General features: G+C 38.8%; 1 protein-coding gene across 2 annotated transcripts; it reads left to right on the top strand.

Moving 5' to 3' along the window:
* The first annotated feature begins 15493 nt into the window (after positions 1-15493).
* RND3 (Rho family GTPase 3) lies at positions 15494-88707 on the top strand. Of its 2 annotated transcripts, XM_055292161.2 has the most exons (7): positions 15494-15884; positions 66087-66181; positions 69481-69668; positions 70144-70231; positions 81914-82023; positions 85145-85279; positions 86669-88707. In XM_055292161.2, the coding sequence occupies exons 3-7, from the start codon at positions 69519-69521 to the stop codon at positions 86918-86920; spliced, it is 735 nt and encodes a 244-aa protein (XP_055148136.1). In that variant the 5' UTR covers positions 15494-15884; positions 66087-66181; positions 69481-69518; the 3' UTR covers positions 86921-88707. The 2 variants fall into 2 exon arrangements, with proteins under 2 accessions (XP_055148136.1, XP_055148137.1); XM_055292162.2 differs by lacking the exons at positions 15494-15884; positions 66087-66181 and adding an exon at positions 69169-69314.
* Positions 88708-144179: the final 55472 nt, after the last annotated feature.

Genomic DNA, 144179 nt, shown 5'->3' on the forward strand with positions numbered 1-144179 from the left:
TCCTTAAAAATATGTAGAAACACACACATACCCATTCATTAAGCACTTTGAAGCAGCAGTTTGTAATATTTCCAAAGAAAACATTACTTTACCAACATGGTTGAGTGTCTCAAACATCTCTTTTCTATTGAATTCTACCGACTGACATTTGAGACAAAAAAGGAAGCCAAAAATGTAGGTTCTGGCTAGTTGTATAGTGTGTCGTTTGTGGTAAAGGAAGATTCAAATCAATTCTAATCCAAGAGAAATATCAGGAGTCATCATATTGTTCAGGGTGTGAATATCCTAGAACTGATTTCTTTGCAAAGCCTACTTCTTCCCTATGAACTTTTCTTTTGAAACAAATGGTAACCTTTTTTTGTAATGTAAAAATGATAATTTTTTTTTCTTTTTGAAATAAATGGTAAACTTTTGCTTGTAATGTAAAAGTGATAAAGCTGTGATATATTAAACACATATTATTTATAACAATGGCTTGAATTATTATAATCATTACCTCTATCACTGTTAATCATTCAAACACAGCTAATTCTGTCCTCAAGTGCTCAAAAAACAACATTAAAAAGTCTGACATTTGAAAAGTATGGAATTAAACATCATGGAACTGGCTTTAAAAAGGTATCCATTCATGGCATGAAAATGTGAAGAACTTTCTTTCTTTGCAATGTGAGTTCAAGGAAACGCCCAAGAGTGGATGTTCCATTGCAAATGCTCTGCCCCCAGGTTTTCAAAGGACACAGAAATTGCACCCAGCAAAGATGTCCTGTCAAAATGATTTAAAACAAGAAAAAGAAAGTTGCTAGAGGGGAACTGGTACTCCAGATCAAAAAACAATTTTAAGTGCTCTATTTTGGTGGTCTGTGTTGAGACATATAACAGCCCAGGCTGCTGTTTTTCCAAGAGGTTAAATTTCAAAAAGAGGAAACGACAGCAAACAGGCTGCCAATTTACTCAACAATGTCACAACTGGCTGGAGCTCTGTTCAAAGCAAAACCGCTCATTTACAAATTCCTGGATTTACTCTTAAATATTAACACTTCTTAGGAAACTTTAGAGCTTACATGTCACATTTATGACTCCTAGGCAGACACAGCCCTCTCCAAACACATGGTCCTCATGACAACTCTTTGCCATGTATTTCAGCCCCACCAAGGGAAGCCACTGTCAACTCAACCTTGATGCCAAGAAGCAGCCCAGGTACCAAGGGCCACAGACTGGAGTCAACATTTAGATGCGTTTCTCTATGGTGTAGTTTGGAGGACGATGTTTACAGCACAATTCCACAATAATATGCTGTAGCAGACAAGTTTCCCTTCTATCAGACACAAAGAACTAGTCAGGGAAGGCAAGCTGGCTATACCACGGTTCAGTTTTTCTCGTCTCCTTTCTGCAAGTGGAAAATCTGCTGGCTGGCAGTGGAAATAACAGGGAAACCACCTCAGAATGTTGGAGAAGAGGATGGGGGAGGAGTTGCAGCTCAGGAATCCTTCAAAGAAGATGTGTAGGGAGAGGAAGACAGCACACAGAAACAGGGAGAAGTAAGTGTTAAATAGCCAGTAACTCCAAAAATTGAGAGAGGTGTAACAGCATTTAAACATTCTGTATCCCAAGCGGTGCTTCCCTGGGGTCCAGGCTCCAGTCAGAGAATAAATTTAAAGTAGGTCTGGTGAAGGTTGCAGGACTGCATATATAAATATACTAATTTAATTTTTTTTCCTTTCTTTTTTTCTTGAGATGGAGTCTCGCTCTGTCACCCAGGCTGGAGTGCAGTGGCGCGATCTTGGCTCACTGCAAACTCTGCCTCCTGGGTTCACGCCATTCTTCTGCCTCAGCCTCCCGAGTAGCTGGGGCTACAGGCGCCCACCACCACGCCCGGCTAATTTTTTGTATTTCTAGTAGAGACCAGGTTTCACTGTGTTAGCCAGGATGGTCTCGATCTCCTGACCTCGTGATCTGCCTGCCTCGGCCCCCCAAAATGCTGGGATTACAGGCGTGAGCCACCACGCCCCACCTCTAAATGTATTTTTTAAGAAGAGAAACAATGTACACTCCTTTTTAAGAAGGGAAATGCACACTCCTTTAACTAGAAAAGGACTCAAGCTGTCATTCAAAAAAATTATGTGTGCAAACAACTAGAAAAACATAAGACACTCCACTAAAAGTTGCATGACTATAAATTGTACTGTATGCATTCATTTTTATATAGTTATGTGTTTATTATTTCATCTGTATCTATTATCTTTATCTATCTGTCTATATATATATCTATATATCTATATAGATATATATATCTACTTATCTATCTTCATGATCATCATCTGTCTCCGTGTTAGTTTACCTAGTTTTCCTTGGAAAAGGAACAGCTATAAGAAAAATTATTAGGGGAAATAATAGTGTTAATCATAACTACATCCGACGTTTCTATGACATCACCAGGTGTTTTTAAATAAATCCCTGTTATTCATCTAGAAATGAAAACACACATGGTGATAGAGCACACATTAAACACCTTATTGCTAACTGAGTTATGTCTATCTTCTGTAAGTACATAAGTAGTAGCCAAGATTTATTGAGTGGTTCTCACCTGCCAGCCTCTGTGCAAGGCACTTCACATATATCATGCATTTGATCCTTATAAGAATTTTAATGAGATAGAGCCCATTATTATCGTCTTTTTCAGTTGATGAGACTGAGGCTTCGAGAAAAAACTTGGCAAAGGCCCACTAAGTATAGCCATGTGTCATGTTTCAGGGGATAAATGATTTGACTCTAGATTTATCCAAGTTTGTTCAATAATTAGTAATGTTGTAAATGGATCTTCATAGTTGCTAAGAAAGAGATCTTAGAGGATTTGGAGAAAAAAAATGCATGAAAAAGCCTAGTGGGCTGAAGAGTTAATGGACTTTGGAAGCAGATGGCCTGGGTTTGTATTCTGGCCCTACCACTTTTTAGCTGCGTGATCTTAGGCAACTTACTGATATATTGGAAAGTGAGATTATCTTTCATTGTTTAATCTTGCCAAATGAATGTGTAACTTTAGCACTGACTTTACTGAATCCCTTTAGTTCTTTATGTAGGTGATGGTCATAATTAATTTTATAACTATATTTCTTAACCAGAAATAAATAGAGCTAGTAATTTTTTTTGATCTTTCATAACAAGCAGGTAATGTTTTCCAAGTAATATTTTCAAGCTGTCATATTAGGATGACACTGAAAAGTACCTACCAGAAAGACTTACTTGGGTTATTGTCCACAGCTAGATATAATTCATTCTTGCTCTTAGGTTACAATAAGGGAAGCTCGAAGTTTCAAGAAAATATCTTATGAAAGATGGTTTCAATTTTAAATAATATTTACCAGGAATAATAAAATCCTAATAACCTTGTAACTAAGCTTTGGGCTACTTCTTATATGATTCACTTTAATCAAATGTGTAACCTCATGTATCATTTTTTTAAAGAATTTCCAATTCCAGCACTTTGGGAGGCTGAGGTGGGCGGATCATGAGGTTAAGAGATCGAGAGCATCCTGGCCAACATGGTGAAACTCCGTCTTTACTAAAAATACAAAAATTAGCTGGGCGTGGTGGCTCACACCTGTAGTCCCAGCTGTTCGGGAGGCTGAAGCAGGAGAATCACTTGAACCCGGGAGGCAGAGGTTGCAGTGAGCTGAGACTGTGCCACTGCATTCCAGCGTGGTGACAGAGTGAGACTCTGCCTCGAAAAAAAAAAAAAAAAGGAATTTCCACTCTCATTTTGTTAGTTCCACAAAAACACTCAGAAAATGTTACTAAAAATGCCTCTTTATACTGAAAAGATTAATTTCAGACATCTTTTTATTTACCCCAGGTTAAGAGCATGAACCTTACCAACAAGTAAAAATGTGTCATGTTAGTTTTTTCAACATCAACAACCATGTCAACAGATGGAGCACTGGAAGCTGCATTTTAAACAAATGCCCCAGGTAATGCATACTGAAAATGCAGTCCTGATGTCCTAGGTGGCAGGATTATTGTTGTTTGGAGAATGCTCCTGTAAATTTATTTTCCAGTCTTCTCTCCTCATTTTCTGTGCCTAAGGAGTCTAAGTCCCACTGCCCCTACTAATTGTCCCTGGTTAATTAGAATAGAGAATAACCCCTGAACCAACATGGGCCCATGAGCTGCACTGGTGAATTGTCATTGAGACCCAAAGGCTGGTCAGTCTCCCTGGGCATTGAGAAGCAACAGAAAGCAAGTATGTTCTTTGATTAAAGATTAATTTTCTAGCCCCAGAGTTGGAACTAAAATATGTAGATATGATAGTGGCAAGAGGCAGACAAATGCCTAGGCAGATAAGGGGTGTCCCTGGAGAACCTCTGACCCGCCCAGGTCATTGTGCACCAGGGTTTTGCCTAAACATGGCCATGGTGAAACATTTCATCCCTTAACACATGCAGCATATAGTGGCTCAGACTAAGGGCCTGCAGGCACATTGGAAAGACAGGGTAGAGCCACCAAAAATTCGCTCCTTATGCCGGGGAAGAGCCTGGCCTCCGCTTGTGTGTGCTGGCCTGGTATTCAATTTGTGAGATGGAAACCTGTGTCCAGGACCCCTCTCTTTGCCGACAGCTTTCCTTTCGCTTAATAAATTCCACCCTCCTCACCTGTCAATGTGTCCACATGCCTAATTTTTCCTGGTTTGAGATAAGAACCCGAATTTAGCTCAACTAAGAAGCAAAAAATCCTGCATCAGATCTACAGATAGAGAGACATAGATCTAGATATAGATACAGATACAGGTGTAGACACAGATGTAGATACAAATACAGATAAAGGTATCTTTACAGAGAACACACCCACATAGTATGAGTAAAACAAAAAGTTAACACTCCTCCCCATGCCAAGTGTGTAAAAAGAGGAGACTAGCTTAACAGAAATAAAATCTTGTGGCTTCTTATTTCCCAGGAAGATTATAGTGTATGCCAAAAATGGATGTAATACTTAGTCTCAGTTGAGATTGCCTGTCTTACATTTAAGGCAGATGGGCTTCAACTGCTATAGCAGATAGTTGGTGACCTAAGGCAGAAAGCTTTGTTACAAGGTAGCAGATGGAAGGAGAGAGGTACAAACTCCCAAAAATGACTCTCCCAGAGTCTCTTAAAATACTCCTGGATGGGGATGATCATCTTTGGCCCATTTGCCAAGAAAAACTGAGAACAGATTCCATAAAGAAAAAATTAAACCGATATGAGTAGAGAAATGTGTCCTGCCCTTGGTTTGTATGAGATATCATAGATTCCTCCTAAAAAAATCCCTTAACTTTGATTTTTTTCTTGATATCACATGTGTAGTTTTCTGTTCTTTGTAATGAAATAATTCCTAACCAATATAGCCACAATAGGCAAACAATTAGAACTATTAGAGCATGAATTTTCAGGGTACCTTGGCTATTTGTTTCATTGATGTGTGAAATTCAGTATTAGGTTTTTATTTTTTTATGTCATTTTTAATTTCATGTCATTCTTTTGGTTTCCACTCATTCAAATATAAATATCTCTGAGAAAAGCAATTACTCCTGAGTCCATACATTGTGTATACCCTCAGAATTATATCAGAAATTTTTCTTGTGAACACTTTTTTGGTAGAGAAAAAAGCACCTGATGTGATAGGAGGAGTGGAAGTGATGCTACTGTCCTTGCTGCCAACTTCCTCTACAGTGACTGCCCCTGCCACTGTGGTCTTCCTAAAGATGGGGGTCTTCGTTCCTAAAGGATGATTCGGAGAGCCCCTTGTTACTGTGTCCTACCTGGCAGGATCTGAGTTAGGCATTTCAGATGTATTCAGGCAGGAATTTCTCACAATAACCCTATGATGTTGGCATTATTATTAATGTTCTACAGATGAAGACTTAGAGACTTAGAGGATCAGAGTGGTAAAGAAACTAGCTCAGAAAGAGCTGAATTGGAACCCAGGTCTGTCTGCCTGACTCAATGTCTGTGGGTTTTTTCGTTTTGTTTTTTTCGAGACGGAGTCTCGCTCTGTCACCCAGGCTGGAGTGCAGTGGTGCCATCCTGGCTCACTGCAACCTCCGCCTCCCAGGTTCAGACAATTCGTCTGCCTCAGCCTCCTGGGTAGCTAGGATTACAGGCAGGCACCACCACGCCCGGCTAATTTTTGTATTTTTAGTAGAGACAGGGTTTCACTATGTTGGTCAGGCTGGTCTCCAACCTCTCACCTTGTGATCCACCCGCCTCAGCCTGCTGAAGTGCTGGGATTGCAGGTATGAGCCACCGCGCCCAGCCAAAGTCTGTGTTTTTAACCATGGATATAACAAAAGAGGAGACGTGAATAAATAGGGGACATAAGTAAAAAAGGAAAGTTTTGAATGTCTATGACATTTCTACAATGTAACTTTTTGCCCAAGAATCTCGTTAATAGAAAATTAGTACGTTTTAACATTTATAACCTACAACAAAATGCACTGTGTTAACTGTGAAAATTGATCATATTATTACATATAGATATATACAACACCACATTTTCCTAAATCTATCATTCTCTAGTTCCAGTTTCCAGTAACTCTCTGTAAATAATCACAATAAGAGGTAGTTTTGAAGGATTTTTGATCACAAGAATGTTCATGCTTGCAGTGTATATAGGTAATTACTAAAATGAATAAGATGGACATAATAAAAAACTGCTTAAGAAGGATAAAACTTCTTTAAAATGTTAGATATGTGTAATTTATTACTTTTAAAATATCAACAAACTGTCTGTACCATAATTTTAACTGGAAGATGCTATCTTTTTAGACACTTTGCATAGGGGTAGCCATTAAGGGCAAAAACTCCAGTTGAAGACCCTTTGCCCTATATAGTGGGACATTTCTGTAAGTTTGCAATTGGATTATTTATCTTGCTTCTTATGTATAGGTTATGTGCTACTTTGACTTACCTTTCAACACGGTGATTAAAAATAAGCTTGTCAATGTTTGATAAATACTCTGTGAAGTGGCAATCTCATGCATGAAGTCCTTTTAAGAATGAAAATAAAATGACTTTTCTCATAACAATGCCTGGTAGAGAGAGAAACTTTATTAAGTCAAGTTCTGTACTTTAAGAAATGTGATTAACTCCGAGTTCATTAGCACAGCCTAATACCCTACGTCATGAAATACGAGCATTTAGAGAAGCTTTTTTCTAAACTTTAATTAGAAAATGAATGAATTAAAAATAAATATAATTCTTTTGACAGTTGAACAACACATGCATATGATCACAAGGTCTATTTGGTGAGAGAATAATCCATATTGCAATGATAGGAAATGGTCAGATAATTGCTTGTCGGCCTCTTGGCTGAGGTCAAGTGAAATGGTCAGATGGTCTGGGCTATATTGTAGTCTCTTTACCATTTTACTTGCTGCTTCTTGGATTCTAGTTTTTCAACAGAAAAGAATTACTATTCTCACTACTTGGGTTCATACCCACTTGGTAGAATAAAATAGCAAATTGTCAATTGTTCAGTCTACATACAAAGTACAGATTTTCTGACTGGATAATGCACAGTAAAAGCAGACTGCTGGCATGACTGGTTAAGCTTTTGTATTAACACAATTGACTACACAATTGCTCACTACCTTAGGAAGTTCTGCTGACAAGTTCTGGCAACTTGCCCACAAAAATTGGAGTCAACATCACCAACATAGTTGTAAAGCATTTTAAAAGTAAATATATACAAACATAAATTTTGCAGACAAGATAGATTAAGATATGATTATTTACCTTACAAATAGTGATTACTCTTCCTTGATTTATTAAATAATGCTATTGTGCAGTGTATTAGAAAAAAGTTACATTCACAAAAGTCTCCTTTATCCACAACTTTCAAGGAATACAATTATTAAAAAGATATTTGTGTTAATTCTTGTAAATGGGTTCGTATTAGCCATTTTATTCAGACAAGATGGAGACATAATGGTCTTCAAATAATATACGGATGCTAAGATTTGGCTCCAATCCCACCTTTAGGCATAGGGTGTGAGAGAATAAACAATACCTTACTATAGGCTTTTAGGTAATAAAAAGAAATAAGCCCAAACTGTAACATAAAACTAGGTAATGGATCTCACATGTTTACAGAGATTATTCCTGCCATAAAGTTTAAAAAAAAAAAAAGAAAGAATGGCATAAGGTAATTCCCTTCTTTGTAGCTCCTGGGTTGGTTTACCATAGAAGATGACATGTTGCAGTCACCACCTAGGGCATTCATCCATTCTGAAATCCAAGCCCAACAGGGTATATAAAGCGTGAGAGAAAGAGCAACTCAGACTTCCCTGTCCCACCTCCATAAACTCTCTTTTTGTGCTTCCACTTTGCTGACTGAGAACCCATCTTTCTCCAGTGGTCCAAACCGTCCCATATAGAGTGGTGTGGCCTCTTAGGTTTTAGCAACATTACTACCGCCTTCAAACAGCGCCACCCCTGCTCACGCAGGAGATATGAAGCTACACAGTCTAACTGCTAAGTCTGGCTTTGTTCCTTGGGAACCACAGGAATGTGGCAAAATCAGAGCTACTCTAAATTTCACATGCTTTGCTGATTCTGTGTGTGTGTTTACAGGTTTATGCAATATTAAGATATATACAAAATGCAGTATTACAAAGAGAACTCACTTAAGAAATAACATTTTGTCTAAATAATTGAAGGCCCTGTGTACTTTTTTCCAGTTATACCAACTTACTTCCCTACCAAGAATCACCATTTTAAATTTGGTATCTATCATTGCTTGCATTTATTTTCTGCTCATTCCTTTTATGTGGGCTAACAATACTCTTAACATGTTTTTCTTAGTATGACTATTTTATTTTATAATGAAATAAATAAAAGAAGTAAACTTTGGTTAAAAATGGAAAAGATACTTTTATAGAGAATAACATCAGGGTAGCTTTACTAATAGTCATAAAATAGACTTATTTTGAAGATGTTATTATTTTATACTAAACACACTTCCCCTTATACCACAGCACTTATTCTCGATCAAATTTGCAATTTTAGCACTTGTTGAATACTGAAAATCAGACAAATATTAAGAAAAAATCTCATTTCTGAAATGAATTATACTATATAAAAGTGGAAAATTAAATAGAATGAGAGGAACCCAAACATAGAAAGATATAAGGAACTTTAAATTTAAGAAAACTAAAGCCATTTAGTGAAATGTAAGAACAGAAAGCATGAAATTCAAGCTAAAATTCAGGTGGTTTAAGTTACAACTATGGTGACTAGTAAGATATCTAAACTGTAACACAGATCATTAGAACTCTTCAGTATACCTTAGCAGCACTCTTCCAGATGGTTTTATAAAATTAGGAAATAGAACAAAAGAAATCAAATTCAAAATAAGTATTTGTCACTACTCTTCTGGACTCATAAGGACAATTTCTTCCCAACCTTCATTTACCTTTTCTCATGAAGTATTCAAAGAATAGACTAAGAGTTATTGAAATCATTTATCACTTTTCCCTTTCAGAAAACGGATGCCATTTTAGAGGCGTTGTGTATTTCTACCCATTGGAGCTTGAAAATCATAATTTCTAAACTGGGTTTTTCCTTTTAATAAATCACTCCATATATGGTTAAAGTGTTTGTGTGTATACTTTGTTTTAAAATATTTTATTCTACAAAATTTCAAAACAAATAAGACAAATTAACTATCTGTATTTCAAAAAAGAACTCACTTAAAATGAAAAGGTTTCCTAAAATATTAAATATATGTTGAGGCCAGGACTTTGAGATCAGTCTGGGCAACATAGTGAGACTCTGTCTGTACAAAAAAATTAAAAATTATCCAGGTGTGGTCACATGCCCCTGCAGACCCATCTACTCAGGAGGCTGAGGCAGGAGGATCTCAGACTCAGGAGTTGGAGGCTGCAGTGAGCTATGATCATGCCACTGTACTCCTGGGCAATAGAGAGAGATGCTGTGTCTAAATAAATAAATAAAACAAATACATGTATGTGTCTTTATTTCAGGGTTTTTTTTTTTTTTTTTTTGAGACGGAGTCTTCCTCTGTCACCAGGCTGGTGCAGTGGCAAGATGTCGGCTCACTGCAACCTCTGCCTCCCAGGTTCAAGTGATTCTCCTGCCTCAGCCTCCCAAGTAGCTGGGACTACAGGTGTGTGCCACCATGTCCGGATAATTTTTTGTATTTTAGTAGAGACGGGGTTTCACCATGTTGGTCAGGCTGGTCTCAAACTCCTGACCTCAGGTGATACGTCCGCCTTGGCCTCCCAATGTGCTGGGATTACAGGCGTGAGCCACCGTGCCAGGCCCTTTATTTCAGTTTTATAAAAATATAGGTATATTCTTAAAACTGAATTTCAGAAAGAACCTCTTCTTTTTTCTCTCTTTTTTGTGATAATTGGTCTGTACATATTTAAAAATGCATTCTGTATTCAAGGTACTGTCCAAAGCCTGGAAATCCTTCAAAGTTTTATTGTTGTATTTGTACCTACTGTTTTTTCTAGTCACATTTGTAAAAGGCTCACAATCCTCCAAAATTATTGCTCTAAGAGTCAAGAAAATTGGTTTTCTTAGTGCTCAAGTAAGAAATGATACTGGCAGTACTGTGCCTCCAGAAAGGAAAACCATGAGGCCTTGCTCTGATATTCAAAACAATGGATTTCAGCATCGATGTAGGTCTTGTCAGCCACTGTTTATTCACACACACAAAAATATTTCTAATTCTTCTCTTAGGAATGGAGAGGTCACCAGCAGGTATGCTTCATTCTACAATGATCTCTTTTGGAAAACCTGTTCAGATAAAATCTAGAGATAAAATTCTTGCCTTCTCAAAAACAGCTGGTTCATTGGCATGGACGTGAAGGGATAGGGATATGTAATAATATTTAAGAAAGAATTAAACTTGATTCAGCAGTTCTTGGAAAAAACTGATTTAAGCCAACAGTTGACCTTAAGGATTTGAATTCTCTGAAATTTTTCCTTCAAATTTTAATCTTTCATAGATATTCAGAAATATATATTCAATAGAGAATAAAAATGCCATTAGATAATATGAGACAGACAAACAGTACAGGTAAAAGGAAAATGATATATTCTAGACTATTTTCCTGGGAGTTCCAAGTTCTAAAGTTAGCATACTAGTACAGTGGGGGAGAATAGACATGTTTGTGTACAACAAATCAATTGCATAGAATTTAATCTCAGAGACTTTGGAAATACTAATCTTGCAACTCAGAGGGTCATAGTAAGTTGAGAATTGCCCTGATTACTTTGGAAGTAACATCTAGTCAAATCTTTTAGCCTGGAATAAAACCAAGTCATGATTTTCAACTTTTAAAAATGTCTAAATTGTTCAAATAATGGTGTCAAAGTGTTATGGTAGAAAAGTGATGGAATTTGGCTTAAATTTTTCTATGTAATTGCTTTTCTTTTTTAAAAAATATGCCATCGGTTTTTTCTTTTAATCAGAGTAATACATGTACATTATTTTAAAAGCAAGCCAGTTGTAGATGTTAACTCTTGCTTTGCTATTGGGAAAGTTAAAAATTTAGCTTTCTCAACCTATATGCTATTTCTCACCTCACCAAAAAATCAGATGCACTTACCTTACCCTGAAACAAAATTGTTAATATAATGGAAATACTAGTCACGGATGTTACTTATGATTACGCTTCTTTTTGTGTAACTTGCTCTCCCTGGAGTTAAGCATTACCTCTTTTTTTTTCTTACTTTTTAATGTACCAATTGCTAATTCATCCCTAAACTTTCTGCCAAAAGTGTCCTAGGTATTCCAACATATTGGTTATTCCATCTGGAGCCCTCCAACCTCCTCACCAATCTGGACTGGTTTCTCTCAGACCACAGGCAGCTGATGTTCTAGAACTTTTCTTCATCAATATCCTGGGAATTTTCTTTCTTTTCTGTTTCTCAATGCTTGTTTCCTGTATCCTCTAGCTACTTCTGTTTTGGGTTATTCCCTCATGTTGCTTAATCACATCCTCCAATAGCTCTTAAAACATGGTATGTGGAAGTATTTTTTGGGATCTTGCAGTTGAAAATACTTATTTTCTACCTGCAGTTAACTATTTTATTTTTCTTTTCTTTTTTTTCTTTCTTTTTTTTTTTTTTTTTTTTTGAGATGGAGTCTCCCTCTGTTACCAGGCTGGAATGAAGTGGCATGATCTAGGCTCACTGCAACCTCTGCCTCCCGGATTCAAGGGATTCCCCTGCCCCAGCCTCCTAAGTAGCTGGGACTACAGGCACCCGCCACTATGCCCAGCTAATTTTTTGTATTTTTAGTGGAGATGGGGTTTCACCATGTTGGCCAGGATGGCCTGAATCTGTTGACCTCATGATCCACCCAGCTCGGCCTCCCAAAGTGCTGGGATTACAGGCGTGAGCCACCGCGCCTAGCCTCGTTCACTATTTTCTATCCTCATATTTGTCTTTTAAAATTTCTTGGCGTGGAATTCTAGGCTGGAATCACTTTCTCTCAGGTTTTCAAAGCAATTTGTTCATTATTTTCTACTTTCTAAGGTCGCTTTCTGACCTTAGAAATCTTTTCTAATTTCAATCTTTTCAAGTGACCCTTCTATTCCTGGCATTTTAGTGTTTTATATACATGTGCCTTTAATTGAGTATTTGAAGTTCATTTTTCTGAAAATCTGAACCGATCAATCTGAAAATTTATTCATTTCCATTCTGGGAAACATTTCTGTATTATTTGCTTGACAATTATTTTTTTCAATTTTATTTAATTCTCTCTTCTTATAACTCACATTATTACACTTTATTTATTTTTTATCTTTCTTAAATTTTATCTGTAATTTTCCTGTTTTATCTTGTCCTACATTGTAAAGTTTATCCTGAACTTTTTTATATTTCCAGTTTCCTGTTAACTTAAGATAAGTTAACATATTTTTAATTACAAAGATTTTTCTCCATATGATCCTTTTCATAGCCTGCTGCTCTTGTTTCTTTTATACCTGTGAAAATATTACTTTTTAAATATTTTCCTACTGTCTAAATTGTCTTTATTTTCTCCAGATTCTTTTGTTTGTTTGTTTCTTTAGGGCATTGCCCTTTATATAAGTTTTTTCTGTAATATCTATTGATTTGGTTGTCAGCTGACATTTTACATGCAAAGTTGTTTTTGTCTTTTTTTTTTTTTTTTTTTTGAGATGGATTCTCACTCTGTCGCCCAGGCTGGAGTGTAGTGGCACCATCTCGGCTCACTGCAAGCTCTGCCTCCCGGGTTCACGCCATTCTCCTGCCTCAGCCTCCCAAGTAGCTGGGACTACCAGCGCCTGCCACCACGCCCGGCTAATTTCTTTTTGTATTTTTAGTAGAGATGGGGTTTCACCATGTTATCCAGGATGGTCTCAATCTCCTGACCTCGTGATCCACTTGCCTCGGCCTCCCAAAGTGCTGGCTGGGATTACAGGCGTGAGCCACGGCGCCCAGCCTTAAAGGTAAAGTTTTTAAAAATAAGTTGCTGACTAGAAACTTTGGTTTTCACATGGGTGAGGGTAGTTGGGCTGAACCACAGGGTAATCTGGTGGGGACCAGGCCATTTGGGGGAGATGCCCAACTGTTAGCACTCCAACCGCTCTCCACACCTTAGGGTACTTCCTCAGATTTTAGTTCTTAAATTTCTTTTCTTTTCTTTTTTTTTTTAGACGGAGTCTCACTCTGTTGCCAAGCTGGAGTGCAGTGGCATGATCTCAGATCACTGCAACCTCTGCCTCCCGGGTTCAAGCAATTCTCCCGCCTCAGCCTCCTGAGCAGCTGGGACTGCAGGCATGTGCCACCACGCCCATCTAATTTTTGTATTTTTAGAAGAGATGGGGTTACACCATGTTGGCCAGGATGGTCTCCATCTCCTGACTGCATGATCCACCCTCCTCGGCCTCCCAAAGTGCTGGGATTACAGGCGCGAGCCACCACGCCAGGCCTAGTTCTTTAATTTCATACCTGGAGATTATGAACCTCGTTGCCAACCTTGAAAGAAGAAAGTTTGGGTATCTCCATTCAGTATGTTAATCTTCACTTAACTCCTGTTTTCAGTACAGCATGTCAGACTGACTAACCCTCAGTAACCCTGGCATACCACACTTTACAGCCTATCTTATTAAACTCTTATCTGCAGATTATCGGAGGAATGATCATCTGACTGGGTGTGGTAGTTGAGGGGTTCTAAGGATCCAATTTCTTCTTTAATAGACTTTCAAACTTTCTTCTTGCTTTGAGTCCCACTGAGAAGTGACAGCATGCTGGCAGACCTCACAGCCCTCTTTCGCTCTTGGCACCTGCTCTTGGCACCTCCTCGGCCTCAGCGCCTGCTCTGGCCGTGCTTGAGGAGCCCTTCAGCCTGCAGCTGCACTGTGGGAGCCCCTTCCTGGGATGGCCAAGGCTGGAGCCGGCTCCTTCAGCCTGCGGGGAGGTGTGGAGGGAGAGGCACGGGTGGGAACTGGGGCTGCGCGTGGCGCTTGTGGGCCAGCTAGAATTCTGGGTGGGCATGGGCTTGGTGGGTCCCGCACTCGGAGCGACCAGCCGGCCTCGAGCAGTGAGGGGCTTAGCACCCATGCCAGCAGCTGCAGAGGGTGCGCTGGGTCCCCAAGCAGTGCTGGCCCACTGTCGCTGTGCTCGATTTCTCGCCAGGCCTTAGCTGCCTCCCTGCAGGGCAGGACTCGGGACCTGCAGCCCGCCATGCCTGAGTCCAGCCCCCCTGCCCACCCTCCCCGACCTGCGTGGGCTCCTGCGCGCCCAAGCCTCCCCGACGAGCACTGCTCCCTGCTCCAGGGAGCCCAGTCCCATCAACCGCCCAAGGGCTGAGGAGTGCAGGTGCATGGCATGGGACTGGCAGGCAGCTCCACCTGCAGCCCCGGTGGGAGATCCACTGGGTGAAGCCAGCTGGGCTCCTGAGTCTAGTGGGGACTTGGAGAACCTTTATGGAGAACCTTTAAGTCTAGCTGAGGGATTGTAAACACACCAATGGGCACTCTGTATCTAGCTCAAGGTTTGTAAACACACCAATCAGCACCCTGTGTCTAGCTCAGGGTTTGTGGATGCACCAATTGGCACTCTGTATCTAGTTAATCTGGTGGGGACTTGGAGAACCTTTATGTCTAGCTAAGGGATTGTGAATGCACCAATCGGCACTCTGTATCTAGCTCATGGTTTGTAAATGCACCAAACAGCACTCTGTGTCTAGCTCAGGGTTTGTAAATACACCAATGGACACTCTGTATCTAGCTAATCTAGTGGGGACCTGGAGAACTTTTGTGTCTAGCTCAGGGATCCTAAAGGCACCAATCAACACCCTGTCAAAATGGACCAATCAGCTCTCTGTAAAACAGACCAATCAGCTCTCTGTAAAACGGACCAATCAGCATGATGTGGGTGGGGCCAGATAAGAGAATAAAAGCAGGCTGCCCAGAGCCAGCAGTGGGAACCGGTTGAGGCCTCTTTCCGTGCTATGGAAGCTTTGTTCTTTTGCTTTTTGCAATAAATGTTGCTACTGTTTGCTGTTAGGGTCCACACTGACTTTATGAGCTGTGACACAGTGAAGGTCTGCAGCTTCACTCCTGAAGTCAGCGAGACCACGAACCCACCAGGAGAAACGAACAACTCCAGACGCGCCACCTTAAGAGCTGTAACACTCACCGCGAAGGTCTGCAGTTTCACTCCTCAGCCAGCGAGACCACGAACCCACCAGAAGGAAGAAACTCCGAACACATCCGAACATCAGAAGGAACAAGCTCCGGACACGCCGCCTTTAAGGACTGTAACACCCTGAGGGTCCACGGCTTATTCTTGAAGTCAGTGAGACCAAGAACCCACCAATTCCGGACACACCACCTTGCCCTTCTACTTTCACAGGTACTAAGATCTCAAACTCATAAGTTTTTCCAGGGTTTTCTGCATTGTACAACTTTTTGTTTGTTTGTTTGTTTGTTTTTGGTTGTGGTAGTGAGGAATAGACCTTCCCCCTTTGAAAGCTTCCCTTGTTTCCTTTAGTCTGATAAATCGGTTACCACTTAAATACCTGCTTCCTAGCTTCTGAACTCATGCTGATAATGCCTATCTGCTGTGTTTACCTGCCTGGTGTCTCTGATGGTCATTTTTCTTAGGGGCTTGTTCAGTGCAAATAAATGACTCTAAGGAAAAAAAGAAAAAGGAAAAACTCTGATTTATAGCAATACCAATTTCTAGTGATGTAGATGCTCTTACTATGACTGTCTTCAAGCTACCAATAATTTAACAGGCTTGCAAGAGTTCTGAATACTTACCAGTTATATCTCGGTAGCAGGTAAGTGCTATCTCCAGCCCAGCACTGTTTATGCCTTTGCTAGTTTTACTGTCTCTTTAATAAGGCTTTTGGAGAGGGTTGAGATAAAAGTATATCTCTCCATATTTAACTGGAAGTCCCAATTTCTTGCCTATTTGTGTAGACATAAACTGACTAGGAAAACTAGCTACCTGAGTGAAGTAAATTTTAAAAATGGAAATTATATGGAGTATATGTGTAGGGCTTTGCCTCAAACGATGACAAATTTGTTTTTTGTATAGCCCCGGCTATTCAGGGGACTGAGGCAGGAAGATCCCTTGAGCTCCGGAGTCCCGCAGGGGCAACATAGCGAGCCTTAAGGAAAAACAAAACAAAACAAAAAACAATGTTTCTTCTTCATTCAACGTCTTTGTCGTAACTTTTCTTTAAGTTAATAAGGCTTTTTCCTGCTTATTCTTTCTCTAATTCATAAACACATATGAAGTGACTAAGGGATTTAAAAGAAACAAAACAAAGTTCACTTCCTTAAACATAAGCCTTAAACGAAACGAGTTTACTTAGGAAGATGTGCTTTAAAACACTGAGAGGGGCCGGGCATGGTGGCTCGTGCCTGTAATCCCAGCTGAGGCGGGCGGATCACGAGGTCAGGAGATCGAGACCATCCTGACTAACACGGTGAAACCCTGTCTCTACTAAAACTACAAAAAATTAGCTGGGCGTGGTGGCGGGTGCCTGTAGTCCCAGCTACTCGGGAGGCTGAGGCAGGGGAATGGCGTGAACCCCAGAGGCGGAGCTTGCAGTGAGCCGAGATCACGCCACTGCACTCCAGCCTGGGCGACAGAGTGAGACTCCGTCTCAAAAACACAAACAAACAAAAAACACTGAGAGGATATTTAGGGCTATAATGTACTAACACCAACTCATAAGCATTATCAGTCATTTATATCTTGGAGGTGTGGAACAAGTAAACTGAGGTAATGAAATAATATTTGCCTTCACATTAGTCACTGCTTAGTCACTTAGAGATGTAAATTGCAGAAGATATACAACTTGTAAAAATTATCTCATTCTTTCTAATTGGACTGTGAAATATCTAACACCAGCTCCATTTCTAAGAAATGTTAATGCAAACCTGAGAGACTGCAAATACTGCCAGTGTTGCCTTCTCTAGAAACAGGGAATTTGGCTGGACGATATCCCTGGACTAATCATCTACAATGTGGAAATACTAAGAATCATGGCACAGAGGTTAATACACTTAGGCAAACAACATAGTGAGTAAATTAAACTCGCACTTCTTTTAGCGAGATGAAGTTTGTTACATACCCACCGAATTCATGAGGAAGTTCTGAAAGGATCATACACTCCCAAAATTTACAGCGAAAACGATCTTAATGTCTTTTTCACAGCACTCAGTTATAGATAAGGAAACTGAGGCCCAAAGTGGTGAAGCCAGTGAGAGAGTGGACTAAAGAAAGACTCGTTGTATCTACCTCGCACTTGTGAATTTCCTATCTAAAGATTTCTGTTAGCCCCCAAACATCCCCCAGGATCAGGATAAAATGAAACCAGGATATTTACATTTCCCATACTTCTCATATGGAAGAAATGCTTTTGGTTCCAAGTACTGTTGTCTACGGAAGTATCAGCATACATGTTTGGAACGTTTTACTTGTGTGAAATAATTAAAATCCATGGTTTTGAGGGTCATGGATTTGTTTTTGTTTATCCCATGACTTCCGCTGCTGCTCATCAGGAGACTTTGCATGAGTAATGTGAGTAAGGAATATTGCCTTTGGCTGTCTTATATCCTGTGTCTAAAATACAGACTGTGACCAAAAAAACAGACTGAAAACCTAGCAATGCTGAAGGCAAAGCAAAAGATGGTGATTTTGGTAAGTGCTCTTTGTTTCCTGTGAAAATAACTCCAGCTTTTTATTTTCTTTAATTTTAATGTCTTTTCTCAAATGTTTGAAGTATTTCCCATGTTGGACACCAGTCAAATTGTAGCATTTGCTGTCATGTGCAGCGTGTTCAGAAAATCTGCTTCGGTTTATTTTGGATGATGTCATGCTACATGCAGCCATCTTAAAATGTAACTTTTCCTGAGGGAGTTGATGAGAAACGTGACAAAATGTGCACACGGCTAGAGTTAACTTTTGGAACTTAAAATCTAGATAATAAAGACAACATTTCCCTTTAAGTTTTAAAAATGGCCCAAAGATATGTAGAGCCTAGGTGAGTTTTGATGGGCAATTTCTTGTTTCTCTAATCTTTCATGGGGTTGGACCATTCCAGACCCTCACTGGCAAGAAAACATCCAGATTTTACCTTCAACGAGTTGTCCTTTGGGAGAGTTAATATAGATATGGCTTGCCAATCAAAACTGGAGTCCATCCTCTATGAGTATTTAACCCTAATGCTCATTGTCTACATGCTTTGGATAGCATTTCTTTTTAAAAATGTTTTTGGCCAGGCGCAGTGGCTCATGCCTGTAATCCCAGCACTTTGGGAAGCTGAGGCAGGCAGATCACAAGGTCAGGAGATCGAGACCAACCTGGCTAACACAGTGAAACCCCGTCTCTACTAAAAATACAAAAAATTAGCCAGGCATGGTGGCACGTGCCTGTAGTCCCAGCTACTCGGGAGGCTGAGGCAAGAGAATCGCTTGAACCTGGGAGGTGGAGGCTGCAGGGAGCTGAGATCTCGCCACTGCACTCCAGCCTGGGTGACAGAGTGAGACTCCATCTTAAAAAAATATATATTTTTGAGGGGTATAATAGGGTCTTACTATGTTGTCTAGGGTGGTCTTGAACTGGCCTCAAGCAGTCCTCTCACCTCGGCCTCCTAAGTCATTGGGATTACAAATGTGAGCTATTGCACCCGGTCTGGGTAGCATTTCTGAGCTATTTTTAAATATCTTTTGTCCCAGGGAGTTGAGGGCCACCAATTTATTTTATTTAATCACAGGTCGACAAGAGTAGATGACCTTATGGAAGTTTAACATCCTCTTAACATTTTTTCGGAATTTCAGCTCTTTTTGTACTTGATGACTTATTGTTTACTTGGTGTCATAATTGTCATAGAAGAAGTGGAAGAAGTTTTTTCATTATAAGTCCCTGATGGAGAATAAGGGAATTCCCACAGGCCAAGAAAAGGGAACAAGAGGATTAACACCTGGCATTGTGGCTGATATGGTTTGGATGATCTGTGTCCCCACCCAAATCTCATGTTGAATTGTAATCCCCAGTGCAGAGGTGGAGCCTGGCGGGAGGTAATTGGAACATGGGGACACTTGCTAATGGTTTAGCACCATTCCCCTATTGTAGTTCTCTTGATACTGTTCTCATGAGATCTGGTTGTTTAAAATTTTGTAGGACCTCCCCCACTCCTCTTCCTCCCACTTCTGCCATATGAGACATGCCAGCTTCCCCTTCACCTTCCACCGTGATTATAAGTTTCCTGATGCCTCCCCAGAAGCTGAAGCTGCCATGCTTCCTAAACAGCCTGCAGAATCTTGAGTCAATTAAACTTATTGTTTTTAATAAATTGCCCATTTTCAGGTATTTCTTGATAGTGGTATGAGAACAGACTAACACAGTAATCCATCAGTAGACTGTGATTTACTAGGTAAAAAAATTAAAAGCATTTTTTTAATTTAATGAAGTCAATATAATAAACAAAAATGTTTTACATAATGTCACCTAGTTCCATCCATGTTGCTGCAAATGATAGGATTTCATTATGTTAAGTGAAATAAGCCAGGCACAGAAAGACAAATACTGCATTTTCTCACTAATATATGAGAGCTAAAAATAAAAACTTGAAGTCATGGAGAGAGAGAGTAGAATGATGGTTACCAGAGGCTTGGAAGCGTAGTGAGGAGGGGGGATAAAGAGGGAATGGTTAACGGGTACAGAAATAAAGTTAGAAGGAATAAGATCTAGCATGTGGTGGCACAATAGGGCAATTATGGTTAAGAATAATTTATGATATATTTCAAAATAACTAAAAAAGTGCAATTGGGATGTTCCTAACACAAATAATATATGCTTGAGGTCATGGACACCCCAATTGTCCTAATTTGATCATTAAACATTGCCTGCTTGTGTCAAAAATACATGTACCCAATAAACATGCACAACTAGTATGTATCCATAACAACTAATAATTTTTAAAAGAATATTTACGGATTCATTCCTTTAAAAATAATTCCAGGGAAGCTCAAAAAAAGTAAAATTAAAGACATGTCCAGAATCCTTTAACTTTCTGACTGCTGCCGTTCCAAGTTGTTCTTGAGAGAGAACTAGAAAATTTGAGATGAATAAGCACATGTGTGCTCCTGCACATCACAACTGCAGGAATTCTAGACAAATAACAATTAGACTTTTAGAAAAATATTGCTAATGATGTGCTATAGGATATCTATTTACTCCCTGTAATTATTATTTGGGGAACTCCTTGTAACTTCTTGTATGGACGTGTCTTTATTAAGATCATTATGTCCAATGATCTACTTGCATCCATGCTGGTCCCATTTTTCTAAGAAGAATCTTTACCACTCTCTTCTGGAGAGCATTTTATTTCTGTAGGGCAGGGGGCTGCTTCTTTTGTATTTCTCTTCTGTCGGGACGTTTATCTCTTGACTCATTACAGGACACACCCCACAGACATTTGGAACTTAATTGGCCTTTATGGTTTGGTTATTTCCAAAAAGTCACATGAAGGGTTGAAAGTTCCCTAAAAGCATGTAACTTCTTTCCTGTTCAATTATAAGTGGTTTCCTTCCACCCCACCTATTTTTTTCTCAAAAAACGCAGAGGAAAATGATCAAAAATTTCTGCTGCTTTGATATCGTGGCTTTTGGTCAGCAGATTGTATAAAGGTGAATAACTTCTGATTTTTTTGATGACTTATGACTGTCATTGGATATGTAGAGTTTGGTTATCATTGCAAGGCTCTGATTGGGAGGAAGGGAAGCTCCATCAACCAAGGAAGGACAAAGGAGTTAGGTTTTAGTTGGAGATCCACAGTCGATTGTACCTCACTGGTTATTGGTCAAGAAGGCTTATTCTAGGGTGCAGAGAATGATGCAGACAAATTGCTGGCTTTTTTATGGAACTAGAAAGCATAATAATCCTACAGTGTAGATAGATGCCAAGTATCTGGGTTGGCAAAAAGCAACACATTTGACAGCATCCAACCTAGCACAGAAATACAGAATGCTAGGCAGGAGCCAGCGAGACACTAGGGACATCAGTGAGGGAGCAGCTTCCTTCTGTGACCCCACAACCTGGCTTTTGGACCTGGGATTATTGTAGTGGCCAGAGGGACAGAATACCTTTACAAATTACCAGGGATTTACTCTTTAGCACCAATGATGTCATGTAGATTAAATAACAAAATAGAACAAAAACAAAAGCAGTCAATGTTGCTACCTTTGAATCATTTCCTGTTGAGGATAGTCAACCTAACCAAGTGTTTAGAGACCAGTTGATCAAACAACATGACTGTCTGATGCCCTTTTCCATTTTTACTTGGTTTGTTGATAGTAGGTTGAGACAAGTTTAGGCAGCACATTCACTTCCATGCAAAAGATAGAAGATAGTTTGTGAAATCTTATGAGAGAGACAAAAACAAATATTTTAAATTTTTTCTCCAGAAAAAAAGTAAGCTTACAAAAATTGTACTGCTTTACACATGACAGGCTTTTCTTTTATAGCTGTACTTCCCCAAACCTTAAAATCATTTCATGAGTTATTACACAAAATTTATTGGATTATTTTTCTCCTGAGGCCCTCTCCTGCCCATGCCAATCAATCTACCTTCTTCTGAATCCATTCACTATCTTACAGGAAAAAAAATTATATATATATACACACACACATATATATACACACATATATATACACACACACGCATATAATCTTTATACATACACACATAACCCCACTCGTTTTTTGTAAATAGAAATATTTTAAAAATTTGTACTACCTTATAAAATGTAAGTATTGCTATATTTATATAAACTTGAATATCTCATCTATAAAATGAGTAGGGCCAGGCACGGTGGCTCACACCTGTAATCCCAGCACTTTGGGAGGCTGAGGCGAGCATATCACAAGGTCAGGAGATTGAGACCATCCTGGCTAATATGGTGAAACCTCAACTCTACTAAAAATACAAAAAATTAGCCAGGTGTGGTGGTGGGCGCCTGTAGTCCCAGCTACTCAGGAGGCTGAGGCAGGAGAAGGTGTGAACCCAGAATGTGGAGCTTGCAGTGAGCAGAGATCGCGCCACTGCACTCCAACCTGGGTGACAGAGCGAGACTCCGTCTCAAAAAAATAAAAATAAAAATAAATAAATAAATAAATAAAAAATAAAATAAAATGGGTATAATTACACCTACCTTTCAAAGATATTGTAAAGATGAGAGGAGTTGTGTAAAGCACCTAGCCCAGTACCTGATATGTGGTAGATGCTACATAAATCACAGCTCTTATTAATATTATTTAAATGTTTTCTAATGTGCAAGTAAGCCACATCCCATAAGGCACTACATTTAAAACTGTAGGTTGTGATCATTTCTAGGTCATGAAGTCAGTTTTGTGGGCCATGGCAAGAATCAAAGGAAAACAGAAAAAAAGAAAAAAAAATTTCAGGGTATGTTACTATAAAAAGGTAAGAAATGAGCCAGGCATGGTGGCTCACACCCATAATCCCAGCACTTTGGGAGGCCAAGGTGGGCAGATCACGAGGTCAGGAGTTCGAGACAAGCCTGACCAACATGGTGAAACCCCGTCTCTACTAAAAATAAAAAAATTAGCTGGGGGTGGTGGTACATGCCTGTAATCCCAGCTACTTGAGAGGCTGAGGCAGGAGAATTGCTTGAACCCAGGAGGTGGAGGTTGCAGTGAGCCGAGATCGTGCCACTGCACTCCAGCCTGGGGACAGAGTGAGATGCCATCTCCCCCACCGTCTGCCAAAAAAAAAAAAAAAAAAAGCTAAGGAATGTTTTCTGAAACTATTATTCTGGTGTTCACAATATATGGTCAGTATTTGTGTTTGTATTTGTGCTAGGCCAAGATTTCCACAGGGCATGTTCAAAAAACGTGGTGAGCCATTGATAGAGAAAGGGGTGGAGAAGTGGCAGGAGATGTGACAGCCATGTCTAGAATCTTACAACTGGGAAGCTTGTAGTCCTTCCAACTTTGCCCTCTTTACAAGACTGGGAGACCATGCTGTTCCAAGGCCAGGAGTTTATTCCTCTGCAGACATTCCTGGGGCTGATGACTAGGGAGAACTGGAAGAAAATCACTCTAGGATGCAATGGACAGTGGTGCCAGAAGCTCAAGCCCAGGAATTCCCTGGCCATACATGGATCCCTATATTCTAGAGCATTTAGGATGGGAAGCCTGACTGCCAGGTGCTCATGGTGATCCCACCATTGATATGGTGGTGATGAAGCTCTGGCATTTACCTACCATGCTCTTCTGCTAGTCTCCCGGGACTTGGCCACCATTACCCCCTCTACTGGAATGGAAGCTACGATGAATGAAAATCCAGATCTGTGGATGGGATGTAAAGTTTTGCTTTCCTCCCACCTGTACCTTAAAGACTGTGGTGCTAGCCTCTTTATGCGGCCAAGGCAAGAATCAGGCCTCTCTATTTTTGGGTGAGAAAAGAATGAAACAAATGTTTTGTAAATTCCAAAACCTTGTTATTTAAGATCAGATATCTTACAGTGTTCTGAAGAAAGAATGTATAATCAAGATGTGAGCAACAGAAAGTGATTAATTCCTGGCATTATTACAAAAATGTTAAGTTATGATTCAAGAAGATTTGACTGTATTTACTAAAGAAAAATATTCACCCAAATGAAGACCGAACAGAGAGCCTTCCACTAGAGTGTGGAAAAAGAGTTCATCTATTCTTTATGGTCATGGAGGTGCTCTGCACCTCATGGACTCCAGGGAAGCCTGGATCTCAGAGGAGCCACATGCAGAGAAAGAGGTAGTTTGCTCACAAGGATCACAGAGACAATGATGTCAGAGATTCCAATTTCTATTCTGCCCCAGGCTCAGGTTCAATTTTAAAACCACTGGAGTCATCTCTGGGCACAATGCTGTAGCGTCAAACACTTGGAGGCTATGGGGAACGTAAGCCAGGGGCCTCATGCTTTGGGCCACCTTCTGATTACCTGGTCCTCCAGGTAATCAAGCTTGAGGACCACCTATCATGTGCCACTGCCCTCTTTTGAGTCTGTTTTTTGAATCATCTCCAGTCATCCATCCATCCCTGGGGCTGCTCAGTGTCCTCCTCCTGCCTTGAAGGAGATGAAGGATGATGCACTTTGGTTCCATGAGGCTTACAAGAGCACCGTGGAACTATTCTGCTTTGAGGAACTCTACATGTAAATTTGTGTGCATGTAACATATACACACAGACTCACTGCTTTTTCAGAGAGCTTGGAATCACTCCTACACGGGCTACAGGTGAAAAAGAGTAGGGCAGGGAGGAGAGAAACCTCACAAACAATGCCACTGTCCCTACATGAGAGGGAAAAGGTGCCATGATCTCCTCCTTATCCCCTTCCAATGGCTGAAATGTGCATGCCTACCTCTCAGGAAGACTATCATAACATGTTAATGAGGTATACAATTGAGTAACGTTGCACACGTAAGTGAAATTATGCAATTACATCAGAAAAGTGGTATGAGAATGCATTATTGAGATGCAAATGCCCTATTTCTATAAATATGTCACTCGCTGTTTTACACACACACATGTGCACACATGCTCCATTTCTACCACCCCCCACCAACCCCAGCCACTAGTAAGGGGTTTTCCAAGTCACATGTTGGAAATCCTACATTATTCAGAGTTACAAGGAACGTGACAAAGGAGTTAGGTTTTAGCTGGAGAGCCACAGTTGATTGTACCTCACTGGTTATTGGTCAAGAAGGCTTATTCTTATTTGTAAGAGTGTATAACCGGCTGCCTTTTGAGCCAGTCCACACATTTAACACAGAATTGAAGTTTTAGCAAGGACTAGTCTTCCAAGATGTGGCTGTGTGTTTCCAGAATAGTCCTAGACATGTTTGAGTGAGAAAGAAATTCAATGTATTGCAGACTCCATATATTAAATATTTCTCTTGCCCACCTTTTTGTGTATTTTTCAGATATGTTTTATACTCTAAATCAGGAGCATTTTGCCAGGAATTTCCCTCAGAACCTCTTAAAAAGTCTGTAGATTTGGAGATAAATGAAATCCATATGTTCCTGATTTATTCTCACTTTCTTCATCAAAACGTTACTTTCTACAAGGCACTTGATCATCAATAAGCTATATGAGATTTTTAAAGGCCTTTTTTTCCCTAGAAAAGGGAAACCACATTTGATCAATAACATAGTTAGTTATAAAGTCAAAGTTACACAAGAATTTATAAAGATACATTGTTTTACTATTTAACTTTAATAACTTAGGCTATAGATATTTGGAAACTCACCAATCATTGTCAGAGAAATGCACATTTTTGTTCTTTTTCTTCACAGGATAAAAACACTATTTTTTGTTTATCTTTACAGGGACTTTCTAAAAAATTTGGTTCAAGATCTACAAATATACTTATCTTACATTTCAGTACATCTGAATATAAATACCTTTTACAGAAAAATCCTAAATCTGTAAACATGAACATATAGTCATAATACATAGTTCTATGCACATAATATAATACAAGACAATACTTCTCTCTCTAGACACAGAGCTCACTGAAGACGACAGGGATGTCTTTCTCATCTTGGTATCTGCACAAAGTAGGTCCTTGATAAATATTTGTTGACCAAATTAAAACATTAAAAATAACACTAAGGAAGACATTTATAGAAAAGAGTCTGCTCTTTCAGGCCTCAAAGGGATGCCAGTTGAACAAGAAAGAATGTGTCAAGACAAGATAATACACTAATTCATACTACAGTCTTATTTAAAAATTGATTAAGGCCAAGTGCGGTGGTTCATGCCTGTAATCCCAGCACTTTGGGAGGCTAAGGCGGGCAGATCACGAGGTCAGGAGATTGAGACCATCGTGGCTAACACAGTGAAACCCCGTCTCTACTAAAAATACAAAAACAAAATTAGCCAGGCATGGTGGCGGGCACCTGTAGTCCCAGCTACTCGGGAGGCTGAGGCGGGAGAATGGTGTGAACCTGGGAGGTAGAGTTTGCAGTGAGCTGAGATCACGCCACTGCACTCCAGCCTGGGAGACAGAGCGAGACTCCATCAAAAGAAAACAAAAACAAACAAACAAAATGATTAAAAGTACATGGCTGAAGGCAGGAGGGAGTGGGGGATGTTCTCAGTCACACAGCTGTTTAGCTTTTCCCAGCATAGACCCTTTTTGAGAAGAGGAGTTGGGAGTTGGAGTTGGTTACAGTGCTGGAGATTAATTTACATGCAAACTTTTAATGTTAACATGATCATTGTACTTCAGAAATAACATTATTTTTGTCTATGTAGCATTTTATGCATATATATACACATACATACACATATAAAATGTAACATATGCAACAAATAATGTATTTTGTGTATTTGCTCAGCGATATATATCTAATTCTACACGTAAATTCGTGTGCATGTAACATATACAATATGTAATATGAATTTATATATTATTTATAAAGGAGAATAAGGTAAGACAATACCATTGCAGTTCATATATTCCTTTTACACCACATATTATTTACCTAAATAACATTATTTTCTTTTGGACCCGTCAAGGAGGCTGGCGATGATTTCTGATGTCTGAAGCTTGTTCACACTCATAATTTTATGGGAATTACCAAAGAGTAAAACATGAAACTCCCCAGAGACACTCAAGAAACTTAAATCCTTCCTGATTGATACAATCAAATTTCTAGAATCACAAAAGAATAAAGAAAACTTGTTTGAGGCTACATTCCCCATCAAAGATTTTCATTGGATTATTTTTTAAGCTGCAAAGACGATGAAATGGAGACCAAAATGAGATCTGAACAGCAACATTTTCCCGCATACCAGCATTGCTGACTTCTAAACATAAAGCCATTCATCAGAGTTTCAGGCTCACAGAATTCCCTATTTCCACAGAACCCACATTCACCTCTGTGCAAAAATGCTGATTCAGAACAGACACTGTGAGGAATATTTAGATGTGTAGCAACTCTTTCAGTTCTAAACACTGGATGTGGAGTATAAATGTGGAGAAATGAACTTGTGAAAACAGGAACTGGTATAATTTGCTATGGGGCAAGACTTCAAAATGCAAATAACAGAGGAATAATAATGCTATTAGTCATTCAAACCTTAGTGGATATTAGTTTAGTCAAGGCCGCTGTCATTCTCATTAAAATCAGCTGCTGCTTTTAGCCTTTCTCATCACCCACCCCTGTGGAGATTTTATAGTGAAAGTATAGAACAGAAAGAAGTCATTGTGGAGGTACGGAGTGGGAGTGGGGAGCAAGTAAGCACAGCATGATTTGAGAGACAATTGCCAGTAATAAAAAAAAAATGTGAAAGAATACCCCCAAATGAACTTGATCTATTTTGGAATTTTGACAAAGCCACATCAGGTACCAGAAAACTGTCTTCTTTCTCTTGTCTTCTTCCCTCCCACACTGTACCATGACCACCTGCTCGTAGAATACAATTCCCTACCCCACACTCACAGGACGAAGTCCAGCACAGCACTGTGGTGACTTCATCTCCATAGAGGGTTTATGGGTTTCTGTTTCACATAACCCCAGAAGTGATTTCTGTAATAGAATCAGGGTAGAAGTTAGAGACTTCTTGTTATAAGCTCACAGTGGTTTCCAAGTGATTACAGAAACAGGGTTTTTTTTATCAAACCAGGTAGGGGAGAGGAAGCTCTTCATTTGTCAGTTACTGGGCATATGTAATACACTGTGCACTGATCAAAGCACAGGGCAACAAACAATGATGCGTCAATGGTTGTCTCCTAGGAAATCACAGTATTGTAGGTATTGCAGATGTTCTTGCAGTTTGATGTGAGTGGTGCAAACAAGCAAGGCCAATTTAAAATTTGTTTGGGTGGTAGAAACTTTTTCCAATATTCCATATTCGCAGGCAAAGTGGATTCATAAAATCCAGTGGTGTTGCAATGACTGACTGACTAGTGACAATGGAAGATTATCTAGGTGAATCAATAGCAATGAATGTCTGCATTCACATCCTGATAACATGTGAGGTCCTAGCATCTGGGTCCCAAAGTCGAGTAGGCTCCAGCTCATGCATGCAAATGTGCTGAATGGGCAAAAGTGAGCAAAAGAGACAAGCCAAAATGTTTCTCAGGCTAAAGGAGATTGGACATGAGAACGAAATAAGACACATCTAAGTGCAAAAGACTAAAGCTAGTTATTAGCTCTCTCTCTCTCTCTCTAATATGTTTATATGTGGTATATATGTATGTGTATATATAATGTATGTATGATATATAATATATGTATATATTTATATATGTGCACATATATAAAATATGATATAATACATATATAAACTCTCCTAGTTTGCTTAACTCATGTTCTCTCTACGTGTGTGTGTGTATGTGCGCGAGTATGTGTGTGTGTGTGTATTAGGAGATTTCCTATGACTGATTATCATAGCACAAGGTGATGATGTGCTTTGCCCCTGGGCATGGGGAAAGTGGGGTTAAAGGTACCCTCTGAGTTTAGACATTTAACGTGGTGTCTTAGATGAACACGTATTCGCATTTTAGCAAAAAGAAGCTGTTGAAGGAATGATAAAAATAGAAGAGCCAGTGAAGGAAAAGCTAATATAACCTATTAATGTATAAAATATTTTTAAAGTTATTTTTGTTTTTTGTTTGTTTGTTTTTGGTGGAGACAGAATCTTGCTATGTTGCCCAGACTGGTTTAGAACTCCTGGCCTCAAGTAATCCTCCCACCTTGCCTTCCAAAGTTCTGGGATTACAGGTGTGAGCCACTGTGCTTGTGGAATTGTCAGGGCGTGATTTATAGTGAAGTTGTGTCAATAAATGTAATCTGAAGTGTGATGTGCAAGTTCTTATGCAAAGAATGACAGCCGGCAAACAAAATACAAAATGATTTTTGATAAAATGTTCAGATAAGAAAATTTAAAAATTAGTTTGACTGCATGATCTAGCCATATTTTTCTCAGACCCTCATCTTCCTATTTAATAGGCAAAACCATTACAGAGACCTAATTTAATAATCTCTAGAACATCTTTAATATATTTTTACATTTAATCTTGTTTTCGAAGAAAAGATATGATACAAAGCAATAGTCTCCACAAAAGAAAAGAAGAACACTTCAAATCACTTGAATTAAAAAAGAAATATATATACTCTAGGAGATGCAGACTGAAGATAATTAAAATTAACTGAAAGAAATACAATATTCCATCACATATAATACATAGATATTGTTCTGGTGTTAAAATAATTTCTTGAAATATTTTTTCTTTCTCTGAGTTAAAAATAAAAATTAAGTTGTTCAAAATGTCATTTTTTACAGTGCAGAATATAATATGTCTAAAAGATATCTGTGATGAAAATATTATATGGGATTTGCTAAGTGCATGCAACTTATTTCAAAATGATTTCAGAAGAATTCCACTGTCACAGTTCTGTTTCCCAGCAGCAGTGGCACCACCAGTAACCAGGCAGATACTGGCTTTTCTGGTTCAGAAGAGCAAAGAATGTTGACAGAAAGCACCACCCGGTGATTCATGTGTCACAACAAGGTTTAAATCATTCTTCAGTAGAAGAATTTCCAAGGTTATTCCTTCCCACAAGCTTTGTATGTAAGTTACTCTGCTATTCCCATGGTTACCAAAAGGGGAGAAAAAAACAATACACTTGAAATTTCAACTGCTTTGCTGTTCAATCCCAAGCATAAAGTGACCTTCATCTGAACACTGTCTCCTAGAAAGTTTATTTTTTTCAATTGATTTGGATATGATCTGTCCCTTTGAAAACAATGTAAAAATATCCCAGACAAACAACAATAACATTTGTCTTCTATACACATAATAAAAGCTAGAGTTTTGCATCCAGCTACACTGCTTAACTTTAAATAATCTGAGAGGATCGGACAGCAAGGAAATTATCCAGAAAACTATCTGGCAAAATTCTATAAACAAAGCAAAATGGAAAGATGGAAAAAATGATTCTTTGAGTTGGGTTGTTGGGCCCAGTAAGCCATGTGAAGGATTCCCATTAGCTCCAGTTAAAGGGGCTATTTTAAGCTTTGTAGTTAAAAGGAGTTATTAAGATACAAAAGGACAAACCATCCAGGTTACATGGCTTCTCAGTCCTACCAAATCCTTTTTCCTCAAGGAAATATAAGAAAGCAAACGAGCAAAACAAAACAAAAAGACTTGTAAACCAAAAATAAAATTCTAAGGCCCCCTCAACCATCTGAATAGACTTTCTCCTTGGCAGGCCGCTCTTTTAAAATTTAACCTGAGAGACCGTTTCAGACCATGAAGGGAAGTGGGAGTTGGACATGTCTCATTACACCTCTCCAGCATCGACATCAACACAGACCTTAAGTCTCATAAGAAGCATTTACAGTCTATCCTCTCTGAAGCCTGCTACCTGGAGGCTGTATCTGCATGATTCAACTTTGGTCTCCACAACCTCTTATCTTAACCTAGACATTCCTTTCTGTTGATCCCAGGTCTTTAGATGAACTCAACCAATTGTCAACCAGGAAAATTTTAAGTCTACCTGTAAGCTGGAACCCCCCCGCTCCACTCCCAACTTACACCCAGCTTCAAGTTGTCCCACCTTTCTGAACGGAACCTATTTATTTATTTATTTGTTTTAAAAAAGGAATCTTGTTCTGTCGCCCAGGCTGGAGTGCAGTGGCGTGATCTTGGCTCACTGCAACCTCTGCCTCCCAGGTTCAAGCGCTTCTCCTGCCTCTGCCTCCTGAGTAGCTGGGACTACAAGCACGTGCCACCACGTCTAGATAACTTTTTAAAATATATTTACTAGAGACAGGGTTTCACTATGTTGGTCAGGCTGGTCTTGAACTCCTGACCTCAAGTGATCCACCTACCTCGGCCTCCAAAAGTGCTGGGATTACAGGCATGAGCCAGCACACCCAGCTGAACCAATGTATTTCTTAAGTATATTTGATTGAAGTCTCATGTCTCCCTAAAATGTATAAAAGCTGCACCCTAGCCACCTTGGGGACATGTTCCCAGGACCTCCTGAGGGCTTTGTCATGATCACTCATATTGGGCTCAGAATAAATCTTTCTAAATATTTTACTAGAGTTTGACTCTTTTTGTCGACAGACTGCAACAGCAATGAAACATATATCTTGCTTCTGCTTATCTAAATAAATATGTAGTCTTTAGTGTTGGAGTCTGCTCAAGCCTCGTTATCAGTCATTGAGGAGATGATCTGAGATTGGTGTTTCCAGCAAAGTTCTTTCCTATTGTCCAGAAGCAACATCACAACAGAATGAACACAAGAAATTCAGTACTTTCATTGTGTCCTCGGTATAAGCCCTAGACACTAAATAAGATTCACAGATATTCCAATTCTTGTTCTCAGTGAACTTACAGTCTAGTGGGGAAGCTCAACACCTAATTTTACCTTTTATTATAATTTGATTTCCTCTTTTGTGCTTGTACAAGGAAATGAAATGAGAGTTCAAAGGAGGAAGAATTAATATCTCTTTGGATTCAGAAATTACTTTCTAGAGGCTGACCGTGAATGTGTAAAAAAGGCAAGACTTGAACAGGTGGCAACTGAAGGGAAGATTATTGCATGTAGAAAACATACCATCAGCAAAGGCATGTAAGTTGTATTTCAGTCATAATTAGTTTAGAATTTGTGTTGCAATGAGGATATAGACTGCAGGGCAGAGACCCGTAGCAGATAAGTAAGTAGGATCATTCTATGGTGGTCCTAAAATGCTAGTTTAATAAAAATTCACTTTACCTTGTAGACAATTAAAAGTCTTTAAACACATATATTTAAAAAGTAGTAGCTGAGCTTCCTAAAGTGCAGTTCTGACCATATCCATCCCCTGAAGCATTGTATAGACCAAGTGCAAGGAGGAGACATATTTAAAGGGAAGCATGGTGTGTTAGTTCTCACACTGCCATGAGGAAATACCCAAGACTGGGTAATCTATAAAGGAAAGAGGATTATGGAAGGGGACCCAAACACATCCTTCTTCACCTGGTGGCAGCAAGGAGGAGTGCCAAGCAAAAGGGGGAAAAGCCCCTTATAAAACCACCAGATCTCATGAGAACTCACTTACTATCACGAGAACAGCATTAGAGTAACAACCCTCATGGTTAAATCACCTCCCACCAGCTCCCTCCCGTGACATGTAGGGATTATGGGAACTACAGTTCGAGATGAGATTTGGTTGGGGACACAGCCAAACGATATCATTCTGACCCTGGTCCCTCCCAAATCTCATGTCCTCACATTTCAAAACACAATCATGCCTTTGCAACAGTCCCCCAAAGTCTTAACTCATTCCAGCATTAACTCAAAAGTTCAAGACCAAAGTCTCATCTGAGACAAGGCAAGTCCCTTTGACCTATGATCCTGTGAAATCAAAAGCAAGTTAATTACTTTCTAGATACAATGAGGGAACAGGCATTGGGTAAATACATCTGTTCCACATGGGATAAACTGGCCAAAACAAAGGGGCTACAGTCCCCATGCAAGTCTGAAATCCAATAGGGCAGTTGTTAAACCTTAAAGTTCCAAAATGGTCTCCTTTGATTCCATGTCTCACATCCAGGTCAAACTGATGCAAGAGATGGTCTACCATTCTGGGGCCTGGAGGATGGTGGCCCTCTTCTCACAGCTCCAGCAGGCAGTGCCCCAGTGGGGACTCTGTGTGGGGGCACCAACCTCACATTTCCCTTTCACACTGCCCTAGCAGAGGTTCTCCATGAGAGCTCTGCCCCTGTAGCAAACTTCTGCCTGGACATCCAGGCATTTCTATACCTCCTCTGAAATCTAGGCAGAGGTTCTCAAACCTCAAATCTTGTCTTCTGCACACCCACAGGACCAACACCACATGGAAGCTGCCAATGCTGGGGGCTTTCACTCTCTGATGCAACATCCTGAGCTGTACCTTGGCCCCTTTTAGCCATGGCTGCAGTGGCTGGGATGCAGTGCTGAGGCTGCACACAGTAGTGGGGCCCTGGATCCAGCGCAGGAAACCATTTTTCCCTCCTAGCCTTTTGGTCCTGTGATGGGAAGGACTGCTGTGAAGTTTTCTGACATACCCTGGAGACATTTTCCCCATTGTCTTGGTGATTAACATTCGGCTCCTCATTACTTATGCAAATTTCTGCAGCAGGTTTGAATTTCTCCCCAAAAAATAGATTTTTCTTTTCTATTGCAGCATCAGGCTGCAAATTTTCTAAACTTTTATGCTCTGCCTCCTCTTGAACACTTTGCTGCCTAGAAATTTCTTCCACCAGGTACCCCAAATAATCTCTCTCAAGTTCAAAGTTCCACAGATCTGGGCAAGGTCAAAAAGCCACCAGTCTGTTTGCTAAACCACAGCAAGAGTCACCTTTGTTCTAATTTCCAACAAGTTCCTCATCTCCATCTGAGACCACCTCAGCCTAGACTTCATTGTCCGTATCACTGTCAGATTTTGGTCAAAGCCATTCAACAAGTCTCTAGGAAGTTCCAAACTTTCCCACATCTTCCTGTATAAGCTTTCCAAGTCTCTTGGAAGTTCCAAACTTTCCCACATTTCCTGTCTTCTTCTGAGTCCTCTAACCTGTTCCAACCTCTGCCTGTTACCTAGTTCCAAAGTTGCTTCATTTTCGGGTATCCTTATAGCAGCACCCCACTCTACTGGTAATAATTTGCTGTATTACTCTGTTCTCACACTGCTATGTAGAAATACCTGAGACTGGGTAATTTATAAAGAAAGAGGCTTAATTGACTCACAGTTCCACAGAGCTGGGGAGGTCCCAGGAAACTTATAATCATAGTGGAAGGCAAAGCAATAATGTCCTTTTTCACATGGCAGCAGGAAAGGGAAGTGCAAAGCAAAAGGGGGAAAAGCCCCTTAAAAAAGCATCAGATCTTGTGAGAACACACAGTCACGAGAACAGCATGTGGGTAACTGCTCTCATGATTAAATTACCTCCCACTGGTTTCCTCCCATGACATATGAGGATTATGGGAACTACAATTCAAGATGAGATTTGGGTGGGGACACAGCCAAACCATATCACATGGTCTGTGGTTTCCAGAAAAGCCAGTGATGCCTATTACCACCATGCTTGAGACTATCGTCTCTCCACTCTTCACTGGGTCTGCCCACAACATTTCATTCCTCCCCACTCTCCCCCAACTTTCCTGTGCTGGGAATCCAGATAAGCCCACTGCATCATCAATCCTTGTTATATTGGGAATGTTTCATAAACACTGCATATGATGTGCAATGTCTCTGTATCCCTAAATATTTAGATAAAGAACCAGGCAACAATCGGCGTGAGGTCAGGAGAATGCTTTCGGGATAGTATGGTGGTTAACTCCACAATAATGTTGTACACCTGTTATTTTTGCACCACTCTCATCTCCTCTGGACCCAGGCAGCCCTATGGATATCTCTGATGCTTCCCAATGTTGAGGATACAAAGTGAAATACACTCGAGTTGTAAGAGTGCAGTGGGATGGTGTGCACAGAAGAACATCTCAGGTAGGCGGCCTAAAGGCTAGGGACCTTGGTTATACCAAATTCATTGTCAGCCTTACCTTAGCCATAGCAAAAAATCCATAGACCATGCATTTAATGGGGATGATATCACTTCCAAGAGGTGAAGATTGGTTCTTGGGTCAAAACGTCTAACTTGTGTTATGTATAAAACACAGATATACATATCGTACATAAGCAGATATACAGTACATCTGTGTTATTAAATTGTTATGGGGAAATGTTAACTTGGTACTACTGTGTTAGGAAAAACATGTCTAAAAAGGCTGAGAGCAATGGTGAGAAAAAAGGTTGAGAAATGCTGTCATAGGAGCCTCAACCTTGCCCCGGTGGGTTTACAGGGGAAGTGGAGAGGGGGAGGGAAAAGAAAATCTCTGAGAAACCCCACCTTGACTTTTTATGCCATGAGCCAAGGTGGAACTGTCTGAATACTTCCGCATCCACTCTGACAGGCTAAAGGTAGCTATTCAGAGAGCTGATGACAGAATATGAGATTGGCAGGTCTTGCCAGGGTAGAGAGAGAGGCAGCAGGGGAAGAGGCAGGCCCTGCCAGCTTCAGTGTAGTGCATTAAGCTTGAGGGTGGGGATTTCCCATGGCCTTCCTTAGAGCTCAGGCTTGTAAGGGCAGAGCTGGTGTTCCCCGAGTATTGCTTTGCATTCCAGAACACACTTGCAAGGCTGAGCTTAGCCTTAATGCTCTCTCTCCAAGGCCTGGAAGTCTCTCCCTTTTTGTGGACTGTGGTGGTGCTCTAAAGGGAAGTGTTTTGGCTACACTGGACCTTTGGTAAGCCAGAGGACTGGCATGGAAGGACACTTTGGCAACCAAATCCTGCTTACAGTGATGCCATATTCTCCTCTTTGCAACTGAATGATAAACGGTGGAAAGAACCAGTCGTGGTCTAGGACCATTCACAACCTCAGATGGAATCTTCTTTGTTTCTATTAGAGTTTCTATGTAATTGTTTTGTCCACCCACAAACAGTTGGAGTCTTGCCCAGTATCTGAGACTCGGGAAGAGGGTGGGAGAGTGAACAGAATCAGAGCAGGAGCTGGCATTGCAAGGAAGGCATAAAATGTGAAGGACGGTAGGGGAGAGTCAGAGGAGGGCAGTGGGTGAGAGAGAAACTGCAGAAGGTGAAGGTAGGATTATCGAGGCCATTTTAGCTACAGAGAAAGAAAATATGAAGAAAATTGTTCTGATGACTAATTGGTTAGATACATAATTTTCTATAATTATGTTGTACAAGAAAATGATGCATATATATATATATATCAGAATATGTATAGCCTCATACAAGCATGCAAACACATGCATATCTCATCTTATTACGTATGTGTGTGATATTTAAGTATGTAATTTTCTAATTTGATAATTGTTTAATGAAGTTCTTCTTTCAAGGTACCTTCCTTTGAATTTCTTTTTGTGTTCCTGTATGTAAAGGAGAAAGTGAGAGGATACTTCCAAAAATGGAAAAGCATCAAGGTGGGCAATGAGAATTTAATGAGGCTGTCACTCTTTAGATCTTTAAGGGATTTCTTGTAAAGGGTGAATAATAGAATTAGTTGCTAAAGAATTAGGGTATATTTTTTAATTATAAGTTTATACAGGTAAATGTTGATGGGCTTGCACTGACAAGCTTCAAGAGAGGTAAAGAAGTCTTACGTACTGTGGGAGGAGAAACAGGTCCACAAAAGGAAGTAATATTGTTATCCCACGTCATTTCATGTAAAATCAGCTTTGGAATTTATGTTCATACCTTTTATGGTTAAAAAAATGAAGACTTGATTTGCATTTGTAATATGTACTCGGGTTCACATCCAGTTAAATCCAACTAAGCTCACACACCCATGTCATTTTGACGAGACTGAGGTGCAGATGAAACTAAGGATTCTCTGAGTTGTTCAGACCAACATTCTTTCTCAGCCTGCCAAGTGGAGAGGAAGGACAGAAATTTTTACTTCAAATTCAAGAAAGAAAATGTCTTACTTTTCCATATTTTTTATGTTTTGTAAACCCAAGTTGTCCACATCATCTCAATTCTGCACTTATTTCAACATACACACACACAAACACACACAGGGAGATTTTGACAAAGCCATATTCATTACCTTGGTAAAACAGATTTCTGTCCAATCTAAGTTTCAAAAAAGAAAACTATTTAATTACGTGAGGGTACTAACATGGCATGGAGAAAAAGAATTCTTAGTCATAAATCAAATATGTACTATTGAAACCACATGCTTTTAAAAAATAATGGTTTCCATCTTTATAAAAAAAAATTACAGTATTTGAAAATTATAAGCCATTGTACCTAACTCCTTCCATCCATCCTGCTTAGATGGGGAAGAGCCACCTGTCATCGATGCACCAGAAATATGTCTGTACACAAATCTCTGTGCCTTTTTAAAAGGTACTGCCAGAAGCCTGCTCATTCCTAACTGTGCAGGGGGTTCGGCTGCTTTAGAGTGCTGATTCTTCCCTCAAAGCTAACACATACCTTGGGATGAAATTTTGTGTGTGCGTGCATGAGCTGTGCCTTACAGATTGGGTTTCTAAATATGTTTTTGTTTGCCTGGTTGGTTAGTTGGTTGTCATGAGTTTACTAATATCTCGATAGAATGTATATGAAAGAGTCCAATATTGGCATTACTAAATTCAGATCCTAGACGAGTACTTAGGCATTACAAAACTGGAAAATATGAGAAAAGGATGCATTGTCCAGGCTCCATAAATATACTCTGTCATTTTATTTTAAACACCCCTAAAAGGATTTTTTTTGCAGTTAAGACTTTTTGTTCACAACAATTTCTCCAATAAGTTTTTATTTTACAAAAAAGCAAGGGTTAAAAGAGGGGAACAAATGCCAAAATTTGGGGAAGGGGGTTGCTGTGTTTCCTCTTTTGTTGTTTGAAGAATTTGGGGGTGGTTTTATTATTCTTTTCTCTTTTCAAAATCCAGTTAATATAAACACTTTTCTAATTGCAGAATCAGGCTTTGATGTCATTTAATGAGACATTCCTGAGGAGGTACAAAGTAAAAATAACATGAATATTTATGCTGCAATCATTAAATCATCATTCCACCATGATAAAACCCAATATATGGTGAAATGAAAGTCATCTGTTCTGTAGGCAATGAGAGAAATTAAAATCCTCTAAAGTAACAAAAAACCAAGAAACTCCCACATGTACAACTGTAATATTTGTGAATCTAAATACATGATCATTCATTTCGTAAAAAAAATTTTGATGAAAAAGCAATTTTCCAGATAGAAATATATACATTAAGAAAGAACTTCTTTCCTGAGAAAATTTCAGGTTTGAACATGTAATACCAATACTGATGAATTTCTTTTACTTAGTCACATATTTGCCCCTTCCTGAGAAGAAACAAACTGTATCAACTGTTGGTTTTCAAAACACTATACCTTAATTGGAATAGAAGCTAAACAGACAAAGATAAAAAAGATATCAGTTGAAATAGTATGGTCTTTGCTAAAACCTAGGTCACTATGGCAACCACAAATATAAACTCAAAAGATCCTGAATCATACATGAATGAATGCCAAATGCTGCTTCTCCACCGAGGAGACATTTGAAAGGGCAACAACAGCTTGCAAAGTATACCATGTGCCTGTGTAATCCTAGTAATGTGTTAAAATATTATTTATAAAAAACTTACTAAAAGGTTTTTTAAAAAAGCCAATTTCTTCCATACCAAAAATGAAAATGAAAAAAAAAATCCTAAAAGAAACACAGGAATCTCATTTTTTCTAATTAAACTGACTGAACCTATAAATAATTTTAATTTCTGCAAATGGCTAAGAAGTACTGAAACTTTACGAGAGCGGGAGAATCATTGGCATGCCAGATACAAGCAAGGCTGTTTGCATATCTTGTGGCTTGGCTATCTTCTATTCAAAAGCTATTCAGAATTGTTTTAACTTCACTAAAAATCCAAGAAGAGTTTATTATAACCTCTGCAGTAGGAACCCACTCAGCTAAAACTTGTAGAATCTAATTTTTATGACGTTACTGAAATGTTAAGACTTTACATTTTGGTAGCCATGGCAAAAAAACACTCTAGAGAGATGATTCTACCATGTTAGCCCTATAAATAATAACAAACCTTTAGCTGGCTTCTCTGATGAGCCTTAACATGTACTCCATAATATAATCTTTTAAATGGGCAACTTCTAAATATTGACACAACCATTAATAATAATGCTTATAGGGTAAAAGAAAATTTTTGAAGCATTGAATTCAGTAACCTGGGTCATGGTCCAATTTTGCTCACTACTTCATAGATTATTCCTATAAACATCTTCCCTAAATTCCACATCAGTTTGTAAAGTCAATGGATTAAATGGTTCAAATGTAGCTATTTAACGGTCAGTAACAATCCCTAGAAACCTATTTATTCATCTGTAATATTAGAAGGCTGAATTGATTGATCTTGAAAATCCTTTCCAGGTTTACAATTCTTATTCTAACAGTAAAAGAAATACAGAAAAGTTCCAAACAAATTTGTACGGGAAGCTAATATTTGTAATGTCACACGAAGAGATCAGCTCAACAATTTCCATTAATAGGAGTCATATGGTGAAATCCCCCAGAGCTATTTAGAAACAAATCTCTGATTGCTTAGAACTACAGGTAGAGCCAATTTACTTAGATTTTTTTTATTAGAAAATTCAGGGCATTCAAAGGTTATGTTCTGTCTTTATTTGGATGGAGTAATAGATGCTTGGAGACTAAAGTTGTGTTTTGCAGATAAATATTGATAAAAGACTGACCTGAGTAAGGAATGAGTGGAGAAGAATGGCAGATGCTATAAAGGTTATAGTAACAGAACTGGGCTGAGGACTGGCATGTTACAAGTATTTCAAGACCCCATGGTTTCTTGTTGATAGTAAGCTAGCCTACCAATTTTACTGAATAACTTAAACAGTGAAAGAGGTACTGAGATACTATAAGCAGTGTGTTCACCATTTTATTTTAAGTTGTCTGTGGGGTAGATGATGCAAGACTAGGCAAATGCCAAAGTCAAAAAAAGGAGAAGCCGATCAAAGGAAGTTTTTAAAGATTTAAAAGAAACATTCTAACATGTTTTCCTTCTTTAAAAGGCAGTGTGTTTGGATGAAAAGGCTGTGTAGGGAATTGGGAAGAAGTGTTATTTTTCATAATCACATGAATTTATAAATTACTCTTGAAAATTGAATATAATTATTTCTAGAAAGTTGCTAGGTGTTTCATGTTTCTGTAAATATGAAAAAATTTCAGATTATTGAAAAATCAGAGTAGAAATATTAGAATGAATGCTTTAAGAAAACAGAAGAGGTTGAGTGTGGTGGCTCATGCCTGTAATCCCAACACTTTGGGAGGCCAAGGTGGGCGGATCACGAGGTCAAGAGATCCAGACCATCCTGGCCAACATGGTGAAACCCCTCTCTACTAAAAATACAAAAAATTAGCTGGGTGTGGTGCTGCGCGCCTGTAGTTGCAGCTACTCAGGAGGCTGAGGCAGGAAAATGGTAGGGAGGCGAGCTTGCAGTGAGCCGAGATTGTGCCACTGCACTCCAGCCTGGGCAACAAGAGCAAGAATCTGTCTCAAAAAAACAGAAAACAAAAAAAAAAAGAAAAGAAAACAAAGGAATTATCTTTCTCACGTTCCTAACACTTACCCAATTGCTCCTTAAAAATATATAATTTAATGGCAATAAGATACATAGATTTGAAATAATTTATTAAAGTTTTTGAGAATACAATACAATTTTTTAAAAGTCTATGAAGGAGTTGTGAATTATATTTGATTCATACAATACAGGTATATACTGAGAATGCAACAGCCAAGTCAAATCGATGTGTATAAAAAGTTAAGAACTCATAGAAATAAAAACTATTTTTTCTCTGTGAGTTCTTCCGCGATAATCCATAGGTAGTTTAAGGTGTTCTTTCTGTCCTGTTCCCGGTGTACGTTATGTTATAAACTTACTGGAGTAGAATTGTTTCTTTATAGGTCTATCTGCTTCTTGTACTAGATGCTGTTTGCAATCAGGATTGTCTTTTCTCCTTAGTGTCTTCTGTGATTACTGGACAGAGTGAGCATTCAATACGAATTTGCTCAATAGCTTAGTATTGCTTTGATTTATTTTTAATGTAAAGAGAAAGGCCACACAAATAAATAATCTTACCCAAGTGTTTAAAGGCCTGGAGGGTAATATTGGAATACTTATAAATTAAAAACCTAAAAAAAAATAGCCTGGGAAAAAATACTTGCATCATATATAATAAAAGGAATATCCCAAAGAGACAAATAACTACACAATAACAAGAAAAAGACTAATAGCTAAATAGAAAAGTCATAATAATGGAGAGATACAAATAAAATACATAAATGACTAATAAACATATGAAAAGAGGAGGGAATTATTAGAGAAAGTCAAATTAAAACAACAGTGAACTAGCATGTTTGCCCATTTCATGAAGCAAAATTTTAAAAGATCGATAAGATCAGTGGTTGGTAAAGATACAGGGAAATAGCTATTCATATATTGTTAGTGGGCGTGTAAAATGATACCACCCATTTCAGGGGTTGAGGTTTTCCATTCTATCTATTAAAACTGAAAACACATATATCCTTTGAATCAGCAATTTGACATCTTGGAATTAATATTAGAAAAATACTTGCATGAAAAAGCATGTGCCTGAATGCTTCTGGTAGCATTTTTGTTGTTGTATTAGTGAAAAATTGGAGGCAAGCTAAATATCCATTAATAAGATGCAGCTGTAATAAATTGTGGCCTATCTGCAGAATTCTGTACAGTCACAAAAAAGAATAAGTTGACTGTGTATTCATAGACAAGAAAGTGTATCTATGACATAATGTATGAAAAAGAAAGTTGTAGATGAGTATCTATAGTATGCTCTAATTTTTTTAGTAGAATACATAATCACAAAAACTATGCATGCTAGTATCTGGAAAGGTACATAATGTCAATGGCTATTGACTCCTGTAGCAGAGACAAGAGACAACCAGAGACTTTCATTTTACTTTTACAAATTTTTGCAATGACTTTAGTTGCCACTTGATAATCATTTAAAACACAATGTTTTAAGGTTGTGAAATGCCGAGCTAGGACTTTGTATGCCTGGCGTAAAATTTATAACATTAAATATGATGTTTTTATCTTAAGTGTTTTTAACGAATATAATACTTGCATGTACTTTAGAAAATCAAACCATACAGGAGGACTTTATACATCAGTTTGGATGTTTTTGGCTATAAGGAACAAACGACTTGATCAACAGAGAAAAAAAGTAGGCAATTATGATCTCAGTTTACAGTATGCCAAAGGGAGGGCAGGGTTGGTTGATTCGGCAGCTCACAGATGTCAGGAAGCCTGAGTTCTTTCCAATTCTCTGTTTTATTATTCTCAGTGTGAACCTCACCCTTAAATGGCTACAGTGGCTCTCGGTGACCTATCTGGATATGGCAACGCCATCAGGAAGAGGATAGAGCTTATCTCCCTATAGTTCTCTCTCAGTAGCAAGGGGCACCTTTCTCAAAAACACCCCCTTCCATACCCCTGAACCCTTCCTTTTGCATTCCACTGGGCAAACCAGCATCCCAATCAAAAGAAGTAGGATTATCCTTAGAGTTTTTGGTAGAACTGGCCTCCCTTGAGCTCCATGAATAAAAACAAAATCAGGGTTCTCTTAGGGGGGAAGAAGGGGTGGATAGATGCTGGATAGTCAACCAACAATGTCCATTACTGTGTATTATTAAAAGGAGCAGCCCTTTTTTTGCTTCATCACTTCCTTCTCTAATCTCTCATGAAGGAACAACTTTTAACTCCTGTATTCCTTAGATAGTTAACCCTGTATTTCTAAGCAATATGCTTATACTGTTATAACTTGATTTATTAAGTTTACGGTTTATTTTAGGGCTTATCTGTAGAATTTAAAAAGAATTTAGTATATTTACATTCTCCACCACCACTGTTGATCTTCTCCCGAGTGTAATTACATCATTATTTTTGCTTCCTCTAAACACTACCTTTGCAACTCTAAGAAAAATTTTATTTACATTTTTTATTTCTTATTCAGTCAAAGACAGTATCTTATGACTCCACACTTTCTCAGCTGAGGCATTACTCATTTCCACCATCTCCTACAGCTTTTTTCCCTGGCTACAAACCTTCCAATTTCTATCATTTATAATTTCATTCTTACACTGACATGCCCATAATATCCTATAAGCACAAGGAAATTTATATTCTATAAGCCTAGTTAAGTTTTCTGTGCTGTGACTCTAGGTTTTTTCTAAAGGTTGAAAATCAGTAATAGTTATTTATATTAGCACAATTATACATTTTTCATTGGAATTTCCTTTTGTGTAAGCTTTTCTATTGATACTTTTGCTTGTTTTGTTCTTGAACCATTTGCTTTTATCATATTTTCAATTGTTACCAGACTCTTCCTTTATCATTTATTCTCTGTAGTTTCATTTCTGCCCTTGTCGGAGTGATCCTATAAGAGTTGTTTCCTCCTTCCCTCTGTCCTGGTTGCTCTGTGGGCCTGCTGAGCAGCTGTCCTTCTTTGACTTCCTTCAACTGTTCTCTTGCTTTGGATAGATTATTTACTTGAGTTCCCACCTCTTTTTCTTTGTCCATTCCCTCCTTTTGCTGAAGAATATCCTCAAAAACGCCTAGGAAAGGCCAGGCGCAGTGGCTCACGGCTGTAATCCCACCACTTTGGGAGGCCGAGGCAGGTGGATTGTGAGGTCAGGAGATCAAGACCATCCTGGCCAACATGGTGAAACCCTGTCTCTACTAAAAATACAAAAATTAGCCGGGCGTGGCAGCGTGCGCCTGTAGTCCCAGCTACGCAGGAGGCTGAGGCAGGAGAATTGCTTGAATCCGCGAGGCAGAGGCTGCGGTGAGCCGAGATCTCGCCACTGCACTCTGTCACTCTGGGCGACAGAGCGAGACTCTGTCTCAAAAAACAAACAAACAACAACAACAACAACAAAAACTCCTAGGAATGGTTGCTTGGAAGATTGACTTTCTTCAGAGTTTTATTCTGATACCATGTTTGATAGTTTGGCTGGTTTGTATATCACATTTCCAGCTTGGAAGGCATTGTTTTGTTGGCTTATCATATCCAGAGTGATCTATCTATCTATCTATCTATCTGTCTATCATCTATCTATCATCTATCTATCTAGATATATGTACATGTATATATATGTATGTACAATTGACCCTTGAACAACATGATTTTGAATTGCATGAGTCCACTTATATGTGGATTTTCTTCTGCCTTTGCCATCCCTCAGACATCAAGACCAAAACCTCCTCTTCCTCTTCCTCTTCAGCCTACTCTATATGAAGATAATAAGGATGAAGATCTTTATGATGATCCACCTCCACTTAATGAATAGTGAATACTTGAGTCATATTTTCCTTATGATATTCTTAATATTTTCTTTTCTATAGCTTACTTTATTGTAAGAATACAGTATATAATACATATAATATACACAATATGTGTTAATCAACTGTTTATAAGTAAGGCTTCTGGTCAACAGTAGGCTATGAGTAGTTAAGTTTTGGGGGAGTCAAAAGTTATATGCAGATTTTTGACTGCATGCAGGTCAGTGCTCCTAAGCCTCATGTTGTTTCAGAGTCAACCGTGTGTGTGTGTTTGTGTGTTTGTGTATATATATGTGTGTGTGTGTGTATATATATATATATATATATATATATATATATATATATATATATATACTTAAAGTTACATATATTTTCTCTGGAAGCTTTTAGAGACTTCTTTTTAATCTTAAGTGTTCTGAAATTTCCAGCAGATGTTCCTACACATGTGGTTTTCACTGATGTTATTAGATGTTGTTGAGTTCCTTCAATACGAATGTCTATGTCCTTCTCTAAAAGAAATGTGTTTAATTGTTTTGATAATGTATCTTCTCATCTGATTTTATTATTTTTTCTTTCTGAAACTGATTATATGGATAATATGTTTGCTGGATTGGTTATCTTTTTTTAATCTTTTCACATATCTTCTTTCTTTTCCATATATAGTCAGTCATTTGACTGTTTTCTAAAAGATTTTATCTACTTAAATACTTCTTTTATAAATTTTGCTTTGTTTTTTCTTTTCCTTTCAGCAATAATTTTTAAATTCCAGAAGCTCTTTCTTTTTCTCTGTCCATTTTCATATCCTTGTTTTTTTTGATGGATGTAATATCATCTTCTTAAATATATCTAAGAATAGTATTTAGAGATTTTTGTTTTATCCTCTTCTATTTCCTGGATTCTTTTATTTTCTCTGAGGTTAATATTTTTATTTATTTCTTTCTCTTTCATGCTATAGGATTTCCACAAAAACTTTCTTTCTTTGTTATCTTATATTAGTAATACATATTATTATATTAAGGAATAATATTATTATTATATCAGTGAACAAGGCAACATAAAATTTCACTCTGGGTGATAATATAGAAGCAGGGATCTTCTTTACAATCTCCATAACCAACAGCCTTCTCTCCCGGAAGAACTAACAAGGAATGAGCTATTATGTTTTGGTGTCCCTAAATGGCAGAGTACAGAGAGTTTTGATGTGGATTGTCAATTCCCACACCATCTACCCTAATTTCCCCCAAATAGTTACTTCAGCTTCTTTAGAGAAAAATCCTTTAGTTGCTGTGGTTGCAGTGGCAGTGGTAGTGGCAGTGGGTAGATACCTTGATGCCAGGCATTTTGTTACTGGAGATCAACTGGGTTATACACAGAATTTAATTTTTCTTTTGTCATTTCCACAGCTTTTTCTTTACCTTTAGTAATGTCTTCCATTTCTGAGGCCTAATCCTTTTTAGAGTTCTCAAGTGAGGATAAACTCCAGCCAGGGTCATGGATCTCTCCACGTGAACTCATGCCTCTGTTGTCCACTGGCCAACTGCATCACCCACAACCAGTCCTTCATTTCCTGTTGGTCTTCAGAAATCTGTTACAAGTTCTTGTCTGTTGATACCTACCCCTATCTTTTTTTTTTTTTTTTTTAACTGTTCGGGGTTTTATCTTCTTTATTCTCTACTACTATTTTAGTGAGGTTTCATGGGGTGAGGGAGACTGATAGGAGAGAGATAAACACATGTACTTGATCTGCCATTTGGAACCAAAAATCACAGATAGGCTTCTAAAGACAAATTTTCACTTCCAGTTTAGCATTATAGTTACAGAAATCTTTACCTTTTACAAGCACCTTGTCATGCAACATTTTCTTTAATCTTCACAACCTCATGAGATAGACAAAATTATCTCTAATTTACAAATAACAAAAATCAGATGCAGTAAGATTGGCTTCCTTAAGGTTAAAACATTAATTAGAACTCAAAGTATTGTAATTTTATGATTTTGGTACCATCGCCAACAACATAACTATGTTAAGAGGTCATCACTTTAGAGATGTTCCTCAGTTGCTGACATTGCTTAGGATGAATGATAGTATCACATAAAGAGCCCTTGGCTGGAAGAGTCAGGAGGCTTAAAATCTACTCTCATTCCTCTGAACTAATTAACCACAACTTCACAGGCTTTTATTTCCTCATCTGTAAAGTAAGAGGGTCAAATGCAATACTATTTTCAAATTTCTTTTCAGCATTCATGTTTTATGTTTCTATAAACCTGGAGAATGTGATCCTCCATTATATTATTTGAGGCTTGATAAACCTCACTGTAGAAGTGTGTCTTGAGCATGTTGCTTTGGATTTAAGCAGACGGTGCTCTGCCCTTAGTGGGATAGGCTTCATCAAGAGTTTTCCCAGGGCATCAAATTAAGTCTAATGACATTTAATAGTTAGGACTCTTGCCTAATTGGGACAGTCATGCTCACTTAATTGAGATGCCTCTAGGTAATTGTGTGGTATATCTACAGAACTTGAGGTGACCGGAGACTAGTCATGTTTTGGACTTAAATAATTCTTAGTGCCAATTCAGCAGAGCAAACGCAGAGTGAACTCTTCTTTAGAAAAATAATCTCTTCTAGATAAAAATAATCAATTTTCCTAGGAAGAAGATGACTCTTCAGTTGTCTGGTAAAAATCAATTGGCAAATGCCACTCTTGCTTCCAGAGAGGAGGCTAATCATTGATAGGCTGGTCTAATATGTTGAGCACTCATCATAGGTTTGTATCACAGCAGGCGTACTGGTATGGTGTTGTCTTAGATAATCTTATAACCCACATTAAAAGACAAATCCATATAGAGAAAAGAGGCAGGTGCTGACTCTTGAGTTGTAAGAAAAAGGAAGACTTCAAACGTGCACACATACATGCACACTTATTAGACAAATCAAAGGAAAGCACAGGGCCATAGATTCTTCTTTACAATGTCCATAACCTCAACAGGAGGCGCTGAATTTAACACATGGCTGTTTTATCCATCAGTCTTCTTTTTTCAAGACTGAATGAGGTCTCTGGTTTCTTAAACAGTTGCTATATTGAGGTTTGTTGCCATGGACTATGAAAATCTTCATGTTTTCAGTATAGTCCATTCTATCCTCTGCTCTCCCTATATGACAATATTTTCCTTATAAGTAGCACTTAGGAAAGTTTTATAATTCAGAACTTTTTTATTTTGTCTACCCACCTACTTGGGATGCTGAAGTGGGAGGATTGCTTGAGCCCAGAAGTTTGAGGCTGCAGTGGGCTATAGTGGTGCCATTGTACTCCAGACTGGGTAACAGAGTGAGACCCTGTCTCTGAAAAATAATCATCACCATAAAATAAAATAAAAATTAAATAATTTTTAAAAGATCTAAAATAAAGCACATTAATTTTTTAAAAAGAAACACATAGACCTATAAACACATAGACTTATAAACTATGATTTGATGCCCTTCTGGGGACACCTTTGGATTTATCCAAGTTGATATCATATAAGAGTGAACATGTCTAGAAGAACCACAATATTTCCTGAGTAGTTGAACACTGCACACATACAATTTGTTCTTAATCCAAATAATCTCAAACCACATGTCCCATGTAATCACTGTAGTTGTCAACAGCAGACTCACACTGGTTTATTTTTTTCCACAGGGGTGGAGCTTTTTAGATAATTGATTTAACAAAGTTAAAGGTGTAAGTCTAATTATTGCTTTTCAGCAGTTTATATGACATTTGGGCTCAGTAACACCACTGAGATTTTTTTTCCACCCAAAGCTGGAATGTTCCATGCCCTTGCTGTAACCCCATCTGAACCAAGCACTTATCTACACTATTATTAGCAAAAGTATTTTACAACTCACTGTGAAAGCAGAGAGTTACCTTTCTCTACTATCTCACTGAGGCACTCAGGCTGGGGTAAGAGACCAGCAGTGGTTAAGCAAATTAATACGCTAACATCAGGTGGATTTCAGCATCCCAAAGGACAAGCATTTATTTAGCATCCCTCTTTCCCTTCCCTTTGGTTCCACCTCACCCCTATGTCTGACTTGTACTGAGTAGTAAATTGGCAGTTTTCACTACAATGGTTTGGGATATAATAAAATATTCACTAGCTTTACAATATTTGTGATTTTATTTTCAATTTTAATTATGTTGTTCTTGTTATAAACATCCTTAGTTTATGAGACAATGAATATATTTCATATTTGTTTAAAATACTTTAAGTGCCATTGAAAGGTTGTCTGCAATTTGGGAAGCAGAGTCATTGTGTCATTTTTCTATTTAATGCTGTGTTCCTGATAGGTACTGAATAAGTGACAATCACTGTTGATTACTTAACTGCTATCAATGTATTTCATAAAATAACCTATACAATATTTTATCAATATTCTAGTCCATCTGATGAGCATTAAACCTGCCAACAATAATGTCATATTTATTACATAATTCTTCTGAATAAGGTCATCTTATGACCTTTTTAATTCCTAAGAATCTCTATTTACTTTGAAATTCAGATTTATTGGATCAATTTATAAGGTCAAAGTTGTGCTACCACTTCACAGGCATAAAGATCTGCTCAGCTATAGACTCAGGTTACGTTGGCATGCATCCTGCAGCAGAGTTTTAAATTTAATTCTAGACTTTAAAAAAACCTGGATAGAAGCAAGAAAGATTGCTGGATGGAGTACTGACGAAAGCAAGGTGAAGTTGAGAGTCAGAAGTCTGGTCAAGGTTGCCTAAGTGCCTTAGTTGCTAATTTGCCTGTGGCTTTCTTTACACCTCGGTTTTATAATTTTTATAGTGAAGGTAGAGAACTCAATCTCTCTGACTTTGTATCATGTCGATGTTTCTTGCACCTCGTGTAGTTCTTATAAAGGCACTCTAAGGCTATGGTGATTTTCTGAACCCAAAAGCTAGTAATGTCACAAAGGTTGTTTTCTAATCTATGAAATGTCTGAATGTATTTTGTAAATATAAAAGCCTGTCAAAGCTGGGCAAAGACACAAAAGTATTTTATCTTTAAAAACACTACCAAAATTTAAAAATCAAGTCACATTTAGTTACACATTTAAGTAATTTTCTATCTCAAAAAAAAAGATTTCAGCAGTTGAGATACTGCCAATAAATCTCCATATTTATTTTCTGTTATAGAATGAACTGTGCCCTCCTCTATCCCAAGTTCATATGTTGAAGCTCTAACCCCTAATGTGACCATATTTAGAGATAATGTCTTTAGGAGGTTATTAAGGTTAAATGTGGTTACCAGGGTGGGGCCCTAATCCAATAAAACTGGTGGGCTTCTAAGAAGAGGAGGAGAGAGAGAAATATCTCCTTGCACATGCATAGAGGACAGGCCATGTGAGGACACATTAACAAGGTGGCCAACTACAAGCAAGGAAGATAGACCTTACCAAAAACTGAACCTTGCCAACCTCTAGAACTGTGAGAAGATTAATTTCTGTTGTTTAAACCATGCAGTCTGTGGTATTTTATTATGGCTGTCTGAGCTAAGACATTCTCCATATTTATTAAAAGTATCAGAAGTAAATAAAATATTATGCTGTGGAAGTTCATGAGAGTCCTCAGAATAGATCTGGTGCTATTCTCTCTGAAATATTTAACTGTCTGGAAATAGTACCATCTTAAAAAATTCACTCTATTAGGTTGCAGGCGGGAAGATCTTACTCTGGTGTAGTTCTAATTATCATAAGGCATTGTGGAATTAATATTCAGATAATGTTTACCACATGTGTAGTTTTAAACTGAACAATGGCAATATTCATCTATTTACAACCATTAAAGATGATCTCTTAAGATTCATTTTGTCCAAAATAGAGAGGGGTACATGTATCCCCTGTAGGGTGGAAGAATACTGTGGACATCCTACAGGGCTGCCATGTGGTCACTCCAAGCTTTCCTGCATTTGCCAGGGTGTTCTGTCCCCTCTCACGGTGAGTAAGCATAGGGACAGGCAAAGATACTAGGTAAGTCAGAGATGAATGTTACTTTTCTTGTTACTAGAATCAAAAGAATGTAATTGAGCCATTGTCCACAAGCACAAAGAAGAGAAAGGTTAAGTGACGCACCTACAGTGCTCATTCACAGGAAGAGTCAAAATCTGAAACCAGCTCTCCATCAAATATTCACTCCTTTGTTCAAGCTTTTATCCAGTCAACTACACATAATTCCTCTCTCTATATGGAGATATGACTGGGTCTAAAGCATGAATGCCACAGATCCTATGACATAGCAAAATATTTTAGAGTATATTATAATGGGTGCACATTTCCTCAATGGAAGAAAAAACTTAAATATTAGATACTTTTAAAAACACTTATGCCACCCCAAACAACCAGATGTTATAGAGTAAATGCTTTTCGTTCTTCATAAATTTGGTAACATGGACCCCACATATATTCAAGAAAACAAACATTTTTTTCCCTTCATTGATTCTCATTTTGTTATTATCTCTCACAGAGGCACATTCTTGGAAGAAAAATAATGCTTTTATTGTGTGACCTTTGTCAGAATTATCTGTAAACACTCTACTAGAAAAGAATCAACCTCGAAATGAACTAAAACACAGTTATTTTTCTTGGTTGAAAGTATTTGTCTGAAAAAGAACTTCAGGCGGGGCACAGTAGCTCACACCTGTAATCCCAGCACTTTGGGAGGCCGAGGCGGGTGGATCATGAGGTCAGGAGTTTGAGACAAGCCTGACCAACATAGTGAAACCCCGTCTCTATTAAAAATACAAAAAAAATTAGCCAGGCGTGGTGGCATGCGCCTGCAGTCCCAGCTACTCTGGAGGCTGAGGCAGGAGAATCACTTGAACCCGGGAGGCAGAGGTTGCAGTGAGCCGAGATCACACCACTGCACTCCAGCCTGGGTGACAGAGCGAGACTCCTTCTCAAAAAAACAAAAATAAAAGAACTTAAATTTACTTTTAATTATCAAAGATGCTATATTGTTTTATTCATACTAGGGACTCTTTCTGGGAAAAAATAAATAACAAAAAGAAATCTTTAATTTCTAAGATCATTGAAGTTGTTCCAGTTTATGTATCTTTTAAATTATGTAATACAGATTTTAATGTTACTTGAATTTGCTTTTCATTTTAAAACTGTCATGTAAGCAAAAGTCACTACAAGTAATTTAGCTTTAATTAGTTTTTTATGTAGTTTGTGGCATGAGGATCTTATTTCTCCCATAAACTAATAATAAGTTATTATTTTGAACCATTAGCAGTCTGACAATTTAAAATTTTGCTACAGTATTTATCAAAAATTCCGTTTGCCGTTGACAGGCAATATCATACTCTCTAATAAATCTTGTGACCACATTTTGGTCAGCCAAGATGAGTGCTTAAGTAAATTGTCCCACCTAACACCACAACTCTGTAGTTTACAATAAAAGATAGAAGCAGTAAATCACAATAAAGGCTTAGCAGGAAATCAGCTCACTCTAGGAATGGCATTAGATAGTACTAAGACCAAGAACATTCAATTGACCTCAAGTTTTGTTTATCTTTCTTGGAATGATTTTGCAAGAAAAATAGAAACAAGCAAAAAATACGAGCAAATAAAAATATCTAGTATGAAATTTTAGGGATTTTGAACAAATATTTTGTTTACTTCTCTTATCTGTAAGTTTAACCATCTTGCATAGGTGAAACTATATCCTAATTCTTAAAAGAATCAAACGTCTGGGGATCAGATACTATATGCTACCATATTAATTTTAGTAATAATTCCTATTTGGAATAGTTCTTTCATGTGTTTCCTAAATTCTGCCTCTTGCACATTTTTGTGCATTTCCTCTTGTTTAGTCCTCAGTGGAAATGAAGTTCTTTGTTAAAGAAGATAAAGAATGTCTAGTCACTATCTTTTAAATTAGAATATTTCATAGGTTTGATAATTGATATAGTTTGGTTGTGTCCCCATCCAATTCTCATCTTGAATTGTAGTTCCCGTAATCCCCACGTGTCATGGCAGGGATCCAGTTGGAAGTAATTTAATCATGGGAGTGGTTATCTACACTCCGTGCTGTTCACATGATAGTGAGTTCTCATGAGATCTGATGGTATTATAAGAGGCTGTCCCCCTTTGCTTGGCACTTCTCTCTCCTGCTGCCATGTGAAGAAGGATGTGTTTGCTTCCCCTTCCACCATGATTGTAAGTTTCCTGAAGTGTCCCTAACCTTGTGGAATTGTGAGTCAATTAAACATCTTTCCTTTATAAATTACCCAGCCTCGGGTACTTGTTAATAGCGGCATGAGAACAGACTAATACAATGATAGATATTGTATCTGAATTGTCATTTTCTTTCTAAAATAAATAATCTCACTACCCTGCATATTTTCTCATGTCCTTTAATTTCAGAATTACTAGTTCACGTTGAGAACTGGAAGGAGCAATAGACAAGAGATTAAGAGTCAAGGCTGTAGTCACAATTCTGCCATATATTAACCATGTGGCTTCCAATAACTTGCTTCAACCTTTCTGAGTCTTAATATCAGTTAAATGTGAAGTTTTGACAGTTATCTGTAATTATTCTTGTGCATCTAAAATCAAAGTTCTAATTCTTCTCTGAAATTTATGTAGTTCCCCCACATTAATCAGGGAATCCAGAACTGGACACAGTATGCTGGCGCTAAGTATATAAGTAATGTCATTATTCTGACGTGTTTTACCACTATGTCTGAATTGTAGTCTCAAAATAGTGTTTTCAAATTATTGGACTTCTGCAGTGAAATAATCATTTTATTATCCATGTTGACTTAAAGATGTTTTGTTTCTGCTAATCTTGCTCATCTTTATGAGCTTTGAAATGTTTAACTTTGTTTTTCAATGTATCAGCTGAAAATATACATATTGACATGCCTTTTGTTTACTAATGATTATTCCTCCAACATATCATTATATATATGATCTGCACAACAATTGGCTAACCTTTCCATCTGACAATACATCATTTACTCCCTTAATTATTATTCCCACAAATCACCAAAGAAAATATTTAGCATTGTCAGGGGTGGTGCTGGCCCTGGAAAAGAACCACCAGTGTTGACACTGATCTTCTGATAAGTCCTGTCTTTAAAATGACCATGAATTGTGTGATGCACCCTAGAACCTATGTACCCAACTGACTTATTTTCCACTTCCCAGTTTATTTGCTTCTATTTAGTGCAATATGTTCCACTGATATCCTTTCCTTGAGAGATAGAAAGCAGCTCAAACTGAGAGTATGACACCTAGAAATCTATTTAGACAATATATGAGAAAAGAAAACTTCACATGGAAGGGGGAAAAAAGGCAATAAAAACTACGGCCAGCTGAACTCTGTCAATCTACATTAAATACAAAGAGCTCAAAAACTCCAATTACAAACAGAGATTATCAGAATGGTTAACAACACAAGACAACTATATGCCATCAATAAGAAATCCACTTTAACTACAAAGACACAAACAATATAAAAGTAAAAAAAAAATACATCATGTAAATACTAATTACAAGGAAGCCATTGTGACTACATTTGTATCAGAGAAAATAGCCTTCAAACAAGAGTCAATGTCCAAGATAAAGAGAAATATTTTATGATAATAAAAGGTTGAATTTATTCAAAAAAACTTGAATGTGTAGATTTAAATTTACATGTGATAACATAGCTTCAAAGTAGGTAAAACAAATGGACAAAACTAAAGGGAGAAATAGACAAATTCACAATCATTATTGGAGACTTCAGCAGCTCATTTTTAGCAAATGATAAAACAAGTAAATTTTTTAAAGCCGGTAGCATTATATTATATTTGAACAGCACCATCAACATGTGATCTAATGAACTTTTATCTAGTCTGTTATCCAAGAGATGCAGAATATACTTTCTTTTCAAGTATACATATAATACTAACAGCTGGGCATGGTGGCTCACACCTGTAATCCCAGCACTTTGGGAGGCCAAGGCAGGTGGATCACAAGGTCAGGAGATCAAGACCATCCTGGCTAACATGGTGAAACCCTGTCTCTACTAAAAACACACACAAAAAATTAGCTGGGCGTGGTGGCGGGCGCCTGTAGTCCCAGCTACTCGGAAGGCTGAGGCAGGAAAATGGTGGGAACCCAGGAGGCGGAGCTTGCAGTGAGCCGAGATCCCGTCACTGCACTCCAGCCTGGGCAACCGAGCAAGTCTCCCTCTCAAAAAAAAAAAATTAACAAAAAAGACAATATTAAAAACTTTCAATAAATGCTAAAGTATGGAAATCACAGAATATTTTATCTGACCCCCAACAGAATTAAAGTCAGTAATAAAAAGATATCAATAAATTTCCAAATATTTGGAAACTAAGCAACACATTTCTAAATAATCCATTGTCAAAGAGGAAATCACAAAAGAAATTAGAAAATATTTTGACCTGAGCAATAAAAAATACAACAAATTGGAATTTGTAAGATGAAGCTAAAACAGCACTTAAAAGGAAATTCATAGCTTTTAATGCTTATATTAGAAAACAGTAATTTCTGAAATCAATAATCTCTTCCACCTTAAAAATCTGTAAAAAGAAATGCAAATTGTTTTAAGTAATTGAAAGAAAGGAAGTAAAGAACAGAAATAAATTAATCTAAAATAATACAAAAATCAACAAATTGTTTTTTCAAAAAGTTAATAAAATTAATAAACCTCTAGCAAGGTTTAGAAAAAAAAAGAAATCACAAAATATCAAAGTCAAGAATAAAAGAAGAACTATCACCACAGATCCTACAGACATTAGAGGGATAATAACAAAATATATTATGAACAGCACTATGTCAACGATGTTGACAATATAGATGAAAAGGACAGATGCCTTGAAAAATACAATTTCCGGCCAGGTGCAGTGGCTCACACCTGTAATCCCAGCACTTTGGGAGGCCGAGGTGGGTGGATCACGAAGTCAGGAGTTCAAGACCAGCCTGGCCAACATAGTGAAACCCCGTCTCTACTAAAAATACAAAAATTAGCCAAGTGTGGCAGCACATGCCTGTAATCCCAGCTACTCAGGAGGCTGAGGCAGGAGAATCACTTGACCTGGGAGGCGAAGGTAGCAGTGAGCCGAGATCACACCACTGTATTCCAGCCTGGGAGATAGAGCAAGACTCTGTCTCAAAAAAAAAAAAAAAAAAAGAAAGAAAAATATAATTTCCAAAGTGATAAAAGAAGGAATATACAATCTGTATAATAGTGTACATATTTTAAAAATTGAACTTGTAATTTATAACCTTCCCACAAAAAAAAAAAAAAAAAGAAACAAAACAAAAAAACCTCCTGGGCCAGATGCCTTTGGGAGTGAATTCTACCAAACATTTAAGAAAAAAGAAACAAAAATCAACCTTACACAAACTTTTCTAGAAAGTAGACGGTGGGCAGGGGTCGGGGTGGTGGTGATGGGCAGTGCACACATCTCAATTAGTTTTATGAGGCCATATAACCTTAATACCAAAATCTGAAAAGGGATTCTTTTGTAAATTCTTACAAAAGAATTTACAAGGCAATATTTCCCATTAACATACAAAGAAAAAATCCCTAACAAAGTATCAGTAACTAAATTCCTGCAATATATAAAAAGGACAACACATCATGACCAAATAGTGCTTATCTTAATACAATATTGGGCTGGGTATGGTGGCTTATGCCGGTAATCCCAGCACTTTGAGAAGCCGAAGTGGGTGGACCACCTAAGGTAAGGAGTTCAAGACCAGCCTAGCCAACATGGTGAAACCTTGTCTCTACTAAAAATACAAAAATTAGCTGGGCGTGGTGGTGCACGCCTGCAATCCCAGCTACTCAGGAGGCTGAGGCAGGAGAATCACTTGAACCCGGGAGGCAGAGGTTGCAGTGAGCTGAGATCATGCTACTTGCACTCCAGCCTGGAGCAAGACTGTGTCAAAAAAAAAAAAAATACAATATTGGTTTACATTCAAACATCAATCAATGTAAATCATCTGTGTTGTCAAAATTGTTGGCATAGACCTGTTCATAATATATTTTTTTATTATCCTTCTAATGTCTGTAGGATCTGTGGTGGTAGTTCCTCTTTTATTCTTGACTTTGATATTTTGTGATTTCTTTTTTCTTAATCTTGCTAGAGGTTTATTAACTTTTTTTTTTATTTTTTGGGACAGAATCTAGCTCTGTCGCCCAGGCTGGAGTGCAGTGGCGTGATCTCGGCTCACTGCAAGCTCTGCCTGCCAGGTTCACACCATTCTCCTGCCTCAGCCTCCTGAGTAGCTGGGACTACAGGTGCCCACTACCACACCCAGCTAATTTTGTGTGTGTGTTTTTAGTAGAGACAGGGTTTCACCATGTTAGCCAGGATGGTCTTGATCTCCCGACCTCAGGATCTGCCCGCCTCGGCCTCCCAAAGTGCTGGGATTACAGGTGTGAGCCACCACGCCCGGCCAATTTCATTAACTTTTTGAGAAAACTTTTTAATTTGTTGATTTTTGTATGTAAATCAAAAAGGAAAAAAAATCCCATGTTCATTTCAATCGATATGGAAAGAGCATTTAACAAAAACTCTCAGCGAGCTTGGGATAGAGGATAATTTCCTCAATATGATAAAAGGAATCTATGAAAAATCTCCAGCTAACATTATACTTAATGGTGAAATACTAAACATTTTCCACTAAGACAAATAAAAAGTATGTTTATTTCACTAATTTGATTCAACATTGTACTTGCCTTAATCATTGCAATAGACATAAAAGTTAGAAAAGAGGAATTAAAATTGTTTTCATTTTTGACATGATTGTATATGAAAAAAATCCTAAGGAATCTACCCCCACAAAAAAAGCCAAAAAGCCCCATAATATCTACTAGCTCTACTAGATAAGAAGTGATGACATGATTTGATCAAAGTTTGGGAATTCAAGACGAATATACAAATATCAATTCTATTTCTATGTGCTATCAATCAACAATTGGAAATTACAATAGCACAAAACATAACATACTTTAGGGGTACATTTAACAATATATGTGAAAGATGTGTACATTAGAAACTACACAATATTGCTAAGAATATGGAAAGGCATAAAAATGATACAATGGACTTTGAGGACTCAGGGGAAAGGGTGGGAGGCAGGTGAGGGATAAAAGACTACAAATTGGGTTCAGTGTATACTGCTCAGGTGATGGGTGCACCAAAATATCAGGAGTGACCACTAAAGAACTTACTCATGTAACCAAACACCACCTGTTCCTCAAAAACCTATGGAAATAAAAAAAAAATTTTTTTTAAAGAGAACGAGGAAAAAAAAAAGAAAATCATTAAAGTACTTAAAGTACTAGGCTAGCTATTAATGATAATAGTAACAATAATGATATTTTATGTGTCTATAGTGTCTTTTTATATGAGCATCTCAGAGGACTTTGCTGATAAATACTTTGATTTTACCCAAATAAACATATTTTTCAATTAAAAATAAATAAATAAATGGAGGGATATGCCATATACATGGATTACAAGACTCAATATTGTTATCCCAACTGTCCTCAAATTAATCTATAGATTCAATGCATTTCCAATCACATGCCCAGCAGGAATATTTTTTAAAACTAAAATTTAAACGGAAATGTAAAAGGCCTAGAATCAGTAAAACACTCTTGCAAAAGAATAACAAAGTGGGAGTACTTACTCTACATAATTTCAAGGCTTAGTATAATGCTATAGCAATCAAGAGAATGTGGTATTCATAGAAGGCTAGATAATAGATTAATGGTACAATATACAAAGCCCAGAAACAGGCCCATCCAGTTATGGTCAAAAGATTTTTTTTTTTTTTTTTTTTTACAAACTGTCAAAATTTATTGGTAAAATGATTTTTTTTTTGACAAAAGAGGGTGGATAAAGTGGATATCCGTATCAAGAAAAAGTGAGAGATATGACTAACTTATACACAAAAATTAAGCAGAGAAGTATTACAGACATAATGTAAAAGTTTATAAAATAAACAACTGGAGACTATCTTTGTGAACTTATGATCTGGCAACAATTTATAGACAAAATGCAAAGAATACTGACTATAAAGGGAAAAGTGGATAAACAGGACTTATCAAAATTCAAGACATTGGCCGGACGTGGTGGCTCATGCCTGTAATCTCAGCACTTTGGGAAGCCGAGGCAGGCAGATCCTCTGAGGTCAGGAGTTTGAGACCAGCCTGACCAACACGGTGAAACCCAGTCTCTACTAAAAATACAAAAATTAGCCTGGCGTGGTGACGTGCTCCTGTAATCCCAGCTACCCAGGAGGCTGAGGCAGGAGAATCACTGCAACCTGGAAGGCAAAAGGCTGCAGTGAGCTGAGATCATGCCACTGCACTCCAGCCCAGGCAACAGAGGAAGACTTTGTCTCAAAAAAAAAAAAAAAAGAAAAATTTCAGGACATTAATTAAAAAAAAGTATAGCCACATACCAGGATAAAATATTCATGATAGCCAATAGACACAAGAAAATACATTAAATACATTAGGGAAATGCAAATTAAAACTACAAAAAAAACATATATCCATTAGCATTCCTAAGATTAAAACTACTCAGTGTCAGAGAGAAGGTAGAGCTATGGATTACTCACATATTGCTGGTGGAAAGTAAAATAGTACAACCACTTTGGAAAACTGGCAATTTCTCTTAAACATACACATAACCTTTGACCTAGCAATTCTAATTTTAGGTATTTACACACAAAAGTAAAAAGATGTCCAAAAAGTTGTGTAAAGAAATTGTCACTCCACTTAATTTATAATCGTAAAAACTTGGAATTAATCTGAATGTCTTTCAACAGAAGCATAGATAAGCAAATTGTGGTATGTTAACACAATGAAATACTACTCAGCAAAAAAGGAACAAACTAAAAATATATGCAATCACATGAATGCATCTACCCAAGATATTTATATTCTGCAATACATCCAGTTCAAGAATAGGCAAAACTAGACAGGGTGCAGTGGCTCACGCCTGTAATCCCAGGACTTTGGGAGACCGAGGCGGGCGGATCACGAGGTCAGGAGATCGAGACCATCCTGGCTAACACGGTGAAACCCCGTCTCTACTAAAAAATACAAAAAAAAATTAGCCAGGCGTGGTGACGGGCGCCTGTAGTCCCAGCTACTGGGAACGCTGAAGCAGGAGAATGGCGTGAACCTAGGAGGCGGAGCTTGCAGTGAGCCAACATCGCACCACTGCACTCCAGCCTGGGAGACAGAGCGGGACTCCATCTCAAAAAAAAAAAAAAAAAAAGAGAATAGGCAAAACTAATTTGTGGGGATAATAATTGTTGTTCCTGGAAGAAGACAGTTTGATTAGGAAGGGGCATGAGAAAACTTTATGGGCAGTGCTTTGTGTCTTGCTTGGGATATTGATAACAGGATCATACACATTTGTCAAAATTCATTTGTTGGTACACTCAAGATCTGTACCTCAATGACATAAAGTATAAAAAGAAGCTCTTCAAACCCCCAAATGTGGCATGTATGATATGTCATATTTATGCAGTTATATTTGTGTGTGCGCATGTGAAGAAACCAGTTTGCTTGCCCATGTTAGAATCTACTCTTTTGAATTTGATTTGAATGAATTTTTTCAATGCCTTATAAATATTATCTAGATGAGACAGAAATCCAATGCCTTTTGATCAATGATCTCAACATGTCATATAGTTGAATTCATAAGCCCAAATATAGTACTGCTTGCAGAAAATCTGGGGCCTAGGAAAATGAAGCAGGTGCCCCAAATCTTGCATTTGGGAGCCTGCATGCTGCGGGCTTTGGGGAGGCAGGCAATAGAGGATACAATTATTTCAGTTGAGCTAAAAAACAATCTAAGTAATATCCCATGGCATACAAGAGCCATATAAGATCTCAGAGGTCTTCCGGGTCAGCCCACTAACTGTACAGGTGGAGAACTTGACACCCAGAGAGGTTAAATATTTGCCCAGGAACACACAGCTTAGCTTGTTAGTGGAAATCTCAGGCTAAAATCCAAATATCTTTATTCCTAACATCACGTGAAGTCACTGTATCTGTATGCTTCTTACAGCTGTAATTACTCACCATTTTCAAAACAAAAGTGAATGGATGAACCATCAAGACATTCAGTCTAAACATCGTTGTTGTTTTTTTTTTTAATCTCCCCAACCACTTTATGGCCTCCTTTGATATATATTCCAACCCGATTTAGACCAGAAAGGAGAGAGTGAGTAACTAACTGCTTGCCCGAGCCCATAACCCTTTAGGGCTGGGTCATGACTAAGAAAGAATTTTATTGCAGGGAAATTGCATTTCAGTTTCTTACAGCAACTTCCCTACAGAGGTTTTAAAATCAGAGAGTGGAATGCAGTACATCACTGAATGCAACTGGCATGCATCTATTCCATGACGTGAGCACAAAAATTCATTTGCAATTACTGTACTCACTGTAATAAGGTTGACTTTTTCTTTTTCTTTTTCTGGAGGGAATTTAAGGATCATTTACGTTTTCAAGATACAAGCAAAATTTTACTCTCCAAATTATAACCTCATTTTTTGCAGTCATTGTGTAATTTTAGAAAATGTAGAGATCTTGCTTATATTCCAAATTTCCTTTGGAAGACTGAATTTTCAGTCTAATACTCTGCTTATATTTTAATGCAAACTATTTTTTTTCCGCAGTAGTGAAGGCCTTCAGGGCTGTTGTGTATATGGGAACAGTGAACATCGGGGACCTGGAATTACCCAAATAATTTGCTCTCCAAAGGATTTCTGTTATTCTTGCACCCATGCCCTAGCCTATGCCCCAGCCATTCTGGACTGTTACAGAAAGAGACTTTTATGGTTAGAATTGCAGTTTCCAGAGTTTATTCACCGGGGAATGTTTGAGAGCCCTGTGAAAAATTATATCCACATCAGTCAGTTTTGGAGGACTCAAGGTGTCTTATAGTCCATAGGCAACCTCAGGTAGGTGAGCTCCAGAAAACTGCAAAGTCTTCTGATTCTCTTTTTTCCAATTCTTTTTGACCTCACCTTCCATGTTAATTAACATGGAAGGGTTTTCCAGGCCTTCCATGTTAATTTTCTGCAAGCAGGTGTTGTGAAAAAGGCACATAAACACAGAGAGCCTTAGCAGGGAATAGCAGGGGAGAAGAAGGAAGACCAAGAAATACAGGCCGGGAAGCATTCAACAAGACTGTTGAAAATGCAAACTGAAAAGTCTGGGGGAAAAATTAAAACATGAATTCATGTATTTCAGACTTTTCTGGAAAGCGCCACTCTTGAAAAGTTCCCAAGATGTATTAATTGAGCAACAGCTAGTTAGCTTTTTTGGAAAATGCATCAAAGTTGAATGACTGCTGTTGTACTTTTTAATAAATAAACCTCTCTTTTGGAATGCTAATATTTGCCTTTCTTGTTTTTTTAGTAAAAACAAGATGCTTGATTCTTGTTTTTTAATAAAAAAAATGCATTCACATTTCTTGTGTTTTTCCTTTCCTCACCATGCCAAGATTTCTGATGTACCACAAAATCCAGTTTCATATGTCTGTCTTAATTCTACGTGAACCACCTTATGTGCCCTGGTGCCAGTGTGTTAAGAGCCATGAGTGATTTCATCTATTACTAATTTAGACTTCTATATGTGGGACTTGATGACATGGGGCACTCAGGAGAGCAGTCATTTGATTGATTCCATAGTGTAGCTGTGACAGTGTGGAAGCACTGAGGGCATTTTCAGAGGCAGCATGAAGGCTATATAAGCCTGAACAAAATGTACTGGCATAAATCCTCAGTAAATATTTATTAAGATCAATGGCTTCATACGATGTGTTGACAATAGCTTTTTGCTCTGTTAGAATTAAGATAAATTATATTATTGATGTATTAGGACCTCCTCTTTGCTTTTAAAGCACAGGACAGTAGGTTTTTTTTTTCTCATATAACTTATATACCTTCCTAGTCACCAGAAATGGCATCAAAGTGCTTTCATATTCCTTTAGTCTACGGCCTGTCTGCCATGGTTAGGTAACAATGATGTGACCTATAGAAATGTGTTAGATAAGAGCCAGGATCAGATTGTGATGAATCATTTGACCTCTGCTCATGTGGCCAGTGTTAAGGTGTTAACAGTCAGTTCATAATCATATCCAACAGTTATCAATAAGTAATACCTCAGCTAGCACTGTAAAAAGCAGTGAGGACTAAATCTACACAGCTTTTCAGAGAGCATTACTAGGAGCTTGTGATGGAAAAGGGCACAGCAGACCCCCAAGACTAGAAGATGTTTATAGAACGCAAGATTATTGTCGGCCACTGATGAAAGAATACTTTTCTTCTCCCTGACATACTTTTTCAAAAATAAGTGGTTGCAAGCCTTATCTGGATCTACATTACCTTAGATATTCCTGAGTGCTATTTTGAGCATTTGGGTATATTTTCCATGATGCCCTCTTCCCCCAAACTGGTGTCCTTCAAAGGAAAGTATAAGATTTGGGGTTTTATTATATAGCCTGGACATAAAGAAAATTTAACCAGATCATTTAAAATAAAAACAAAATATTTTAATAATGAAAAGAAAATAAATAATTTTGTTCCCACTTCTGTGACAAAAAGAACGAATCAATACTGTCATATTTCTACTGTCTTTATCAGGTAAGTCATAAACTGATTGGTAAGTGTAGTTGGATGCTACCAATTTAGTTGAAACTATGATCTGAATTACTGAATCAGCTCTGCTGAAGTCAAATCAGTTGTGTCAAAAGGAAACACTACCCTCCACCCACCAAAAGAATAATAAACTGGCTGGGTGCAGTGGCTCACGCCTATAATCCCAGCACTTTGGGAGGCCGAGGCGGGCGGATCACAAGGTCAGGAGATCAAGAGCATCCTGGCTAACACGGTGAAACCTTGTCTCTACTAACAATACAAAAAATTAGCTGGGCGTGGTGGCGGGTGCCTGTAGTCCCAGCTACTTGGGAGGCTGAGGCAGGAGAATGGCGTGAACCCAGGAGGCGGAGCTTGCAGTGAGCCGAGATTGCACCTCTGCACTCCAGCCTGGGCAACAGAGAGAGACTCTGTCTCAATAATAATAATAATAATAAACTTGTCTAGAGCAATGATTTTCAAATTCAGTGCCAGGAAACAGTAGTGAGCCATTATAACCTTTGTTCACAGGTTACTCAGGATTTAAGTTCTAATACTGACTTTTAAATAAATATGACAGAGAGAGTACAAGGTTTAGACATCTCTTTGTAGGTTTGCCATCAAAATTTTTGCAATCTCCCCTCTCATCCTGGGTATGGTATCCTAGAGATCATCTATATTTTTTCTTTGTTGGTTGGTTAGTTTTGCCAGCCAAAGTGGTAGCCCATGGCTCAAACCTATTTGACAACTACTCTTCTACAGAACATGTTGAGTTAAATGCTTTAAAATCTACTCTCTGCCTTTGCCTGAGCTAATGACTCTCTTCAAGGTATCCCAGCCATTGTTTTCTGTTTCCTCACTTTGAGTTCAATCATATTAAAATAGTGGCTACTAAGTGTTTTTTAAAATAAGCTTGACCTAACAATTACTGCTTTTTTAAATTAAACTAACACTGACCTCAACTAAGTTTTCACATTGTTTGTTGTTGTTATTTCAACAGAAGGGGCAAAAATTTCCACATAAGATCTTTCTAGAAACTTGATAGAACATCTTTAAATCTCTCTTTTAAGCCTTAGATTAAAATATTAAATGCCACTTAACTGTGCACATAGCCATAAATAACTCTGCTCAGTACATCTCATCAGCTTGGCAATGAAGCTCTGGCAGTCTCCAAAAGAAGTTCTAATTGGTGCTTAGTAATAATCTCTGTTTTCTTTTGACTACTCCTTAAATACTGGAAAAGGTGTATCTTTGGAACATACTACATGCTTCAAGAAAATAACGTATGAAGAACTCATCCTTAAAAATGTTTTCTTAGGGCAATTCCTTAAATATTTTTCATATCTCACTGACAAATTGGCATAAAGTATAATTGAGTGTTTAGTAGATAATCAATGGGTCTGATAGTTTTATATTTTTGTTTGTTTTCTTTCTTTACTTAGGAAATACTGAAGTATAAACAAATGGCATCAGGCATCAAAGATCTGAAATTTGAAGGGGCAGGTGGAAAGGGTTATTTGTGCCCTATAATACACAGAACCAAAATCATGTGGTCTGGGTTTCTAAAGAATGCAACGGACTATTTGTTAAATTAACTATAAACAGAGAAAGGGATGATCAATTTCAAAATGACTTATTATTCAGTACTCACACAGTTGTGTCATTTCCTGTTGGCTAAAGAGTGAGGAGTAAGTCAATACAGCAGCAGTTAAATCATATTCGCAGTTAGCATTCATGAGAAAAAACAAGGCTGAATGTTTCAACCCAGACTGGAGTGCCCTTACCACACAGCCTAGACAACTTAGTGCAGTGTCCTTGAGAGGGCAAATAGGCATACTTTTAAGAGAGAACAAAGGAAAAGATTCTCTTCCAGGAAAACAAATTCTTCCTAAATAACCAGTTCAATCCATTAAATTGTGTGAATGTTCTTTCCTCAATTCCTCACTTCAAAAAAAAATGCTTCCTATTTTGTTGATGTTGTATAAGACTGAGTGGTTACCCTCTTCTGACCACCCCAAAAAGAGACAATTGTGAAATTGCCATCTTTCAGTTCAGAGCAGTTTACAAGTTTACATGCTCGTCTTTAATTTTGTATTGAAATTGCCTATATTTGAAACTATTTAATATCTGTCACCTTATTAAATTCTCAAAGAGAATGCCCATGACTCATATCCATATTTTGTGACATAACATCTATGAAGGCATCCTGCACGTTTTCTTGCTTTGATGTCAGCCATCTCTCTGCCCCATTGATGATGCCTATAAGAAACCTGTGCTTCCTCCTTATTATGCACTTGCTCCTTCAAACACTTCTGCTGGAGTCTGAAGAGAGGCAGGTGACTGTGAATAAACTATTGGGATTATGCCTTGCAATATTCCACTGTGGGCCAAGATCTGCATAAATACACTGAACATGAAAAGGGGAGTGCCTTTAGTATGTTTTTAAAGAATAATTTTGGAAAGTGCAGGGCACGTGATTTTTTAAGCAGTGCTATTGTGCAACTTAAAGGAGGCAAATGTTATCATCCTCACATAAGGATGAAACTGCAGAAAAGAATTTAGTCAGTGTTCGCCCAAGGACAGATAGTTCATTGGTTTAGCCTGGACCAAAACCCAAGTCCCTGACTTGTAGTCACTCAAATCTCAGAAACAATTGTTTATCAGTCTTGTGCTATCCCTAGATGGGAACTAGATGGGGACTCTTTCTCAATTAGTTATCTCTCCAGGCCTGGAATCAGCCCTTTTTGTGTCAAAGGGTATGTAGTTTCTATAGGACGGGAGATTTCCTCTGGTAAGTAAAGGGTTAGCCACAAAGAAAATAATTTTTAAACTTAAACCTTTTAGGGCAACTGAATGTGTTCTATTAACTAAATCATAGAGAAATATTTACTATTGGTTTTCTGTTCTCTTGGTCTTAAGGATAAATGAGAAAAAGGAGAGAGTAAGAGGAAGACAAAAGAAGACAAACAAGAATCACAAAAGGAAGAACGCTAGGTAATATACAATCCTCCCAGGTAAGGCGTCACATTTTCTAAATGAATGTGTTTCTTAGGGGAAAACCTTTTATTGCAGTCTAAAATTTTAGTCTTTTCCAGGAATTTAGGTACACTTGGATCCCATATTCTCACTGAAGATGAGCAGTTTCATCAAAGTTTCACAGCTAGTGAGTGACAGTGCAGACCAAGAACTGGAGTCATTCATTCATTCATTCATTCACGTAATCATTGCTGCTACCCTGTTCCAAGTCTTGCGATGACTGACTTCACATTACCCTGAGAATGAAATCCAAATTCTACAGCCAATTATTCAGCCCCTGCCTGCTGCCTTTTGCTCCCTGACCTACGCTCTCCCTCCTTCAGCAGGCCCCAGTCATTCTGGCCTTTCTTCTGTTCCTCAAACCTACCAAGCCCTTTCCCTCCAGCCTGTAACCTTTCCACTGTCTGTGAGCATCCTTCTGCTGTACCATGGGTCTGATCCCTACCCTACTATGCTTTAATAATGCCATGCCATGTTTTCTATGAAGAAAACATGGGATGATCTTACTTCTTTATTTACTGTCTATCTCCTGCCTGGAATGTATGCTTTTTGAGAGTAGCAAACAGATCTGTCTTGTGTACTGCTCTATCTGCAGTTCCTAGAACAGTGCCTGGTTTACAGCAGATGCTGAATACATAATTGTTAAACTAAATGTTAGATGAATTTAAAAATATATTAAGTATCCACTTCACACTGAACGCTAGAGATTTGAAAAAAGAAAAGGAAAAATTTTTACCCTAGAGGGATTCTAATCCTGGTGACTTCAGGCAGTTGGTTTTTCTACTCTATTATACATCCATTAAATTTTGCTCAGCAACTGGCAGATTCCTGGAAATTCAGGTCACCTGATTTCCAAAAATAGTCATCCACTATGATTCCAGATGATTCTATGGTGAAGTGATTATGCATCTTGTTTTGCCTGGGATAGACCCTGTTTACCCCTGTTGTCCAGCCACAATCATTGGTAGTGCCCCTTTTGCTCTAAAAAGTATCCCAGCTTAGATGATAAATTATATGGTTACCCTATTCGTTGATCAGCCAATTCGTAAACATTCTTAATTATTTCTGTTGAAGTGATTTAACCATATAAGCTACATCAATTCCGAAATATGGAAGGTCAAATCATATCTCTGGAAAGGGGTAATTTCATTAAGTTAAAAATAAGACAAAAGATAGGATGGACACAGCTCCAATTAGTGAGTCCACCAGTGAAGCCAGAATTTCTCAAGACACATTCAACAGTTCTGAAAAGTGCAAATAAGATTTTACATGCAAACTATAACACAGGTCAAGGAATCTTTATTGTGCCAGAAACCGTTCTGCAAACTTCACTTGCATTTCCTCATAATTACCATTATGACTCCTATTTTACAAATGATGAAATTGAGGCCCAGAGAGGCTAAATAATCCATCCAAAGTCATACAGAAAATGTGAAGTTGGGGACCCAAATACACCTCTTTGTGATCTCCTGCCCCAACTACTATGCCCATTGCTTTTTAAACAAGTAAACAAACATGTGAATAATTTGATTAATGTTTCCTATGTTTAAGTAGTTTTGGGAAATCCTAGGTTAAACTATGTTAAATAGTTTTTTAAATGTTCGTAACATTAGTGTGCTTGGTGAATCTTCAATGAGTGATGTGGGTACAGTGTCACCCTCACTGATTGGGCCATGGCACCCTTTGTGTCAGGAGGGAACTAAAGCTCAGAAGAACAAACATTGGCAAAGGCTGCTCTAGGAACCCTGGCAGGGCCAGCAACCTGCTTGTCCGTGGGTCAGCCCTCCACTCGTGTAAACACAGACCCACCGATGGAGTCTGTGTCAATGATGTTTGAGGGGGCTCCAATTTTCCCAGCCCCAAATAGGACAGTATTCCTGGATCCCCTAGGCTTCAGGGGCCCTACCAGTCCACTACTTACATCAGTGCTTTTGACCACTCTTCATTGTGCCTTTTCACTTTACAAGCCTAGGAGTCTCCATAGGGGACCATATAAGCTGGTTTTGGCCAATGTCCTACTACATTGTAACAACTGAAACCTCCTGAGCATTTGGGGTGCAGGAGATGAAGATGAGAAAAAGAAAAACTTCTCATAGAAAAAGAACAAATGTGTGGCCGTTCTGGTCCTTTCTAAGATTCTTGCTTGGGGGGAATAGTTGGAGGGCTAGGGAGATGGATGTGGAGGAGGACAGAAGAGAGGGTGGAAGGTTGTATCTGCATTTTTCAGCTAAAGATGTTTGTGCCTTCTGAGTCCAGTCTAGGGTGCTTTGATTCCAGGAAGATGGAGGCTATAGATAAAGAATTAACAGACAGTATCAAAATCTGCCCCCTCCAATCCCCTCACTGCAAGTGTGGGGAGGTGCAACTAAGCTGACAAGTGTTTGGGTCCCTAGCGCAGTAGGGTTGAGTTTCCAATGGCCTTTGTCACTCAGTCATGGGCATCTTCCACTTCTCTTTCTTCTCCCCTCCCACCTCCTGTACCCACCCCTCAAAACCTTTCTGCCTCCACCTGTACGACTGAAACTGACAGGTTTCAGAAGCCAGTCTACTGTTGTGACCCAGCCAAGCCTGTTCTTGCATCTGGAATAAACAGGCTGATCTATCGGTCCATGGCCTATGTACCTGATACAAACCATTAAAAAAAAATAGAACCACTCAACTATTCTCCACCCAAGATTTGCTTCCTGTGTTTTATCACTGTCCTTTAACTTGGGTGGGAAATGTTTTTGTTTTCATAAATGCTCATGAGGCTTCTACAGATAAGCCCCTATTAAACTATATTTAAAGGGATTGTAGTTCAAATCAATATGCACAGATACCAGTTTCCCACCTTGCCCTGTGGACTTGTCAGCAAAGCATCTTTGGGGTCTTCATGTTGTCCAAGAGCCTTGGTCTGAAATAGATCCCGAATGGGCACCCTAGAGGGCGCACTGCTTACATTTTCGGCATGCAACGCCAACAGCTCTCACTCCCAGGCTCCATAAAAGGGGAGGAGGCAGATCAGTTTCCTCCTCTCATTGAGAAAGAAGAGGATTGGAAGGCCTGGCGTATAAAGCCGCGCAGAGAGCGTGAAACAAAGCAGTCGGCTCGGAATTGGACTTGGGAGGCGCGGTGAGGAGTCAGGCTTAAAACTTGTTGGAGGGGAGTAACCAGCCTGCTCCTCTCGCTCTCCTCCTCGTCTGCGCCGCGTTTCAGGGGTTGCCCATCAGCCTTGCGATTTATTTTTATATCTGCTTTTTATAAAGAGAGAAATATATATATATATTTTCTTCTTAAGAGAAAATTCCTGTTCCAAGAGAAAATAAGGCAACATCAATGAAGGAGAGAAGAGCCAGCCAGAAATTATCCAGCAAATCTATCATGGATCCTAATCAGAACGTGAAATGCAAGATAGTTGTGGTGGGAGACAGTCAGTGTGGAAAAACTGCGCTACTCCATGTCTTCGCCAAGGACTGCTTCCCCGAGGTGAGTGTGGCCGGCCGCGGCTTCCAGGAGGGGGTCGGCCAGTGGGATCCCAGTCCCGAGGTGGGCTTCCCCACTTTCATCTGTTTTTCCTTTAAAAAAAAAAAAAAAAAGTCTTTCTCGCCCCTTACTACTTTCCCCTGGTTAGACTGCGGGGAAAGGGAAACTGCGCTGGAAGCGTTTAGGGTTGGGACGCTCCTGCACATGGGCTGGTTAGCTCCTGAAACTTGTTCGTTCCTGTGTGCATAACCTGGGGTTGGGAGATTCGGGTCAGCAGGTCTGTGAGAGCCAGGTGGGGTGAGTGGGGAGTAGGACAGGGGTTTCAGAAAGGGTCCATGTGCTTAGTGTGTGGTCTGTGTGAGGGTTTTCTTTCTTAATTGGGGAGCGGGGAGGCGAAGGGTGTTCAATGGGTGTCGTGCGTTTAAACATAACCTCTTTGCCCTGTTTCCTTCCTCTTTTGCCCATTTTGTCTATCCAGAATTACGTTCCTACAGTGTTTGAGAATTACACGGCCAGTTTTGAAATCGACACACAAAGAATAGAGTTGAGCCTGTGGGACACTTCGGGTAAGAGTGGGAGGACCGCGTGGCTCTTGGGGCGGGTTTCTAGCCGCTGGGGGATGCGCGGCGGGTCTTGGGAAACCGCGCGCTACAAGCCGTCTGCGCCCCTCCCAAGAGATTCCCACGGTCCCTGTTGGGCGAAGATTGTATCCCTTCTGTGTGGTGGCGGCAGACGACAGCGTGGACAAGGAGATGGCAGTGGGGAGAGGAGGGCGCTGTGTGCCCGCAGGGTGACCCCGCGGTTGGAGCCACTAGTGACCAGGTGGCCGGGCGCAGTCGGCCCGCGGAGCCGTGGTCAAGTCGCCTTGGGTGGGCCGAGGTGGCCCGATACTGGGGGGTGTTGCAGGGGCGCTGCGTGCGCCTCGGCGGAACCACCCGGCTCAAGGCGGGCGCCCCTCCTATATCTAACCTGCTGGTTGGCGGGGAGGCGGGGAGCGCCGCGGGGGTGATGGGAGGCGGGAGAAAATCCCAGAGGCGACGCGGTTACGTACAATTGCCGCCGTTGGGGGAAAGAAACAGCGCAGGCAGCCGCGGCGCCCGTGACGCCTACAGCCAGGAATGCGCTGGTGGCGCAGGGGCCGGACAGCAGCTGGGCCTCCTCTTCGCGCCACCGGCCGCCCGCGGCGCCTCGGTACCCACCTGTACCGAGCTTTTCCCTTTTCCCCCACTCCATCCCAGTGATCACGCCCGTTTCCCCTTCACCACACCAGCCCCTCCTGATCTCTATTGCATCCCCCACTCGGCTTGCCTCCAAGGCCGCGAGCAACACTATTCGCCTTTGACCTTCCAGTCTACTTGAATTATTGGCGCCGCGGTGGGTTATATTCATGGGTCTGAGGTTCAAGGCCGGGTTATTGCTTTCCCATGCGCCCACCCACCTACCTGGCGCGCGGTGGTAGGGAGGGCTAGGTACCCTCCCGGTGGGAAGGCGTCCGGCCCCCGGCTGAGTTAGGGGTTTGGGCCAGGTCAAAGGCCGGGGAGTGGCAGGGGGGCACCATCTGAGGTATTGGGCTGGGACATAGGCACCCGCCGCCCTAACCAGCGGTGTCCAGCGAGTTTGTTTCCAAGAAGGGTGTCGTCTGTGGAAAAGCAGGACCCACTGGGAGGGCTGGGTAAAGGCCCCTGCGCTTAGGGCTGGGAATTTAGCGGGGAGCTGGGTTCCTGGTGGACCGAGCCAAATCCGGGTGAAACTGGCGAGGAGGAACGCGCAAGTGCCAACGAGCAGGTTTGCTGTCAGGCGGGGAGGCCCCGAGGTGGAGCCGCGCCCAGCTGGGAGTGGCCTCGTGGAGGTGTTTCTGTGAGCTTCCCACAATCCTAGGCTTGAACCGCTGGAGCCCCCGAGGGACGCGGGGGTTCAGAGAGCAAGAGGAAGGAACCAGACTGACAGGGTCGCCAGAGGCAGTCCCAGCACAAAGGCAAGCGAGAAGTCTTGCAGGAGCGAGTGCCTCTCAAGGTCGGTGCCAGATGCTCCGACTGCTGCAGTGAGAAGGGCTGATTTTGTTTCCCCCTGGAGTCAGGCTCTTTCTCAGCCGTTCCAAGGGCAGCAGAATCGGGACTTTGCCGCCGTGCTTTCTGTTGGGGATTGTACACAGACTCGAAACTCTGGAGAGGGCGTTGGTAGACAGAATTCAAGTGGTTCCTTATTTCAGTAGTTCCTATCAGAATTATTATACAGCCTGGTATTTAATGGGCTCTGATTCCCAGACATATCATGGTATATATTTGTTATGCCTACTAGATGGCACAGCTGGTGTGGTACCAATAATAAGCACCAGTACTCCCTGCCCCGACCGGCAGCCCTGTTTGGACCTAATGCACGATAAAAATTATTTTGGCACGGGGTGAAGCAGTGTGTCTGAACCAGTCGCTGATACAAAGCTGTGTTTAGATCTTAGCTCCTGGTTACCATGGATTTCTGTGTGCAAATCCCCTACCTCCCTGGTCTCATTTTCATCATCTGTAAAAAGAGGACACTGAGCTAGATGACGTGCAGGATCTCTCCCAGCTGTACACTTCTTGGCTTTATTACGCTGGACAGGCAGGTCTTTTTGTTTCCCAGGATGTTGGTTGGCTTCAGCTCTTAGTCTTAGGGGATCTGGCATCCCGTGCTGGGGTTTTCACAGCCTACAAAGCAAGCCAGGTTCTGGGCAGAGCCAGGCTTCCTGGTGGATTTAGAAATGAAACCCATTTGGACAGGGAGGGGGAACGGGTGGGCTTATAGGAATGCTGGGCTATACATTTCCTATCTCAAGCTTCAAGAGTCACAGGACCACCAATGGATATTTTGGAATGGATGCCTAAAGGGCTAAATTGATTCTTTTAGGGGAGAAAAGGCACATTGTTTGATAAAGGCTAGAACACAAAACAAAATGTGGGCAGTTTATAGTTGGAGGCTGTCCTTCATATGTGCAGATAAATACCACTTCAGGTATCTTCATGCATTTAATCAAAACTCTACAGTTCGCGGACTCTGCACACATAGCACAATGCCTTGCATACAGCAGTTATCCAATAAAATCTGATGAATGAGTAAATGAGTAATGATATGCATAGTTGCCAAGGAGATGAGGTTCCCTGACATTTATTCACACTGAATTACCTGTGCACAAAGAATGGCAACTTTATAAACATTGCCTTTCATCGAATTAAAGATAATCATCTGAAATGAAGTTTGTAGCGAAATAATCACTTGTCTTTTTATTTAATGAAACCAAAACTTATGTATGTTTAACTAAAATATAAAGGTTTGAAAATGTGATTAAGAAAATTTTGTACTGCAAAATTATCCAGTAATGAAATCTTAGTTAGAATTTAGATTTAAACAAATGGAAAAAAGAGGCATAAGGGAATTATTTAGAATTCCATTATGTTGTTCATGAGGTGAAATGTTAGTTAGTTAAACACAGTCACCAAGCACTGCTTACTTAAATTCTAAGAATAGCCTGTTTCCGTCAAAGGTGATTTGTTGTTTATATCTAGCATGAACCATTGCATCAGCAACTAATTATTTCAAGGATCTTTAACATTTTTCCATTAATTCCAAGCTTTTCATGGCAAATTTCTGGACAGGATTATTTTTTGGTAAATGTTTGACATTTTCTTTGCCCACTAAAACATTTATTTAGTTCAGATTGTAAAAATAATTGCATATGCCTTATGCCTCTTGATACATTTATTTTTTCCAAAGACCATCAATTTAACTCTGGAGAAAAGATCCCAGCCAAGTCTGTAAAGTTCTAAATGCCAGATAAATTGCACCTTTTATTTCCCTTCTAGAACTTTGTGAAAGAGACTTATATAGGAAAAATTGGTTGTGCCTGACTGCTCTTATATAGGGAGAGAGATGGGGTGAACATTGTCCTTTGAATGATATTTCCTGTCCTGTTTACCCTCCTAGCAGAAGGGCAACCATTTAGAAGACAGAAACAGTTCCTCCCTTATCTGGCCTCTTTAGTTGGACAGCTTCTCATAAGGGGTCTACTTTTGCCCCCAGCAGTCATGATCATGCATAGGCAAAACTCTGCCAATTTGGATGTGGGAAAGACTACCAAGTGAAAGTAGGATATGTGAAGTCTCTTTGCACCATGAAAAAAAAAATAAATTCCTGCTTTTTAAGGCACAGTAACTTAATATTTCCTTCCTTTATCCCTTTCTCCATCCATCTCTTCCTTTTTTTCCTGCATCCACTATAAACAGGCCCTCTGTAAAGACCTTAGAGATACAGTGTTAATTAAGCATGGTCCTGCTCCTAAGAAGCATACAGTTCAGGTGGGGTAATGGAGAAAAAGAAGCTCCTCTGGTTTAGCGTGTATTTCATTAACAACTCATGATGCACCTAATTTTGTCAGGTCCTTGAACCCCAGTGCCCTTTTCCACTTGGTTGCAATGTTTTTCCTTGTCAGACATCCTAGGGCTTATAGATCCTCTGGATCCTCTTCAGATAGGAAACAGCTACCGCCCCCCCTCCCATTGCACACACCAGTTAAAGCAACTACAAAAGGCATTTTGCCAGTTGATTCTTAGGGCTACAGTACTCCAGCTCCCCAACAAAAGTAAACAAAACCTTTGTAAAAATGCTGTAGGAATCATCTAAAAGAGGGAATTTTTAAGGCCCATAACTTCTTCATTTTCCTAAAAAATGTTTTTCATTATAAAATGAACATTCTTAATAGTTGCAGAAATGTTCCTATTGATTTTCAAATTTCACCCAATGAGTTTCTGCCAAACAATGGATAATAGTTTCAATTGTGAAGTAATAAGTAAGACCAAAGTAATTCTAATATCTTGTGCTTCAAAATTGGCCACATTTGCCAAGCATAGAAGTAATTTGTAGCATGAAGCCAAATGCCTACTAATAATAGAAATGTAGTCATTTAAGGATCACTGTATCTTTTCCTAAGAGATTTGATTGCAGTGTAATTTCAGCACATGTGATTTAGGGAGTAATAATCATTCATTCCAGCTTTTTAACCAAGGCAAGTTAATGCACATTTTATTTAAGGCTTATTATTACTTTTAACATATTCAATTCAGCTGTTAAAATTCCCCACAATAACTATGCTATTGCTTCATGAACACTCTTTTGAATCTTGTCATGATCCAAGTTTCTTTTAAGCCCTGAGTGCTAAAGTTAGTACTTCCTATTTTAGTTTTTAGCATTATTAACATTTAAGGTGGTATCCTTTATTTCTTAGAGAAAAAGAGAGGAAAAATATCTTAATTACCTAATGCCTTAATATGAGGACAAACTTCTCTATAAACAGAAGTCTATCTAAGCTGTTATATTTAGATTATTATACATCAAGTATGAAGAATGGACTTGGTGACAAGCTCTCTAATGAAATATTTCTTAATAGGGATGGAAATGGTTCAGCGGTATTGGAGATTAGTATATAATTAATCCAGAAAAGCAGCTTAAAAAGAGATCACTGCTCTCTCTCTCCCCCTCCCCTTTTTTGGTGATTTAGCGTATAAATGAACACATCTAGACAAGACATAAAAATGATTATAAAACCAGCAAACATGGTTTAGTGCTTTCTGTGTGCATACAATCTGCTAGATGCTATGGGAGGGGTACAGAGCTGGGCGAGAGCAGCTTCTGCCCTTAGGTGCTCACAGTTTCACCATGTGATAAGACAGACATGGTGAAAACACGAGTGACAATAAAATTTAAAATATTCAGGCTTTCCCAAACTAACAAAAGAAATCAAATGAGAAGCCCGGATTAAGTGTCAGGTGTTTAGGTGAGAGGAGATGCCTGTAGACTGAGATTTGAACAGGGTAAAGACATCCTTCTTCCCTGACAACCTTCTTTGAATACCCACAGGACAAACAGAGGACATAGAAAGACTTCCTCCTGTCTAGTGCTGCAATACCTGTTTATAGGAAGGTGAACCTGGAGGTTCTAAACCTGGATTTTTCAAGGAGCAACAAGATCCAAAGAGTTCTTGAAGGCCACATGGATAGCCCAGGCTCCCTAACTCATGACTTAATGGTCATTGAGGCCCACCACAATTCCTTTCCTTTCTAGAAGTTGACTAAGTTCTAAGAAGTTTTTAACGTTCCTCCCACGTGGAAACTTGCTTACATTTAGTGGCTCTCAGATAAAACAAGATTCTGGAAGCTGAGAATTATAACTTAAATTAAACTTCTTGGAGAAAGGAAGAGGTTAAGAATTTATGAAGGAGCCAGAGAAGCATGGATGCTTGGGATTTGAATATCAACTGTGAAATTGCAGGAAACCAAGCATTTCATCAGGTAGTAATGATCCATTGGAGCTTAGGGTTTCAAAACTAGGTTTAATTCTTAACGAGTTTTCACACTGAAACTCTTATGTAAGAGACCTGGGTTAAGGTAAAACAGATAGTTTGTATGGTGGTTTCCAATAAGAAGTACATAAAACTGCATTTGGAGATTTGTCCACCATGCAGTAATTTCCATTTAAACCAAGGAACCTCCTAAAAAGGGGAGGGGGCGGTATGAAGGCTCTAAGTCTACATCTGTCTGTAGATTTTTTTTTCAGCCCCATTTAGTGCTGTTTTTTTTCCAATCTGGTTTCTCGCTAAGTTGCACATTTCAATGAAGCATCCAAATTGGTCATTCTGATACCACCTGAAATAACCAGATGTTTCTTCATTAATCCAGTTCTTTTGCATGTAAATATGACACCAAGGACCAATACTTTCTCCAGTTAGCTCATGGTGCCTGGAGGGCTGTGCCAAATGAATTAGTTGTGGCTCAGTCATTTTCTGATGTCCTTTAAATGACTTCTCAGTTGCTACATACTGGCCACTTTCTCAGAGTCTCCCTTGGCAAAGCAGACATTTTATTGACACGGAATGTAGTTGCCTCAGAAGTTTGACCAGGTGTTGTGCACATTGGTTTTGAAAAACGAGCCTGATGACATAGTTTGTGGAAAGATGAATTCACTCATGGGATTCTACTCCAAGAAATCTGATTCTTAGATATCATATGAAACAAAAACTTGAATCCATTATCCCTATTTACTTTTAGGCATATTCATATACATATACTCTTATCCCTAAAGCTCTTGACTTAACCATGGTTATACTGTCAGTAAAATATTTTGATTCTTAAATATTTTTAAGTATCTCAATAAGATTAGGAGTTTAAAGCTAAACCTTTATTTAAAGGCCAAACATATTTACCTGTCTGACTTTCCAGTTTTGTATCTACATTGCCCCCAGAAATAGAAAATCTTTATTCCATTTTAATAGCAACACATAAATGCCCACAAAATTTTATAAGATCTGTTCATAGTTCCTATTATCTGAATCCATGGAAGAAACAAACAAAATATTCTTCCTGGGAGTGTTTGTTGCATATTTGCAGGCATGGTATTTGTTGTGCAGACTACTTGAAACAAAAACTAAACATCCTTATACTGAGTCAGATACAAAAGTTTTGCCCAGACTTGATTCACATTCTTGAGATTGCTGCTAATTTAAACCTTTTACTCTGATTAGAGATGGCATGAGGAAATGCAGTCTTGTAATAATTGGGCAGATCCTGCCCTCTCACATGTTAGCTGCTGCTGCGTTCAGATGTGCTCATGGTGGTCACTAAAAATACCAAAAGTTAATCTACTTTTCTCTGCCAAAAATATGCAACAGCTTTAGCTTACTCTTCTTGGTAGAAATTTCTTAAGGGGGAAAGGGAAGCTTTTCAAATGAAGTTTCAAGTTAAATAAATGATATTTATGAAATATTCAACAAGAAGAGTTTTCAGTTCTCCAACTCCTCTAAAGCCTCACAGTGTTCAAACTGGTATTTTGCAAAAGGTTCCATAAAGCCTCCCTTTTGGGCAAGAATCTTCTTACATATACATTTAATTATGTACATATATGGTGTGTTCTATCTTTGCGAAAGGGTGACTTCAGCAGGCAGGTATGTGTCTGAAGAATTAGTTTCTGGGTGAGGCACGTTGTGACTATTCTTTGGCTGGAAATTTTGCTCTCACCCAGAATTAATGATCTTGAATACAAAGATGGGTAGATCTGAAATTTCAAAAGCTCTCTAGAACTTTGCTGATGTTTGCCAAACTTGAGCAACTCAGAGAACCCCAAGTGTACACTTGTTCCAATCTATCCCCAGCAAAGCCTTTCAACTACATTTTCTGGGTGAGGCAGGTACACATTTTGCATATATAGTGTAGTTGTTTCTTTACAATATAGAGTTTCCCGAAGTTTTTCCTTCAGAGATGTGGCAGGTTACTTAAAAAGGACCTTGGAATAGGGTTGTGAATTTAAAGTTTCATATAGTACCAGAGAAATGCTGCATCTGAGAATTTCCATATGCATGAAGCCTATTCCACATGCTGAAAAAGAGTTTCATTTGACAAGCAAAACGCAGTCCCTAAATGTTATTGCACTTTAGTCCATTCTTAGGTATTAGAGCACATACTCTATGTATATCAGTACCTACCGTGTACTGCAGTTAAAGTTGAATACTTTCATACTTAGTAAAAAATGTTGAGCCCTCCTGCTTGTGCTGTGTTTAGTTCTACAGTTAGCACCTTGGGAGTTTTTCATGTGCGTCTTTTAAAAACACCTATAGAAGTTAATTTTTTTTTTTCGTTTGCCTTCACAGGGTGTTGTAAGACTTTTCTGGAGGGATATAGCAGTTAGGGCAGGTGTCATTCCTGCTTTACCCACTTACTTTCAGCTCTTTCCTTTGGTGTCATTTCTGCCCCTCTATATTGCTTCTCACTTCACAGAGTCATTTCTGGAATTCTCTTCCTTTTTTTTGGCATGTGTTGTCTCACGCATGCCTGTGATTCCACCGTGCCCTCTCCAGCTTTGCTTGCCTTACTTCCTTTGTGCAGTCTCTTGGGCTTTATGGGGAAGAAAAGGAAGAATTCCAAGTGCTTAAACACAGATTAAACACTGTAAAGTTACACAGGAGGTGTTTTTGTATGTGTGTTTTTGTTTTTTGTTTTGCCTTTTTTTTTTTTTTTTTTTTTATCCTGAAAGTCCTGCTGAGTTGATGAGTTACATCTTTCCTGGTGGGACAGTTCTTTGATAATTCTATATCAATATTTTTCACTATGAAAAATAGAGACAACAGATATTTCTATCTAAGACAAGATAAACTTAACCTATCAAAAATATAGTGAATAAATGGTCTTGTTATTTTAAATAAATTACTCTTCTCATTGGCAGTCAAATTATGCTTATAACTAAGAAATATGGGAATCAGCTTTACTAGTACCTTTGGACACTCGTGTTGATCTAAAAGCAGCACTGTTCATTAGCAAAAGTAATAGAATGGGATCAAAGTGTTATCCCTAATTAGATCACGTTAAACCTCTTAAAAATCACCTATCTCCACAAGCACGGTGGTTTATTTCTCATAAACCTTTGCACTACATATGTATTTTCACTCATACTGTTAACCAGATAAAAACAAAAGCAGATGCAAACTTCCCTGAGAATCTGGTTTAACTGGAGAACTCTGTTTCATTTTAAAATCAGGCCAGTCTAAATTTTGCAGATATTTGGATATATGCACTAAGCACAGAGGTCAGCCCACTTGATTTTAGTAGGTAGCAGTCTCCAGCAGGTGACACGGGGCTGAGCACAAAGCCAGATCTCCTTTGTGGCCATAAAATGGGTGGGGGACGGGAAACATAGTCCACAAAAGGAGGGGTATTCCCAGCAGTCATGTGGTGGCCTGAATGTTGAAACCATTCCTCAGGATTTTCCTGGCAGTCTCAATTTTAATTAAAGTCTTTTATCCTCTTTGTATTTCTTCACTCACTTTTCCTAATTTTTTTATTTGGAAAAGATGGTTTCCATTGTCATAAAGCAGTATTATATCTGGAATTGGCAGTGAGTACTCTAACATCGTACAAATTGTATCCTGAAAGGAGCTGGTAGGTACCTGGAACAGTTCTCTAAAGATACCAGGTCTGCTTGTACTGGAAGCTCCCCACAGGGAGAGAGTGGTTTTTCCTAATGTGAGTGATTTCTGGGAAAGGAGATCTCTGAAGCCTCGTTAGGTTTCTGACAATCCTAACTGTTGGCAGCTTTGCCTTCCTGGGTCTGGGATCAGGTTGTGTCTCGCGGACTTGGAGGAGCAGAGGAAACTCTCATTTATATGTCCAGTATTTGGAGCTCCACTCTATGATCTAGAATTTTCTGACTGCCTGTTTGGAAAGAGTCATTCAAATGTTTACAGCAGGTGCTGTGCTAGAGTTAGACTTTGGACACAGAAACAGGAAAGGTTCTAGTTGAGAAAGTGTGAACTTCTCAAAAATAATATGGAAATACTAATGTAGCCATAAATAGTGTTCAACCATCTCATTTCTGATGCCTTTCGAATGTTCAAATGAGTGAACTATTTGTGAATTATTCTCTTCACCTCAGAGTACTTTCAGCGACTGAAAAGGCAGCCACAGCTTGTCATTTTCAGAGACAGCCTCATTCTAATATACCTTCATACTTAAAATGACTTGACTTTTTAAACTCTAAACCCTCTAAGCTTCTGGGAAATATCTTTCAGCTGTCAGCCTCTGCTCTACCAGGGTCCTGGTTGCAGATGTGAGTAGGCAGCTGCTGCAGCTCATGAACAGCTCTGACTTAATTCTCTATTTATTCACACTTTTCTTCCTGATTCTTGTAACATTCTTTTATTCCTTGCTTAGCAGACACACGTGGCTTGAAGTTGTCACTCTCCATAGTAAAGGAGCTAGAGAAAAAGCTGCACTGCTGCCTGGGGTTCCACAGCGGATGCCAGGGACCCAGAGTGTACTGTGTGAATAGAGGTGATGACCCCTGACTATAGTGTCTTTTAGATCACAGGAACAGCCTCCAAGCAAATGTTGTTTTGATAGAAATATAGACAGTGATATTTTCTCTAAAGCTGCTCTTTAAGTCTCTCTTCCTGACTTTGCCTATTGAGGTTTTGATTTATCAGGGGACAACATGTCCTGTTTTTCTGCTCAAAATGGAAAGTGATGTCAAAATGAAATGGACTTTTAAAAAGAGTTTGGTGGTTTAGATTTTCTTTTTCTGCTTTGAAGTCAGATACATACGTGTGTATATATTTGCCTAGTAAAATCATTTTCATGTGATGCTTGTGAAATGTCAGCATACGGAAAACGATTTCTTAAACAAGCAGCATTTGGCAGGCTGTATTTAGTTTTGTAGTCAATCACTTCATAACTATAGGCCTCATTTAATTGCCCATCCTTTGGAATTCTTAAAGAAATAGAAGAAACTTCCTTGATTGACTAGAGAGTTCTGTGGTTAAATTAATTGGCTGGTGCCTTGAACCTTTAGGGTGCCCTGGATTTAATCCAGGTTAAGATCCTTGGATCATGCCTCAGTGTCACTCTCAGAGATGGGACTCTGTAAAAAAGTGACATGATCCTATATGACATTTATTACATTCTTGGTTGTAACAGGAAGAAAATCTATATAGGGTTTGGCGATAAGTTAAAATAAGCAAGCTCAAAGGTCAATGGCCTATCTAAACTTACATCTTAGAGATGGGTAACACTGATGTGGTTTACTGTGGTTTCTCTTTGCATAGTTGAACCCTCCCTCTTCCTCTCTCCCTCACTCACCCCCATCCTGCTGTCAGAATTGATCTTGAGTTTTGGTCTCTTTCCCAAGAAGTAGTTCAGTTTATGATTCTTGCTACCACTCAGCTTTTAACAGCGGTAATACAACCATAATACCCATAGTTGATACGTATTGATCCCTTACTAAAAGTCAGGCACTGCCTGGGTTTACTTAATCTCAGGTATGTATGTTGTCAGCATCTTCATTTTGTGAGTGAAGAATCAGAGGCACAGAGTCCTAAAGCTACCTTGCCCCCTCCCTCTTTAGTGGTGGAGGCAGGTTTACACTCAAGACCACCTGGCCCCAGGTGATTCCCTACTTCACCCAGGTAACTTCAGGCCCTAGTCTTTCAACCATACAGATTTCACTTAAGATCCTGGCCCTCTTCTTGAATTTATGTCAGATACATGTGAGGCTTCATTCATCATATATTTCTAAGCAGGCTTTTGTGTGTCTGTTTGAATTCTTTTCCAAGAATTAGGGGAAGTGGGAGTCAGGTCGTGATGTGACGGTCAAAGGACTTAGCCCGAAAGGGTAGAGTTAATGCATGACAGACAAGGGGACTCTCATCTGAAAATTTGTGTATCTTTGTTTCTTCTCAGGTTCTCCTTACTATGACAATGTCCGCCCCCTCTCTTACCCTGATTCGGATGCTGTGCTGATTTGCTTTGACATCAGTAGACCAGAGACCCTGGACAGTGTCCTCAAAAAGGCAAGTGCTGGGGAATGATGACACACTTCAGTACTGGGTGATCTGTAAATAGAAACGTGGGGTTTGCTGGGGAGCTCAAAGACTCTAGTCAATTCCCTGCCTTACAATTTGTAATTAAACACTAGAACCCTTTCACACCAAAATGGGGTTTCCACTTTTTGATGATGAACCTGCTTGAAATTTTATTTCATGAAGCTCTGAAACAAAATACCTTTTAAGGGCCTTCATGTTTGTCCTTTGGGAGAAAATGGTACAGCTAAAACCAGTTATATTTGATTACTATCATATTCATGTTTTCCTTCCTTCTTTCAGTGACTCAACAGATTGCATCATAGTTTACAGATTTACATTTGACCTCAAGTCAGATAGTGAAAGGAATGCAATAATGGCTATTTTAACAAAGAAGCTGTGTTTTAGTTATGGTGTTATTAGAAACAGAAATGGAACTAGTATAGGAGGAATAGGGATGTGTCCAATGTGAATTGTCTGATGATCGGGTATCTGTCTAGTAATTATGATCAGGTATCTTTCTAGTAATATAGAAGCAGTGCTTGTAAACATGTTATATATTATAATGTACACATAGTTTACGGAGGCAAAGGTAAGTCAGGTTCCGTAGGAACCTAACTAAGGAAGCTATGGATGGAAGGAGGCAGGGGGAGATCAAGAGGAAGAGGACCTATTACAGGATGGGTCACAGGAACTAGGGAGGCCAGTGGGAGGAAGGGGCGTTTCTTGACCTCCAGCAGTGGAGACTCAGCCTCCAGGTAGCTGTAGAAGGCACATGCCGTGTTAGTCCATGGATCAGCATTTATTAGCCACTAGCTATTTTCTCAGCCCTGGCCTGTGTGCTGTGGGGTTTCAGAATCAGATCCTTGTTGGAGCACTCCCTCTCCTCCACACACTGGCTCCAACGCCGGATGTGGCTGAGAGCAAGGCAGTGTCAACTGAGGGGTGACCCGTGCAGCCCAGTCTGAGTATGGTATGGATTGAGAAAGACAAACATGCAGGTGTGGCCAGGTTGGTTTTGTTTTTTTGGTTTTAATTTTTGGTGGAATTTATTTGTATTTTGTGTGTTTTTATTAGTTTACATTCCCCTATTATATTTCATTGCTTGGCTTGTGTGTCATTGTGAAGTCAGGATTGGAAGTATAATAATCCTTCTGTCTCTACTAAATATTACAAACAGAGTTCAATAAAATAGGACTTTCTTAATAGATCAAGGCTCTTTTTTCCTTTTTAGCTCCTTTCAATTTTGAGTAACACATATCTAACACAAATAATGCTAATGCTTGTCAAATCCAGGCAGGAATACACCTTTCCTGTCTTTAATGCTTGTAAACAATTGCTAGACATGCAGAGGGAGGCCAAAGTCATTACATAGCTGAAGAGCAACATAACAACATGTCTAGTTCTGTCTGGAGATAAAAGGAGTTGCTTATTTACTAGAGATTTTACTTGATGTAGTATCGGCCTATGCATAATTTATGATGAAAAGCCTTTCTCCTGTTTTATTTTGCTTTTGTCTTCTAAGACCAAATGAATAGTGACTTTGGGCTTATAGATATTAATGAGTATGTTTTACATTCCTGTGAGGTTTAAGGCTCATGATAACCCCTGTGGTTTGTCTTGATTAATGGAACCCTTTAAGTCCTTCACTATCAAAGAGGAGGTTAGAATGACTTGAAGTAGGAAGGATTTCTTTTTTTTTTTTTTCCAGTTCACCTTCCACTTCTAATGCCAGTGCCACCTAGCATATGGTGGGTGTTCCTACATAATTCTGAAAGGAGTGAGGGAGAGAGGGAGAGAGGGAGAGAAGAAGGGAGGGAGGAAAGAAGAAGGAAGGAAGGAAGGAAGGAAGGAAGGAAGGAAGGAAGGAAGGAAGGAAGGGAGAAAGGGAGGAATAAGTGGACAAAATGGGCTCTTATGGAAAGTATATTATTCCTTTAAATCCACTGGTGTAGTTTGCACTAGAGTTCGTTACCCAAAGTATACCCCTAGATTTGGAGATGTCTCCTCTAGTGATCTTTTAAGTCATTCTTGCAGGATGTCCCTCTTATCTAGTGTTATACTTAATACATGACTTCATCACCCCCAGTATTCTGTGAATTTCTTTCCAGAAGACACAGCTATGTCTTAGTTATCATTGTCACTGCCACAGTACTTAGTAGAACACTTACATATTTGTGAATGTGGGTGGGAAGAGTCAGGCACCACTTCCCCATCTCAGCCTCTCTAGGCCCTGCCCTCAAAGGCCAAAGATCTCCTCTGACCGCCCTGAACCCTTGACTCTCATGCTGTTGCAGAGCTCAAGCTTGAGGAAATGAAGCCACAAAAAGCCACTTGCTTGTTCTTAAAGAGGACAGTTGGAATTCCAAGCCAGGCATTGCTGAAGGTTCTAATAATTCTTGTTAGATCATGAAGCAACTAGACAAATTGGAATAGATTGAAATAGTTTTAAACTAACTTGAAGGCATATGAGCTACAGGACCGTCTGCCTTCCCAATGACCCAAGAGATGTTCCTTTGCAAATGTCATGGTCTGTGTTGATGCAACCATGTGAACAGAAACTCCTTCAAGGCAGGATGTTCTGTTTTATTAACTATCTCAGGTACTTAAATAGAGCCTCAGCTCGTGGTGGCATGCTTCAGTGTTTCATGATGGGATCAGGGAATGCATACTTGGTGCTAGTGTTGCCTCCGCCTTATCCCCAGCCTTCTAGTTAAGGAGGATCAGATCCACACATCGAAGGATATGGTCACTTGTTAGGATATATAATTATTCTTAAGACACATTTATATTTAAGAGACACACCAATAATTAAGACATTATTGAAGCTACCTTTGGACAACATCTACCAAGTCTCTTTCAGTAGCAACAGATGAGTCACAGAGAGGGAGAATCAATCATAATATACGTAATTATTCTCGAATGCTTAAAAAGTAGTAAAACTTCACATCTGTTCAGGAGATAAATGCAAAGTTTGCTTCTTCATCTCAAGGGACACTCCTTTTTTAACATCTTTTTTGAGTTTCATTCTAATGTCTGCCAGTGGAGAAATGGTTTTCATGATATGGATACCGTTACTTTGTTCATTTTTAATCTTTTTTTTCTTTCATAGTGGAAAGGTGAAATCCAGGAATTTTGTCCAAATACCAAAATGCTCTTGGTCGGCTGCAAGTCTGATCTGCGGACAGATGTTAGTACATTAGTAGAGCTCTCCAATCACAGGCAGACGCCAGTGTCCTATGACCAGGTATGGATTTTGCCCATGTGCAAAACTGGATTTTAGAAAGAGTGAAAGAAATGGACTATCACTCATAATAAATAAAATAAAAAGTAGCTGCTCTTCTAAAGGCTCACCCAGTGGTCAGTTGTGAAATTTAAAATGCTGTCATTTATTAGTGTAATTACATTATATTTGGGTACATAAACAGTTGATATGCTAACCTTGTATATTTCTGCAACTCCCAGTAGGTTTAAAGTTAAATAGGTTTAAGAGAGAATGTGGTCAAAATCAGTAATACTCCTTAAGAGAGGTAATCTGATTTTACAGTCGGCAGCACAATAATAAGGCTGTTGCCGGTAAAGTGGAACACTCCGTAACACCATCTTTCAGGGATCCTTCATTTCTGTAGGCATTTCCCCCAAGTATTTAGAAATGAGAATCAGTTTCAAAAGCTCATTCTCATAAAACCTACAACCAGATTCTAAAGAGAGTTCATGTTGAAATGCCAAAATTTTATTAAGAATCATCATTTTAAATACTGCAGTCTTCTCAGTCTTCCATTTCTCATTAGCAAAAAATTTGGTATTTTAAATAAGTCGTTTTGGTTGATGTGCACATGCTTATTGTTGTGTACATTGGTGGTATGGTTCACACTTAGAAATTACATATTTTGTGTTTCATAAAGTAACAGATGTCACAATAGTATCACTCCTTTCCTCAACTTATTTTGGCCCGAAGTAAGACAGAATCACTTACATTTCGAAATCAATTTTAAATTTCATTCATTGCCCCTGTTTTTGGTACAACCTGGTCACTAGTCTTGAATGCCATTTACCCTCAAGAAAAGAGAAATGAAGTGCACCATGAGGCGCTGGAACAGGTTCTCAAGGCCACATCACCACGGCCAGAGCTGTGTGGAAAATGCGGAGTTTATGTTCATGACCTTCAGTTAACTTACTTCACTAGTAAGATTCTCTGGGCCATTCCATGCTTGCTGTGACCCTGGAAGGCCTGCATAACCAGTTAACTCTTGCTTGCAGTTGATAATGAAGATGAATCACCTCGTTAGCTCCACTCTACACTTCTTTGAAACGTCTCATATTAAGTGTTTCATAACCAGGGTCCTCATTTGTTAAGATCAGCCTTTAGCATTTATTCAGAGCTCTAACACCTCTAATGAGCCATGAGAGTTGGGCATCTTAGGGATTGGCTCTTGACTGCAAATATTTATGAAGTAATAAATAAGGCAGTTTACATTTTAACAACTTTTTTTTTTTTGCAATGACACTTGGAAAATTCAGTTAACATATCAGCAAACGTTTTGCAATGCGTTATTATTTTGTGGTATTAGAAGATGCTAGCTAGCTTTCCCCCAAAGTCCTATTGCTGATTAAAATCCCTTCTTTTGCTTCTCAGGGGGCAAATATGGCCAAACAGATTGGAGCAGCTACTTATATCGAATGCTCAGCTTTACAGTCGGAAAATAGCGTCAGAGACATTTTTCACGTTGCCACCTTGGCATGTGTAAATAAGACAAATAAAAACGTTAAGCGGAACAAATCACAGAGAGCCACAAAGCGGATTTCACACATGCCTAGCAGACCAGAACTCTCGGCAGTTGCTACGGACTTACGAAAGGACAAAGCGAAGAGCTGCACTGTGATGTGAATCTTTCATTATCTTTAATGAAGACAAAGGAATCTAGTGTAAAAAAAAACAGCAAACAAAAAGGTGAAGTCTAAATGAAGTGCACAGCCAAAGTCATGTATACCAGAGGCTTAGGAGGCGTTTGAGAGGATACTCATCTTTTTGGAATCCTGACCTTAGGTTCGGCATGTAGACCAAGTGATGAGAAGTGAATACATGGAAGAGTTTTGAAGTGTGACTTGAAAAATATGCCAAAAAATGAGAAATACAAATGAGCTAGAGGAAGATGAGGGGGGATGCGAGTACCTCCAAGAAGAAAAATCACACTCTGAATGGTGCTTGCATTTTTTTTTTTGTTATGATCTATTCATGGATCTCTACTTTGATTTAATTTTTAAATGTTTTAATCTCCTTTACAGAAAGTATATGTTAATATACCGTCCTCATGGGGGAACGGGCACTGTGACCTTAGCATTTAGTTTTCTAGAGGATATGTGATCTAATTTCTTTCTAGCTCATCATTAAAATGGAAATTGTATCAGGACCCATGGGATATATCCAGAGGAAAACTTTGTGAGGCTTTGCAATCTTGCCTTCCTGAAGATAGCTGAGTAGGATGGTTCTAAGGAAAGCCTTTGCAATCTTGCAAGATGTGTAGACCAGCACTACAAAGATTGCATAGATCAAATAGGAAAAAAAAGTGTCGATTTTTATTCAGTCTGATGGTTCTGTTCTTCATTGTGATTGTCATTAAAAAGTGGTAAATTGCTCAATGTAATATTTTTGTGCGCTGTTTAGAAAAGAAGTTGTGTGATTTTTTTGCCATCGTTGATAAAAATGCAAAGTCAAATAAAAGGTGTCTTGGTTTGATGTCATAGAATGATCCAAGGAGAGAAAAAAGGTAGTTACTGTTTCACCAGAAGAGGTAATGAGTGAAGGAAAGAATAGTAGCAGAAAGCACAGTTTGTGAGTAAAGCTGTCTGGAATTAAGTTACCAAAAATACAAAGCAGAAGGACTATTATTTTGGGTTGAAGCTCCGAAACTGGCAGCATCTGATGATCTGTTGGTTTATTTCACTTTCATTAAATGAACATTGATGAGAGAAGAACCCACTTACCCAAGCTTTAGAGAATCCCTAGTGGAAGATTATATAATAGAGTTTCAGTCCTGACACAACACTAGGGCACTTCTAGAGCGTGATTGCTCAAACCTCACTGAACAGATGCAGCCAAGGTCCATGTTCAGCACTTGGTCACTGTTGTTAACGTAAAATAATAAGCATTTAAAATAGTTTACAGATATTTTTGATTAGTTCCTTTTAGAGATTCTTTCAGAGAAGAAACCAGATCTGACCTGTTTATTGTTGGCGCTTGTTGAAAACGAGCTTTCTTTCCCATGATAATGCTTCGTTTTTGAAGTATTGAAGCTGTGCTCCCCTTCAATTGTGGCAGGAGAGATTAAGGTAATTACAACACTCAGTTCTATGTCTTACAAGCACTTTGTTTTGTCTCTGCAAGAAAATTCGATTCCAGTCATTTCCCACAAAATACAGACATTTTACCAACATAATATGCTTTGATTGACGCAGCATTATGCTTTGGGCAGTATTACAAAATAGCTGGCGAGTGCTTTCTGTATTTAAATATTGTAAAAAGAAAATAAGTTATAACTGTTATAAAGCAGAACTTTTGTTGCATTTTTTAAACTGTTGAAGTCACTTTGTATGTTTGGTCAATGTTTCCGCAGTATTTATTAAAACATACTTTTTTTTTCTTCAAATAAAAAAGTAACCATGTCTTTGTCTAAATGTGATCTGTCTTTTATTATCTACTTCCTGATTTAGCTGTTTAGCTTTGTTCTTTAACATAGGTGATTACAGAATCTGGCTTAACATTTTCTGAACTAGAAGGCTTTGGAATTTTTTGATTCTTCATAGTAGTAACAGATAAACCTGCATATATAAAAGTTTTCATGATGCTTTCAAATCACAAGAACAAAATGGAGCATAATTAGATTAAGTGATTTGATCACATACAAAAAAGAGCCATGACACTGCTTAAGATTAACTTGTAGAAAATATGGAAATCCTTCAAGTCTTTAAGAATGAAGCAATATGATGCACTCTCAAGTCGCAGGTTTAATGCTAATATGAGCCTAGTTTGCCTCTCTGCCCTGTGGGGTCCTAAACCTTGGTCCTTAACCCATGCCACCTCGCAAGGCATGCCCTTGTGCACAGCTGTTGCGGGGATGACCCAGAACACAGCTTTTGCAGCAATTGGTGGAAGGATAAATGACACAGTACAACATAATACAAGTTTCCCCACTGACCTGGGAGATGTACAGTATGCATGGAACAGCTTAAAAGAGAGGACTATCTCCCCATAAATCCAGTTGATTCTCAGTCTTCCGCTAAAATACTTAATATATAAGTTTTACGTAAGTGTCCAAAGATACTCTGTGGGATTTTAAAACAGTGCTTCTTTTTACACAGCTAAGTCACTTCATATAAAAAAAGGCATCCTTGTGGCTTCTTTTTTTTTCTGAGTGGCTTTGGGAATCTTGGAGGTATAGTTATTTGCTTGGAAATAATTCTCAGAAGTCCAAAGCAAAGGGGGAAGCAGAGAATCCAGCATGAGTGAAAAAATTAAAGCACACTGACGTTATGAAATGGCCTTATAAACAATTTTAAGCACAGAGATTTACTGAAAATGTCTGTAACTCATTCTCGTCATCAAATAGTAAAGGAAATAAAAGTACTTTCCAAATCCTTGGTGTTGAGTAACTTCGGAGCATAATGGCTAAGTCAGGCTCGCAAGAAACTCATTTCTCAACAATCACTGGCACAGAAAAATAAAAAAATAAATAAAAAGCTGAGGTTTTGCTGACCTTGGCAGTATTTTATGTGCTGTACAGTAATGTTCCTCTCTGGTCAATTGTTCTTTCCTAGCAGCTTTAATTTGTTGAAGCAAAAGAAAAACGTTTGTCCTCAGCCTTGGGCATGGATGCCTTCGTTTTCTCTGACTTCTTGCCTTAGCAAACATTTCTTCTAAGCATTCTGTGAACATTCCTTTCTATTGATTAATGGTCATGCTTAATGCCTTTTTAAATATTAAAAGGTGGTTTTCAAACTCAGAGTAAGACTTACACTGTGTCTCTCTCATTTTAATCTTTTACAGGAATAGTTTCTTAGAAGATTCTAGTCTTGCAGGGAGTCTGTCTTGAGTACAAACTTAGAAATAACTCAGGGAGTTATTTTTATTAGAAAGAATTTTTTTAAATGACCTCATCTTCTAACTCTCCTGAAACTCTTAAAGCTGCTTATCCTTTTTCTGCTGGGTTATTTTGACACCAGCATTCTGGTGTTTTAACCTCAAAGTTTTTATTTTTATCATTTTTCTATTCACCAGATATTTATTGAGTGCTTACTACATGCCTGCCACTTTTCTAAGTTTGGCACATAATCATGAATTAAATGCAATCTCTGACATGGGGAATTTATAATGCAGTAGTGGGAGACAGTCACTACCAAACTATAGTACACCAGGTCTGATTGTCATTTCCATTGACATTAACTGAATCAAAGAAAGTGAGTAGGCACTAAATATTCCAATACATAGTCAGGCACGTTAATGCAATAGCCACATATGTTACACCACATATGGAAGATGATCAGTTGCTAGTGAGAGGAACCTCCTTTGTTCTTTATGTCTACCAGAGGCAATTGGTAACTTACAACTTTAGATTCCTCTCAGCTCTGGGCACATAGTTCTTCCCTCTTACCACTTGTTCATATACTTGGCTACGTAAATTCCCTTTCTGTTTTCTCCTTTCCTGAACATAATCTCCATGAATATGACCCTTTCTACGAAACTACCGCATATAAATAAATAGACACAAGCAAACATAAGGTATTGTGGTGGGCTGCATAATGGCTCCCCAAGCATGTCCACCTCCTAATCCCAAAAACTGTGGATGTTGCCTTTTATAGCAAAAAGGACTTTGCAGATGTGATCAAATTAAAGATCTTGTGATGGAAAGGTTATTCTGGATTATCCAGATAGGGCCCATGTAATCACAGACTTTATAACAATTATGTAGGAGGAATCAGAGACAGTGGCAATGTGATGACAGAGATGACAGAGGGTCAGGCAGAAGGACGGAGGGAGATTTGAAGATGCTATGCTGCTGGATTTTTTTTTTTTTTTTTTTTTTGGCAGAGTCTCACTCTCTGTCACTCAGGCTGGAGTGCAGTAATGTGATCATAGCTCACTGCAGCCTTGAAGTCCTGAGCTCAAGTGACCCTCCTGCCTCAGCCTTCTGAATAGCTGAGACTGCAGGTATACATCACCATACCTGGCTAATTTTTAATTTTTTTTTTTTTTTTTTTTGGTGGAGATGGAGTCTTGCTATGTTATCCAGGCTAGTCTCAAACTCCTGGCCTCAAGTGATCCTCTTACCTCCACCTCTCAAAGTGCTGGGATTACCGGTATGAGCCACCATGCCTGGCTTATGCTGCTGTCTTTGAAGATAGAAGAAGGGGGCCATGAGCCAAAGGATACAGTTGGCCTCTGGAAGCTGGAACGGTCAAGGAAAGGAATTCTCCCCCAGGGCCTCCAGAAGAGTTGCAGCCCTGTGGACCTAGTTTAGATTTCTGACTCAAGAACTGTAAGATAATTAATTTATATTGTTTTAATCCACTACGTTTGTGGTAATTTGTTACAGGAACAATAGGAAATGAATACAGGTACACTAACAAAACTATTTTCTTCCTTCACCCCTTGCTTTTGGCTTCTTTAGATGATGAGGCAATGTTTTTTACTCATGGAGCTGCTACCACAGACCCTGGGCACTCCCTTCACGCATGGCCTCCCTGCCGTACCTGGGTAGATCAGAAATCACTCCCTTTTCACTTAGTGTCCTCAAAGCTACTGGACAATCACCTCACCCTGTTGGCCTTTTATGAGAACATTCATAGTAAATATTCCCTCTAATATCTGCCTCCTGAGCACCTTTGAGATAGATGATAATTATGGTCCTGGTCCTGAAAGGCATAGAATATTGGAGGGAAAAGAGTCAGTGTACTGGGATAAAATAAATCTATGAAAATTTTCATCCAATATTTACTATGGGCATGACTATGATAATTCCTGTGTGGAATTTGGAGAAGTCAAAGACCTAGCTCCAGATTCAGCTAAGGTAGATGAAGTTTACCCTGGCCTTGCATAAATGTTTAAAGTATCTTGAGGTGGTGACTGATCATGGGGAGAATGGACAATCAGAGGAAAAAATATATATTGTGGGCTAAAGCAGTTTTACAAGTTTTCTTAGAAGTGTAGACATTTTATAGAAAAAAGAGATATCAAAATTAACTATTCAGGAGTTTCTTAACATCTTGTTTTTAAAAGTTGGTTTCCTTTAAAAAACTTAGTGACAGCTATAAACTCTTTGTTCCCTTAAAAATGCAAAAATACATATGACTCAGATAGCCATAACATTTTACACACAATTTCAGGAAGTTCACAGACTTCCCTTGATATTCATCCATGAACCTATAGTCCCCAGATCAAATATTTCTGTGTTAAACTTCTCTATTTTACAAAGAAGAATATGGAAGTTTAGTTATATTCAGGGACTTGCCCAGGGTGGCTAAGCTAATGGCAGAGACTAAAAACAGGCCTTCAGATTCTCAATCTCTGTTCTCCCTGACCCTGGCCAACGAGGAGGCCATTGCTTGCGGAGGCCTACCCACTGGGTAATTGCCATTTGATGGGATTAGAATGTGTGGTTTCCTCCAAATCCAGATATGGCACTGCTGGCAAGGGCAGCGGAATTTTTCTGAGAGTAGAAAATAATACAATGGAAATAGTTGTTTGGGTGATGCCTTTTGCTTTTGCAGACCCAGTCATTTACTTAGTCAACAAATACTCTCTGAGTACTTTCTATGTGTCAATGCTGTGTTCTGTGCTGGGCATACAAAGAGATGAATTAGACCCTGTCCTTGTTCTATAGATGCCTGTCTAGGGTGAGAAAGACAAATACAAATAAAATCACAATTCAGCGTGATAAGAAATGTTGGGGGAGTATAAACAGACAGTCCTCTCCTCCCTCTGTTATTATTGTTGTTGATGTTCTCTGCTCATGTCCTAAATGTCAAAGACAGATTCTTAGAAGGATTAAAGAACAAATAAGATGAGATCAGATTGCACTTAGTTGATTTTTTCCTTCTGTAATTCTATGGAGAATAATTAACAGTCCGATTCTGCTGATGAAAACAAATGTGTTTCTTTGTCCTCCAAATACAAATTCACATTCTGCCTGGGATTCAAAGGGAGAAGGTTCAGGTGTTCTCCTAATGCCATGTGCAGAAGCAGGCGGGTATTACTTTTCACATCAGTGATAAAAGGAGTAATGTGTTTTCTCAATAAAGACATCAAGCCTATAGTGTGAGCATGTATTGGTGAGGAAGGAAGGAGATACACACACACACACACACACACACATATATAAGTATGTATGTACATGATAGGACCAATTAACCTCAAGAGCATAATAGCAGTAACACCTGCTATTCTAAGGAACAGAATCCTAAGGAACAGAGCTGTCCAAAGGAACAGAATTCAGAAATTCAAATCGAAATAATCAATTCAGTAATGAGGGACCATGTGAATGACGTCTTTCTTCCCATTTCATACCCAGCCATTTTTCTGTGGAAGGCTTTCCTAATGCTCACCCCAGGATCTGTTAAACCCACTTCAGGCAGTAGCTAGTCATCCTTTCGGCAGCTTTAGATAGAAGTTGGTGGGAAATCCCTTAAATGCTGACTTAATTATAGATAAATGGGTATCTGGAAAAAAAGGAATAGGTTGCTTTGACTCTTAAAGAGACATTCAGATTTGTTGAAGTCAGTCTTCCAGCTGCATAGGTCTGGATGCGGTTGACAAAAAAAGTCCTAAAATGAAGCTGTCAGCCAAGAGAAATCAAAACCTGTCAGTTGTTCCTTTCATATCATGGCCACTTCTGTCATTCTCTGAGGTGCTTCCAAAGTGGAAAGAAAATAGCTTTCTGGCTAGAATGTTGCAACACCTTCCTTGCCATCTTTTGACATCACTAAAGAGAAAAATTGGGTTGCATTTCCAGTTCCCTAATGAGACAAAACAGATGGAGGAAAGGCAGAGGAATTACGTCAGTTTGGGAAAGACACAGGCAGAACAGTAAATGATAAGTTTTTGTTGTTGTTGTTTTGTTTTCGTGTATTTGTTTGTTTGTTTTGATGGAGTCTCACTCTGTTGCCAGGCTGGAGTGCAGTGGCGCGATCTCAGCTCACTGCAACCTCCACCTCCCAGGTTCAAGTGATCCTCCTGCCTCAGCCTCCCAAGTAGCTGGGACTACAGGTGCCTGCCACCATGCCCAGCTAATTTTTTGTATTTTTAGTAGAGATAGGGTTTCACCATGTTGGCCAGGATGGTCTTAATCTCTTGACGTCGTGATCCGCCTGCCTGAGCCTCCCAAAGTATTGGGATTACAGGCGTGAGCCATCACACCTGGCCATAAATGATAAGTTTTTAAACAGTAGACCCTAGATGGTTATAGTTTTTGTATGTGTTATTCCCTTAAGTGCTGCCCACAATTAGATACTGATAAAGTCTTTTTGATGATAATTTAAATATGGTTTTGTTTAAATTAATCAAACAACCTAGTATCATCAATGGGGCTTATATTAATGTTCTCTTAGAGGGACAGAACTAATAGGATATATATATGTGTGTGTATGTGTATATATATATATACACACATATATATTATATATATACACGTATATATTATATATATATACACATATGTATAATATATATATATGGGAGTTTATTAAGTATTAACTTACATGACCACACACAATAGGCTGTCTGCAAAGCTGAGGGGCAAGGAGAGCCAGTCCAAGTCCCAAAACTGAAGAACTTGGAGTTCGATGTTCAAGGGCAGGAAGCATCCAGCACAGGAGAAAGATGCAGGCTGGGAGGCTAGGCCTGTCTCTCTCCTTTTCAGGTTTTTCTGCCTGCTTTATAATCGCTGGCAGCTGATTAGATTGTGCCCCCCAGATTAAGAGTGGATCTGCCTTCCCCAGCCCATTGTCTCAAATGTTAATCTCTTTTGGCAACCCCCACAAAGACACACTCAGGATCAATACTTTGTACCCTTCAATCCAACCAAGTGGACACTCAGTATTAACCATCACAGGGCTGTTCCCTGGAAAACTGAGATAGCAGAAAATATCATGTTGATTCATTTGTATTGCTGTTATTAACAGTTTAAGTTAGAGAAAAGGTCTTGATAAGAGAAGAAGGGATGAAAGGAATACAACCGCTGCTATTTTTCCAAATTAAACAACAGAAATTGGCTTAAAATTGTGGCTTCCCATTACTCTTATAATCATGTTCAAACCTATTCGCACGGCTTATAAGGTTCAGCCCTAGCTGCTCCTTGTTCACCAGCCAAGCCTCATCTTTTACCACATTCATCCTTTCCCTCCCTCTCCTTGTGATCTTCACTTCAGCCTTTGAAATGTTTCTTTAAATTCTCCTAAATCTATAACATTCATGGTCCATGCACCACTACTCCCTCCAAATGGAACCTACAAATGAATCATAATCTGATCTCAAACCTTAAAGGCAATTGATAAGGAAATCATTTATACTACATATAATATGGTTTGGCTCCTTGTCCCCACCCAAATCTCACCTTGAATTGTAGTGCCCATATTCCCCATGTGTCATGGGAGGGATCCCGTAAGAGGTAATTTAATCATGGGGGTGGTTATCCTCATGCTGTTCTTGTGATAATGAGTGAATTATCTCAATATCAGATGGTTTTAGAAGGGGCGTTTCCCCCTTTTGCTTTGCACTTTTTCTTCCTGCTGCCATGTGTAGAAGGAGTTTGCTTCCCCTTCCACTGTGGTTACAAGTTTCCTGAGGCCTCCCTATCCCCAAGGAACTGCGAGTCAATTAAAACTCTTTCCTTTATACATTACCCAGGCTCAGGCAGTTCTTCACAGTAGCATGAGAACAGACTAATACAATACATAAGGTAAAAGTATTTTTCCCTCCCAAATAAAACAGTAAAGTATTAATGTTTACTATTCTATGTTCCTTAGCTTGCATGAAAATTAATAAAGCAAAGACAAAGTAGGGCCCAGCCACTGTGTTCTCTCACTTTTGACCTTTACACATGCTGTTTCTTCTGCCAGAAATACTCTTCTCTCTTGCCATGGTTGGCAGTGGTTACCTGGAAAAATCATTCTGATCCTTCATAGTTCAACTTGGATATCATAAATTCAGATATTTTCCCACTGACTCTACAAATTGAGTTAGATGTTCCTGTTATCTGCATCTACGGTACTTTTCATACCATAGGGTACATTGCAGCATAAGAGGAACATACATGCCTTATTCCTCATTATAACCAACTGTCTGGCCTGGTGTTTGGCACATCCTAGGGCTTTAATAAATATGTGTTTATTAAACAAACAGCAAAACTAATATAACCCTGTCATTTTCCCTCTAGCCCACTCCAGCAGAATGGAGGAGATAAGCCATGGCTATGCTCATTGCTCATCTAAAGCCAAGAATTGGAAACGCAGTACTAGTTGAACATAGGATTGGGGTTGGGTGGGGGAGTATAAAAAACTATAAAAATAGAACAATTAACTACATTTGAGAAAATGAGTAAAGAAACTAGGGTATTTTTAATATGACCCCAAGTGAATACATTAAAAAATAAGCAATTTTGTCTAAGAAAATACATTCAACATTGGGGTGTGAGGTAACAGTAAGAAAAAAAGTCTCCCTTCAGGAAAGCCAGACCTCACCTTACACTAAATTTTCAGAGGGACATTTCAGGGCAACGTGTAACACTGGAATCAGACCTCTCAAACAAAAGAGGGATTAGAAAGACCCTGAGTAGACCTCATTATAGAACAAGCTCAAGGCAAATGAGAATATTTAAAAAATGAGAAGTATCCTCATTACGGCCTTCAGGTAATCCATGTGATTTCAAAATGGGAAAGGGCAGTAACAAGACTTGCTTTGCAAAGGTGGGTCATGCAATTCTGCTTTATTGCAATATTGTCATTATTCTACTATGAGAGAGTGGTTAGGAAATAAATAATTGAGGCTAACAGAAAAGGAATTAAAATACAATTTTCTGCAAAGGAGAGCTTGCCAATGGAAAATATTAAATGGCAGCAAGGACATTGAGGAAAGTGTTAGAGTTCAAAAACAGGCTCCCACCTGTCCGGAGGTGAGGGCGATGAAGCTTTCCCAAAGCAAGGTCCCTTGCAGCTCGTGGGTGAAGCCATATCCTTTGCTAGGCAAACTCTCCCATTTTTTTTTTTTTTTCATGGGAATATACCATCAGGACTTTTTTTTTTTTTTTTTTTTTGGTTTGTTTGCTTGCTTGCTTCTTCAGAAATGTATGTAACTTCTGCAGCTGCCCACAAGATAGTCCAGAAGAAAACTGCAAGTGTTCAGAAGCTGGAAGACTTCGCAATAGTTCCTTCTGTGTTTGCTCCCAAAGAGATTTATCTTTCTTTGTCCTTCCATCCCTGCCTACAACTTCAGCCAACCCTACAGACAAACATGCCTCAAACAAGTCTACCCGAAACCACAGGGCCCACATCCTTAAGTAACAGATAATTACACAGTAGTGACTTTTCTTCTGGCTAGCATATCTATAATTTTTCATCCACCCTGCTTTTTTCTCACTGTCTCATGGTCATTGTTCTTTTAACCCAAAATAGCTGCTTCTTTTACTATGTTTAACTCACCATAGTTTTATGTCTCTGTTTTATAACATTCTCGTGGTGCCTTAGTGTAATGTTGAGTCTAAACGAAGATCATGGTTTTTCTAATTGTTGTTTTTACAGAATAAAGAAATTAACAATGTTTTTCAAAGAAGGTTAGAACTAAATTCTTGAGAACATGGCTCTCAAAATCTGAGTTCCTTTCTGAGGCCTCGCAAAATTTGTCACGTGTATTGCTGTAATAAAGGCCACTGCACGATCGGGTGTGGTGGCTCACACCTGTAACCCCAACACTTTGGAAGGCCGAAGCGGGCGGATCACATGAGGTCAGGAGTTTGAGACCAGCCTGGCCAACATGGTGAAACCCCATCTCTACTAAAAATGCAAAAATTAGCCAGGCATGGTGGCCCATGCCTGTAGTTCCAGCTACTCAGGAGGCTGAGGCATGAGAATCCTTTGAGCCCGGGAGATGGAGGTTGCTGTGAGCCAAGATCATGCCACTGCACTCCAGCCTGGGTCACAGAGAGAGACTGTTTTAAAAAACAAAACAACACAAACAAACAAAAAAGACCACTACGGCTCGGCACAGTGGCTCACACCTGTAATCCCAACACTTTGGGAGGCTGAGATGGGAGGATCACTTGAGCTCAGGTGTTTGAGTCCAGTCTGGGCAACATAGTGAGACCCTGTCTCTACCAAAAAAAAAAAAAAAAAAAAAAATGGCCCGGCCCAGTGGCTCAGCTCACGCCTGTAACCCCAGAACTTTGGGAGGCTGGGGTGGGATTATCACTTGAGGTCAGGAGTTCAAGACAAGCCTGGCCAACATGGTAAAACCCCATCTCTACTAAAAGTACAAAAAATTAGCTAGGTGTGTTAGCATGTGCCTGTAATCCCAGTTACTCAAGGCTGATGCAAGAAAATCGCTTGAACCCAGGAGGTGGAGTTTGCAGTGAGCCAGGATTGTGCCACTGCACTCTAGCCTAGGTTACAGAGCGAGACTCCATCTCAAAATAAATAAATAAATGAATAATTTAAAAAATTAGTTGGGCATGGCAACATGTGCCTGTGGTCCCAGCTACATGGCAGGCTGAGGTGGAAGGATCACTTGAGCACAGGAGGTCGAGCTGCAATAAGCCATGTTCACGCCATTGCACTCCAGTCTGGGTGACAGAGTGAGACCCTGTCTCAAAAAAAAAACAAAAAAACGAAAACCACTGAATTGTAAGATCTATGTTATATTCCAGCACTGACCACATAATCAAGTGTATTAGGTAATGCTTACTCAATCTGTATTGTATTAGCTACATAAACAATAAAAAATATTATACACTGAAAACATGGGTATTCTTTATAGAAAGTATGTTTTATCAAAGAAGTACATTTGAATAAAATAAAAAATGGATGCCTGCACTTATCCTCTATGTGAAAAAGAATTGAGTTATATTACATTGCAGTATGGCATAGTACAGTATTTTAGAGATGGAAAGGAATTCTGAAGTTTTCCAGACCTACATTTTCATGGTCACCAAAGCAAAGAGTAACAAAGAAAGGCAAAAATCATACCTCTCCCAAGGATATAAAAAATTTATGAGACCGCTTACAAGGGATTTCAATCGTTATTAAGATCATTACTAAAATTAAAGCATAGAGCATTGATTGAGAGTGCCCAAGAGTGAGAACTGTGCCCTTAGTTCAAGTTACTGGGTCGCATTCTTTTTTACACTCCTCAGTAGCATCTTTCATGCATGTTCACTAAATATTGGTTTATTGGTTGATGAATAAATAACGCAGAGGAATTTCCCTGAGTTGATTTACCCATCTTTTCTCTTCTACCTCCTTGTCCTTTTTGCTTTTACAAACAATGTGATTTGATGGAAACCATTAGCTGGCATTTCCTCTTTAAGGGAATGGTTCGATATGAGCTTGTTAAAGAATCAAGACAAATCTTCCATGGCATGAGGATTGTTTGTTCACACATTAATATAAAATACCACTGAAGAAAGTCCTGATTTTTCCTTTCATTTTTTTTGATATAGCTATCTATAAAACTAGACAGTGAAATTAGTCAAGAGGGAAACTCAAGTTCTTTTCTCCGTTTAAACCAGTACTGTCTCCTCCGTTTGGTGATTCTGTATGAATTACTTTGTGTTTAAAATCTTCCTGTAATGACTGAGTTCTGCCAAAATCTTGCATCTAACTTAGAAACTAACCTTCTCTTAGGTCAGGTTTTATCTAGGTGCTGTTTGGTTTTAGAAGACCTAGTTATATATCTCCTAGTAGAGACCACATTTAACAGTTTTGAGAACCGGTGATGCTCAGTTTAAGATTTAAAATTGCCTGGAGATTTTAGAGAAAATAAGGTCTGGCGTCTTATTAAACTGCTATTTGTGGAATGACTGTGATGCCAGTGAACTTTTAAGATATAGAAAGCCTAGCCACAAAGCTTGCTCTGCAGGCATCTGCTCTAGAAATAAATTAATTATGTAGGAAATTAATGAATGTATTCTTCTTTTAGGAAAATACGACATAGACAACAAAGTCCCTTAAAACATCAGCCTCACGCAAGGGCCATCCTCTCTTCCTCCTTCCTGTCTAGATTTTAGCTTTGTCTCTTTTTTCACATTTTACTTTGCTCATTCACCTGCCTTACTACTCATATACTTCATTTTTTATTACCTTTATTTATCCATTCTATTTTGGCACTTGGCAGTAAATCAACTAGATGACAGAACCATTTACTCTTGGTACAAAGGTCTTACAGAATGTACCCACACAACGATCCCATAAACCCCCTTCATCACCATCACCTCCACCATCATCACCATCATCAAGACACTGACTTAACTGCTGCTATATCTCTGTCTCTAGACATCCCATTCAGCTCCTTTTTTCTATTTTCTTTTCTTTTTAAGGGCTTTCCTTAAGTTTTTCCCAGATAAAGAGATTGAAATAAAAATAAACCATAGAAGAATGATAATGGGAATAGTCTTATGGAAGTTTAGTTCCCTAAATCTGAATTAGTCTGCTAGGCCTTCTAAAATATTATGTATTTATTTATGTCTTGCACACATTCCAAGAAGAATTAAAGGTGACTTGTAAAAAATACACAAAACAAGATAATAAAATAAATAAATGAAAAAATGGGGACAGGAAAATAAATAGAATCAAGGCCTATATCACACAGATCTGTAATTGCTTTAAAATAAATCACAATTTTGCCTTGATTTTTCTAGTAAATCAAACAAGGAGAGGAGCTTTCATATTACTATGGGCCACAGAGGCCATTTTAAAAGAATAATACAACTTTAAATGCAGCTCTAGTTTCAATAGAATGAATTTGAGTAAAGACTTCTATAATTCAATGAGAAGAAAAGAAACAGTATCAGTCAAAATTTCATGGACATTTTGTTTCACAATACAAAAATTATTCAAATCACCTTCTCCTGAAAAAGGATCTTTAAAATAAACTAACTTGCACTGAATATGTTGATTATTTATCATCTAGTCAACTTTTAGAGAATTACACTTATGTATCTGGAACTGTGTTATATAAACTACAGTTCCTGCCCTTTAGGACATTTCTGTCTAATTGGGAGAACAGATGCGTACACACAATTCTAACAGAGCAAGAACATGCTAATTGAAGGAGGCACAATTACACAATGTGATGGATACAGACTGGATTGTAAAAATCACGGACAGGTTTAAATCTTGGCTCACCCACTCCTCCATTGCTAGATATACCTGAGATGCATTTCTCTTTTCTAGAGGTGGATATGATAACATCACGTACATTTGCTATGAACAGAGTAACTTCTTTTTAATCTTAGCATGATTAGCATCATCCCAGGAAAACTGTTCTTAACCTGTTTGACAACGTCACTTTCCCCATCAGACACTCTCAGAGAACCTTGTGCCTTTCCTTCTATTCATCATAGCTGTAACTTTGTATTTGTGATTCTTTTTTTCTTCTTTTTTTTTTATAGACAGAGTCTCACTCTGTTGCCCAGGCTGGAGTACAGTGGTGTGAACTTGGCTCACTGCAACCGCTGCCTCCCAGGTTCAAGCGATTCTCCTGCCTGGGATTATAGGCATGCACCACCAGGCCCGGCTAATTTTGGTATTTTTAGGGTTTTGACATGTTGGCCAGGCTGGTCTCAAACTCCCGGCCTCAAGTGATCTGCCCGCCTTGGCCTCCCAAACTGCTGAGATTACAGGCATGAGCCAATGTGCCTGGCCTAATTGTGATTCTTTGATTAATGTGTGTCCCAGCCCAGTACCTGTAACCTAATAGGTGCTCAATAAATTTTGGTTGAATGAATGAATACATCCATGACTAAAGGTTAAGAGACATACCATAACACATGCTCATTTCAGTGTCTAGCCTCTTGAAATGCCATATCTTGGCTAGGAAATTTCTCCTATTGTCCCCACAGGAAAATAACATTATTATTATTATTATTATTATTACTTGAGCTGAGTGTCTAGGAATCCACCAAGTAAAAACACTGAAAAATATGTTACGGCTGTAAGCTAGACTAACTTTTGTCTCACTCCATATTTTGCAGAACTAATATGAAGAAGAGATCCAGCTTGCTTTTCTCCAGTAAATAAAATAGCATAAGCTCTTGGTATTAAGCTTAATCAAACCAGAAAAGGCTTCCAAAATTATACCTTGAATTATATTTAATGATTAATGTTTATTCCAGGATCTCAGTTACCCTAATGCGAGACTTTTCTCTTAGCTCCTTTAATAGAATATTGTATAAACTATCTGCTTATTTCCTGTGGGTTGAATAAGTGGCTCAAAACAGAAATACCCATCTGATTAGAGCAGTTTTACTTTCATGGTGACAAAGGAAATGTCCTAGTGTATAAAGCAAAAATCCTCTTCAATCTTTAGATCCGTGGATAATTAGCTAATTAATGTCCAACTGAACCTATAGGGTCAATAAGAGCAAGAACTTTATTTGTTTTTTGTTCTCCAATCCTAACACAATGCTTGGCACATTTTATACACTTAGTAAATATTTGTTTAATGAAAGAATGTATGACAGAATGACTTACTGGTTGAATGAATAAAAACGGATATAAAAGCTCAAGCAATGTTCTAGTCCTTCTAGAGAGAAAAGCTGGCCTCACCAACAGGGTCTCAGTATTACCCACTCATTATTTGAAAATCCTTAACTTTAGTCACTACTTTGAATTTTATACTACTAGACTTTGCTTTGTACTACTAAACTTTGTTATGTGGCATCAATCCCCCACAAAACAACATTAGAAACACACCTATAATCAAACAAAGTTGAGTTTATTTCTTCTCGCAATGAAAGAACCATACGGTACTTTAAAGAGAAGGTGTTAGGAATGACTAAGTGTAGGATTTATGCTTGTATTAGGTAATTTGGAGAAGAGTTGAAGGAAGAGAGAGTTCACTCTGGAATGAATGCTGCCAGAAAGTTAATTCTATGATTTGTCATTTTAATAAATTTTAAGTAGAAAATGAAGTAAAAATGGAGAGACACAGGAGCTGTCACAGGTAAATAAGCAATAGTCATTCACATTAGCTGAGCAGAGACAGTGTTTGGTATTTTGTGACCTGGATAATGTTGATGTTGTTAGTGTTCAGACATGATTATGGAGCAGTCTTGTTTTTGCCCTCATCTTTCATAATCCTTGAGTGGCTTTATCTGATGTTGATGTTCTACAAAACTGGCATATTCAACTGAACACCACAACCTGGCAACGAGTGCCAGGCCAGCCCTGGATATTAAAGACCACTTTCTCTTTCTCAATGGAAAAGTGACATAAAAACTGTTATCACCTATTTAATTTAGGTCAAATTGATTTCTCAGTTTTTTTAGTAGAGTCTAGTAATTAAAATATTAGTCAAATGTGGGGTTGTCACAATTAACAAACATCATACTCAATGGTGAAAGACAAGCTTTTTCCCTAAGAACAGAAACAACACAAGAACCCCCACTTTTGCCATTTCTGTTCAACATAGTATTGGAAGTTCTTGCCAGAATAATTAGGCAAGGAAAAGAAATAAAAGACATCCAAACTGTAAAGAAAGAAGTAAAATTATCTCTGTTCTCAGATGACATAGTCTTATACGTACAAAATCCTAAAGATTACACACATATACACAAAAACTGTTAGAACTAATACACGAAATCAGTAAAGTTGCCAGATAAAAAACAACACAAAAAACAAGTTGCCTTTCTATTGATTAACAATGAGTGATCCCATTTTCAATAGCATCAAAAATAATAAAATATTTAGAAATACATTTAACCAAGAAGGTGAAAGGCTAGTACACATAAAACTATAAAAATTGCTGAAAGAAATTAAACAACACTTAAGTAAATGAAAATATGCACATGTTCATGGATTGGAAGAAAAAATTGTTAAGATGACCATATCATGTAAATCAATCTTCAGATTCAACGAGATCTCTATCAAAATTCCCATGCTATTTTTTGCAGAAATACAAAAATCCATCCTAAAATCCATTTGGAATATCAAGGAACCATAAGTGGTCAAAATGATCTTGGGGAAAAACAAGAACAAAGTTGGAGGACTCATACTTCCTAATCTCAAAACTCACTACAAAACTAATAACCAAGACAGTGTGGTGTTGGCATAAGCTCACACATGTAGACTAATGGAATAGAATAGAGAACTCAGACAAAAAGCCCTTGCATATATGGTCAATTAATTTTTGACAATAGTGCCAAAACCATTCAATAGGGAAAACACAGCCTTTTCAACGTGTGGCACTAGGACAACTAAATATTCACATGTAAAATAAAGAAGTTGGACCTTTAATTTATGCTACATATAAGAATTAACTCAAAAGGGTCAACAACTTATATGTAAGGGTGAAATTATAAAATCCTTAGAAAAAACCTAAGGGAAAATCTTCATGACATCGAAATTGGCAATGATTTCTTGAATACAACAGTATAAACACAAGTAAGAAAAAAATAGGTAAATTGGACTTTAATCAAACTTTCAAACATTTTAGCACCAAAGGATGTTATCAAGAGAGTGAAAAGACAACCCACAGAATGGGGAAAAATATTTGCAAAGCATATATCTGGTAAAAAGTAATATCCAGAATTTTTTAAAAATTTATTTATTTATTTTTATTTTTTGAGACGGAGTCTCACTCTTGTCGCCCAGGCTGGAGTGCAGCGGCACAATCTCAGCTCACTGCAAGCTCTGCCTCCCAGGTTCATGCCATTTTCCTGCCTCAGCCTCCCTAGTAGCTGGGACTACAGGTGCCTGCCACCACGCCCAGCTAATTTTTTCTGGTATTTTTAGTAGAGATGCGGTTTCACAGTGTTAGACAGGATGGTCTCGATCTCCTGACCTCATGATCCACCTGCCTCGGCCTCCCAAAATGCTGGGATTACAGGCGTGAGCCACTGCACCTGGCCAATATCCAGAATTTTTTCAAAAACTTATAAGTCAACAACAAAATAACAGATAACCCAATTCAAAAATGGGCGAAGGATTTAAATAGATATTTCTCCAAAGAAGATACACAAATGGCCAGTAGCAGATAAAAATATGTTCACCATCACTAGCTATTAGGGAACTATAAATCAAAACCACAATGAAATGCCACTTTATACTCATTAAGTTGGCTATTATTTAAAAATAGAAGGAGAAGGAGGAGGGGAAGGAGAAGGAGGAGGAAGAGGAGAAAAGAAAGAGATAAGAAAAGAAGGAAAGAAAAAAGAGAACAAAGGAAAATAACAGTTGTTGGTGAGAAATTAAAACCTTGTGCCATCTTGCTGGTGGTGGGAATATAAAATGGTGTAGCCACTGTGGAAAATAATTTGGTGCTTCCTCAAAAAGTAACACAAAGAATTATAGCGTGATCCAGCCATTCTACTTCTAGTTATATACCGAAAAAAGTTGAAAGTAGGGATTCAAACAAATACTTTTACACTAATGTTTATAGCAACATTACTCACCATAGCCAAAAAGTGGGAACACAAACGTCCATCAACAAATGAACAGATAAAGAAAACATAGTATATACACGTAATGGAATATTATTCAGCCCTAAAAGGAATGAAATTTTGATATATGCTACAATATGATGAATCTTGAAAACATTATGCTAACTGAAATAAAGACACGAAAGGGACAAATACTATATGATTCTAGTTGTATGAGGGACCTAGAATAGGCAAATTCATAGAGACAGAAAGTAGACTAAAGGTTACTAGGGGCTGTGGGAAATTGGGAGTTATTGTTTAATGGGTATAGAGTTTCTGTACCCATCTAATGGATGACATAAGAGTTCTAGAAATGAATAGTGGTGATGATTGCCTAACATTGTGAAACACTGAATTATACGTTTAAAAATGTTGGAAATGGTAAATTGTATGTTATGTATATTTCACCACCACAACAAAAAAAAGGTCAGGTTGTTTGCACAGCAAAGGAAGAGGAATACATTTTAGAACAGGCAGTCATGCGAAATGGGTGCTTTATTACAGAAATGGCTACTCAGAGGGTTGGGATATTTAAAGACATAACACATAAGGAGAAGGAAAAGGAATCATAAACACCAACTACTTTGTGTTTTGAATTGTTGAGACTAATTTTTAGAAATAAGATTTTGTACAATTATGACATACTGAAATGAAATTTCTTTTTTTACAAAATTGACAGAAATGAAATTTTGTAAAATTATGACATGGTGTTTTGTTTTTTTTTTTCTGAGACAGAGTCTCTGTCTGTCCCCCAGGGTGGAGTGCAGTAGCGCGATCTCCGCTCACTGCAAGCTCCGCCTCCTGGGTTCATGCCATTCTCCTGCCTCAGCCTCCGGAGTAGCTGGGACTACAGGCGCCCGCCACGACGCCCGGCTAATTTTTTGTATTTTTAGTAGAGACGGGGTTTCACCGTGTTAGCCAGGATGGTCTCGATCTCCTGACCTCGTGATCCACCCGCCTCGGCCTCCCAAAGTCCTGGGATTACAGGCGTGATCCACTGCACCCGGCCTGACATGGTGTTTTTATAAAATTTACAACAAATGGTATTTTGTAAAATTATGAAACAGAAAACTGGAATTTCTGTTGCTACAAGAGTTATGCAACACAATCACTAAATATATATGTAAGCAGCATAAATGACTACATGGGACTCTATCTTCTACACAAAATGCTCCAGACAATTCCAGATTTGAGTTTAAAATTTCTCACCTCTTATTTTAAAATATCACTTTAAAGATAATTACATTTTTGAGTGACTCTTATTGCTCTCTGATTAGGTAAATCGCAAATACCACTGAAACATTCTTTTATTCATAGATATTACTATACATATTTATGTATATTTTAAATCTTTCTTTAAAGACTGCTTTTCTTTTTTTGAAATCTTTCTTTAAAGATCAATTGACTAACCGTCAGATTGTATCTCTATTCTCTACATACCTTTTAAATCATCCATTACATCCTGTCAGAGAAGTTAGTCGTTTTTGGCTAGTTCCCAGAACCTCTGACAAGCTTTCATCTTCAGAAACACAAATGTTTCCTGTATGGGTAACCTCTGGAACAAAAAACCTGCTCTTCCACTGATTTGGAGGCGAAACTTGTAGGATAGTTTTTGCATGCCTTTTTGCTGAAGACATAATTATCCTTGTAGCTTCTCACACATGAAAGTTTCTGACTTTGCCATTATCCTCTTCAAAGAACATATTGCCAGAAAGAATTCTAAGTACACAATTAGTTTTATTTTAGTCTCTACAGTTTCCTTTATTCGCATGTGTGGTCCTCTCTTTCTCCTTCATTTTTAGCACAATATTTATATTTTACACTTAGGGGAAACGTACACATAGACACCCACATTCAGTGTTCACTACTAAGGCTGATTCTCATCAGAGACTCCAAAAGTGTACCTCTAAGAACAAAACTCACAGGGCGCTGTGGCTTCCGTCTGTAATCCCAGCACTTTGGGAGGCCGAGGCAGGCGGATCACAAAGTCAAGAGATCGAGATCATCCTGGCCAACATGGTGAAACTCCGTCTCTACCAAAAATACAAAAATTAACTGGGAGTGGTGGCCGGTGCCTGTAATCACAGCTACTTGGGAAGCTGAGGCAGAAGGATCGCTTGAACCCGGGAGGCAGAGGTTGCAGTGAGCCGGAGGTTGCAGTGAGCTGAGATTGCACCACTGCCCTTCAGCCTGGCAACAGAGTGAGACTCGGCCTCAAAACAAAAAAAACAAAACACAAAAAACAAACAAACAACAATAACAAAAAAAATCAAAAAACAGAAAAACAAAACTCTGCTCAGAGATGCTGCTGAGCTTTCCTCTACACAGCCACAATCAAGCAGAGATTTGTCAATTTTCTGGTTAATTAAAATAATTCTCAGTTTCTCTCTTCATATTAGACTACATAACTTAGCCAATAATAAAACTTTTATTTTGCTACGCGTTAGGTAGATCTGTCAGATTTAGCACATAGACACTCTTGCTTTTCAAACGTGTAGCATCAATTTGTTCTGGTAGCACACGAAATCGGCCCCAGTTATAGTTAAGATAATTATCACATAGTTTAAATAAAATGTTACTACTGTGGAAATAATTTATTTCCCGTTAGTTTTTCCACCTATGTTAATTCATGTTCAATCAATTATCTGGCTCATTTAAATTGTTGACACTGTTTAAAATACAACTGTAATGTTAGTGCAAGTCATTACTTTAGTGCAGTAAAGATTAATTGAAAAGTTCAACTGCTTCTTTGATAGTAATTTCTTATAATTCCAGGTCAGTTTAATCACAATTCACTTTGCAACTGTACACACAGAAAGGATGTGAAATTTAAAAGTTGAATTCAAAGAATCAAATATAAAAATTGATGTGGACACTTTGGTGGACACATTTTTGTTTATTGAAGTTCCTCATATTTGAATATTGCTCCAAATTGCTTTCCAGGTTTTTATTACACATTGATTAATATCTTGTTGTTGTAACTTCAAATCAGCAAGAACAATGTTAGAAACTCCAAAATAAAAGCATGAATTTGGTAATATGTTTATTGATAGTTGTAGTCAGAGATCATTGTTCATTTATATTATTTTTCTTTTGATCATTTTACATAAGCTTGTGCAAACTGAAGAGAATAAAGGGCAAAACAGAATTCTTACTTGTTCAAGTGTTCCCAAAGCAAGTATAATCTTTGCCTTTATAATTTCCTCTGAAAAACCCGGGGCTCATTTGCGTCATATTAAACAGAATGAGGTAGGTTGGCAGGATTTGAAGCTTGGTTACAGGTTGTCTAGAGATGTGTTTCACCAAAGCACATTTTGATGTTGTTCCTTTCTCCAATATACAGTATATATTCCTGTGATGTAATATGAAGTATATATATTTTGTCTCTGCCCCCAGTTCCTGGCACAGAGCTTCTAAAATCGTTGGAATCTCCTGAGTGGTAGGAGTTAGAGAAGCATATTTGTTACTCATAATAAACCCATTTTAATCACACGAGAGTTGATGCTGAGGTGGCTCTGGGAGCATGAAGCCTGATTGCCAGAGGAATCAACCATGGGATTAGAGCAGTGGAACTTGCAGCCCCACTCCCTGACCTTCAGAAAGAGGAGGGGGCTGGAGAGTGACTTGATCACCATTGACCAATGATTTCATCAATTAGGTTTATGTAATGAAGTCTCCATAAAAACCCCAAACTACAGGCTTTGGAGAGCTTCTGGACTGGTAAACACATCAAGGTGCTAGGACAGTGGTGCACCCGGAGATGGCATGGAAGCTGCTGGAAGCCCCATCCTCACACCTTGCCCTATCTAGCTCTCCCATTTGGCTGCTCTGAGTTGCATCCTTTATCATACACTGGTAATAGCAAGTAAAACATTTTCCTGCATTCTGGGGATCATTCTAGCCAATCATTGAACCTGCGGAGGTGGTGTGGGCACCTCTGATTTGTAGCTGGTTGGTCAGAAGCACAGGTCATAACCTGAAACTTGTGAGTAGGGTCTGAAGTGGGGGGCATTTTTGTGGGACAGAGCTCTTAACTTGTGGGTGTCTGTGCTAACTCTGGTAGTTACTGTCAGAGTTGAGTTAAATTGTAGGAGACCAGTTGGTGTCCACAGAGAATTAGAGAATTTTTTGGTGTACAAAACTCACACATTTGGTGTCAAAAAACAGATCTGTTTCAGTGTTTGTTATTTTTAGAACTCCCTACCTAGTTCTTCTAAATAAAAAAAAAAAAAACATTTTAGGCTGAAATTCCTCCAAAGTTTTAAATTGTGATGTTAGGTTTTATAACCTGGGGAGTTCAGCTTTCATTTTAAAAGGGCAGTAAGTTATTAGGTGGGTCCAAAAGTAATTGCAGTTTTTGCACCCACCTAGTACTACAAAACCTACTTGATGAAAGCAATTCTGCAGAGTGCTTAGAAATTACAACTCAAGTCCACGGTTTATTGGTGGTCCAGCCTATTCCAAGAAGGTCTGAAGATCATTTCCAAACTTCTCAATATCTTTCCCTAAAGTACTTGGGGAGACTAAGAAGAAACTGAAATCTTGTAACATCAAAAATCGTAATGGACAAATGACTCACTACTAAGATTATAGATAATTGACATTAATTATAAAGGAGTCAGACTGAGAGAAAAATCTTCCCAGCTACAACTCACAGGAATAATGGCAAGCAGTTATGTAGTACTTATTATATACCTGACACTGTTCTAAGGGGTTTACTTGTACTAATCATTGAATCTGCACAAGAAACCAGCAAAATATTTACTATAATTAAATAACATTTTCAGTTGAGGAAGACAGAGGCACAGAGAAGTTGATTTGCATACAGCTAGCAAATGGTGGTGTTGACATTTAAACCAAGAAAATCTCTACTCCTAATCATTATAGCATATTCTTGGTACATCACAGTTTTGTTTCCTACAAAAGGAGTTACCTGAAAGAAGTAGGGAAATACTTCACAATTCCCTTAACATGTTTTCATGACTACAAGAGCTAGAACCTGTCATAGTGAAGAACTGGACACCCTTGCTGTCCATCCCTGCTCATTTTCCCATGGTGGATCATCCCCACTGTCAACATCTTTCTGCATACAGGCAAAGAACATGCCACCCAGGGAATAACTGAGAAGACAGAGGGGAGAGGTACGGGATGGTTACAGCGTAACTGCACAGATTTCACCTGGCACCAGGATAAATATATAGAGAAAACTGAAGCCTGTGGGGAGGGGAAAAAATCTCCTAAGGAAAAAATAAGTAAATAGCAACAAGAAGTTTAAGAATAAAAGCTTGCCTTTGAAAACAATTGCTTGAGTGCAAGTTTTCATAGAGTAATGATGGGCACTCTGGACTCTGAAGATAATCGCTTGTAGACTTATAAAACAAACCTTCAATAAACATCTAGCAACCCAACAAAATAGCAAGGAAACATGTCTTCTACAAAGCAAGAAGTGACAGGGTATTTTTTGTTTGTTTTCTTCCTTGCTTTTTGTTTTTTGAGACAGAGTCTCACTCTGTTCCCTAGGCTAGAGTGCAATGGTATGATCTTGGCTCACTGTAACCTCTGCCTCCCGGGTTCAAGCAATTCTGCCTCAGCCTCCCTAGTAGCTGGGACTACAGGCAGGCGCCACTATGCCCGGCTAACTTTTGTATTTTTAGTAGAGACGGGGTTTCACCGTATTGGACAGACTGGTCTCAAACTCCTCACCTTGTGATCTGCCCGCCTTGGCATCCCAAAGTGCTGGGATTACAGGTGTGAGCCGCTGCGCCAGGCTGAAGTGACAGTTATTAAAAGAAAACAGGTGGAGACAAAAAGTTATCTAACTAAAGTGAAAAAGAGACTGAATAAGCAAATAATGCAAGGATACTAAAAAATATAGAATGGAATTCATCCCTAAACTGAATGCATTAAAGAGCCACTATCCACAGACAAAACTGAGAAAGTTTCATGGATGAACAGAAGGGAATAAAAATATGAGCACAATTAGAGAAAATATGATTATATCAGCAAATAAATAAAGGTTTTGGAAGGAAATAATCAAGTAGAGCAATTGGGGTTTTAATGAAAGAACTATGTACAATGGTATAAGTAGAGTTAAGGGAAACCAGCAAGGGATAGTGAAGCATCTAGAAGCAGCAATAATAGAGACGAGTTACCACTCTCAGGTCAGAAGAAGTGAGGAAGTAACAAATATTGAAACCTGGAGAAAACAGTAGAAGATCGTCTACAGAAGCTGTGGCTGGAGGTAGAATTATTCAAGCACTGTCAAGCCTTGTCCCAGCTGGGGGGAAACTGAGGGAATAAATTCCTAGCTTTTTCTGCCCTCTAGTCTCCTGCAGATGTCTTCCATTGGCCAGACACACACAAAGGCAGAGGACCAGGGAAACCAATTATACAGTCATGAAGGTCGGACTCCCAAGACATAGAACATAGTGGTGAGGAATGGAGAATAGACCTGTGGAGCAAATGAATTTTCAACCCAATGAGTAATGTGGAAGCAGAAGGACAGAAAACAGGCATATCGGTAATTGTGTGCCAAAAGAACAAATGGAATAGGAAAAACATCAGAGATATCACAGAAGAAAACTTTCTTCAGCAAGGTACACATTGAAGGGATCACCATGCTCTCTAGGCAATGACAATGAAAAAGAGTTACACCTAACTGATCTTGGCCAAAGTATAAAGTAAAACCATACAGGGTTCAAGAAAACTTATTACAGATAGAACAAAATTTAAATTGTTTGAATCTACATGACAGAATACCAAAACAAAACAAAAATAACAACAATAGTAATAGAGTAATATCTACATTGTTTTGAAAGGAGCCAATAGTAAGTGAAAAATTTCACACTCAGTCAGCTTGTTTTTTAATATGTAAAGAAATTGGAAGTGAATACTCAGACATACATAGGCAAAATAATAACACCTTTATGTTTTTTTTAAATTCTTAAATATATACTTTGAGATAGAAAACAAAATTAGGAGCTAGATAGAGAGGTCATGTTACCCAGCAGCAGATGGTCAATATTAAAACTATTTAAACACATACACACAGCTGTAAGTTTAGCTACAAACAAAACAAAATACAAATATCAAAATATTCTTATAAAAGAATTGTAAAATAAAAAATAATACCATCATAAAACCAATATAGGTTACAAATCCAAGTTTATATTAATGGAAGGCAAAAAGTGCATTAAATTTTACACCTCCTATATGAGAATATATCCATCACTGACATTACATAATATTATAGCAAAAATAGTAGCTGCAACAATAATAATACCATATTTTATTGAATGCTTAGTATATGCTAGGCACTACTGTGAACAATTTATGTGAATTAACTAATTTCAAACTTAAAAGAATTTTATCAGGTAGATTCCATTATTATCCTCATCTTATAGATGAGGATTAAATAATGTGCCCAAAGTTACTCATCTGGTTATTTGAGCCTATCTTTTCAATTATTATTTTATACTTACTACACATGTTCAACAATAGGAAATTAGTTAAATAAATATGTCTAAAAACAGAATCTCCTGGATAATGCTGTAAAAGCATATTTATTGACATGTATGTAAGTATATTTATTTTCAATCACATGTAAAAACATTTACCTTATATTACATAGTAGACATTTGTTTTTGCCTTCACAGCGTACACCTCACAGGGCTGTCTAAAGTGTTAAACAATTAAACTGAATTAAGCCATGTCTCAAGATATCAACCTTTCAATTATAAGAGCCAATACATTTCCTCTTTGAAGCTGTATGGCATTGAGTGTCCTGTCACTTGTGAAAGGATTCCTAATGATGCGTATTTTTAAAGGAAAATGAAAGTTGCCAAGCTATGTATTTTAAAAAACAATATATGCATGCAAATATACATAGCAACTAAAGTCTATGGTTGTTATTAATGATTGTTAATAGCAGTTATATTTGGAGGGTAAGACTGACTTTTTAAAATGAATATTATTGTACAATTAAAAAATACTAATGTTTAAAACTATAGGGAGACAATTACCCTTAGATATTATTTCTCTGAAATAATTTTTTTATACGACTTGTAAATCAGGCAAGTTGAGGATCTTTTCTCTCATGAAAGTATAAGTATTTGCTGAATGGATGCATGCATGCGTGAATGGATAAATGAATGAGATTCTGAAGGTATTTGTATGGATAGCCATCTATATCACAGAGATAGGTAGAAGAAGAACTCACAGGTAAGACTAGATCTTGTGTTTTTCTTTTCTTTCTTCTTTTTTTTTTTTTTAATTGAGACAGAATCTCACTCTTGTCACCCAGGCTGGAGTGCGGTGGTGCCATCTTGGCTCACTGCAAGCTCCGCCTCCCAGGTTCCCGCCATTCTCCTGCCTCAGCCTCCCTAGTAGCTGGGACTACAGGCGCCTGCCACCAAGCCCGGCTAAGGTTTTTTTTTCGCATTTTTTAGTAGACACGGGGTTTCACCGTGTTAGCCAGAATGGTCTCAATCTCCTTGACCTCGTGATCAGCCCGCCTCAGCTTCCCAAAGTGCTGGGATTACAGGCATGAGCCACTACGCCCGGCCAAGACTAGACTTTTTCCTAAGATGCAAGTCTTGCCTGTTTTATTTAGCATATGAATGCAAATTTCTTCAATTTCTACAACATAGAGCATCACAAGATTAGTTCGCAGATATGTGCTGCTTTACTATGGGGATATGTTCTGAGAAATGCATCCTTAGGCGATTTCATTGTTGCGTGAGTATCATACAGTGTACTTACACAAACCTAGGTGTTAGAGTGTACTATGCACCTAGACAACGTGGCATAGCCTATTGTTCCTAGGCTGCAAACATGTACAGCATGTTAGTGTCCTGAGTACTGTAGGCGACTGTAACATGATGAGTATTTGTGTATCTAAATCTGGAAACCAGAATGCTTTGTGCTATGACATTGCAATAGCTATGACAACACTAATAAGTGATAGAAATTTTTCAGCTCCATTATAATCTTGTGGAACCACTGTATATGCAGTCCATTGTTGACTGAAACATCGTTATGTGGCACATGACTGTATTTGGAAAAAATATTTAAACTACTCATTGCCAGACAACCACAATTGCCTTAGAAAATATATACTGATGCTTCCATTTAATGTCTAATATTGACCAACATGACATACATTCACAAGAAAAGGAAAATGGTTCGTTGAATTTTTCTTATTAGAAACTGTTTATTCCATTTCTATTTTTCATGGTACTTTTCAATGTAATAAAAATCAAATACATTAAAAATAACAAATATTGAACATTTACTACATTCCAAGTGCTTTACATACATTATTTCAACCTTTTAAATTAGGTTTCAAATGGGGAAACTGAGGCTCAAAGACAAATACTTGGTGCAAGCTAACACAGCTAATATTTTGTAAACTTGGTTTTTAAACCAAGACCTGATTAATTCTCAAGCAGTTTCAGCACTGCCTTCTTCCTTGGCCATGAGAGCTTATGCTCTATATTTAAAAATACTAGTTTGGGCAGTCATGAGAGAATGAGAAATGACTGCAGTTAGCTGAATAGTTTTTTTCAATTCCTCCCTTTAAGCCAGATAGAGCTCAAATTTCCTTGTCATCAGCAACGATCACAGGCAAATCTTCAGCTCAAGGAATCTCAGCTTTGCTGAGGCAGATGTCTGTGACTCTGGGACTGGGACCAGGTTGACTTCTTAGCTTTACTCTCCAGGTGACTGTAGTAAATCAGAAGAACCCAATAGAAATGCTGGCATAGAACTACACTGAAGTTGCATGAATAGTAATATTTTCTGCTATATAAATAGGAAAATGAGAGAAGGTTGACGTATAGTTGGACCTTTATATTTCCTATTACATGCTAAAAATGCAAAAATAGGGCAGTTTCCTTTCTTGCATTGTTAATATTATTTTCTCCCATCCTAAATTATCTTTAAGTACTACAAACTTATAGTCAAACTTACTTGAAGTTAATTTTCTGTAGTTTTAGATTGTTTCTAGCACCTACTAAATAAATACTACAATCTATAAGTATACCAATAAATATTATACATACATTGCACTCAAAATTGTAACTAAGTAGTTATTATAGAGTGATGAGAGAGAGGCATGGTTATGAAGATTTTTTATTTACAAGAGATGGACCAAGAGGAGATGATCAACTCTTCTCAATTGTATAATTTTAGGATGATGTCATAGTTAACTAAAGTTAGAAAGGAGATCCTGGAATCTAAAGTAATTGCCTATATTAAAAAACATAACAAAACAAACAAATGGTAAGACTGTACCAGTGGCTAAAGGGTTATATGATATTATTGTTTTTTAAAAAAGGCCTTGCTTTCCTGGTGATGGGATAATTTAGTTTGGATGCAAGGCTGAGGGTGTTTCCTTTCTGAGGAGTCAAGTTTCTCTTTCCAGATGGTTTCTCCTCCCTTAACTCAAAAACAAAAAATTGCTTTTATGGCTATTGATTTTGATTAATGGATACTGTCATGGGAAACCATCTTTTTTTTTTCTTGGAAGAAACACAGACCATTGTGATACGAAAAAAAGTTTGGGTTTAAAACTTTCGTCTACCATTAGCCAATTGGATGGAGAAGGATGATGCCTAGGAGTTCTTTTCATTGTTTGAGAGTTGCCTGCCTGAATGATAGAATCTTAATTTTGAAAATTTTTAAATTTCTTTTCCATTATGTGGCCGAATACAATGGCTGATGAAGAGAAAGCTTGTGACTGGAGCCCTAATTTCAATTCAGGAATATAATTAATGCTCCCAAGGTCAGGCTCTTGCCTGGTAGATGTCCCATGGGCTCCCAGTGGCTGAGAGGAGGGAATTAAGCAGAGGGAAATCATCTCTGTGAGCCAGCTGGGCTTCCCTGGTTGCCCCTCCCGGGCTCAGCTAACCCCACTGCATCCCCAAACCCTGCTGTTAGCTGCTATCAAGCAGAGCCAGAGGAAATTGATGGAGACAGTGCCAATATCAGTGCCCCAGAGGGTTCCCCCTTTGCCAACGTTAGTTAGAAAGAAGCTGGTCTCATTCACTGTTAAAGCTATTGATTTTTTTCCCTCCCTCAGGCCAGCCCTGCATTACCCTCCTTCCAGGGTCTGAGGGCTGTGTCTTTCACCAATATGTTTCTTTTAGAACATTCATTTACAGAATCAAAGAAGAACTCTCCTGAGTATCTTGTTATCTTGCCAGTCCTGACCTGAAATAGAGCTGGTAAATGTAGGCAGCTTTGTAAATAACAAATCTGACCTTCATCACTTAGCACTTCCTGCCATGGTTCTTGTTGAAAAAGATTCTAAGAAAATCAGGAGATAGGCATCATCATTGCCCACTTTTTCTCAGGGTACCTGTGCTTAAATTCCCTTCTGGTTGTATGTAAAAAATATTTACGGTTTCTATTTTCTCTTTAATAGATATGCTTTGTAATTGGTGGTTTCTATCTTGAATAATTCATTTATTCATCTAATTCATATTTGTTTATTCATGCAATTCACTCATTCATCCATTCAATACTTAACTACTTAACCACTGCATGACAGGTGCTGTGTTAAATGATGGGGCTTCCATACGGAAGAAAAGAGACCCTATCCCTGCCCCCATGATGCTTACAGAATAGCAAAGCAGGTATTAAATAAAGAAATGCAAAAAACTGCAAGGGTAAATTGTGGTATGTGATATCAGGAAAAAGTTCAGGGTGCTCTAAGAGAGTACACCAATTTAGATAGGGGAATCTGCAGAGAAAGTGACATCTCAGCACTGACACAGCTGGGGGATGGAGAACTTCATATCCACGTCTTCCATGTGGAGACAGATTGGAGGGAGCGGGCACAAGACCGTAGGCAGGAGATGAATTAGGATGCGATTGCTCAAGTCTAAGGGAGAGGTGATAGTCCACCTCATAGCACAAAATGGACTTTTGGAAGTTATTGACAATGTTTTTGTCTCATTTCATCAGCATAAAACAATATCGAATATTATTTTTATTTGAATGGATGGCATAAATATTCTTATAATGCCTGCATAATTTTATAAAATAAAAAATATAGTATAGGTGATAGAGTAAAATATAGAAAAACAGATATAGTGTCAGAATTATCTACAAACCCTTTCTTATCAGCCTCCTGTTAACACTGAGAATTATCTGTCTTATCTTTTTCCCTTGTATGTGTGTGTAAACACATAGGAATGTATGTGTGTATATGTGTTTGTTTGTACACACATACGTACATATATTACATGATGAAACTATACTATTATGTTATCAGGACATTATTTTTAAATTTAATACAGATGTCTTTCTGTATTAGCACATATAAATAAACCTTATTTTTAATGCTTCAATATTTCATAAAATATAGATGAAAGTACTATCATATGTCAATAATTCCACACTATTTCTACTGCTTTTTATAGTTTTATTTTTTACATTTAACTTTCTAATTTATTCAAAAATTACCTTTGTATGTTGTTTGAAATCAGATCACAATTTCCCTCCCAAATCATTCTATTTTCTAAACCTTATTTATTGAATGATTTATCTTTCCCATATCATCATTGTCTACCGAATTCTCTCATAGACGTAGATGACTTTTTGGAATCTATTTTCTATTCCAATGGTCTATTTATCTATTATTACAGCCATATCACCCTGTTTTATTGAGGTTGTGTAGTGCTTCAACATCTGATAAGCAAGTGAGCCCGAGGGTGGTGGTTAGGAGTGCAGTTACTGGAGCTAGGCCAAATATGACTCTAGTACTGAAGAATAGTCATTTATTTACCTGGATGACATTGATAGGTAGTATATTCTTATATCAGCGTGATACCATCGTCAGTATATTTTAGTTTAGCTTGTGGTTACAACTGATTGAGTGTTGACTTTTAGTGACAGATGCATATTAAACAACGTATTCCTAAAGCAAAAATATTGAAATTCTTTAAAACATCATTTTTTTCTGAAAATTATCTACTTTATTACTTATAATTGACTTGGATGCAATGATGGTTTTAATAAAGTTACAACTAAAAATGTTGTGGATAACCTGATAATGCAGTCCGTCACTGTGAAATGGCTCTAGTGCTCAAGTCTTTAGGTATAAAATGCAAATGTCTTGAGTTGTGTTGTGTGGTTAGCAGCACAGACTGTGGGCAGCATCCACAGAAAGGGAGATGGAGAGGGATCAACATATATTTGTGAATCCTATAACATTAATACCCATTATAGCCCTAAACTACCAGCCACAGAGGAGGGAGTAAGAAAGCAAAGTCCATTCTTCTTCCTCGATCACTTGGAGAAATTACAGATGGCCGGCTATGGGGATACTCAGAATCTGTCAGCTGGAAAAATGCCATAAGCAAAACCTCTTGAATACGTTGAAAGAAAACATTTGCAAATATTAATATCGTGTTGCTGGAAATATGTTAGCAGGCAAAATAGCAAAACTTGAGGCATAACTGGGTAAGTGTAAACAAAGGGGTATGGAAAATAAAATATCCTAAGCTATGATTTGAACAGATAAAGGAGATAGTGATGGTGCCAAATAACTGAAAAGCCAAATCTAGTTAATGTCTTGGGGGGCAATCTGAACTGAGAAGCCTAAGAGAACAATTTTACGGTGTAAAACATTGAAATCACAAAGTGGTCCTACTGGTTCAGCCATAAACTATTTAATAAGCAAAATTATGATTTATTTTAGAAATAGTAAGCACCCCTCATCACACTACCCGACTTATTAGACACTGAATCTCTTTTCATAGTACCTAAAGCCAAGTTAATTTACACAACTGAATGAAAATGAAAGTTTTTTAGGAGCCTCTGCAGACATTTAAACAAAGAAAATTGAATCAGATAAGAGCCTGAGTTGGCCATTCTTTCTCTCTTTCTCTCTCTCTCTCTCTCTCTCTCTCACACACACACACACACACTGCCAATTCTGCCAGTATTAACAAGTAGGCATAGACCTCGTTACTCCCCCTTTCTCCTTTCCTTTATTCACCCACCCACTCCTATTAAAATTTCCTCTGCCAAGTTTTCCCCAGTCGTTTTTCCCCACCACTCCTACTGTCACCATCATTGCCTTGATGACTATAATAGAGGACTAATTAGTTTCTCTTTATCAGTCTTACTCCTTCTAATCCATCAACTTCTCCACAAACAGATTTATCTTCTTACATTGCAATCACCAACTTGTCTTCCATAACCTTTAAAGACTGCTTATTTTTTCTAGAACAAAGACCAAATTCTTTGTCTTGGCTTTCCACAACCTGTTCCCAAACCACTCCACCTTTATGCCACTGATTACCACACTACAAACCTGCTGATGATGGTAACTGCTCTACTCACTGTTGCCCACACACTTCCTGATGTCCACCTTGCCCTTGAGTTTCCGTGTTTTGATTTCACCAGATACTTCCCATTTATTTTTCAAAAATCTAATCTCTTTTCTTTAGGGTCCAACTCATATTCTATCTCTTTTCCATTTTCATCCTTAACTTCCCCAGTGTCAATAGCCACTCCTTCCTCTGATGTGGGGATTATTTGTCACCCTTTCATAACCTAGTCTACCAGGATAATAAGTTTAAGAAACTCTCCAAAATTCACATTTAATGACACAAATAAAGTAGGTGTATTAGTCCGTTTTCATGCTGTCAAGAAAGACATACCCGACACCGGGCAATTTACAAAAGAAAGGTTTATTGGACTTACAGTTCCACATGGCTGGGAAGGCCTCACAATCTTGGTGGAAGGTGAAAGGCATGTCTTACATGGCAGCAGACAAGAGAAGAGAGAGCTTGTGCAGGAAAACTCCCATTTTTAAAACCATCGGCTCTCCTGAGACTCATTCACTATCAGGAGAACAGTGCAGGAAAGACCCACCCCCATAATTCAGACACCTCCCACTGGGTTCCTCCCATGACATGTTAGAATTGTGGGAGTTACAATTCAAGATGAGATTTGGGTGGGGACACAGCCAAACCATATCATTCTGCCCCTGGCCCCTCCCAAATCTCATGTACTCCCATTCTGAAACCAATCATGCCTTCCCAGCAGTCCCCTAAAGTCTTAACTCATTTCAGCATTAACTCAAAAGTCCACAGTCCAATGTCTCATCTGAGACAAGGCAAGTCCCTTCCACCTATGAGCCTGTAAAATCAAAAGAAAGTAAGTTACTTTCTAGATACTATAAAGGTGCAGGCATTGGGTAAATACAGCCATTCCAAATGGGAGAAATTGGTCAAAACAAAGGGACTACAGGCCCCATGCAAGTCTGAAATCCAGCAAGGCAGTCAAATCTTAAAGATCCAAAATGATCTCCTTTGACTCCACATCTCAGATGCGAGTCAAGCTGATGGTGGGTTCCCATGGTCACGGGCAGCTCCACCGCTATGCCTTTGCAGGGTACTGCCTCCCTCCTGGCTGCTTTCACAGGCTAGTGTTGGGTGTCTGCAACTTTTCCAGGTGCACAGTGCAAGCTGTTAGTGGATCTACCATTCTGGGGTCTGGAGGATAGTGGTTGTCTTCTCACAGCTCCACAAGGCAGTACCCCAGTGTGGACTCGGCCATGGGGGCTCCCACCCCACATTTCCCTTCTGCACTATCCTAGCAGAGGTTCTCCATGAGTGCCCTGCCCCTGCAGCAAACTTTGGCCTGGTCATCCAGGCATTTCCATACGTCTTCTGAAACTTAGGCAGAGGTTCCCAGACCTCTATGCACTTGCAGGCTCAACACAACATGGAAGCTTCCAAGGCTTGGGGCTTGCACCCTCTGAAGCTATGAGCTCTATGTTGGCCCCTTTCAGTGACAGCTGCAGCAGCTGGGATTCAGCGCATCAAGCTCCTAGACTGCACACAGCATGTGGACCCTGGACCTGTCCCACCAAATCACTTTTTCCTCCTAAGCCTCTGGGACCTGTTAATGGAAGGGGCTGCTGTGAAGACCTCTGACATGCCCTGGAGACATTTTCCCCATTGTTTTGGGGATCAATATTTGGCTCCTTGTTACTTATGCAAATTTCTGCAGCTGGCTTGAATTTCTCCTCAGAAAATGGGATTTTCTTTTCTGTTGCATTGTTAGGCTGCAAATTTTCCCAATTTATATGCTCTGTATCCCTTTTAAAATTGAATGCCTTTGACAGCACCCAAGTCACCCTTGAATGCTTTGCTGCTTAGAAATTTCTTCCACCAGATACCCTAAGTCATCTCTCTCAAGTTCAAAGTTTCACAGATCTTAGGGCAGGGGCAAAATGCCAACAGTCTCTGCTAAAACGTAAGAAGAGGTCACGTTTGCTCCAGTTCCCAACAAGTGCCTCATCTGAGGCCACCTCAGCCTGGACCCTATTGTTAATATCACTGTCAGCATTTTGGTCAAAGCCATTCAACAAGTCTCTAGGAAGTTCCAAACTTTCCCACATTTTCCAGTCTTCTGAGCCTTCCAAACTGTTCCAGCCTCTTTCTGTTACCCAGTTTCAAAGTAGCTTCCACATTTTTGGGTATCTTTTCAGGGATGCTCCACTCTAATGGTACAAATTTACTGTATTAATCCATTTTCTTTTTTTTTCTTTTTTTTTTTTTTTTTTTTAGAAATACAGATTTATTTTTTATTTTATTTTTATCCCTCCCCCCTCCCCCCACCTCACAACAGTCCCTGGTGTGTGATGTTCCCCTTCCTTTGTCCACGTGTTCTCATTGTTCAATTCCCACCTATGAGTGAGAACATGCGGTGTTTGGTTTTTTGTCCTTGCGATAGTTTACTGAGAATGATGTTTTCCAGTTTCATCCATGTCCCTACAAAGGACATGAACTCATCATTTTTTATGGCTGCATAGTATTCCATGGTGTATATGTGCCACATTTTCTTAATCCAGTCTATCGTTGTTGGACATTTGGGTTGGTTCCAAGTCTTTGCTACTGTGAATAGTGCCGCAACAAACATACGTGTGCATGTGTCTTTATAGCAGCATGATTTATAGTCCTTTGGGTGTATACCCAGTAATGGGATGGATAGGTCAAATGGTATTTCTAGTTCTAGATCCCTGAGGAATCGCCACACTGATTTCCACAATGTTTGAACTAGTTTACAGTCCCACCAACAGTGTAAAAGTGTTCCTATTTCTCCACATCCTCTCCAGCATCTGTTGTTTCCTGACTTTTTAATGATGGCCATTCTCACTGGTGTGAGATGGTATCTCATTGTGGTTTTGATTTGCATTTCTCTGATGGTCAGTGATGATGAGCATTTTTTCATGTGTTTTTTGGCTGCATAAATGTCTTCTTTTGAGAAGTGTCTGTTCATATCCTTTGCCCACTTTTTGATGGGGTTGTTTGTTTTTTTCTTCTAAATTTGTTTGAGTTCATTGTAGATTCTGGATATTAGCCCTTTGTCAGATGAGCAGGTTGCAAAAATTTTCTCCCATTCTGTAGGTTGCCTGTTCACTCTGATGGTAGTTTCTTTTGCTGTGCAGAAGCTCTTTAGTTTAATTAGATCCCATTTGTCAATTTTGGCTTTTGTTGCCATTGCTTTTGGTGTCATAGACATGAAGTCCTTGCCCATGCCTATGTCCTGAATGGTATTGCCTAGGTTTTCTTCTAGGGTTTTTATGGTTTTAGGTCTAACATGTAAGTCTTTAATCCATCTTGAATTAATTTTTGTATAAGGTGTAAAGAAGGTATCCAGTTTCAGCTTTCTACATATGGCTAGAATCCATTTTCATACTGCTGATAAAGACATACCTGAGTCTGGGCAATTTATAAAAGAAAGGTTTATTGAACTTAGTTCCACTTGGCTGGGGAGGACTCACAATCATGGTAGAAGGCGAAAGGCATGTCTCACATGGTAGCAGACAAGAAAACAGAGAGCTTGTGCTGGTAAACTCCTGTTTTTCAAACCATCACAATTTGTGAGACTCATTCACTATCATGAGAACAGCACAGGAAAGACTCACACCCATAATTCAATCACCTCCCACCAGGTTCCTCCCATGACAGGTGGTAATTGTGGGAGTTACAATTCAAGATGAGATTTGGGTGGGGACAGAGCCAAACCATATCAGTAGGTGACCACCCATTATTGGCAAATACTATGAAAGCATTATTTAGTTAAATGCAGGTGTTAAATTACTTATAAGGGGTTGGGCTGAGCAATTTCACTGTGGGTTTATATCAGAAGATCAAGAGTGGAGAACCTCAGTGCCAGCTTTTAAGAGTAATTCCGGGTCTCTTGAAATGTAGTGATGCTTTGAAGATCAACTAAAGCAGATGTGACATTTTCTTGGGAAGAGGAGGCTTCTTTCCTCATTTCCACAGCACTGGACTGCTGTGACTCATGGCAAGGAATACTTTTTGGAACATCAAAATACTGGCCATCTCCTGAAAAGCATCAGTGATAGGCTAATGAATACGCCCCACTTGACACTTTGGAAAGCAGTAACATTAGCAGGGGGAGTTGTAGCCACGGAGAGAAATCAGTAAGAATTGACTCTAGCAGACAGACTCTTTTGTGAGCAAAACTGAAGTAACTTGGGGATTCCCAGAAATAATTTGAGGAGATTGTGGCATTGGAAATTTCAGCCAACATCATTTTGGACCATAATGTTGACCTCATTTATATTGGATAGGCCATGTTAGTTATATAACTATGATTATAATTGAATTATAATTTGAAAAGTTACACAAATTGTAACTATAATTAGTAGTTTATCATTCTTATTAGTTGATTTGTCATTGAGTTGGTTTCACTTAATAAAAAATATCATCTTCACAAACATATTATTAGCTTCTTGAAGACAAAGATAATTTTTCAACATACCATGGGCACTTACAAGGTGATTGTGAATATTGATAATAAGGCTATGGTAGAAGTTTATTTTGAAGGAAGAATCACTTTATTTTCATTTTAGATAAAATTCAATGAATCTTTAATAAATCAAGTTTTGAATTTTAATAGTAGGAAGGAACTTAGAGATAATTTCAACAAGATGTCAGAGGCCCTATACAATTTAGAGGTTTCTGCAGTAGAATTTGAAGAATGAGTCGGCTACTAATCTAGTCCTATGACTAGATTGATATAATTGGACTATCTTATATTATAAAAGTTGAAACAAACCAAGAAACATTAAATGGGTTGTCCAGGAACACATATATGGTGAGCTGAGAGCCAAGGAATCAGGTCTCCTGCCAGCCACTCTGGTGTTACCAGTAACAGGTGTTTTTATTGATTTTTATTCTTTATTTTTATAATTTACTACTCATTTATTTTATAATTTCATGAGTATCTATCTCATTTTATATATTCCTGTTTCATCAGGCACTATACAAAATGCCTTTCAGAGAGGGTTAAAATAACAGTGATGAAGAAGAAAACATCTCGATGTGGTTGGAAAAATCCCTAGTCTTAGAATCCCGTCTTAGATTCAGAAGAAATCCAATTTGTCCGTCACATGATGAATCAATCCTCTTCATAGGACTTCTACTGGGGGACTTTCTGCCTGTGTTGGATGACTGAGAAAACCAACTTCCCATCTTTGAACAAGTCAGACTCTTTTCTAGCTTGCTTTTTCATTGAGGTTAATTTAACATCAACATAACCTTCTAACCCTTCTTTTGAGGACATAAACATCATATATGCTGGAGGCCATACTTATGTTTAGCTTGGCTTTGATGAAATTACTTAAATTTTATATTAGTTATTACTGTCATTTACAAATTAAATAAGTACTGAATAGAAGTACTCGAGAATGAGCTCTCCAGTTTGCCACAATCCCTACCATTCCATATTGCCCCACACTGGGTGTGCTTCTTTCATTTAATGATAACCTTTCAGAACACAAAGCATCCAAGATAGGCTCCATGTGAGATGCCATAAACGTATCAAGTTTTTAACGTTTAGCATTTAAACTCCACACACTTAAGCAAATGTGCCAACTTCTGATTTCTGAATGAGCATATAAAGTTCCTAAAGAACGGTAACTGCCACTTTCAAATTCTACCCTTGTGGTTCATGAGGAATGAAAGAGAGAAATGGGTCAAATAAAACAGAGAAGGAGAAGTATGTGAATTGTGAGGGTTACTATGAATACCGGGAATCCACAGATATGTATGTATGAAGGAAGAAATCCAAAGTGGGATTTCTTTTTGCAGCAGGGGAGGCAGGAATTGATGTTAACTGAGAGGTGGAGTCTGACACAGCAACTTCAATAGCAAAGCAAAGGATAGTCATTGTGTGGGCTCAGGGAGGAATGTCCAGCTTTTGAGCCATGTCCAGATATGGAGATCTGCTCTGTGGGTGGCAGCGGCACCTCCAGATACAGATGGGCACTGCCTCTGTCAAGCCAGCTTTCACCTTATGGCAGCTCTCTGGGATGGCAGTCTGGAAACACCATATGGGATGCAGACTTTCCCACATAATCCCATGAAAACTGTTTTACAGCGATACATTATGAATATTTCATTTTCATCACAAATCCACTTGCAAAGTATGAAAAATTTCTTTTCTTTTTAATTCTTCCTCTGTTTTCTTGGTCCTTGGTTTAAATGGGCTTCATTCAGTTAAAAAATAATGCTTACTTACCAAATTTAGGATGTTAGTAGAGAATTTCAAATTATTTACTGTCATGGTAATAATTAGAACTACGCTGACCTTTCTTACTATGTATATATGACAGCTAATCAACTTAGCAGACATGTATACAAAAAACAATTGGTTTGACTTTGATGGGGGCAGAATTGGGTGGATTTAAAAGCAGAGTTGGCTAAATTAATTTGGTATTCTGGGTTCCTGGAGATGTGACCCCTCCATGATCCAGCTTAAAGGGATAATCTTAAAAGCTTCTTTTTCATTCTGTGATTTAATTTTTGTAAATATTAATCATCAGTCATTAAAGTATATATTTTGTTTTGAAATGAAGTTTTGTGGCTATTTCTTTGTCTCTTGATATTAGAAGAATCACTTTATCCTCCTAGAATGAGTGATAGCAGCTGGTTGACAGGACAGAACAGTTCTGCAGACTGTGCCGAAAGGGAGGGGAAAAGACCATATCTAATTAAAGCAGCAGGGAATGATTTTTAGCAAGGCAAATTGTAATCTGTTATCTGGAAGTTGGCCAGGGCATTAGGGTTAACAACCCTTTTTGTAAAAAATAATAATACAAATATATATATCTGCCATGTTTTTAATGTATCACAAGTATCTGGAATGTCCAGGTTTACCTCTCCTTTAAAAGCTTTCTTACATTCAGTATCCTTTAATACATGCCAAAAAAATATGGCAAAAACGTAGCAGTTATACAAAGACATAGTTAGCTTCAAAAGTGCTGGTGAATCTTACTTGTCTTGAATATTTTAACAAGAATTCTAACTATGATCTCAGAAAAATAATCAATTGTACTTTCAAAGTAATATGATATAAAATTTTTAAAATTTTTTTAATGGATTATTTTTCCTCTGGGTCAGAAGTTCAGTTTCACCACTTTCTAGCTGTGTAATATCCAGTGTGCCACGTGACCAGCCTTAGGTTCTGTTTTTTATTTGTAAAGTGCAAGTAATATTCACCTACTGTCTTCTCCGATTAATAGGATCAGATTAGATTCCATCAAACATCTGAAAGCACGTGATAAACCGAAAGCAACTTACTAATGAAAATTATTGTTGTTATTACAGTCTTGGTTTATACAGTACCTGTTTATGCAGTGACATTGGAGGGCATTGGTGCAAATGGCTTACCTATGAATGGGTAAGCAAATTTCCCAAGAGCAGATTTAATCCATCAATGAAATCTTTTGATTGCATTCAATCCACCTGAAAGAGCTCTGGACAGAGCCCTGAGGTGAGTTATTAGTTATATATTGAGTTGAATCGGTTTCAAAGAGGAAATCCTATGAGGCATTTGGGAACTCAACAGGTTGAGGCAGGCCACATAGAATCATAGATGAAAATTTAGGAGGAAGCCAAAATTCACATCCCTAGAAACAGTGTTCCAAGCTATAACAAAGGGTTAAGTAGGCAAGTTCAAGATGCAGCCTTTACAACTTGGACAAAATTACAACAACAAAATATGAACTATTATTTCTGTATTAGCAATGCCTAATATGCTTCCATTTCAAGTTGTGTCACAGTTGGCATAGGTTCCATCCCGGAATTACTGTCTGGTTTCTAGGGCAGTAAGTTCTAACTATAGGACAGTTTTCGAAATGGGAAACATTCTGAGGTGAATGGTAAAAGCACTGTCTATATCTACATCTCTACTTATACCTATAATTTTATATTAAAACAATAAATAGGAACACCTATCAAATGTAAAAATACTTTGTAAATATGGAATAAAGTAAATAATAAAGTCCCTACTCTTTGCATTTTAGAATTTTTTAGGTATTGATTTTAAGTTTTGACATAACGCTTTTTTAATTTAAATTTTATTTATAACTGCAAAGATTTTGATTCAAATGCCTATTTCTTATTTGGAAACAACTATCTATACTATGGTTAGGAGAGAATGAATGCCTAAGCTTTGTGGTTTTTAAATAAAAATTAATGTGTTGCATTCGGACAGAAATTTTAAAATTCAAGAATAAGAGGTTGGGCAGTTTAATTTAGGTGGTTTATCAAGAAGACATCCTTTTCTTTAGTGAATTAGGTGGTGACCTGTGGGCTCATGAATTATTTAATGAAAGTTATAGCCCAGAGGTCAGATCCTGGGAAGGGCCTGGGCTGGGGGTATCTGCCAAGTTCAGTATGAGTCTGCATGTTTCCCTCCACTCCCATTCCCTGCTCGCCAGCTGAAGTCCCCCACATTGCTGACTTGACCCTGAATTGTCCCTCTCAAGTATACCTGGAAAGCTTCAACTTTGCACTGAGGCAAAAATAGGAAACATTACAATTTGATCTCTTTAGGGCCAGTGTCATTGTTTTACTGTCTCCAGCAAACTGTAGGCCAGAAGGCTCATCTAGTATCAGTGTCATTCATGTGCAAAGCAGAAACTGAACTGAACACATTATCTTTGAGCTGAAATCGGTGTCTCCAGCAGTACCAGCCTCTTGAAGGGGTGGCATACACTTGAAGGTTGGTTATTAGTTCCAAATGCTGCAGAAGCATCTGCTCTCGACTAGCTAGAAATCATGTTTAATAACAAGAAAATCTACTCCAGCCAAATCCCTATTGGGAGGGCTCTCGCATGAACAAAAGGCCCCCACTTCCCCTGATTTCCATAACAGATGTAGTATCTGATGCATGACAGCTCAGCGCAGCCCTGCGCCATTATTCTCCTACATATCCATCTGCAAGAAACGGTGCTTTCATTTTATTAATTTCTCTGGTGGGCTACACGTTATGTTTTGCTGCCCAGAGAGTACTCTGTTTGTGCTTCATGCTACACTGGTCACAATAATAGTTATTTTTTCTTAATGTTAAAGGTTACTAACCTTCTTCCTTTACTTTGCTATGCATCTTCCATACCCAATAAACTATTAATGCCTCCCTGGGGGGTTGACAATTTCACTTAAGTTTGTCTGGTCTTCCCAATCCTGGTGCTGCTTCTTTGTCTTCTTATTGAGCATTCTTGGGACAAGCCAGCTATCGGGGAAAGTCATTAGCCAGCTCCTAACTACTGAATGCAGTTCCCAATACTTTTTTTTTTTTTTTAAAGGAACAGAACAAGAATTTTGACATTTGTAAGGCAACAGTGGCTTTGAAATCATAAATGCACGCAACCACAGACAAAAATATTTGCTACTTTGGAAAGACAAATGCTCTTTATTTGTAATTAATACCAAGCCAGTTTTTTCCTACTGGTGGAGTTTTAGGTAAATAGTGAGGTTTGCTTCCTGAGGCCAGCATGGAGCAGGCTGTAACATGGGCTGGTCATTATCCCATGTCACTTTGTCATAGGATGCATCATAGAAGCTGCTATCCTTGATAGCAAATGGGGCCCAGAAATGGGGGGAGGGAGGAACTGATGGAGTGCTTGAAAGAGAAAAGAATAAAGAGAAGACAGAATGGGGTAAGATGAGGAGTCATAAATATAGAATAAAGTAATAATATGTAATCTCCACATTTTCATTGAGTTTAGTAATTTGTTTTATTTTCTTAAAAATAAAGTAGGCATGTAAATTTTCATCCTTAAAGAAATCTGTTTGAAGCTTAAAACATCATAACTTGACAGAAAGAAACTGAATTTGGCAATGAGTCCAAAATAGCATGAGTGCAGCTTTTGTTCAAGGTGTTAAAAAAAAGGGGGGGAGAGAGAAAGAGAGGTACAGCTACAGTTGACAAAGGACAAAGCCGCAACAACAAATATATATGAATTTACCAAGGTCAAGCACATTTAAATAAAATTTGCATGTTTTTGTTAGCCAGTCATGTAGCATTTAGACACAAAACAGCAGGATAAATAAGCCACCTCTATTACCAAAATCTCCCAGATGGAGTCTCAAAACATTAGAGCAAAACTGAAAGATCTCAAATGGCATTTTATTGCAAAAATAAAACATTCTATATCTATAAAAAGAAATGTAGGTTTATATTAACCTGTCTCTGTTATGTTTTTAATGTTCTGACAAGCAACTATTCAAAAAACAAAAGCAAGGAACAATAAAAATAAAACAAAAACCGCAGTTAAAGCCATAATAAATTTACTTCTAAGTACAATGTCACTGGAAATCTCTTAAGATCTTTATTTCTTTTTGGACCTGGCACATGTCTAATTATATATCCACTGATAAATTTTTTAAAAAGTATAATTATAATAATAATCCTTCCATCACTTATGTTACAGGCTAATGCTACTATATTAAACATTTTGCATATGGTTAGGTTTTGAAAAACCTAGCTTGGAACAAGTCTGCACAACAAAATCAGAAAAATATTAAGCCTTGTTGTGACTATATACTATTACTTTATTTCTTCTAGGGTAACCTTTATTACATAAAAGTAAATTTATATAATACTTCATTATATAAAGGTAATTGTACCAACCTAATAGAAGATACCCACCAAAATACCAATACCAAAGAAAGGACTGTTCATTATATTTTGCCAAATGTTATTTAATGGAAACAAACACAATAAATTGGTTTTTAAAAGTAAACTCTATCATGTTATTGCATTAGATAACGTCAAGTGAAGGAAAGAAACAATTTACAGTTAGTAAAAGAGCAGACTGTCACTGTTCTGTGTTCTGTCCCTGACTTCACCCCAGTACATTTCTCAACGCGGTTTCTTAATGAGGAGGGCAATTTATCCCTCAGACCCTGTCACTGTGGCTGGAGTCACAGCTGGCAGCCATGAGTACTCATCAAAATGGCCCTTTATGGGATTTTGCTTCTTGAAGTGCATGGTGGTTGGGTGGGCCTATGTTATTTTACTTCTGCTTCCCAGCCCGACTTTACCTGCCCCACACAATGAAGCTAATCCTCAGTGAGCATTCTAGATCTAAAAGAGACATTAGGGAGACTCTCGTTCAATCCCTGCATTTCACAGATGAGAAAAAGGAGTGTCAATGCACTCATTAAGTAAATTGCTTAAGGATAATATGAGTTTGTGATTCCAATTCTGGGCTAGGAAAAAGCTTATGAGCATCCAATTTACAAAACAATAAAAATACTACCAGCTATGTACACACTTTGTAAAAACATCCAACACACTCTCATACAGCCTGTTTAATATTCTTATCTTATCCCTCAAACTCTCAAAGAGGCTTGGTAGGCATCATTATCTCAGTGGGCTGAGATGAAGATAAAGGAAATACTCTGGGTCAATTAGCAGAAATGTAGGCAAAATGGAAGGGTGAGAAAGAGGTGGGAAGAAGTCTATTTAAACATACCTGCAAACATTTGCTGACTCCCCACTGTGTGCCAGGCACCGCAGCTCTGAAGATGAAAGACACCATCGTTCCTGTTCTTCAGGAGTTGGTGATCTAACTGCGGAGAGAGATACATGAGGCAATATCCACAGAATACTTACACAGGATGTTTTGGGAGCCCAGGAAGTGGGAACATGTGTTGACAAAATCACACAAAGTTTGGCAGAGGAGGGTCATTTCTTGCTGGGCACTGAAGGAAGCGTTCAAGTTTGAGTCCCTCAGACGGGGTAAGTACGCTCATCATGGGGAGCATAGAGTACAAAAAAAGGGGGGCTGAAGAGAATGATGGGAGTCTCTTGAAGGGCCTCAAATGAGTGCTTCGACAATACCCTTGGACTCCTTTCTGCTCTGCCCTTCGAGATTATTTTTCATCATAAACAGGCTGTGGTTACCAAGAATGCTTAGAAACATGAACATTAGAGGAAGTGTAGCGAGACCACAGTAATAAAAAGACTTAGTAAGTCAGAGGAAATAGAAGAACTGAAACCATGCAACAATATAAAGAATGAAGGATATTTATTTAAAAAAAAAAAAAAAACCTTTCCTGCAGCAGTGGTACAGGTGTACCTGATGAGGAAATGAAAGGTCATCCTTAACACCAACATTTCATTGAGCTTTGATTATTTTATGTAGTATCCCTAATTTATCCTTTATTTTTTTCTCTCTCTCTCTCTTTAACACAAGCTGTGTCTAAAGTTGTAGCTAATCATGATCTATGTTTTGTTCCAGAAAGACCTGAATAACAAATAGTTTCCTTTGGGCCCGGTGACAATGCCTTGCTCCAGGAGGGAGAAGAGGTGAGTGAACTGAAAATCAGCAGCCTGCTGAAAACGCTGAAGAGAGAGGATCTGCAATATTCAGGCGCACAAGGAAAACTTCTCTCCCTGTCTTTCCACGCAGGAGCGCTTTTAACCCACACACACTTCACCCTCACATCGGGAAATCCTAATATAGACAAGTCCACCTCCTCTGCCTGGTTCCCCTAAACTTACAAAGATCTTTAAGATGAAAATGAAAACGGCATTTCATTAAGTGAATATAAGGCAATTCAAAGTAAGTCAGAGGAAGGAAACTGGGGCAGGCCCTACATAAATTAATATTGTGAAAGGAGGAAATTTCCCTATTCCGATGTTAAGCAGCATTCTGGATTTGTACAGAAAATGCAGTTGAAGCCTTTAAAGTTTCAGCAGCACTGCTTCTTCTCTCGGCCACTGTCTTCTTACTGAAAAAAGGAGGCGAGGAAAACCTGAGGAGACCATTTTGGGGGTGCCTAGATGTGGGGTGTACTTGAAAAGGAAACGTAAAAGGGCTTAAGTCTATTCATTTCGCCCTTTCATTTTCCTCTAAATGGCAGCACAGCGTTCATGCCAGTGCCCAGGCCGGGGGAGCTGGCAGAACGACGCGGCACTGCGAGGCAGCTGAAGCCTTTCATGGTGACAGCTTTTCTCCCAATGTGTCCTGGTAGGAGTTTGAGTTGACAGACAACAAAGGATGGGGAGGGGAGGGATTCCGACAAACAAGCCGAACAACCACCACCCTTCTCTTCATAACGGCGCCTTGGCTGAGGGACAAAGAGAACAAATCTACCCTGGGAAAGTGTCCCTGGCCCCTCCTGCCTCCGGTTATCTTTAGTGAGCGCAGGAACAGAGAGCTCAAGGGTGAGGCAGCTCAGCGTTGCCCCCCTGCGGGTCAGATGTTTTGGGAGTTTGGGAAAGAAAAAAATTCCCTGCAAAACGGGTCTAGCATCGGGGAAGAAAGTCTTTGCGGCGGCTTGTTAAACCACTACAGGATGAAAAGTTTTGTTCCCTTCCGCAGCCCCAAGACCATGATGTGAGGCTATAGAAGCTATCTTTTCCCAGTGCCCACACAGTGCCTGGCACACAGTGGGTGCTCCAAAGAGCCGTGTTTAAATAGAGTGAAAAAAGGAAAAGCAGTGCTGGTATCTCCGAATGCCCAAGACCAACAAATCTCACATCTCAACCTTTATAGAACCCTTGTGCGATTTATTTGGAATTTCTCTGTTCTTGAAAGAACTGGGCAGCTTGTTGGTGTTTCAGAATAAAGGGTATAAGAAAATCATGTTCATCTGAGCTTTTTCTGTCACATGCCTGGAAACAGCCAGTGACACGTTGAATATCACTTGAGGATCAGGTGATTAGTAGTATCAACGATGAAGCATCACAATAGATTTTAGCATTTTTGATAAGCACATTTTTGAGGAATTTTCCATGTATGGCTGGAGTCATTAAGCAGAGCCTGTGAAAGTGCTCAGGAAGCTATTATGCTGACAAAGCCGGCAAATGGATTTCTTCTTTGCGGCATGTCAGCATGTGTTTATATGTTATGACAGAGAGAGGACCAGCACAATTTTCCTCCAGTCAATGTGATTCTAGCAACATTACCAAATAAAAACATGAGTCTGGGTATGGCTGGTGAGTAGGTCTTCAGAGAAATGTAAAGGCTCATTTCATAGACACATTAGCAAGCAAGTTGGTTTGTCATGAAAGAAAGCGGTGGTGCAAAACCCAAGTGGTTGAGATGTGGTCCCCCAAATGGCCGGCCCACACACATGAGTGTCATGAGCAGCTTGATAACTATTCCAGACCATTCCTTTGTGAAATCCCTCCATGGGATGAATAAATGATGTATGAAATGAGGACGCCCCGACTCCACAGGGAGCACAGAGAGGACACTTCACACTGTAATGTGTGGTTTCTGATGGGTTTTGGCTGTGACTCCTGGGCATAATTTCTATCCAGCTGTGTGGAGCCAAACAGTCTCCCACAACCCTGAACACCAGAACTCACACACCCTTTTCTTGTCCTGCCAGGAAAATACTCTCCCGTGTTTGCTTGTAAATTTCTTTCATCACAGAGACTTCTCCACCTCAGCACCCCAACAGCCAGCTATAGTGGTGACACTTCGTAATTACAGTTATCAAGCAAGATGTATTGCAAAATCTGGTGATAAATTGCTTGAATTCCATCACCAGTATATCCAAAGCCTTTGAGAGAGAGACAGGGAACTGCAGGTTTGCAGGCCCTTGAGGGCATACAGACATTTTTTTTTATTATAACATGATTCCAATTTCTGTAATCCAGGTGGAATTGTAATTCTATGCTAGAACATTTACGTCCATCCAAGCAGTGCTGAAGTCAGGATAGGAAGCTTAACATTGTAATCAGTGACATGTGGACTATCTCAATGGATGATTATTGTGGGAAATTATCAACTTTAGGAAGCTCTACCCATTCATTACCAAGGATGCTTGTAGAATATCTCTTCCTGAAGACACTTGGTATATGTTAAAACAATTACGAACATTATTGGCATAATGAATGAAATAATAATTTGAGAGATAACACTTTAAACTAACAAACAAAAATAGGCAATACATTTCAAATCCATTCAAACCTTTGAATTTGGAAGGTTCACTGTGGGTTTTATTTAAGTATCATGGTTGTCTCTATCCACCAGAGGATCTGATTAAGCAGTTGCTACCATGGAGCTGCCAAGGTGTCTAAGTGTGGAAATCCTATGTCTGCTCACCTCCCTCTACACACTTTTTCCTTCTCTCAGCCACAGTCATGCGGGTCCTATGGGAGCTGTCCCATCCGATGTGATTGTTCCAAACTGAGTCTCTCACAGTACCTAGTCCTGTTTACCACAATGTCCCTGGATCATATTGTGTCACTCAGAGTCCTCCCCTGCATGTGAATTAGACTTCTTTGGTGGAAAAATTTGTGGGATTAAGCTCTGAAGCCCTGAAGTTTCCCTCCATATGGAGGAAGATGGACAGGTGTGTAGGGAAATAACAGCTATGGGCAGAGAGAGGGAGAGACTCAAGACACAGACTTTTCCCCTGTTCTCACTCTGACCCAGATTAGGGCTGCCACATCAAGCAATACAAATACAGGACACTTTATTAACATGTGAACATCAGATTTAAAAAATGAATTTTTTTAAGCGTAACCATGTTCCATGCAATACATGTAATTTTATATTACCACAGATACTTTACTGACTACTGACTTAACAGTGACACCTCAAAATGGAAACTCAATGGGAATCCTGTATTTATCTGGTAACCCCACTCCAGATAAATTGCCTCCTCACTGTCTCTTGGAATTCCAGACACTCTTTTACTTTAGGGACTATGCCTGGGATATTCTTTCTGCCAAGGTTGCTCTTACCTTGATATTCCCCTGGCTAACCTTCATCCCTTTCAAGTATTTGCTCAATGTTCGCTGTTTCCTTCCCAAATTTCCCACTGAACACCACAGTCTTATTCTCCATCACCTTTGCTCTGCTCTAAGTTCCCTCTTCCCAATAGCACATATCGCCTTAATATGCTCCAGACCTTAATTGTTATGTCTGTTTTTATTATTTGTCTCCCTCTGCCAGAATATAAGCTCCAGGATGGCAGAGATCTGAGGTATCCCAAACTCCCAGGGGGCCTGACATTGAGTATGTGCTCAGCAGAAAACTGTTGAAGGAATGGCAGAGAATTTGCCCTCATTCTGGGACCCACTTACACTATTCAAATTCTTTGAGTCTATAACTTCCGTTTTGCATGAACTAAGTCACATTCCAGGTTTTCATGTAACCAAAAGAGTCCTGGTTTCCATGAAACCCTTCCAGTAGTTGAAGAGAGTTACCACTTTCTCTTTTAGGCTTCCCATTTATTCATTTATTCACTCATCTCAACATGTATTTGGCTGACCCTGTATTCTAGATGCTATGCTAAGCACGAGAGAGCGGAAGAATTAGACACAGACCTTGCTCTTGAAGCAGTCACAATCTATGCTGGGACCTGGGGCAAGTTTTGCTCTATGCCCTTGAGCTTCCTCATCAATAAACTGGAGGTAGGAATGGTGCTCACTTCATGATTTTATTGTGCAGATAAAATGAGATGACTGGCCGGGCATGGTGGCTCATGCCTGTAATCCCAGCACTTTAGGAGGCCGAGGCGGGCAGATCACCTGAGGTCGGGAGTTTGAGACCAGCCTGATTAACATGGAGAAACCTGTCTACTAAAAATACAAAAAAATTAGCCGGGCATGGTGGCACATGCCTGTAATCTCAGCTACTCGGGAGACTGAGGCAGGAGAATTACTTGAACCAAGGAGGCGGAGGTTGCAGTGAGCCGAGATCGTGCCATTGCACTCCAGCCTGGATGACAGGGTAAGACTCTGACTCAAAAAAAAAAAAAAAAAAGAAGATCATTTTGGCCTATGTCCAATAAGTAGCTGCTATTATTATTAATACTAATAGTAAAGGCAGAGCTGTCACACTGACAGGTGACATATTCTGCAAAGTGAATAGAGTTTTCTGGAGTTGTGACAGGAAAAATCTTACATGGCTATATGTGGAAGTTTGCAGTACAAAGAGACTTGTCAATAAATAACTTGATATACTGTGACAGATACAATAAAAAATATATGCACAAAGTGCAAAGATAGTACAAAGAAGGAAGTGACTGGCTCCTGGGAACACAGAAGGACAAATGGCTTTCCAGGATAAAAAACAAAAAACAAAAAAACACAGAGGTCAAACTTCAAAGAATTATAAAGAGTTTGATATTGCTAAAGCAATAATGAGTGGTAGGTGGAGATAACAGTCAAGAGATATGCAGGGGGAAATCTTATAAAAAGTATTTTATGGTGTACAGTAGACTTTGGGGCTTTGTCTTTGAGACTTCTTCATCAGACTTGTGCTTTTAATAGGTCATTGTGGAAGAGCGTATAGAGAGCAGGCTGGTCAGGAAGATGAGCAGTTAGGAGGCAATCAGAACACACACATAAGATGGCCGAATCTGGTTTCATGAGCTGAAAACTCCCTGATGTTACCTATTTGTTGTTTTTAATGGGCCTCAGTTTTACAACAAGCCTTTGAAAGTGTCTGCACTCAGCCACTCTCTGATGAAGTTGGAATGAGCTGACCACCCTGGAACACCTTCCTAGCTGCACAGCAATAGTGATTGATAGTTTGCTCCTGCTGAATAGGGCTATGAGTGGATTGAGGGTTACTTATTGGCACAAACAGAAAACAGGCTATCTTTGTACTGAGAGCAATATACTCTCCAGCCCTACCCACTGCCCATTCTTCTGGTTGACCAGCTCACTTCTGGGTTCTGATTCTGATGACTAAATAAAGCTCTATGCATATAATTTTCTTCTCCCTTTCCCTTCATTTTGGGATTATGTATAGACATTATAAATAGAAGTTTAATTCAGGGCAAGAGGGGGCCTAACAGAAATCAGCTACTGTACAAACATTTCAAAGACAAGACTGAGGGTGACAGGAAAGAATGTTTGGTTTGTTTTGCTTTTCCCAGAATAAAGGCAGGTAGAAGACTACAGCCTTGCTTTGCTTTGAAACAAATGTTTTGAACTAATTTTATTGTTTGCCAAAACAAAGAAAAAAGAAAGAAAAGTACCATTCCCTCAAAATGGCTAGAAGATGGTAGTTTACAATGTTGATATAGAAAGAGAGGAGGATTAAAAAGAAAACTAAAAAGAACTTGGAGAGCAAGAAAAGATCTACTATAATATATTCTGAAAAGCTAGGAAAACTATAATCATTGTGTTAATCTTTGCTTACTTAGGTAACTGGGAAATTACATTTTCAGCTCCCTTATGATATAACATAGACAAAATAAAAAAGAGAACACAATGACAAAAAGAAACCTCCTTGGTAGATTTGCACATCTAAAATTTGGATTAATAACTACTGTTTTTCTTTCTTTCTTTCTTTCTTTCTTTCTAAATAACTAGTTCTTACTTCAGGTTATAGTAGTCTTAAGTAACTTGAGACTTTGAACATTTTAAGTAAACACATAAAAGAATAAAGCATTTTAAACCTTTGTTTATCTATCAAAACCATATTCTATAGAAGAATTTAGAGCCAGGGCATGAGGGTAACTTTTTTGTGTGTGATTCCCCAAGAGAAATTGGAGAATGATTTCAGTGAAATGTGAAATCACAGTGAATGATGTAACAAGAAAGGTTGAAGTGAGAATGAAATCCAAAAGTATCATCTATAGTCCCCTAATTCTTAGGAAGTTGGAAAAAAAATAAAAATGTAAAAGTGCATATAAAAATACTTAAATAAGGAAATGAATGTCTTTCATTTAAGAAACATTTAAGGCATCACATAGTTTTCAGGGCTCTGTAGATACTGGGGGAAATTTAAAAGGTGCCTGACCTCAAAGTACTTAAACCCTAGTGAGCATTTAGCACAGATACAAATTAGGATTAAGAAGGAAAGAAGAGAAGATGGCCGAATAGGAACAGCTCCGGTCTACAGCTCCCAGCGTGAGCAGCACAGAAGATGGGTGATTTCTGCATTTCCATTTGAGGTACCGGGTTCATCTCACTAGGGAGTGCCTAACAGTGGGTGCAGGACAGTTGGTGCAGCACACTGTGCGTGAACCGAAGCAGGGCGAGGCATTGCCTCACTCAGGAAGCGCAAGGGGTCAGGGAGTTCCCTTTCCTAGTCAAAGAAAGGGGTAACAGACGGCACCTGGAAAATCGGGTCAGTCCCACCCTAATACTGTGCCTTTCCAAAGGGCCTGGAAAACGGCACACCAGGAGATTGTGTCCCGCACCTGGCTAGGAGGGTCCTATGCCTACGGAGTCTCGCTGATTGCTAGCACGGCAGTCTGAGATCAAACTGCAAGGTGGCAGCGAGGCTGGGGGAGGGGCGCCCGCCATTGCCCAGGTTTGCTTAGGTAAACAAAGCAGCCAGGAAGCTCAAACTGGGTGGAGCCCACCACAGCTCAAGGAGGCCTGCCTGCCTCTGTAGGCTCCACCTCTGGGGGCAGGGCACAGACAAACAAAAATTCAGCAGGAACCTCTGCAGCCTTAAATGTCGCTGTCTGACAGCTTTGAAGAGAGTAGTGGTTCTCCCAGCACACAGCTGGAGATCTGAGAATGGACAGACTGCCTCCTAAAGTGGGTCCCTGACCCCCAAGCAGCCTAACTGTGAGGCACCCCCCAGTAGGGACAGACTGACACCTCACTTGGCCAGGTACTCCTCTGAGACAAAACTTCCAGAGGAACTATCAGACAGCTGAATTTGTGGTCTCACGAAAATCCACTGCTCTGCAGCCACCGCTGCTGACACTCAGCCAAACAGGGTGTGGAGTGGACCTCTAGGAAACTCCAACAGACCTGCAGCTGAGGGTCCTGTCTGCTAGAAGGAAAACTAACAAACAGAAAGGACATCCACACCAAAAACCCATCTGTACATCACCATCATCAAAGACCAAAAGTAGATAAAACCACAAAGATGGGGAAAAAACAGAGCAGAAAAACGGGAAACTCTAAAAAGCAGAGCACCTCTCCTCCTCCAAAGGAATGCAGTTCCTCACCAGCAACGGAACAAAGCTAGATGGAAAATGACTTTGACGAGTTGAGAGAAGAAAGCTTCAGACGATCAAACTACCCTGAGCTACAGGTGGAAATTCAAAACAATAGCAAAGAAGTTAAAAACTTTGAAAAAAATTAGACGAATGGATAACTAGAATAACCAGTGGAGAGAAGGGCTTAACGGAGCTGATGGAGCTGAAAGCCAAGTTTCGAGAACTACGCGAAGATTGCAGAAGCCTCGGTAGCCGATGCAATCAACTGGAAGAAAGGATATCAGTGATGGAAGATGAAATGAATGAAATGAAGTGAGAAGGGAAGTTTAGAGAAAAAAGAATAAAAAGAAACAAACAAAGCCTCCAAGAAATTTGGGACTATGTGAAAAGACCAAATCTACGTCTGATTGGTGTACCTGAAAATGACGGGGAGAATGGAACCAAGTTGGAAAACACTCTGCAAGACATTATCCAGGAGAACTTCCCCAATCTAGCAAGGCAGGCCAACATTCAGATTCAGGAAATACAGCGAATGCCACAAAGATAATCCTCGAGAAGAGCAACTCCAAGACACATAATTGTCAGATTCACCAAAGTTGAAGTGAAGGAAAAATGTTAAGGGCGGCCAGAGAGAAAGGTCAGGTTACCCACAAAGGAAAGCTCATCAGACTAACAGCTGACCTCTCGGCAGAAACTCTACAAGCCAGAAGAGAGTGGGGGCCAATATTCAACATTCTTAAAGAAAAGAATTTTCAACCCAGAATTTCATATCCGGCCAAACTAAGCTTCATAAGTGAAGGAGAAATAAAATACTTTACAGACAAGCAAATGCTGAGTGATTTTGTCACCACCAGGCCTGCCCTAAAAGAGCTCCTGAAGGAAGCACTAAACATGGAAAGGAACAACCAGTACCAGCCACTGCAAAAACATGCCAAATTGTAAAGACCATCGAGGCTAGGAAGAAACTGCAGCAACTAACGAGCAAAATAAACAACTAACATCATAATGACAGGATCAGATTCACACATAACAATATTAACTTTAAATGTAAATGGGCTAAATGCTCCAATTAAAAGACACAGACTGCCAAACTGGATAAGGAGTCAAGACCATCAGTGTGCTGTATTCAGGAAACTCATCTCACGTGCAGAGACACACATAGACTCAAAATAAAGGGATGGAGGAAGATCTGTCAAGCAAATGGAAAACAAAAAAAGGCAAGGGATGCAATCCCAGTCTCTGATAAAATAGACTTTAAACCAACAAAGATCAAAAGAGACAAAGAAGGCCATTACATAATGGTAAAGGGATCAATTCAACAAGAACAGCTAACTATCCTAAATATATATGCACCCAACACAGGAGCACCCAGATTCATAAAGCAAGTCCTCAGTGACCTACAAAGGGACTTAAACTCCCACACAATAATAATGGGAGATTTTAACACCCCACTGTCAACACTAGACAGATCAACGAGACAGAAAGTTAACAAGGATATCCAGGAATTGAACTCAGCTCTGCACAAAGTGGACCTAATAGACATCTACAGAACTCTCCACCCCAAGTCAACAGAATATATATTTTTTTCAGCACCACACCACACCTATTCCAAAATTGACCACATAGTTGGAAGTAAAGCTCTCCTCAGCAAATGTAAAAGAACAGAAATTATAACAAACTGTCTCTCAGACCACAGTGCAATCAAACTAGAACTCAGGATTAAGAAACTCACTCAAAACCACTCAACTACATGGAAACTGAACAACCTGCTCCTGAATGACTATTGGGTACATAATGACATGAAGGCAGAAATAAAGATGTTCTTTGAAACCAATGAGAACAAAGACACAACATACCAGAATCTCTGGGACACATTCAAAGCAGTGTGTAGAGGGAAATTTATAGCACTAAATGCCCACAAGAGAAAGCAGGAAAGATCCAAAATTGACACCCTAAGATCACAATTAAAAGAACTAGAAAAGCAAGAGCAAACACATTCAAAAGCTAGCAGAAGGCTAGAAATAACTAAAATCAGCGCAGAACTGAAGGAAATAGAGACACAAAAAACCCTTCAAAAAATTAATGAATGCAGGAGCTGGTTTTTTGAAAAGATCAACAAAATTGATAGATCGCTAGCAAGACTAATAAAGAAGAAAAGAGAGAAGAATCAAATAGATGCAATAAAAAATGAAAAAGGAGATATCACCACCGATCCCACAGAAATACAATCTACCATCAGAGAATACTACAAACACCTCTATGCAAATAAACTAGAAAATCTAGAAGAAATGGATAAATTCCTCGACACATACACCCTCCCAAGACTAAACCAGGAAGAAGTTGAATCTCTGAACAGACCAATAACAGGCTCTGAAATTGTGGCAGTAATCAATAGCTTACCAACCAAAAAGAGTCCAGGACCTGATGGATTCACAGCCAAATTCTACCAGAGGTACAAGGAGGAACTGGTGCCATTCCTTCTGAAGCTATTCCAATCGATAGAAAAAGAGGGAATTCTCCCTAACACATTTTATGAGGCCAGCACCATCCTGATACCAAAGCCTGGCAGAGACATAACCAAAAAAGAGAATTTCAGACCAATATCCTTGATGAACATTGATGCAAAAATCCTCAATAAAATAGTGGCAAACCGAATCCAGCAGCACATCAAAAAGCTTATCCACCATGATCAAGTGGGCTTCATCCCTGGGATGCAAGGCTGGTTCAACATACGCAAATCAATAAATGTAATCCAGCATATAAACAGAACCAAAGACAAAAACCACATGATTATCTCAATAGATGCAGAAAAGGCCTTTGACAAAATTCAACAACTCTTCATGCTAAAAACTCTCAATAAATTAGGTATTGATGGGACGTATCTCAAAATAATAAGAGCTATCTATGACAAACCCACAGCCAATATCATACTGAATGGACAAAAACTGGAAGCATACAGGGATGCCCTCTCTCACCACTCCTATTCAACATAGTGCTGGAAGTTCTGGCCAGGGCAATCAGGCAGGAGAAGGAAATAAAGGGTATTCAATTAGGAAAAGAGGAAGTCAAATTGTCCCTGTTTGCAGATGACATGATTGTATATCTAGAAAACCCCATTGTCTCAGCCCAAAATCTCCTTAAGCTGATTAGCAACTTCAGCAAAGTCTCAGGATACAAAATCAATGTACAGAAATCACAAGCATTCTTGTACACCAATCATAAACAAACAGAGAGCCAAATAATGAGTGAACTCCCATTCACAATTGCTTCAAAGAGAACAAAATACCTAGGAATCCAACTTACAAGGGATGTGAAGGACCTCTTCAAGGAGAACTACAAACCACTGCTCAATGAAATAAAAGAGGATACAAACAAATGGAAGAACATTCCATGCTCATGGGTTGGAAGAATCAATATCGTGAAAATGGCCATACTGCCCAAGGTAATTTATAGATTCAATGCCATCCCCATCAAGCTACCAATGACTTTCTTCACAGAATTGGAAAAAACTACTTTAAAGTTCATATGGAACCAAAAAAGAGCCCACATCGCCAAGTCAATCCTAAGCCAAAAGAACAAAGCTGGCGCATCACGCTACCTGACTTCAAACTATACTACAAGGCTACAGTAACCAAAACAGCATGGTACTGGTACCAAAACAGCATGGTACTGGTACCACAACAGAGACATAGATCAATGGAACAGAACAGAGCCCTCAGAAATAATGCCACATATCTACAACTATCTGATCTTTGACAAACCTGACAAAAACAAGCAATGGGGAAAGGATTCCCTATTTAATAAATGGTGCTGGGAAAACTGGCTAGCCATATGTAGAAAGCTGAAACTGGATCCCTTCCTTACACCTTATACAAAAATTAATTCAAGATGGATTAAAGACTTACATGTTAGACCTAAAACCATAAAAACCCTAGAAGAAAACCTAGGCAATATCATTCAGGACATAGGCATGGGCAAGGACTTCATGTCTAAAACACCAAAAGCAATGGCAACAAAAGCCAAAATTGACAAATGGGATCTAATTAAACTAAAGAGCTTCTGCACAGCAAAAGAAACTACCATCAGAGTGAACAGGCAACCTACAGAATGGGAGAAAATTTTTGCAACCTACTCATCTGACAAAGGGCTAATATCCAGAATCTACAATGAACTCAAACAAATTTACAAGAAAAAAACAAATGACCCCATCAAAAAGTGGGCGAAGGACATGAACAGACACTTCTCA

This window comes from Symphalangus syndactylus, chromosome 9, assembly GCF_028878055.3.
Source record: "Symphalangus syndactylus isolate Jambi chromosome 9, NHGRI_mSymSyn1-v2.1_pri, whole genome shotgun sequence".
Lineage (NCBI taxonomy): Eukaryota > Metazoa > Chordata > Mammalia > Primates > Hylobatidae > Symphalangus > Symphalangus syndactylus.

Excerpts from the sequence above, each read along its gene's own strand:
- RND3 (XM_055292161.2), top strand. The coding sequence starts at position 69,519 with ATGAAGGAGAGAAGAGCCAGCCAGAAATTATCCAGCAAATCTATCATG. Across the intron at positions 70,232-81,913 it reads GAGCCTGTGGGACACTTCGG|GTTCTCCTTACTATGACAAT; the intron begins GTAAGAGTGGGA and ends GTTTCTTCTCAG. Across the intron at positions 85,280-86,668 it reads CGCCAGTGTCCTATGACCAG|GGGGCAAATATGGCCAAACA; the intron begins GTATGGATTTTG and ends TTTGCTTCTCAG.